Raw genomic sequence first — 129,229 nt, 5'->3', positions numbered from 1 at the left:
GGACTTCAGCAGCCTAGACAACTGAGCATCCAAAAAGATGCTCTTGTACCAGTACACATAAATCACCTCTGTGCTCTATGCTGAGCTCACCAGGCTTTTTTGCTTCCATGCAGTCACTCTGTGGCACAGAACAGGGAGTTCAAGCAGACTAATTGCTTTTCCACAATATAGAATCACTCTCCACATGCACATTAAACCTGCTGGGATTGCTCTGTATATGCACAGCTCCACATGGGAAACTCACCTTCTGGGGACTGTGGCAGCCACTTGTTAGCATCTGTGAGCAGTCCTGGAAATGCTATCTGCCTTCTGTTGCTTGGGAAATTTAATTCATCTGCTAAGCTTGGAGGCCAGCCTGGCTCCTTCAGATGTCTCACAAACATGCTGTTGGAGAGATGGGAATATTCTCTGAAATTGTATTTAATTCCCAGAAAATAGAAATAAATATCCTGACTGAGGAGCAGAAAAGCTGCCCACCACCTGACTGCAGTCAGAGAGTAAAGAGGCACGTGCTTGAATATTTTCGAGGAATTCACCAGTCCTATAGTCTTCCTGAACAGATGTTTCAAGCCAATGAATAGAGGAGCAAAGGAAAATAAATGCCCACAGGGCATTGGCAGTGCTCCCATTTACCAGCATTGGTGTACCTTGTCAACATTCACAAATTTGCTACAGGGAAAAAACAAGGTCTAAAAGAATGAAGAACAAGAAAAACCCATACAGTGACTCGGAGTATCTCCTAGTTTGGGTTACTGCTGGTGCTTGGAATTGGAGAATTGTAGCTGTGATCCTGACCATGCTTCATACTAAGAAATAGATTAAACCCCTCCAGCTCTGTCAAAAGCCTGACATCTAGTGGAGGTAAAAAGCGGACAGCAGAACCCAGCCTAAAACCATCCAACTGCAGAATTTGTATTATTCACTGCTGGTGTGGAGTCCATTTAATTTGTAAATTCTGTCTGTGAAATATGAGTTGATCTACTCATCTTTATTGTACACTAAAAACACAGGATGCATGTCCCTTCCAACTCATGATAATTTAGGATTCTGTATCACAATAACCCAAACCTTTAGAAGGTTTTCAGTATGTACAACATCTATCAGTAGATAAGCTTTGTAAGGTGAGAGCAGTAGGCCTGAGATTGTTATCTTCATGTTAGGAGACAAATACCTACAAAGTTTGCTTTTGCAGAATTTATGAAAGCCAGTCTATGTCGTCTTAAGAAATAATAATTGAGAAAATGCTACTGGTAACTAGAAGTTACTACCTATGTTATCGATTTGTCTCTAAGGAGAAAATATATCCAGTTATATAGAGAGTTGCAACACGAACAGAACTGAGAAATAAAGGGTTAAACTTCAGTTTGCCAGAATCTTTTTCTTTAGATCTTTGTCAATTTTTTTGTCAGCTATAACAAAAGCTTCAATACATACAGGAAAAAACTATTGCAAATTTTGAGCATTCATTTTGATATAATACTATGAAGCTTGTGAAGTTCTGGTTAAAAATCTCAGAACTTATTTTCGTAAAATTTTCCTATGCTAGCTTAATATTAGTTGAAAGAAACATGCAACCTAAACCTTACAAAAAAGAACAAATATTTCAATTAAAATAATATCATCAGAAGATTCCAGAAGGTTCAGATATATTGATATTTTGTTGCCTTTTAATTTGAAAGCTTTAACCCACTGAAGAAATATCTGACGAAACCTCCCTGTCATACCAGTGGATCTGAAAAAAAAAAAAAAGTTTCTTTTAAACCAGTATGTAAAGGCTGTCCAAAACCATTTGTCTAATTATGTATCTGAACAGAAGCTTTGATCCATTCCTGTTTTATATGTCTTTTTCCACAAGGTCATGTGAGTATACTGAAGTGATAGGTTATTAATTTTTTAAAACTAACATCTTTTTTAAGCTGTTACAAATATAAGTTAAGTTTGCTGGTGTCCTTCTGCATCTGCTGATTATGAAATTTGACCTCTAAGAAGTGATTTTTTGTATGTGTATGACAGGCTTCTAAATTAAAAAATCCCACATTCTTTAATGACTGGGAGTAATAATACTTCAGAGCTATAAATTTTCCAGCTCACATGGAGATAAAAGCAGATATTGTAAGGAGGCATGTGTTCACCTGTGCAATGTTCTCCTGAAGTCCAAAACTCATCCAAATAAAAGCAGCCCCCTGTGTCTGCATTGGTGTGCCACGTTACCCATTTGCTAGATCTATGCTACGTGGGCTTTGCTGCCCTCCCCTCCCATACTTTACCAGTCTCTGAATCTGCCTCATACCCCTGTAACACAGCATGCAGTTATTAAGTAATATAAATTAATAATTAATTAAAATATTAACTATTAATTCCATGCAAACACAGACATGTTCAAGACACTGTCAGGGATGGGTGAGCCTGCTTTTTGATCTGAGTAAGCACTAATATTCACAGAATACAAATTCTGGTTTCACCAGAGGGGGAAACGAGGAGAAAACCTTGTGATGAGTCAGAGGTGCCTCAGTTGGCAGGAATTTGGTCTGGGATCTAACTTCTCTCTTCCATTTTCTCCTTGCCCATCGTTTTTGTGACTCTGCAACTGGACAAAACTCCGTCTTCCATTAGCTTTGGGGAAACATCTCTCTTTTTTTTCTCCCTTTCAGAGTGGTCTGGTTTAAAGGCAGGGAATAAAGCACAATATGGTATTTGTGTTTATTAGATTTCACTTTTGTCTCTTACCCGTGCTTGCTGATGGAACGGATGTTCTGATGGAACAGCTGTCCTTGGTTCCTCCTGCCCCCTGGCTGTATCACAACCACCAGGTATCAGGAGTCAGCTGCCCAGTGCTGGGAACATGCAGGGTGAGATATTTACATATAGTTAATGCACCCTGTGCACCACAGCCTCTGCTCCTCTGCTTCTGTTTTATACCAGTGTCATCAAAAGCCAGAGTCACATCTTAGACAAAATCTGTTGCATTGTTTTCACAGCTAGAAACTCCATTCAGCTACATCTGACATAACTTCCTAAATTAATATACTCTTACCTCCTAAAATGTTACTCACACCTGTGCCTGCCTGACTTCTAAATATGCAGTGTATTTCCCAGCACTATCTATTCATGGACAGATGAGGAGTCACTTGATAAGTCAACAGCAGGTAACAGTCAGTTTTTCCTGCACAAAGAAAGATTTGTTAAGATCATCATGTTAAATGAAGAGTCTGAGTACAGTGTGCACCTTCATTCCTGAAGCAAGGAGTGCCTCTGCTGAGGAATCTGTTATAAATCACATTTTTAGTGAAGACTGGCAAAGCCGCATAACTCTGGCCTCAGGGAACCTGTCTAATTTGTCAGCTAAAATTCAGTCTCCTGATAGAAAACTAGTCCATTCATGCTTTGTGAAGGCTAATTGCCCATGGAAGGAATCTACTCAAGGAACTGTCAGCAGTGATGTGGTGTAGCACCATCATCTGGCTGGAGCTTCCCAGGGAAAGTCGGCAGAACTCCCCTTCCTCTTGTGCTGACCTTTAACCATGCAGCTGCTCTCCCCAGAAAGGTATGGTTTGGTCAGAACCATTAGCAGAGTTGCAGGAGCCAGAGAAGTTCTTATTCACCAATGTCCTTCTTCAACCTCGCAACAGAAGTTGCTTAAACTCACCCCCACTTGAAAAGGGACACAAATAACAGCAGGCAAATAGGAGCTTCCAAAAATAATCTTTGAAGAAACACTACTTCAATTCTTAAGAACTTGATTTTTATAATCATTCAAATGCACTGTGAACTCTGCAAAAACTCCAGCATTTAATAAATTGCTACAAATTTAACACTTCCTATTTCAGAGAAGAACTGAGTTTCTTTACTGGACTAAGAAAGTACTTACAACAATTTTCTAACTTCAAGTCAGAGTTTAATTCCCTTCTATAATGTTAGGCACGCAGTATGTTTTTTCTCTTCTAGGATATTATTCTCTATTGTTTGCCCCAAACTTCAGTAAGAAAAGTAACTCCATTTGTTCCAGCTTAGTGGCATTGTTAAATGACCATGTTTTATTCCTACTAATTATGAAGCCCAAACTTTGCGTATGTCCCTGGAATAGCAATGAGGATGGAAAGAAATGTTGGTCAGATCTTGGGGGTAGAAAGCAATCATTTACAGTTACTAGCAACTGTTAGCAAGTAGAGGTTCAGTGCTTTCCAGGGCTAATTTAGGATCCTGTAAGAGATCTCTTCAATTAATTTAACTTACTTTTACAGTTATTTATCATGCTGCTATGAACAGATCTCCTGGACTGAATTAATTGTATTAAACAAGGAAAATAGGTATGAATAAGAAGATAATTGCTTGGTAAACAGTTTCATCCAACTTCAACCTGTCTGTAGCCACTGTTTTCATCTACTATAGAAAGACTTAGTTCAAAAATAGTTACCAAGAAATGTTCCTTGTAATTAAAAAGTGCAGATTGACCATGTAGGCTTGAATTCAGCAGGGGGCTAAATGCAAGTTTGCAAGAAACAGGGTAGTCTTGGGATGATTACCAACCTTAAAATAACGCCCATGTTTAAGTTTCTTGATGTACCAAGGCTCCTTTGTTCTGTTTGACTCCATCAAGTTTGTGTGTTTATTCTATTAGATGGCATCAATGACTAGTCTCTTTTCAAAGTGCTTTGTAGAAAAGGGGACATAATTGTCTGAAAAGAGGCCTATTAAGTGTTTGCTTTTAAATCAAAGAACACTTTTGAAATATTAAATAAAGAAGGACTACAATATATAAGTCACTTCAACCCATCTCAAATATGCTGATGCACATTAATTATTTACTTTGGGCTCACACATCTATTTGGTTTTGCATTCAAAACGTTGTTACCCTGGTAACCCAGACATCTTGCAGAATTTAACTTATTCTCCATCTAAAGTACACTCTCTTAAGGAAATTCATAAAGGTTCTCATGAGACCTCTTTTCCCTTTTCCCCCCTTTGTTTGTAAAGGAAGAAATAGTGACCGGTTTTGTCATGAATGGGTTGTTTTTTTCTTTTCTGCCTCCCCTCTCCCATCCCATTAACAACTGCTGAGATTTAAACACAACAGTACATTCAGCCTGCGTTCACTGTTTAACAAAGATCCCAGTCTTAAACAAGTTGGGTTGCTTTACAGTATCAATACACATTAATATGCTGGGAATAGCCTTTCTGGGGAATTCCTTGTTTAAGAGGATACCTTCATTCTCAACAGGCTGTCCTCTTGTATATTCCTTTAAACAAGAGCAATGCAGCTCTGTTCTGGTATTTTACCAGGGTGTCATTACTGTGGAATGTTTCAGCACTTTGTGCAACGGCGAACATCAAGAAGAGGTTGCCAATGCACCTCACAGCCCTACTTCTACCCCATGGTATTCCCTGGCAGGTAGGCAAGGATGGGGGGGAACAGCAGTGAATATCCTGCGGGAGATTGCTTTAAGAAGACAAAGATGACTTAAATAGTCTGCCTTGAAGTGGTCTGGCCTTCCTCCTCCAGTGGTGATTGCTGGTGATGTGGCTCGGGGTGCTGAGCCGGGTGTACATGATGGCTGCAGACTGATGTTGCAGCTGACAGCTCTCGGAAAGCAGCAGTCCTGCTTTGCCCTGGGAGCCACTTCCTATCCTTGCTCCATTGTTTGAGGTCTATCAGTCAATGACCCAGTAGAAGAACAAGCTGATTGAGAGGGCTGATCCAGCAGGAAAGCTGGAAGTTGACTCCAGGACTCTGCCCTCCTTCCTGCTCTTGGTTTCTGGTGCCCCACACCTCATGCTGTGCTGCTGTGAGTGTTTCTGTGACCACACATCCCTGTGGGTTGCTGACTTGATCTAACTCCCCCAGTTTTGCACAATCATATTCTTGCTATTATTTTTATTAGTTCCTGATGCTGATCCACCATGGGGTGGTTCAACACTTACCTCAAGGTAAGTAAGGTTTGACACAAGGCAGGAGATGGGGCCCTGCAGGAACAAGGGACACAATGAGGGCAGGATGTGATAATTGGCATTGCCACCTTCCCACAGAGCATTGGGGCAGGTGATGTTGGGAGGACCAGTCAGAGCTGGAAAGGAAGATACACTTTGCAGTTTGCACTGTGACAGCTCAGAACTAGAACATACCCAAACTAGACCCCAAAGAAGCCACAGACAGCTCATGAACAAAGAAGTGACATCTGCATCCTTTCTGTCCCCTCCTGGGACAGTGTAGCATGGGTTGTCCACACCTATCTGAGCACAGAGCAGAAAGATGCCAGTCATGGATAGCTCTAGAGAATTACATCCAAGGGAAAACATTCTCAAGAAGGAGTGGATGGACCAAACCCTACAGACTACATCCTCCAAGCAGGTACAGTACAGCCACAACCACACGCTTACTCTGCTAAGGCCAGAAAGAGCAAGAACATTTATTGAGCCCCATGGTCTACATGACAAATCAGTATTTGTTCCAGATGTTGATTTTTTTTAAATTCAGAAGATTTATTCAGACCAATTCAGAAGAAACAAAAGGAGTAAACACAAGTTTAAAATTTCAGAAGAGTTTCAAACTCGTTATTCAACATTATTTGCTTGCCGTGTAATCTCTTCCTCATCATTCATTGACCTCTGGCAAACAAAGAGTTGAGCTGACAGCAACTTTTTTTCCTCAAGCCCAAATTCTTAAAAATACTTTCTATTTAAAGTTGTATATCAACTTCTTCAGACACTCTGTCCAATAATCTCTCTTAACACCACCATCCTACTTGCCTTTCGCATTTAAGAAACTTGCAAAGAGGATTTCACAGTAATCCAGGTAGAGGGACTATTTTTTCTTATTGAGAATAAAGGGGAAAAATCCAAAGGAAGTAAAGTCAGTCTGCCTACAGAAAAATAAAATCTCTTTTCTTGATTTTTCCCCTTTGATTTATAAAAACATCTTGTTAATCCCTGCAGGGTTTCTGAGAGAAAAGTTGTCTAAGATCCCTACATAGCGATAGAAGTTAGATACATGTAAGCAGAAAAGATTGACTGATTTAATGATTAAACAAAAAGGGGAGGTATAAATGACTGAGGAATCTATCAGGGAAACATATTAACTGCAGTTTCCTGATTTTTCTACATTTGCATTCTTAATAATTTACTTAGAGGAGATGCTGAGGTGACTGTCTCAGTTAACTCTTCCTAACCTTGAACATAAAGAGGTTTTTTTCCATTTCAATCACAGACCCACCTACCACCCTCTTTCCCCCCCCCCCCCCCCCCCCCCCCCCCATCACAATATAGCCAGTCTGTTAGAGTTAATAAATCTGATTCAGCTCTTTGGAAAGATTTCCAAATTTTGGATGATGTCACCTTTGCATATTTTTGAATTTAGATGACATAAAGCGTTTTTCAAGGTTTTTTTTCAGAAAAACAATAACAATTTTTTTTTTCCTCCTTGGGTAGATTATTCTCTGAAATTTTCCCAATTTTGAAGTGAGGATAAAAATGTTCATGAGCATTTTAATTTGAAGGAGGAAAGAAAAGTTCATTAAAAGATTTGCAACATTTGGATAAAAGAGGAGTAAATAGAGTGTATTGTAATCTGGGTAGGAATGACAACACACAACTGTATTTACAATCACGATATAAGTACAGAATACTGCAAATACTACAGTCTCAAGGAATATTGTAAAAAAAAATACAGATATTTAAAAATATAAATTTGCTGATTTAGCAGCAGGAATAATACAATTAATTACTCAAAAGATGTAATGAGCTGAAGTGACAGTATTTTTTCCAGCCACACTGCGAATCAAGATACTTTACTTTGTAGGAGTTACCTCCAGGAGATGAACAACATAGTTCTGAGCACAGGTGGAAAGTAGATGACTCTGAAAACAAATTTATTAGAGCATCTTGTCTCAAACCAGATCAAGCATCTCCATGGCCCCTGTGCACCATAGCCATCCTCACCTCTCAGCCCAATTGCTCCAGTACTGAGCATCTCTGCCAGTGCACAGTGACTCAGCCTGGCACAGTTTGCTCTGTAGTGGTCCTTGAAAGGCCCTCACACTCTACAGACATGATTCACATGTACCCACACAAATTTCATCTCCTCTTACATCAGTCTCTATTTACTGGAAAATAATGTCTGGGTTTGCCCCTGGAATGAGCGCAGCACAAATACCACCAGGGCAGTATCCCAGGAGCTTTTCCCATACAAAGGGACAGAAATAGCCTGCTCAACTGGCACTCAGTTTCCAGCACTGATGTCCCTCAGCAAAGGTAGAACCATAATATGGTGCCTGTTGGAAAAGAATCAATTCTTGGCTCTGTGGTACAGTGTGTGTCTGGGAAGTTACCAAGCAGGGAGTTGTTTGTACTGGATGTTGGAGTGGCAGTGAGAAAGCCACAATTCTCTGTGGAAGACACCCAAGAACAGGAGAGTCTGTTTAGGGGAGTCTGGCTGGTACCAGCTTGGATGAGGCCTGAAGTGATGACTGTGGAGTGAAAAGGTCCCACAGTTCATTCCCTGCTCCATATGCCCAACCGCTCTTTTGTACATTTCAGATTAACCTTACTAGAAAACACGTTTTTGTATGATGCCATGGAGTTTTGCTCATCACAACGTGTGAGCTACTGCTGCCTGGGGCTAGGAACAGGTCTACTCCAGGAGCACACCAGAGACAAAATTCAGAATTAAAACTGCCTCCTTGGAGAGATCCCTCCACTGGGTTCTAGTTGGGAATATGCTCAAATACTGCCTATATTAGGGGCATATTATCATCTCTTCCATTAAAGTTTAGCTGCGTTGCCTCACAAGTTATTGGAAAAGAAAGCCAAAGTGCCATCCATGTATGGCCACTTGTATCTTCCTCCCCTTGTACCCGTGCAAAAGCCACTTCACAAAACTTGCTCGTGCAGCTGTGCTGGTCCCCGTGTGAAGGAACCTCAAGTGTGCATGCCAAGAGAGGTGAGAGGAAGTTGTGGCTGCAGGTTGTGAAGGAAAAGCCTGAAGGGTGTTTTCCCCCTTGCCTTATTGGTTTGGAAGCAGAAGGAGAGGGGAAGAAGGTTTTTCCTGATCCTAGCACATATTTCCCCGGCTCAGCCTAGATGAAGTACACATGCTCGTGGTTCATCCTCACAAATGCCATGTCAGGCCCTGTGCCAATACAAACACCAAGTCTGTCCTCAATATATGCAGGGGGACAAATAACCTTAGCTTGCTCCAGATTAGAGTATGTTTGCAGAGAAAGGGAAGAAATGAGGGCTCTGATAGTTGTAGCTGAGTAATGCTGATCTCTACCCTTAATTGGTCCTGTTGTGGAGGGCACAGCTATTTCCCTTGGTGTGCTTTCAAGTTGATTATAATACAAACAAAAAGGTGTTCAAACATACCAGGAAAAGATCTCAAAGGAGCATATCTTAATTCAGTAGGATAAGAGGTTTGGTAGGACTGTTAGCATGCCTGGTGAGCTGAGGGAGATATAGGTGCCTTAGGCCACATGCCAGTGTGAAATCTCCAGTGTTCATTCTTTACAAGGACATGTGACCAAGAGACATGAGACTTTTGATTTTGTCTTTAAAATATTCCCCCTTTGTAAAAGCCTGAAAAACTTCCTCCATTTTCAGGTGTTGGTAAAAATGTTTGAACCCAACTTTAAAACAGACTCAAGCCTTGAACTCTTTTCAGTTTTCTTGTGCCGGGAGAGCCAGTACTATTTCTGCATGAAGCAGAAATAGCATGAACAAAATTAAGTTGATCAAAACAAAACTTGGCAAGAAAGGCAGCAACTGAAATGGATCCTGTTTGATCACTGCTGAAGACGTGATGGAGGGGGAAAAAAGAGAAAAGTTATATTTGTTTGCAGGTGGTCAGTCACTAAAAATGAAATTGAAAACAAAAGAGATCATATAAATTAATATGATTATTCATGGCAATTAGTTTGCCAAGCATCAATCCATGCAGTTTTCATAAAGAGTAAAGATCCTAGCCCAGATTCCTGGCCTGGTAATTACATTGTCCCTACTTGAATTTCCCCTTCAGTTCAACATTATGTACGTGTCTTCCTCTCTGAAAGCTGTCTGACAAACCTGAAACCTATCACTTGCCTTTCAATGCTGGGTAGTAGCTTTGGGTTTTGCTACAGGAGTATTATTCCTCTACCCCAACTGGCTTCATATTTCTTTAGGATGAGAGTACTAAATGAAATTATTTCAAGCCATAGTATCGCTAAATCTAATATTTCTAAGGCTTTAATGCAATTAAATATCTTACTGCTGTTAAGTGAAAAGTTTTAACCATGTCAGACTCTACCCTAAGCAACCCTGAAAGGACACTGACTTTGCCCAGCCCTCAAAAGCTGCTGCAGAGGTTTTCATCATTAGTTGAATTTCAGCCAGGCTACTCTCTGCAGCTATGAACATTGCATCCTAATGTTTCCTAAGGCTGGGCTGGGGATTATCCATATGGCTCAGCCTCAGGGTTTGGAGAAAGCTTAGAAATATTTCAGAAGCAGCTGAAGGGTGTTCCTGCAGCTCCACCTTTTGGGAGCTGGGGATCAACCAGGCTGCTTGAGATGGTGATTTCTTTAAAAGAAGAGGACTTAACTATGTTGCATTTGTGGCTGACATTAATCTCTAAAATATAAAGAATTAAGCACCTTGGAGGTTTTAAAGATGCATTGATTTCTCTCAGAAAGCTCTAGAATGTGTTAGGCTGGAGATATTTTTTATTCCAAATAGTTTCTGAAGCATGCTCACTATCAGCAGGGAACCTGGTTCATGCATGCACTTTCAACAAGAATGTTTCCTTTTATCCTTTCTGCTTAAGATTCACGTGGATTCTTTGTGCTGGATTGAGAGGTGCTCAAAGTACACCATGTCAAATATGACAGTATCTTGTCCACATCAAATTCAGTAGTATTCTTGTATGTTTGAGATGAATTTGGTTTCTAATCCTCTACTTGCTGCCTCAGAATAGACTACAGCCCAGAGACTTCATGCCATGAGGGATAAAGTACCCTCAGCCCTGTTAGGTGATTTCTGTTCTCCAGTGAGAGGTCAAATTATGCTGTCCCTTTTTGAGAGAGCTCAGCACACAGCATGAGGAGACGTTATCCTGTGTTGGTGGGTCGAAGACATTTGGACTATGCAGAAAGCATCCTGGATGCAATAAACTTACAAAAGACTTGGATCTGGACTACAGTCCAAGTCTACCTCTGCTGGAAAAAGCAGGGATATGTTGGTGACTGACAAAGGGACTGATCCAGAGTCCGTTGAAAGTTATGATACATATGGCTTGCACTGGGACTTGAACCAAGTCTGTGGTGGGTTTTAAGATGAAAAGGTATTGTGGCAGCCAATAGTGACCTTTAAGAGAAAAGAATTGCCCCCGAAAAATGGCCTCACTTGTTGGTCCCAGGAACTCAGGGGATGAGTGAAAAAACTAGCAACTCACAGATCAACAACATAGACTCCTTTTTACCTCTTTTCACTCTTCCACCATGGATTAAGTTGCTTTGATGAATATCATATATGTATTTGCCTTTCATCACTTTTCACGTTCTAAACCTTGCCCTGGACTCAGCCTCTCTGTTTCAGACTACTGAATATTATATGTGCACAGAAGCAATTTGGTGTATATAATGATAGGCATGATTGTTAAATTGGTTTCCAGTGTCTTTGAGGCTGCGTCCCTGCAGAATTGCAATTAAACACTTGACAAACCACAAGGCTATTCTAATCCCACTTCAAAAATTTCTGATGGCAAGGATGGCAGTCTGCCTTCCTTCTCCACTGAAAGATGGGGAGACCCAGCATTACTCAGGCTCTTAAAAATACTCTTTTTCACCTTTGGTTCAGTGGCTCGTGTTTCAGCTGTAACATTCTGCCTGAGTTGGCCATTGCTGTGTAACAAGCTCCTCTTTGTTCAGCCCTGCTACCTCATTTCTTTCTATTAGCCTTTAATCCCTGTCAGGGTTTCACCTTTGCAGCGATGAGGTCACAGCTCATGTTGATTGGGAAAGGAAATCCTGATGATTGTTGCTGACAGAAAGCTGATAATGCTGGTTTGGGCAGCAATAAATTCTCAGTCTCTAAATGAAGACTAATCTTTGAGCCAGAAATCACCTCTTTCAGTAGTTTTCTTGGGCCTCATTCACAAATATTTTCCCATGCTCAAGCTGCCTGACCTTTGGAACATTCAATGCACCTATGTTATTATGCAGAACTATTTTCCAGGGACCAAAATAAGCAGCCGTCTATCAGTGAGAGGCAGGTGAATTTATGAAATAAATCCATAGTGTTATCCTCATTGGGAATGCAGCACTCGTATCTCTCTGTAGCCTCTGCAACCCTAAGTGCCAAATTGCTCTCAGCTGCTGAGTTATTCCATCCTATCAACATTTTCATTTCTTCAAATGATTGGTATTGTTAGGACCACCTATTTTTATTTTTTCAGGACAAAAGCACAACATGCAGAGATATAAAAAAATAAAAAAAGGTGAGCAGGAATGGTTTGTGCTGCTAAGTTCATTTTTTTGTTCATATTGAACCGAGATTCAGTAAAGACAGTTTTTAAATAACCCTGAGCAATGCAGATACTTCTTTTACAACATCATAAATCCTGTCTTTGGTATGGTTTACTAGCTTAAATCAAGTGTGTGGCCATTGAACTGGCCCTTCTCTGCTGCAGTAACCATCACATGCAAATTCCTTGCACCTCCTGCAAGGACACAGCTCCTTGCCTGCAGGGAGCAGCAGTGAAGTTCACCCATGGTTGGACAAGGAGGACTGACCTGAAAATCCAAAAATCTAAATAGACAATACTGCCAAAAGTGTATCTTCTGCACATTGTATTGTCTTTTTCATTCTGTTCCTCCTGCTGTTTCCCAAAACACATGTTCCATCAACACTCTGCAATCTGATCTTCTCCTAGTGCCTTATCTACCTAACAGAGCCTCAGTGCCCCCAAATGTAGCTGCTTCGTGCACTTATTCACTCACAGCCAGCCATATCCAGGCTCAATGCTCCTAAGATACAAGAAGCTGGTGGCTGAAAGCTTTGGCTCCCTCCCTCCCAGCCCAGTCTGGCTATTGTTTTTGTCTCTCAGCAAGTTGTATTTACCCCTTTGATCAAAATAACCCTGGACTCTGGTCTGAATGCAGATTTGAACTTTACAAATTGGCTTTTCTCAACTAACAAAGTGGGTCTTTTTCTCCCTTTCCTCCTTGCAGTAACAGAACTCCCTGCTCCAACACACAGCTGGTAGCATTTTAGCCAAGCAATCCCTATGTAATCCGTTCTAATTTTTTTCTTCCTTTTCAGTGTGTTGGTCTTCCCAATGGCAAAAATCCACTATGGTCAAAATTTTCTCTAAATAAAGGCTCCGGCAAGGTTCCTGAAGAGAGCAATTCAGGCACCTGGACACAGATGTGCAGTAGGTGATTTTGGCTAGCCATGATACCCACACCAGCCTGGCAGAGGTGATGTAGGAGCTGTGGAAGAAACACACCTTTCCAGAGGGGCAGTCAGAGCCCAGGCAGGCTGTAAAATAGCCTTGAGAAGATCTCAGCCAGTTTCAGACACCTAAGCCTGTCCAGACAGACCTGTGCCATCAGAGGGACAGATTGCTTCTGTGCTAATCCACAGAATAGATAAATTTGGGGTACACATTTTCAAGGTTCAAAAATTAATCATTATATGATGTACAGAAACCATCGCTTCAGTGTTTGTACTAGTATTCTGACATATTCCCATATTTGCAAGTACAAATCTCAGTATGTTTGTATGTTAATCCTTATGCCTACAGATAACTACTTTATGTATTTTACACGTGTCTGCATCTGTCTGCATGTATCAGATTTTCCAATCCCTCTGTTACCTAAATCTACTGGCCTGTGGGTTAAACTCTTCAGAGGAGAAAGGGAAGCTTTGTTCCTTGAATTGTTTAGACTTCAGTATTCTCTCCTATCTTGGTTTAACAAAAACTCTAGCATTATCTAGACTTTGTATACAAGACAAATTTTTCATTAGAGGAATTGAACTTGACTAAGATTCCTGAACCTGCCTTGCATCTGCAGTCAAGCCCCACTTTTCTTCACATCCACATCCTACTGTCAGGGGCAGCTCAGGAGCTCAAGGACAGCAACAAACACCTGTGGGACAAACGAGTGCTCTGTCTCAGTGCATGGAAAGCAAGCAGATACCTGGAAAATGTTTAAGAAAACAGAGCCTGGGGAAGGACTGTCCTTGGAACGCAGAGGGCGAGGAGCCAGCACACACAGAGTAGAGACCCGCTGTCCCCTTGGACTGGGAGAGCAGCACGGCAGCAAGGGTGAAAGCAAGGAAAAATGCTGCAATATGGAGAGCAGAGCTGCTGGCCTGCTTGACCTGGTTTCCATTACCTGCCTGGGATGATGTGAAATTCCTTAAATGCAAGAACATTATCTCTGCAATGGATTGGGGTGGATAGTCTGGCTCTTGTTTCTGCCTGTAATTTGTCAGCCCTACGATGCTGGCAAGACAAAGCACTGCATAAATGCATGGGGAAATACAATGCAGTGTAAAAATCAGACTCAGTGGGACCACAGCATCATTCCTCCCACAGTCCCAGGGCTCTGCTCCAGATTGATTCCTCTGGTTTGTGCTGGCTCCTTTGAGCATCTGGCCGTGTTCTGCCATGCTGCACAGCTCCATTTCACAGAAGCAGAAAATGGACACATCCTGGAAGGGAGATGTGTGTTGTGATATCCTAATTGCTGATGGATGAATTCCCAGTGGATGGCACTTATTTCTCCCAGACCAGATCAAGCTTCCTTCCATGCATTGCAAGCAGCTTTTTGTGTGCATCCCTTTACCAGCAGCTTTTAACAACAAACACACTACCCTGCTTTTCTTACTTATCTGCTGTTAAAAAAGAGAACATGTATTATGGTTTAAAAATCAGTTTGTTTTGTTGAATTTGCAAAAATTTATATTTTATATATCAACATTTAAAAAGCTCACGTATTCATAATATTGCTGAAGCACATATCTAACCCACCCAAACTGGCATCCTAACTCTTACCATAAGTAAAAAGGGAAAAAAAAAAAAGGCAGCCGAAGGCATGGAAAACCCTTCAAGGAAGAAAAATTGGGATGTCAAGTACAGTTGTATTGTGCAATGCCATTTTAATTCAGTTATAAAACTAGAACCAGGTAAAGTCACACCGCTTCTCCAGCTCTGCTCCAAATTCATTACTCCCATTTCAAAATACATTCTCAAAGTAAGCACAGTCACAGCTCTATGCTGCTCAGCTGGGTAGGATACCTTTAATTTCTCAAGCAATATAGCTGAAGGCAGATTCTTGCAACAGAACAACCTGAATGCCACATTTACATGGCCACCTTGGAACACAGTCACCTTGGATTTGGCAGATTTTTTTATAAATAAATTCTTTTTCTTGGAACAGAAAAAAATTTGTCAGCATTATAATGCCATTAGCTGCAGACACTTCCTTCAAACTCCATTTTCCATTTTAAGATTTCTTATATTTTTATCACCTGTTTGTTCAAAGCTCATATGACAATGAGGACCAGGCTCCCTTCAGAATATTTGGTTTATTCTAGAGGTAACTTATAATTGGTCTAGTCTAGTACCTGAGAAGCAAAGGGCCTGGCACACCTGACAAACTGGGTTCCCCAGGGAACTGAGAGGCTGCAGAGATGCCTGACCCATGAATCCCTCATGACCCAAGGCAGGAGGTGGACATTTTGAAGGTCAGGTTGACACTTCAAGCCATGCTGTTTGGCAGAGAATTAAGCATTTGGTAATGAATGCTTAAAATGGTTCAATACCAAAGAGCCTTGGTGAGATTTGTTGGTGTCACCTAAAACATGTACCCCTAAAGTCTACCTGCTTTAAAAGTAGCTACTGAGGCCTAAGGTATCCCTCTTGTCCAAGCATTTTCAGGTTGCTACTTTTCAAGACTGTCAGTTCGTGTATTATTATGGATTTTCTTGGAGGTGGAAGAAGTTGCCTGCATGGCAGAAAGGCCATTCTACCTGGGAACTAGGGAACACTTGCTCAGCATGCCAGGGGGAAAAAAAAAATCAACCAAACAACAACAACAAAACAACCAAAAATAAATAAATCCATGCATGCTTTAATATAGAAACAGTGCAAGATTAGACTTTTCCTTAGCTACAGGCAGCACATCTGCTTCTCCATGGCAGGAGGCATGTTTACCCTTCCTCCTGCTCTGGCACCCATCAGCTCAGGTCAACACTCACTCTGATTTGCCACAACTTTCAGTTTGAGAACATAAGCCTTGTTTAGGCTAAGAAACAAAAACTGACTTGAGATATAGAAAATTTCTGTCCAAACACTTAAGTTTTTGCCAAAATCCTAGTGCTGAAATGAGTCATATGTAACAGGGCAGATTGAGCAGAAGCTTCACACTCTGCTTATCCTGTAATGCAGAGGAGATAAGCTTGAAGTTTGCCTTTTGCTTTTAATTACCACATTTTTTCTCTTTTGCAGCCCAGGGTACATTTATCTATGCAGCAATTTCCATCCTTACAAACATACCTCTGATTAAAAAAACCAGAACAAAACAGTGTTCTTTCCGGTAATTTAGAAAATGGTTTTATTTTCATCTCCATTTTCTGTAGAAATTAACAACTCTAAATGGATGGGGCAGGTTTAAAAAAAAAAAAATTACCCAGGCTTTATGATCTAGGAGGCTCACAAGGTGACATGATTGTTTTTAAAGTTTTGTTGTAACTTCTTAATACCTAGGATGCAATAAATAGTGCTACTTGCTTCACTTCAATAGATGGGACTTCCTAGTCATCACTCTCAGCAAGTTTTACAGCTTGGGACAGACAGACCCAGAAGGAAAAAAGAGCCAGATCTTCCCAGTGTATAGAGAAGGGGTGAAACTCTATTTCCTGGGAAGCCACCCAGGTTCAAGCCACCACTTGATAAGAAGTCCTCATTTTGAACTGGACAGAGAACAAAACTGTGTTTGGACTGTGCTGAGCAGGTCACACATAAATGAATCTCTGAACTCCTTCTGGGGCATTGGGAGTAACAGGGTGACCTGTGTGGACATTTCAGTTTGCACCATTGCTGCACTCCTGAAACTCATCTGCCAGGTTGTCTTCAGCTACTGTACCTTGAGTGATACTGCCAGGAGATCACAGAGTAACAGCTGGACTCAACCTGGGTGAAACTAGAGCAAGATGCATATCAAGGGAGCACCTGTTATGTGTCAGTCTCATGAATGTTCAGCACTATTGATCAGACTAGACCTTTTCTGGGGAAAACCCCTCAGCCTGGAGAGCTTGTGTGTTTGCAGGAGGTGAACATCAACTCCTTATCCTCTACTTTTTCAGTCTCCAGCTGTGATCTTTTTATGCTTTACTGCTTTGCTAGGGTAGACAGAGCCTACACATCTTGCTCAAGGGCAGAGGGAGCATCAAGGCCAGTGTGATGACAAAGCTCAGCCCTCTGCTGCTGCTTCTTGAGACATGTAGTAATTGCATGTACAGCTATAACCCGCTGCAGCCAAGGATCTATGGCCTCATATCAGGATGCATGTCTGACCTGCCACAAGCCAGCCATCACAGCCTGCCAAGACACCAGCCATCAGAAAGGCCCATCCCTCTCATCTTCCTTTCCCAGAGAAAAGTGCTTCTGTTTCCATCAATGAGCTCCACAGCTGGGACAATTCTACCCACTGGCTTCTGATAAAACCTAGCCATGTATGCTGATACCACATGGCTAATAATAGGTCAGCAGGACAAATCCTGCGAGACTAGGAGTAATACAACTTGGTGCTGACAGGGTAAGTGGCAGTATCACTTTTCAAGTGAGATTTATTGACTGCAAGCTCAAGGTGGAGAGGATGCAGCTCATTCACCAGTAACTTTCTTCCACTGTTTAACGAGTGACTTTTCTCTGCTGAGTAGGTTGACTGTATTTATTTGAATCATAGTGCCTTGGACTCTTAAAAATACTGTCATTTCTATTCCTCAGTCCCAGCCGAAGGGTCATACCATGCTCAATTTGCTGCAAGTTTTACATACATAATCTCTGGTTTAAATTTAAGGATGGACAGTGAGAAAACACAAGGGTACTTTTCACAAAGTTCAATGTATTTTATTTTCATGTTCTAGTTACAGAAGAATGGCATTTAAAAAAATGCCTTTCTGTAAATACCTTAGCACATATTTTCTTTTTTGTTATACAGCCAAATTTTGAGGAGATTAAGGGGTAGATAATAAGAAGCATTGACATACCTAAATACCACAGATAGCTAATCTGTCTTGACTCTTATGACAATGTCACTAGGCATCTGCAGATCTTCAGGAATCTGGCCATGTGGAAAACAGCTTTAGATCCACAGAGCCTGTCAAATATTTCTTGGGTTCCCCCCTCTCAAGAGTTTCATTTTTGGTAAATAAAAAATATGGTTGATATGTTACAGAGGATCTAATGCATTAAGCATTGTAGAAGAATCAAAAAGAAAACAGAGGGTGGGGAGAGAGTTAGCAAAAGATGTTCAGTCACTAATGAAATTCACTGTGGTCAAAACTAATGGCAATGCTCCATACACTTCAAGAAAGCGAATTCAGACCATGAACGACAACTCAAAGAGAATAAAAAAACTTGTGTGGATTAAGACACACGTGCAGTGTAACTTCAGAGACAGATGCTACTCAGTTATTTCAGAGCACTGCATTTCTGAGGCAGACCCAAGGCTGCACTTACCCAAATGCTCTTTATTTGTGCACGAGTTCAGTTTCATGAACAATGACCAGCTACAAAAAAAAAAAAAAGAGCAGCTTACATAACCCAGTGGCTTACATGATATTCCAAAGAAACGCCAAAGAGCCTGGCATGTGCCAAACAACTGTAGAGGGCAGGGAGGAAAATATGTATACTATTAGGATTGCAGAAGAGATTAAATAAGCAGAACATGGCTGCAGATAAACAGACTGCTTCTACAAATTCCTTCAAAAAATCTGATGTAAATTCTTTCACATACTGCTAGAAATTAATTACATTCTTGGATTCCCTTTAATCTCACATATGTGAGACTTACAACCTTGAGTGAGGCCCATGTGATTTGAAGGTTATTTGTTGAACTTCTATGTCTGATGGCCCCCAACACAGCACTGCAAATTAGTCATGGTTAATTTGGCTATAGCTATGCTTTATCTTTTTTTTGTTATGACATTTTCTCTCTCCCACTCATATGGAGAAAACTACGTCTCCCACCCCAAAAGTAGTTATTTGTCATTTTAAAGGCTTCTGACAGTTCAAGGAAAGAAGGACCTAGGGACCAAGAGGTGTAGGTGGGAGGACTTCAGGGTACTGAGCCTTTGGACTAGCTCTGCAGGATCAAATCAACCCTTCAGGATCCTCCCAGCTCAGGATACTCCACAGCAAGAGCCAATGGGAGCCACCCCATGATCACCCCCTCACATGGGGCAGAGCTGTGCTCTCTGCTGAAGATATTTTCCCTTTTGATCTCTCCAGTAACTACTGCCACCTTGCAGTGGCCCCAGACAGCCTTTCCACTCTTTCTGTCAGGTTTCTGGGTTATGAATTTAAAACACTTCCAGAACCTCTCTTAACACTTTTATACAGCTGAAGATACATTTTAAAGACTAACCTGTTAATAATATCTCCATGTTTGTCAAAGTGTCTGATACCCAAGGGTTCAGTACAGCTGGCTTTTATTTACAAAATATCAGAATGTGGGATTTTCAGATAACCATCTATATAATCTCCATACACAGAAGGAATGGATAAAACATGAAGAAGTAAAACACTTGCCCAAGGTTCTCTTTGAAGATGCTGTGTGCCTGATGAATCAGGAACTCTTCATTAACTTCAATGGACACCAATTTAGGCTTTTAATGTTAGTGCCAGAGATGGTGTTAATGTTATTGTCATTGCAAGATGAAATGAAAGTCAAAATGTCCTGACCCCAGTGCAGTTGCAGAGAGGATGATTCTGCTTTAGATCATTTTGGAACCCCAATCCCTGGACCTCCTTGGCTGGCCCCAGAAAAACCACCCAGCCTCAGCAGCTGAGCAGGGGGGAAGGCAGGCTGGGTACACTGAGCTCAGTGAGGAGCCCATGCTGTGTGGGAGCAGGGGCTCAGGAGCCCTTCAGGGCATTCCTCCCCTCCATGGGTTCCCATGGCTGCACTGAGGCTGCTGGACATCCCTGGCTCCCAATGGCACACGGCTTCTCCATTTCACCAGGCCATGCTCAACCACCATGGGAAAGAGGATGGACCAGGTGGGTCTCAGCCCCTCTTGCCAAACCCCTGCTCCATATTTCAGAGCAGATGGGAGTCCAGAGAACAGGGGGTTGAGCTTTGCTGCAGACACACCAGAGAGGCTCTGCTGACCTCATGGAACTGCTCTTCTCCCAGTTTTCTCCCAACAGAAAGGCTCCTGCAGAGGCAGCCTCCATTCCAAGCAACAAATACACCACCGCTGCTGAAGAGGGGATTCCAGATGCTGCCTCAGCTGACCAGGTGTGCCTGCTCAGAGTCCTTGTGCCCCTGCCCAGGTAAGCCCATGTCCATGGACTCCAGTTTTAGTGGCTTTCTAACCCCATCCCAGTAAGGTGTGCATCTGCAGAGCTGGGAAATCTTGTGGGTTTAGGGGCAAAAAAAAGCAGCTCATTTTCTCGGTGCCCTTCAATGGGAGTGATCCACCCACACCTATCAGATAACTGTGCTTGGCCAGTCATCAAAACCAAAGACAGGCCACAGCCCTGGGTGATTTCAGTGTAACCTTTGCCTGGGAGGAGCTCAGGGTAACCCACATGTTCTCAGACTGCATTAATAGTCCCTTCCCAGCTTGCTAACACAGATACTTTCCTGCCTCTTTCTGCCCATCTCACCCCCAGGACCACCTTCTCTGGTCTCTGACTCAGAAAAGGCAGCTCCACATCACAGTAGTTTATGGAACAGAACATCTCATTTCTCTGACTGACCCAGGCATCTGCAGCTGAAATACTCTTTCCATGTTCCCAGCTGTTCCACATCTGAGAAACTTAAGGAGAGGGAAGTGGAATAACAGGTCAGGTGTAAATCTTACGTAGGGGAGAGGTAAAAAAGAATTGTAATCATAAACATTTAGAGAGCTCAGTAGCCAGAGATTCTTCTACATTTTGCATTCTTCTACACTGAGCTGGAAAAAAGCAAGTCGCTTGTATGAGTTGAAGAAACATTACTAAAATCAATCATGCAGGTAATTCAAAACAAAATGAATGCTAAAGAAAGCAAAGTTTACCATGACTTGTTAACTGATTAAAAATAAATATGAGATTCAGTGGCTGCAAATGAGAACCCTAATGTGTAAGATGTAAAATGCATAGGTTGAAGGCTAGACAGTCTGTTTTTCTTCAAGCTTTTGGCAGTTGCTTTACACACTACTTCATCATCTCAATACCACAGAAAATCTGGTGCTTCCTGGTAGAGCTGGACAAATGGTCACCAGCTCAAGAGGTACAAATGTACACAATCTTTCCACTTCGGAAGAGAAAAACCCCATTTTTTTTTCTAATTTCTAGCTTCTATACAGCTGGCCACAGTTCAAGCACCATTTAGTACTTTCTGGCTGGCCTTAAAGTTAAACACATATTTGTAATTTTCAAAACCTAAACTGTAGTTACAGAGTTATGATGGTATCCATTACAGTAGTGCTGTTTTATCACAATTCCTGCTCAAAATGTTGGCAGTATTAGGACAATTCAGCAATGTGTAATTTAACTTACCTCACATCCAGAGTCAAGGGTGGTTGTTCTCATCAGGTCCAAGATCACTCATGGGCTGAGTTCACATAAAGTTGGTTTTGGCTTTGCCTGAGTGTAGGAACCAAAAATCTTTTATCATCTCTCCCCCCTATCACTGCATGACCTGCACCAGATCTCACTCACGTGAGAACCATCAGCTAATGACAAAACAAAAAACCTTACCAGCATACTGGGAATCAACCTGCTCTGTGAGCATGGCCAGGCCAAGATAGCCATCACCTATGGTGTGGTGCACCACAGCTGCTTTCCTCTGATGCCTATTGCTTTTTACCTTATTTTCTTTTATGTGTTCTCAGTATTCTTTACACATATTTTTGGAGCTCTGTAGCTTATTATGCATTAGTAGCTAGTTTTCCCAGCAGTTTTCTCTGCCCTTTCCCTAGGCAGGAAGATGAAACAAATTCAAGAGCTCCAAGCTCGGGGGGTACAAGGCCCCTATCCTATCATGGTTCTTACTGGGAACCAAGGCTGAAAACAGCTCTTTGGGACACATTTTCATAAACGAAGTGCACCTAGTACCAAGTGGGGGGGAGTGGAGGGGTGGAGCTCCAGAGAAGGGGCTTGACTTGGAGGGAATTGCATCACCACTTGTCCTCCTAACTGGTACTTTTTATCAGTTATGCTAATTTCCTGAAACTTATAAGTATGTATGCACCTTTATGAGGGTGGACTATCGTGGACATTTTTCCATGACTGCTCCTGGAGCTCCAATAGAGATGCACTTTTATATTACTTCCTACACTAAAACTATCTCGAGTTCTAGGTTTGTAGATTGAAAAAGGCATCACCTTCCATTTGATTAATTGTTTTTTAATTTAAATGGGGTGACTCACCTTCCATCCAAGCAATACTAAAGCCAGACTTAAGCTAGGTGTGACTGTGGGGTAACTGTACTTTGCCCTCATGGGCTCTCAAACACCATGTAAGAATCAAAGAATCCCAGAATGTCTTGGGTTGGAAGGGACCTCAAAGGTCATCCAGTCCTACCCCCTTCCACTATCCCAAGCTGCTCCAAGCCCCATCTAACCTGTCATTGGACACTTACAGGGATGGAGCAGCCACAGCACCTCTGGACAACCTGTGCCAGAGCCTCCCCACTCCCACAGAGAAGAATTTTTTTCCTAATATCTAATATAAATCTGTTTTCTGTTCACATGAAGATATTCCCCCTTGACCTGTCACTCCAGGAGACTATTGAAAGTAGTCTCTCTCCATCTTTCTTGAGGGCTCCCTTCACGTACTGGAAGGGGCAATTATGTGACCCCATAGCTTCTCTTTTCCAGGCTGAATAATTCCAGTTCTCTCAGCCTTTCCTTACAGAAGATGTGCTGCAAGAATGAGGTTTAAAAGAGAATGGCCAGAAACTGTCCCATGAAAACGTCTCTCCTGGCATGATCTGGATGTGATTCAGAGTAACATGATAAAACATTTGGGTATGAAAGTAAATGTGCCTTTGTCTGTCTGCAGTCACCCTAGGATGGGTTTTCTCTCTGCAGCTGTTCAAGATCTCTCTCCTGGGTCTGGTGATCATGTTTAATTTCAATTGCTTAGTTAAAAGTAAACACTCATTGATAGAAAAAAATAAGAAGATGGATGCAGAGAACAAAAATATGGAGAGGGAGAGGAGAATTCAATAAAGGAAGGGGAGAGGGAAAAAACCCAATGAAATAGGATAAGGTGAAAGCAAAAAAAAAAAAAAGGGAGCTCATTACAGAAGAGATAGCACATTCTTAGCCACAGCAGGACTAAAAGATCTTTTATCAGACCAATGTTTTGGAGACTTGGTGGGTGTACTTTATGTCTCTGTCTTGAAGCAGCAATTTCCAGGCAGCCTCACACCTCCCACTCTCACCACAGGCAGCAGGAACAAAGGCACTTGGAGAGCAGAAGTGATGTGGGAAGGACTCTGGCATTCCTTGCTGTGTCAAAGCAGAGAGCCCGGCTCTGCAGAGATCAGAGGGGAGCTGGAGGAAAAGGCATCTTCCCCATCCTCTGCAGGGAGCCTGGGAGCTGTGGCTGGCAGGACAGGAGCTGAGGGTGCAGAGGCAGGTGGGGCGTGATCTGCCTGTAGGCAGGTTGGAAACTTCAGCCAGACTCGGGACCCTGCAACGTAAATCACATTCTAGTCCCTTTCCCCAGGGAAAACAACATTTCTTATCCCATGTCTAGGCACGTGTTGGCCAAACTGGAAAGGCTCTGGCTGTTCCATCAAAACCGTGCTGACTCCAGCCTTGGCCAAGACAGAACAATAAACTGCTGCTTTTGAAGGTGAATGCTTTGGAAGAGCCAGCAAAAATGCCAGCTTAGGGAAGAGAAGGATTTTCTTTTGTTGTTTCTTTCTGAGATAATGCGTTTTCTACAAATCGAAAGAAATATGTTTAATTAGTTACCACAGAATCACAGAATATCCTGAACTGGAAGGGACCCACAGAGATCATCGAGGTCTGGTCCCTGTCCCTGCACAGGACACCTCATGGGCCTAACAGTGTTTCAAATGCTCCTTGAGCTGCAGATGTTGCATGTACTAAAATTCAAAAGGGAAGAGGCAGCCAATGGACCCAAACTCAAACCTTGCTATAGAAAACAGATGAGAAGACACAATATCAAGACAACAGATCTGCCCACAGTAGAAAGAAATTGTAGAATGCTGTTATTTGCAGGTGGGTTTTTTTGTTTGGTTGGGTTTTTTTATTAATTACATTAAGGAGCACACTTATTTATTTTGGTTCTACTGAATTCCAACAGCCTTGTCTCACGTGGCTGCTTAGAATCACCTCAGAATAATTCTGAAGCCTCCCAAAGGAAGTTACTCTGCTGTCCTTAATATTATTTGCTTATTTTGAGATCACTGTGTAAAAAGAAGATAAGAGTGCAGATTTTCCACAGTGTTAGTATTTTCCCTGCTGTTCTTATGAGTGGTATCATCACAACTGACAAGCAAAAAAAAAGTTAAATGAACCACATCAACCAGGGCCAGCCACCACCAGCCCTGTATGTGAAGTAGCCAATGGCAAAAGTAACTGATGCTTTGTTTAACCTCTGTGAAAACCCACCTAGCTGGGAAAGCCCATCAAAGGTGATGAGAGCACCCCAGTGGTGGGTTCCTTGTCCAGCTGCATTAGTGATCTCACTTGTGTCAAAAGCAAGACTTGAGAAATGAGTTGTCAAGCTCAGATGGGTAAGAAAAAGGCAGTGGGGGCATGGCATGAACATCTCCATGCCTGCCCAGCACGTGAATACAAACATAAATACTATTTTCTTACAGAATGTGGCTTAACACCACCACCACAGAATATAGAAAAGTCATGTGTCAGCATCACTGTGAAATACTAAATGCAAACTGCTGAAACTCTGCAAGAGGGTTTCTAGGGGCTGGTGCTCAGAGAAATGTCCCTCAGAGCCCACACTCGTTTTCTGCCACAGCTGGCACCTGCAGTTTTCAGCATCAATAACATCCTCCCAAACAGACCCAGACCACAAACACTCATTTAAAAAGTAAAGGAAGCAGGATGACTCTGACCTTAAAGCTCATCCAGTTCCAACCCCTGCCATGGGCAGGGACACCTTCCACCATCCCAGGTTGCTCCAAGCCCCATCCAGCCTGGCCTTGGACACTGCCAGGGATGGGGCAGCCACAGATTCTCATGGCAGCCTGTTCCATGCTTAGTGCTAATAATGACCAAGGAGGTCTAATTTGAGTGGGGAATATGTATATGATGAATTTGTTTACAAAAGCTGTATCATATAATTTCCCTGGGAGTCAGAAACCATGGCATACATGGGAATATTTCCCATCTGACCTTCTTTATTTCTTCGTATCTTAACAAACATAAACTGAAACGTTATTTCTTTTCTGTTCTTTAACAAAAAAGATACAGTATTTTGATGTCCAGAAAATACATTAAACATTCATTTATTTGTGAGATTTTCATTATATTATTACATATGCCTTGGTTTGGTGCAAAGGAAATGTACAGTTTAATATACTAATTTATTACCGATTTTAAAAAAACATGGAGCTTTAGAACAGACAGGAGATAATGTCTGAGTTTCCCATGTATTGCTGAGTACTGGTGAGATTGGAATTTAAACAATATGCTATGTTCCTGTAACAGATTAATTTCAATGAGAAGTACTTGTTTAATTAGAATCAATCTTAAAATTGAACAATAAGTACCAAAAAAGGAGTATTTTTTTAGTATGTGCAAAGCTTGTTAATCTCTAAGTATTTCTGATTCCTTTTGCGCTTCCTCTGGTAGCTGCAGCTGAATGTCACTTCTTAAATATCCAGGCTGAACTTTTCAGGAATGACTAGCAATTCTGGGGGCCTATTCAGAGGGCCCAAATCTAACTATTTTTCACTCTCTGACAATCCTCTTCTAGGCATTTAATTTGAGGTGAAATGATTAATCCTTATCCAATTTCTTCCATTCAAAGACACCATATACTCATCCCAATAAGCTCTGACATCTGTTTTGTCCTACGGCCTGTCACTCAGGTTATCTGGTCAAGGAGCAACACTTGAAATCTGTCCAAACATTTAGAAAAGTTTTAAATTTCACCAGGCAGCTCAGCAGTTTTACACACTACATATTTATACAAACAACTACATCAGGCTCACTTAATTTGCTCCACCCTATGTCTAATCAACATAATAGCTTGTTATTTGTCTTAAACTATAAACCAAATATTTAAAAAATAAAACAAAAAAAAAGAACATTATTGGGTTTTAAAAACAAGTATATGACATAAAAGCTTGTGGTAATGTTTCAGGCTGGAGCACTTGTTTTGGGTGTCCCTCAGAACCAGTACTCAGACACGAAGATGTGAACGTTGACGATGTTGCGGTGGGACACCACTCCACCCATGACGTAGTTCATCTCCAGTTTCAGGATGGCATGGAAAGGTCCAATTATGGGCCTCACCTGGCGAACTACACCTGTTGGGAGAGAAATAGGTTGCTGAGATTAGCAGGGTTAGTCTGGGAGAGCTAAACCACCCTTGGTATTCAGTGTAGCCCAGGGAAAGGTATTTTATTTATTTGGTCTGTAAATAGCTTGCAAAAGAAGGATAAAATACAACTTTTGAGTCAAAATATCTTGAATATCTATAATGAGCACTCAAGTGTTGCAAATGGCAAAACCCTCCTATATATTCTTAAATCACTAATTTATTTTTTTAGCTTTTATTTGGAGACAAATTCAATAAGCATGCTGTGGCACTGCTTTTACATAGGGCAGAAGGAGATTTCCCTGACTACACGTTGCTCAGAGGAGTACATGAGCACACCAGGGAACACCATGTAAAATCCTGGTATTGTGTTGAAAATTCCATTTCATTTGGAACAGTAGAAACTATCTGTATTGCATCAACCCTTCCCCTGTGAATATCAGATGACATCAATCTGTAAATCATTAGTGCGCTGAGTTATGGATGGACAACCCCACGGGACACAACAGGAATAAAGTTTAATGAGAAAAGGAGGTTATCTCTGCATCTGCTCCTATGTCATCCGCATGTGAATGGCATTCTTTCTCCAGCACTTGGGTTTGGGTAAGAAAGGAAGCAGAAAGGGAAAAGTCTTCCAGGGCTCCAGTCCTGTCTGGTTTGCCATGGAGAAGCCCCAGTGCCAGGCACAGCAAGATGAAGACTGCTGGAATCCTCAGAGGGTGGCAGGACAGGGCTTGTCCCACTCCCCCAGAGGCAGCAGGGCAGACCAGGGGCAGCCAAAGACTCACATCCTGGCCTGGCTCATGGATGATGCTGGGCCAAAGTCAAACTGAGGAGACAACATATGGGGCAGGGTCCAGAACAAGCGAACCCTCAGCTGTGCTACAGTCAGAGACCAGCTCTCTTCCAGCACTACTTGGCAGGAACTGAAGCTGACATTGGTCTCCTGGGCTCAGGCACGGTGTGGGAGAGGACCCTGGGGAGGCACAAGTGGGTCACGAGGAGCTGTCTGTGCCTTGACGCAATGTGGCTACACAGAATAGTGGTACACTTTCAGACCTACGAAACAAAGTCAACTCCAGCTTTGCCATTGACTCCAAAGGCTCCAAATCAGATCCTAAACATATTCTCACTTCTTGTTCATTTTCTAGACCTGGTTAAAGAGCAGGCAGCTAGTGCAGCAGACCTCTCCTTAGGGGAAAAAATGAACCAAGACATAGACTCTCATTCAACAATATGAAAAGGGCCCCAGCTTTTTCTTCTTTACAGCTTTGCCATCCTGACTGACTACAGCAAGCTCCTGCTGTAGGGTCCAACTGCAGACTCTACTGGCTATTTCCTGCCGGACTATGACTGCAAGTATTGGTTTGCAGACTCTAAGCACAGGCTTTCACCCAGCTCAGCTATGACTACAGGCTGGCCTCACAGCAGATCTTTTACTACAGCAACTCCTTTCCTTGTTTCAGTCTACTTTGTGTCTCTATAGACAGTTCCATCCACCTCCTCCAGATCCTCTTCCCCCAATATTTCCCGCCCCCCCCCCACCCCACCCTTTCATCACACTTAGTTTTAATAGTCACAGCTGCAAACCATTAAGGGCAAGGCTGTTCTTCTTCTTTGATAATTAGTACAACTGTGACTTATCAGGGGCCAGGTGGCCTGTAATCTTTGCTTCTACACCTACAGGTAGCTACCAAACTGCTCTCATCTGAAAAGGATATCCCCAAATGTCAAAATCACATGAAGCCAACATCGGCTGGCAGGGGCAGGTGCAGGAAGTCTGGTGGGGATCCCCCTCCCCAGACACCTCCTTCTGACAGCAGACTGTTCTGCCTGGGTGTTTGATTCAGAAGGAAATGCACAGTTTAAGGAAGGATGGTTTGAGATGTACTCCTGCATGCTGGGGATCATGTTTCACAAGCAGGCAGCACACCAGTACCATCATGGAGTCCCAGCCAAGCTCCTGCAGCCATTCCCTACAAACACACTGGCCTGAGATCTGATGAGAGGCATAGAAGTTTGCTTATTCAGGCTGTCAGCACGTTTTCCTATGGCAGTGATGACATTACAGTTCTATCCTGTTCAAACGCTAACTAATATCTTCAGCATGCAGTGAAATTGCAAACTTCTCACCACAGTCACTTTGCCTGCCATGTTTGATGAATACACTTTTAAAGCATCCTGCCCCCTACAATTTATATGCATATATATATATATATATATACTTACTTATATATATATATATATACTTATTTTCTTTAGCTTTCTTGGCTACTCTCCTGTATCTTATAAAAATGACTGGGCTTGGCAGATGATGTATTGAAACAGAAAAGCCCTGCTAAAATTGCTCACCCTTTAGGGTAGCATTTAAAGCATTTTGCTAACACCACATCACATTATTTCAGGCACTGCTCTAACTGAGAACCACGGAAATGCACAGCACAACATTGAAATGACCCAGTGCTGGCAATCTTTAACCAACCCTGTGAGCAACTCCTGCAGTCATCACCAAGCCCTAGAGAACAAAGGCTGCTGGTTTCATTTAGCAATCCTGTTATAGCATTCTACACTTCCTGGGCTACTCCACTAGTTTGCTCTACTCTAGAAGTGTTTCCTCCACTGTGCTGTGCCACAGTATGGCAAACATTCACACATCACTGATGCAGTGTTCAAAGTTGAGATGCATTCTGCTAGCAGGCAGGAAAAAAGGTGTAATGGGCAAACACTGCAGTCCATGTGGCAGTGCCTTTTCACACAGTTCTCTTGCTGCAGTTTTAAAATCCAGCCTATAAAATTGAGAAATGAATGCCATGCATACTGACAGCTCTACTGAAGAAAGAAACAACACCCTGACAATAGTTATTTCTACAGTTTGTTATGCCAATGTTCTAGATGGTCCTGTAATGACCACCACTGCAGGAACTCTCCCATAAAATGAATAGGGATCATACAGGCAGGTGGCTTTGTGCTACAGCATATGTGTAAGGATGTATTCATTCTGAATGGGTAGAATGGAAAAAAACAGAGTTAAGAGAGACCCTTGAAATGTTATTCTGGACAATACCATGTGAGAGGTTTGCTGCTCTTGGCAGATTCCTTGAGAGCTTTGCATTTTTGTTTTGTGACAAGTGCTAAAATGGAAAGCCTGAGTATTTTTCCACCAAACTCAAGGACCAGTGCAGGTGGAAGCCATGAAAGATGCTTTCTGTGTCTGATTCTCTCCTGTCTCTAACCTTACACATCATCTACAAGAGAGGCATAGTTCTGCTAGACCCAAACAAGGTCAGCAGTGCCTTGGGCTGACTCACACAAAAGACTAAAGAAAAATCTTGAGATCTAGGCCTGGCTCATGTACTTCACATATGTGGCTCAAGAAAACAGTCAATATCTCAAAAGCATTTAGGCCTGGACACATTTGAAGAAGCCACATGTAATATTTCTGGGTGTTTTTAAGTTACATGGATTTGTAAGACAATGCAACATTTGCATAAACATGCTGTTTCAATGTCCCTTTTGGCAAACTAATGGGTCCAGATTTGTGGTCTGGCAGCTGACAGCATTTATAGCTGAACACCAAGTACAAAAACATACCTTATAGTAACAGGAAGGTTACAATTCTTAAATATAACTTCCTGAGAAGTTCAGGAAATGTAGAAATTAAGCACCTGCTTTTTGATCTCTTTTTTACCCGTCTAAATCCACAGTAGCTAGATGGAGCTGTGGGGATAATTGCAGACTGGGACTCGGTCCTGGAGCACTGTAGCAGTGCCCACTGTTCTGAGTCATTGTCTGAAGGATGCCACAAGCACCAGTGACTGGGGCTGCTCAGGAAATGACTTGAAAACAGAGGGCTCTCAAATACCACCATTTGTTCCTCTCAGGGACCAAAGCTACAGGCTCTACAGCTGGCAAAGAAGATGAGTTCATTTAAGCCAGTTCACCCCAATTCTTTTGTAACAATATTAGACGTCAGCTAGATGAGGAGGAGGAGGAGAAGGAGAAGGAGAAGGAGAAGGAGAAGGAGAAGGAGAAGGAGAAGGAGAAGGAGAAGGAGAAGGAGAAGGAGAAGGAGAAGGAGAAGGAGAAGGAGAAGGAGAAGGAGAAGGAGAAGGAGAAGGAGAAGGAGAAGGAGGAGATTCCTCTTGCTGCTGATTCCAATGTGTCAGGCAACCTCAAGCATCTGTGTTGTCTTGCCTGCAGGCACATCTACCAGTGTTGGTACCCTCTAGCCTGATGAGCTGCTGGTGCTGTTCATTCTCTTTGGAATATCATCTGTGACCTGAACACAGACTCAGCCTGCAGAAAATGCCACGTGCCATGGGCCAGGTAGAATGCCTTCCATGAGCTTATCTGTGCTTGGATTTGCTGTTTTGTTAACTGAGGACAGACATGTCCCAAATATATTTTGGTATCTCCATAATTTGTTGTCCTCCTTTTAAAAACAGTGATAAGATTTCTTTCTCTTGCACACTTTACCCCTATTTGTAAACAAAATCTATTGCAATTGTTTCCACCTGCTAATCTGTGAAAGCAAACAGCCTCAGAGTGAGAGGCAGCAAATTTTTGGATGTCACAGTAATTATCAGACCGTGGTTCAGCTCCTAAAGCTCTATAATTAAGACACTGAGCTACTGTCCTCTCCTCTATCTTATTGCATGTTTTGTATTTTAATTTTTTCTAAGGTAAAGTATGGCATCGTGTAGTGAGGACAATAACCTAAATAATATATAATACATATTTTTAAGTGAGAGCAATGACAATAGCCAATAATCTCAGTAACTCAGTAACTCACTGACCTACCGAAGCTTTGCTTATCAGAGAAGATGGGATAAATAATAATGGGATAATATTGTTACTATTCCTAAGCCTTTCAGCAGCATTTCTAGTATTTTAATCAGAAAGAATTATAAAATTGTTTTGATTAGAAAAGGCCTCTAAGATCAAGTCCAGCCATTAATTCAGCACTGCCAAGGCCATCAGTAACCAATGTCCCCAAGTGCCACATCCAAACATTGGTTAAACCCCTCCAGGGCTGGTGCCTCAACCACTTCCCTGAACAGCAGCCTGTTCAAATGCTTGACAACCCTTTTAGTGAAGGAATTTTCACTAATATCCAATCTAAACCTCCTCTGGCACTACTTGAGGCTGTTTGCCTTTGTCCTGTCTCTTGTTCCCAGGGAACAGAGCCTGACTCTCACCTGGCTACACCCCCCTGTCAGGGAGCTGTGGAGAGTGAGAAGTTTCCCCCTTGTCCTGGTTCAATTCAGCATCATGAAGTCATCCTGGACATCCCTGAACCTCTTTTCTCCAGGCTCAGCTCCCCCCAGCTCCCTCAGCTGCTCCTCATAAGACATGTTCACTAGATGCCACAGGTATTCCTTGGCTTGTCTATACCTCTTTAAGATATCATTACATTTCTCTGCTTTGAAATATGTGAGACCCTCAGGCAATTCACCTCTGTGGCTGGTTTCTGCTTGTACTTCTGCATTAGGCAGCTGATTTGCTAAGAAGCTCCATTTTCATCTGAGGAGAAGAGCTGCTGTTTTGTTACCACATTAACCCATTCTGGCTGACAAGTCCCTGCCTTGTCATGCACTCACATCTTGCCTCCAGACTCCTGATTCTGACTTCTATGCTAAGATCCTTAAAACATTCCCATTTAAAAGAAACTTTCTTCCTCTATTCACTGCTAGCCACAAAATCTGCTGCAATTACACTCCTAGGGGATCTGGGTCGTGATCTTCCTCACACTGCATTTGTACTTCCTCTAAAGGAAGTTCCTCTAAGACGGATCACCATAGTGTGCAAAAAGCAAAGCAGAACCAAACAGCTTATTTTCATACTGCTATGAGAAACAACTGGTTTGGGTTGGTAGAGAGGTTGCAGTATATTGCATTTTATGGTTCAGAGGTGAAGCTCATAGGATTTTCCACAGGGATTCATTCTTGAGTCTAGTCAAATATTTACATCTATATCATCATTAGGAGCACAGAACAGACATAAATTGCACCCATTCCTCAAAAAGAGAGCCTCAGAGATCCTAAGGATCTTTAAGAATCCCCCAAAAACTCGAGCAGAGAAATGTTAGTGGAGCAGGCAAGGAATCAGAACTGTCAGTGGGGCTGTATCTGGTGACTGCTGGAAGAGGGGATGTGCTGCAGTAAACTCCTCTTGCCTTGCCTGCATATGCAGGCATATGTATTTGTGTATATATAAACAACCCCAGATACTGCCAAATCAAAAGTTACTCTTCCAAATAACCTGTGGGCTATGCTCAGGGAAATACAACAAACACAGTTATCAAAATTGGGATCAATTCCCTCAACCACATTTCAAGCTTTGTGTTAAGTAACAAGCACGAGAGTTTCTGTTCCTCTTGCCTCCTTCCCATTGCTTCCCCCACGGGGTTACACCCATATTGTTTTTTCCTGTCACTGTATACCAAAGGACAGTAAAAAACCACCTTTTTCTTTCCCATTGTGCTCACAGCAAGCAAACAAAGTCCTTTCTTTGATTCTTTTAAGGAGGCAAGTTAACAGAGAGATGTGTGATTGGTTACTGTTGGGTGGATCCAGCCAGTATTCACTAGTGCAATACCTCAACCTTGACATTACGGGCAAGTAACAATTTACCAACTAGTTTTCTAGGAACAAACAAACTATTTAGGATAATTGGCTATATTTTTTAATCACTGTTTAGTTGTATGATCTGTGGTCAGCTGAAAACTGACCATGAACTGAGTAAATGTGGGATGTATGATAAGGCATTACTGAGAAAGCATGAAGTGATGAAAAGAAGAAAATCCACTTTTCTGCATCATTAATCTATAGTTTACTTATTCATGAGATCCTAAATAGAACAAGACACATATTTTTATTAATTCTAAGACATTTTAAATTAAACACTGTAAAAACGATGTGAAATAATAAGAATGGGATATATATTTAAAATACCTGAGGCAGCCAAACAAATGCCATGGTGAACATGTCGGTGGTGCTGGGTTGATGATTGGCCTTTATGACTTTAAAACTCTTTTCCAACTTTAATGATTCTGTGATGCTACAAAGTCTGACCATAGCTCATCATTTGCTTTTCCTTCAAAATAAGCACATGCTGCTATTCAGGCTATTTTGGTGTTTGCAGTGGCCATGCACTGTTAAAATTAACTTCCATGAATCAGAAACTAATATTGGTGGCAACATATGAATGTCTAGTCCTCATGAGATAAATAAAATCCTATGTGACATCAAGCATGTCTGGTTTCCCCCCTAAATTTTGTAACCCTTGGGCTATGACAGGCCTGACTGTAAGTGAAAGCTCAAGTGCATCATGAAACAGAATCACAGAACCATAGAGTGGGTAGCGTTGGAAGGGATCTTAAATCCCACTGAGTTCCTTCCCCTGCCCTGGCAGGGACTGTTTGCTATCCCAGGCTGCTCCAAGCCCCACCCAACCTGGTCTTGGACACTGCCAGGGATGGGGCAGCCACAGCTTCTCTGGGCAACCTGTGCCAGGGCCTCAGCACCCTCACAGGGAAGAATTCCTTCTGTATATCCAGCCTAAATTTCCCCTCTTTCACTTCTAAACCATTGCAAACCCATTGAAAATTTTCCCCTTTAAAAAGAAGCACAGGAAGGATTGTCAAGAGAATGTGCTATTACATGGTGAGAGAGTGCTGTCCATTTTCAGACCGAACTTTTGGGATGAGCTGCTTGTGACACCTACATGAGAGATTTCAAAGACACAAAAAAATCACCCTTATAATTTTTCCTTCAGCTATTTTCTTTGTGCTTTGAAATGGATACCTGGGACATGAAATGATCAATTGGGAAAAATTCAAGTAAGAAAATGTGACAAGAGCTGTGGAGATGGAACCTAAACTCAGCTGAAATTCAAGCAATTCATTTCCCTTTATATTAAATTACAAATAATCTCAGCCTGTGTTCTAAAGTCCTACATTTGGACGTTCCTGGGTCTCTGTTTCCCCACATAAAACACTCTGGTCCTTTTTACAGCCTTGTCAGAAATGAATAGTCCTAACTACCACAACACAACAGTAACTACCCCTTTCTAAGTAATGGATCTTTGGGGATCACAAAGGAGGTTGTTCCTCCTGAAACCTACAGACATTGTGTTGCTGTTTAAAGACAAGGAGCCCAAAACTCTGGCACACTAGTAGTAATGTATGGTGAACAACTTTTTGAAGGGCAAAAGCTTGTTTATGAGTTTCACTTGAACAATATAGGACCAATCTCCTCATGTTAATGTGAGATCCTGAAATATAACTTCAAATTTTCTTTTCTCCTGAAGGCTTTTTGCTTTATACTTCAGACTAAGATTTACAGAATTAAGAGTAAACATCTCTACTGCATCATTGTTACTTAGGAGTATTGTCATAGTTTCAGAAGAGATATTCAGGTAATTAGGAAACTTAGGACTAGAGAAATTATCATGGCAGAGATTATTATAAAAGGCAAATCGATAGTATCATTACAGAAATGAGCAAGAAGAAAATAAACCCAGTAATGAATTAATGCTTCTTTGGATCAAAACATAGGAGCTGCAGATTAGGCTTGAACACCAAGCTCTCTCAGTCTACAACATGTAAGTACATATCTATAGTGTGAAGTTAACACTACATAGAAAATTTTTGGCTTTTCAGATCTTAACTCAAAAGTAGGCATGGTAATTTTTTTAATTTCTTATTCAGTATTCATTAAATATGCAGAGTTCATCAGTAGGGTTGGAAAATGATTATTCACATCCTGGTCACAAAAAGAAAACACATATTTTAGGCTATTTTAGCTTTTTTTTTTTTTTTTGTTCCGTGAAAAGCTTTGCATTAAAATTTAATTAAATTCTTTTCCTAAAGACTTTTGTTTATTCAACAAAGGGCTGTGCCAGAGTAATGATCTGCAGTACATAAATTGCTTTGCCACCATAGTTACTGGAGTACTTACTGACCTATACTATGCCAGGGAAGTGAATTAACTTCTAATTGCCTGATGTGTCCTACTGTTGAAAATGCAATGCTCAAACATGGCACATCAGGAAACTCATACTGCACCTGGAAGAGTGCGAGCTGCCTTTGCTGGGCCTCCCAAGGCTCCTGTGAGCCTGTTCCTCCAGCCTGTCAAGGTCCCTCTGCCTGGCAGCACAACTCTGGTTCATCACCCCTGACCCAGTGCCTTCTGGCCCATTGGCCAGGCCTTTGATGATGAAAGTGGCCCCAAAATCGACCCCTTGCATGCACCATTGGTGACTGGCAGCTAGCTGTGCTGCTGATCCCAACCCTACAAGCCTGTAGTTCAGCCTTTTTCCAATCTATCCCACTGTCCACTTATCCAGCCTACATTTCCTTGAGTGGCCTGTGCGGATATTAAGGGAGATGGTGTTGAAAGCCTTACAAAAGTCAAGATCAGCAACATCCACTCTTCTCATTAATCCAGCCATCTTTTTTGTAGAAGGATGTCAGGTAGGTCAGGCATGATTTCCCCTTCACAAAACCTTGCTGACTGCTTCCAGTGACCTCTTTGTCCTTATGTTTGGAAATGGTTTCCAGGTGGATTTGCTCCATCACCTTCCCAGGGGCTCAGGTGAGGCTGACCAGCCTGTACTTCCCTAGATCCTTTCTGGCCTTCCTGAAGATTGCAGTGACATTTGCTTTTTTCCATGGGAACTTTTGATCACCACAATCTTTTAAAGACAGTTGAGAGTGCCGTGCAATGACACTGGCCAGTTCCCCCAGCACTTGTGGCTCAGTACCCCACCAGCACCCATGGACTTTGTTATGCCCTGTTTGTTCAAATGTTCCCAAACCTGATCCTCCTCCAGAGTGGGTGAGTATTTCCTGCTCCAGATCTTCCTCTTGCTCTGAGAGACCCAAGACTCCTGAAGGCCAGTCTTATCCGTAAAGAATGAGGAAAGAAAGCATTGAATACTTTGGCTTTCTCCATGTCTTTTGTCACCAGTTCTCCTGCCCTATTCCTGGCACCATAGGCAGCCTCACAGGCATTATTTTCCTCCACTCCTTTCCAGTTCATGACTGTGCCTAAAGGAACAATCTAGTTGTCAAACTGAAGGCATTTCCCAGACCACAGATATCTGCTGACTTCAGAAAGTTAATGTATACTTGAGATTCTTCCATGTCTCAAAAACTGAATAGTCTTTTTAATTTTCTTTTTTTTTCTGTGTGTGCAAAAGCTATCTATATTTCTCTCAATTATTTGTCACAATAACAATGTGGCTCCTGCTATGTGGTACTCTATAGTTTCTGATATAATCTGTTTTATTAATAAGTAGCTGTTCTTTTTAAAATTAAATATTTCTTGGTAATCATCACTTCAGGCATCAAATCACATACAGAAAAATAGCTCTGAAGATATCATTAATCCTTAAGATGCCACACCTGACAAACATAACTACAGTGAAAGGATTCAGAAAACTCATTAATCAAAATATAAGCACCAAAATAGGTTTCCTCTTGCTTTGAAGTACATTGTCCTCATAACATTGTGAATTAGACCTTTATTCAAGTTTGATGGTGAATACTTCACAAAAGGAAAGTTTTGGCGAATGAAGTTAGAGTTGGATGCTAACAAGGTTTCCATGCTGATGGAGAACTGCTTCACAGGAATGTGGCTGGCTATATGTATCTTTGCTGAAGTATCTGGGGAAAAGATTTTCAAAAACATACCTTTCAAACATCAACATCCCAGGTCCTTATTTAGGAAAAAGGCCTGTTTTTCAACTGTTGAGCAATCAAATGCCTTTAAAATACTTCAGAAGTCAGTTTGGCCACATAAAATTCACTTTTATAAACTATATGACACTCAGGGTAATTTCACTGTTGGTTTAAGCTGATCAAAAGTAGTGGTCCTGTTATATCCTCCACTCTTTCCTTGGATAAACACCTGAAAGAATCAAAACCACAGCTTGCCACACAAGCACTCATCTGACCACGGGGTGTCAGAGGTGGACAGGAGAAGGAGATTTCCCTTTGGAGCACCAACAGAGCTCCATAACACTGAGCACAACCTCCTGTTCCTCCTGTTTGGAATACAAAGGTAGCAGTGATTTGGGTACTGGCACAGTGAGTACTGCACTTGTGGAATGAACAGGGCTCCTAATGACCCAGGCTCTCTGGTGCAGTGCTGACTGCAGTGGCACATTACCTGGGATATAAAAATCATATATGTGTGTGTGTGTGTGTGTGTGTGTGTACACGTGTGTCCCTGGAGCAGTTCAACAACCATTATCCAAGAGTGCAGCTCAAGGCAGTACTGGATGCTTCTCTGAGAAGTATCCAAGAGGACAGGAGCATGTCAAGACACCCCTCAAAAGAGTGTAACCAGGCAGGCCATGCCTGGGACCACAACCACCACCTCTGGCTCACATCTCTGCCACACACAGAAGATCTGTGCCCACCAGAATCATTTACAAGCCATGGAAAGGCAAAGCTCTCTTTTAAAGACTGCATGAACAATTGTGTAAAACTCTCCAGATACTCACAGCCTTTGAAGTTTCCACCCAGCGTATGAGTGTTAGCTTAAATTTAGTTAAAACTGAATATTTTTATCTCTTCCCTTTTGCTTCAACTCCAAAGAAAAAAATGAAATTACACTACAGGAATTACATTTCAGCATGGAAAAAGGATATTTCTGCATTATTCAACAGAGCAGAAATTCAGGAATCAATTCATTATAAATTCAATGACTCCATGAAGTTTAATTTCATAAACACTTGGGCTCCTCTGGAAAGCTTTGATTGCTGAAATGCATCTAATAAAGAGGTCATAAAGAGGTGTCATCACATTAATGCATTTTTTGGCCATAAACAAATGCTGAATATTTTCAAAGATATTATCTGTCATGTTGGATCATATGAAGCCTTGGTATTATGAAAGAATTAAAAGCAATCTTTGATTTTACTGAGGTTTGGCTAGTTTACAAATACTGTGGTCTTTATTAAGGATACTAAATAACTTCGGAGAGATGTGCTCTTATCTTGGTTTGGCAAACTTCAAGCACTTTTAGATGTCTGGTTTGCCTTCCAGCCAGACCTTGCAATGGATTTCAGTGTTGACAATGCTGTGAAATCACTCATGCCTAAAATGCAGTAACTGTACTTGAAGTAGCCTCATTAAAAGATAGTTTCCGTAATATATTTTGTAATCTTTCCTGTTCCATCTTTAAGAATGCAAGATGCTCTATGCATTAGAAGAGCCTTACATATTACAAAAACAGGTGGACAAACTTCAGCAATGAATGTCCAAAATGTGCAAAATCAAGTATATCAGTCTCCTGCTACTTCATTCCCAATATTTTATTTACAGGGAGCTTCATGTGAGAGTGGCTATGTTTGCCCTGCCTGTCTCACAATTGCATTATTCTGTTTCAGCCACACTTAGGTCCATGACACCTGGGCAATTAATTATTGCAACCCTTGTGATAAAAGCATTTCTTGTCAAAGAACCACAATTACGGCACACAGCATGATATAACTCTGTGATTAGATTTACCATGGAAGAAAGAGCTAATCCTGGACCTAATCCTGAGGCTTTGACACAGAAGCCCCTATAGAGTGCTCAGTCATCACCTTGAGGCAACAGCTCTGCTGTTCCTGTTTGCAGAATTCTGACAAGGAGGTTTCCAGAGCTTTAATGTGTGTCTTTCCCGATCAGTTCTCAAAGGCTGAAATAAGGGTTCACTTCACCACATTTGGCCCCTTTAAAAACAAAAGTTAAGGCAGGGTTGTTTTTAAGTGAGCCAGGCATCTGTGTATCATACTGGGAAAGATTTAGGATATGCCTTGGGTCTTACCTTCCTTTTCCATTTTTACAGGGTGTGTAGGTGCTGCTGCAGAAATAAGATGGTTGCTATCAACACAAAAACTCAGACACAGCAGCAGAAGCACCTGAATCACAGAATTATTGAGATTGTAAAATATTTTCAAGACTATTGAGTCCAATCTTAGACCAAACACCGTCTCAACTAAACCAGACCACTGAGTATCACGTCCAGTCATGAATCAATTGCACATATATATCACACTAGGAAATCATCATAAAAGCAGTTCTTTGACTACTTTGAACTGGGGCAGAGCACCTCAGAAAGCTGGATTAACACAGACATGTCTCAGAGGAATTGCTATAGTATGTTTCTTGCTGTACTGGATTTCAAATTTGGTTTTATTTGCTCATTTATGCAGTATCTCAGGCTGCTGTTTAACATGAATACTGGAAAATGCATGCTATGCAATCTGAACCAAGGACTTTGGTGCCCTTTGCTGTCCCTGACTCAGTCCATTTCTTTCCCAAATTGTCAGGTTTTATACTTCATACCACAGTTCACAAAACATCATGAGACCCTCAGTATAATTTATCTGCCTGCTGAGCCTTATGGAAGCTGTAACCAAAGGTGGTCTATATGAATGGTTTTGTAATACCTTGTACCACCAGAGAGGTGATATCAACACAGATCAAGGAGGAGAGTTGGATTAACCAGACACTTGCAATGTGCTAGAGTGAAATTTGGCATTAGGAAAGTTGTTCTATTTGAGATCATTCTCACCAGAAAAGCACCTTCAGCATTTCTCAGATACAAAATGAAAATTTGCCTTCTGCTCAAGGTGCTTCTTTGCCCCCAGAAGAGCTCTCCATCCTCATTTTTTTTCTGGAGGGGAGGGAGGGTGTTGAGCAAATTGAATGCTGAGCAGTGTAGTCAGCAGCATCCTGAAAGGGCAGGTTGAGGCAGTAAATCTAGGATCCCATTTACCAAATGGCTTCTGGGCACCCTCATCTCAAATGCACAGCTACTAATTTCAACAGGGCAACCTGGCACAGAAAAAAACTCACAAAATATTCTCTTCTGAGGAGGTTCTCTTGTGGGAGTGGAAAGCCTAGGGATGAAACCAGAACAAAGATACTGAAAGGAACTGTGTCTTTTTAAATCTACAGCTGCAAAAGCCTGTTGAAAAACCTACTGAATTATGTCCTGCTCCATGAGCTTGCTGGTAATGACTGGGCAGCACCAGTTTTGTGTGGCCAGACACCATTGTTGTTTTACACTAATGACATTACAATCACAACAAAATGTTCCTATTGCTGCTTACTTTCTAGAAAGAGTATCCACATGGGAAGACAATAAGTGTTCTCTCTCCTTGCCTGGATGCCCTGGCTCTGCCTGCTCCTCCCCTGCCTCACAGAAATCCAGCTGTAGGTGAACTGGTGCTTTCAGCACCAGCTGTGCCAGGAAGCCCACATCAGTCTGGGAAACTCATTTTGCTGAACACCAAAACAAATGCATGGTAAGAACCAGCCAGCCTCTGGCCCAAAGACAGAGTCTGGAACAACACAGAAGGACAGAGAAGGAGAAGGAAATGCAAAGGTACTTGCTTGGCAATGGAGAGTGGGTCCAGGGAAAAAAGCTCGGAACAAAAACTTTTGCAGACCAATGACTGAATTTCATGTCAGACGATACAAACATTTGCATGGAGGACTGTAAAAAGACTTTGCCACACTGTGAATGGCCAAACTACTTATGAGATACAGAACTACTACCCCTGTACTAAGGACAGGGGTCACAAAAGTCAAACGAACCTCCAGTCTCTTTTTCCTACCCCACCTAATACGGGATCTCACAAACACCCTTGCTCAGGGTACCTGGTTTTGTTTATCTTCTTGATCATTTTTGACAAGTCTCTCCTCAGACTCTGGAACACACTAAACAATCATGATACCACAGTGGAAATTAGACTTGTGATAAACCCAGCATGGTGCTATCAGTAGTTGAGACACTTTAACGGTTCAAAGGTAACATCATGAACTGTCACCCATGTAAAAGAGGCTGGAAATTTGGGACAGAGACAGCAATGCAAGCCTTGCAAATAACAGTGGAGAGCAGTAGTACCTATCAGTGTGGATACAAGTGCATTCAAGCACTGGCACAACCCACAGCTGAAACTCTATAGTGACTTTTTATAGCTGTATTGGCTCTAGATGCTTTCAAGAAGAATAGAACCATTCTGCTTTATAGGCAAGGATATAGGCTTTGGTTATTACCAAACGCAATAGGAAAGATTTCAGCCTATCAAAACTACTTTTAGCGGTATTATGAAATTTTAAAACCTTCCTGAAGTTTACCAGACAACAAGGTGGGATTGCCATTTTAAAAAGTGAAGGCATAGCTGAAGGGGAAAGTGTTTTATAGCAACTGATAATACCTTAGGCACTGATAGGACATTTTTGCACACGTTGAAAATGCATTCTTCATTTTCCACTGACAGCTGGTTAAAGGAGGAATGCAGTGAAAAGTCTATAAAGCTTTAAAAAAAAACCCCAATCCTGGATAGGTCTGCATTGCCGTTTTTTTCCCAGCCATGCTAGTAAGTGATGTTAGGTTGTTAACAGTATCATTTAGACTCCTTGCCACCTTGGCCTGTAATCATACCAGGAAACAAGGAGTCTTCATCACTTCCTGTACCAGGGAAGATTGGGGATTTGCATCTCCTTTTAGTGTAACAGGGTAAAAATATTGGAAGCAACTTTTTGTGCAATTCTCTTTCATCATATTTGATTAAGTCTATACACTGCCTCTCCAGGAGTCTGGCTTTCATTTCTCCTCTTCCACTGGAAGATACTTTCTGTAGGTCAGCAGAGCTACTTTTGCAGTTTGTTCTTAGTTCTTTTGGCTCCTCCATGTCTGGTAGTGCTGATCATTGATTCCTGTTTGATATGTTTTCTTTCCTTCATTTTCCAACACTGTCCTTGTCTCTTTCTTCTCCTGCCTTTGGGCCTGCTTCTTCTACATATCTTTTGAGAGACTGTATTCTTTCTTTTTGCAACATTTCCTGGGGCAGTGCTTTCCTCTGCTTCTATTTTCTTCTTTTATCTCCCTCACAGCCAGCTCCTTCACACTCATCTCCTCCAATGACTTCAGCTGCAAAATCTCCATCATCAAAGTACAAACCAGCCTGATCAGCCATTCTCCATCCCATCTCACACATAATTCAGCTTCCCTAACATCTCCCTGAAGTCTCAGTGTCAGTTTAGAGGGATAATGGCTGAAAGTGGTAACCTGATCTTTTCAGCCCAAATTCTGTGTTGAAACCCCCACTTTTCTTCTGTAACTTCCTCTTTAAGAGCTCCTCTGACTCTTTAAACCTTTTGTAAAAGAACCGTGCCTTTTCACTTTTTTTTCCCCAGTTGCACTTTTGAGAGCATCTTTTGCTTTCACACAAGCACAGGTTACATCCAGGTCCTTCTTAAGGCATCATCTCTGTCCTTGGTAGTGACAGCCTAGCTAAAACTATGTTACTAATGAGGGTTTTCCTGCAAGGGTATCTTCATTGGCCTGTCCTTTCTCCCCCTCTTTTCCCAGTGAATCCCTTCACTGAATCCCTTCACTGGCTTCCTCTAGTCTGATATTGAGTCAAAGTTTAATACACTGAGGTATTTCAGTAATTCTAGTAATTATTTTCCTGCTTTTTTCCATCTACTCTTATTCATTTCACCATGCTCTGAGCTAGTATGTGTCTTTTCTTCAATAGGGAAAAAAAAAAAAAACAACCAACAAGAAGCTTACTGTAGAAATTTTCAATCTTTTCTCTTCTACAAAAAAAATATAGTCTTGTTAAAAAAAAAAAAAAATATATATATATATATTTGGTGATCTAATTTACATTAGAAGACAAAATAGCTTTGATATGCTAGTAATTTCTCCTGAAATAGTACAACAGAATGAAGCAAGCTTCTTGTTTCTTTTACCAGTGCGTTTATGGTTTATTATCAAAATAAATTTATTCTTTCCTATATAGGCAGCAAAAAGACATTAAAAAGTATGTATAAAAAAATTTAAAATGCACTACATGGATCTCAGTGGCATATGTGGTCATCCAGCAAGATGGTCTAGGTGTGCTCTCCCCAGAAGCACATAAACTGCTTTTTTGCAATAAGCTGAAACATTGTAATTGCAGAAAGATTCCTGGAAACCCTTCTGTTACTGGCCTAGTTGGGCATTTGCTCCGCTGGAGTTACTGTATTCCCCACAGTTCTGTAACTGTTCCTGTAACTTAGTGGGATAACCACTAAAGCTTTCAGATATGGTCTATGCCCTTTGGGGTTTTCCTCCCTTGTACAAACCCTTCCCTTTCTTTACAAGAGGGACTTTGTAAATTCTCATGGACTAGGATCCCATCTGATTTCTGTCGAAAACTTCCCAGAACTTTTAAAGTAAACACCTAACATTCTGATTATTAATAATAAAAATTGTATTATGATGAGAGCAGCAGAACTGCTGCAGGCAGAATTATTTGCAATCCTAATATCACACAGACAATGTGCTGTCCTGAGCCTCTGCCCCTCCAGGTAATATCAGCTGGGGGGTTGTTTTGATTTTCCTTTTCCAATTCTGCTGCAGGCAGTTTCCTTTGCAGCTTCCATCCATTAATCTCAAAGTACTTTTACAAAGAGGAATTAATTAAGAGTCTTACAGACAAGAATTAATTAAGACAGTAGTAGGCATGTTTTATCATCTCCATGTTGCACAGGGGGAACTGAGGTGAAGAAAGAGTTGCCCAATTCTTTCACAGAGCTGGGAATATACTTGGGCATGTATCATACCTTCTCAACTCAGTGTATAAGAATATCTTTTTTCTCTTTACAATGTGAGGAAAATAATCCAGTTTACCAAGTAAAATACCACTGACACACAGTCCTGTTCTTCAAAATGGAAACCCTTCCCTCAGGCAAATACCTTGGCCAGTCCAATTTCCAAACACATCCTTCTTTCTTATTTCAGACAGAAAGAAGCACACGGCACGAAAAGCAAACTACTGTAACTCCTGTGGGATCTGATAACATTTATACTCTGCTAAAGAAATGCCCCAATAACTGAAATCTGTAATCTTATCATCCTTTTTTAACAGACTCTCCCTTTTTCTCAGCATTCACATATATACTTCTGTTTGATCAAGAAAGAAATAGAAACCTAATGACTTAGGATTTTTATCTACAGTTCATAAAACCTTTGCAGAGCTGACATTGTGCTATCCTGCTTCTGAAATGCACCAGTGCCACCTTCAGACCACGTGAAAGAAGGTTTTTTTCACAGCCCTCCATATGAAAGCTGCAGTGATTTTTCCTCCAGACAAGTCCTGCTGAGGCACATGTATGAACCTGAACAGAATCTGCACGTTCACATACCAAAGCACAAGTGTTCACTGGGAACAGCAGTCCTTTATTTTCATACATAAACACTAATAAAGAGCAATCAAATACTAAATTTTAGTATTTTTTAATACTAATATTACCTGGCATGAGAATTCTAGTGTATTCCCCTGCCATTGCTAGAGCAGCTCCCACTGGGCTGTAACATATCATCTGAGACCTGCTCCTGCCTTCCATCTTAACATAATTTGCCAACTGCTCCTGCTTACATTAGGTCCCTCATAATTTTAAAACTAAGTCATTTGCATTTTTAGTTAGAGTCAGTTCTGAAAAAAAAGTTTAAATGCTTCTTAAATTAAAGAATACTGACATATACCTCTGGTATTTTGAATAAAAAATTAGCTGTGATATTGTTCAAATTACACATATCGGACTGAAGAATATGAAACCATCACTGGCTTGAAAATCAAGATAGGAATTAATTAGCTGAATTAATTTCTTTGACCTTGTCCTACAGTATAGTTGAAAGAAGAAAGTAGGCAGAAAACACTACTCACCCACTGTCATACCATCCATGTAACGCTTGATGATATCAAATGAATCTCTTAAATTTCCTTCTGTAATGTCAAATATGATATCTGCCTGGTTGGCTGGATATGTAGGTGTAATGGCACGAAGAAAAATAATCTCTGAAAGTAAAGAGTATCACAGAATGCACTGACAAGTATTTGAAAACATCACTGAAGGATCCAACAGAATTTGATCCAAAATAACTTATCCTCAAAGCTGGTGGAAGATATTCCCCTCCCTTACCACTCCCAGCTTGTCCTTTAAAATAGAAAGGCAGAAGATCTAAGGTAAGCAAGGATTTGGATAGATTTTTCTCCTCCTATTTCTACCATCCAAGGGCCCTGAAGCCAAAACACTCTTACTTTTAAAATCCAAAAAGATTGCTCATAAGAAGCCAATCAGATTTTCAGCATGTACCCAAAGAGGACAACACTAAGGACCCTCAGGCTGGACTGAGGAAGGGACTAAAGAGATAAACCTCTCCACTCTGATTCCCACAGGCAGTTACACAAAGTATTGCCATTACAAATTAAAGAGTCCTTTGGAGTACTGGAGGAGGTGTTTAGGTTTAAAAATAAAAGTGAGACTATTTTCAAGTCCCTTGTGAGGGATGGAAATATTATTGCTCTCATTATTATCCTCACTCTACAGATGATGAAACTAGACTTGGAGCTGTAAGAATTCACCCGAGGCCATGCACTGAATTACAGTTACATCTTCTGGCCTTCAGTAGTAATCTCAGATCACTAGGTCTCATCTCTTCTTATTAAAACACGAGGATGGACTAATGAGGTTTGGGAAGCATCCTGAGCCAAATCCTTAGCTCTGCTGCCAGTACACCTGGTAAAGCTGACGGGGTGTGTATGGGAGCAGAAGTGGCCATGGGGCATTCCTCCATTCCCTGTGAAGCAGGGCCAGCCAAGGCCTGAAACAGGCCTGACAGAACCTACGGGAGCTCTACATAAGTGGTTAAGTTGTTCCTGTCCAGGCAAAGACTGGGATATCTTTTTTCCCCACTCCTGCCTGGTGTAGAGGAGAAGAATCAGCTTTGGCTTTCATTTAGGACAACTTTCTGAAACAGCAAGGCTGAGGCTTTGGGTACATTGGAAATGGGGATTTAGAGCCTTTGGAAACCCCTCTGAAATAACCTTTCTTACCTCCATACCCTTCTCTCTGTGTTTGTGACACTCAGTAAAGTGCTGAGAGCAGCAGGGATGCAGGCAGTCATCCCACTGATGGATGCATTGCCAGAAAATCCATACAAATGGCAAGGAGCAAAAACTGGCTCTTTGATCTGTAGTTTTTATGTAGTTGTTTATGTAGTTTTAGTTTTTATGTGAACTAAGAAAGTCAGTGAAAAGTAAGTATGAATCTGCAGGATTTAAAAACTTGCAGGTACTGCAGAGGACAGCCACTCGGGTGTTTTTTGAAATTCTTGTCTTAAAAACTTTCTGCCCAGTCCTTGGAATTTCCCTTCCTTTAATCTGTAACAAACAACACTTTGTTCAGAGGTCAAAAACCAGTTAATCATCATATACTCAATATAATTTATTTTGTGATTAATGTTTGTCTGCATGTAAGGTTTTTATTCTTGGAACAAGTCACCTGTCAGTAGCAAACAACTGGTCATAGACAGATGAGAGAAATATATTTAGTACTATGTTCCTAAAGCAAAACCTGCAAACAAGGGAAGAAAAAATGTCATGGGGCATATGGCTATTGTGTGAGAAAATGTGGTACGTGGGAATTCAGAGTCAGTATTTCTACAGACTGGGAAGCAGTATGAGTTAGAGCACAGAATGGCTTTCTTTCCTCCATAAACTTAAAACTCCTGGATATTGAAGGTTTTAATTAAATGAATAGTAAACTATAATTTGGAGCTGTGCAAACATTTACTGCACCGGTAGCGAGTCTGGCTTTAGGCAAGGATTTCCAGTGGAGGTTTTATATGCTGTAGTCTATAAACAGAATAAGGAACAAACCACTTACCTTCAGGTCTTGTAAATTCTCTGAATGTGGGCAGTGATATGACAGTGTGGGAAATTGTGTGGACTGGATCCAGCAGACAGCTGACATCATTTGGTCGACAAGACTTAATGCAACGGATGGTATCTGTCTTTTCTAGTCTGACACTAAGAGAAACCAAAAAGAGATTCATATATAGACTGAATATTAAATACTCTGTGTTTTGCAATCTAGGGAGCTAGAAACTGTGGTTGATATAAATGTTGATTCTTAACCTCAAAAACTTAAGACAAATGCAGATCATCAGGACTTCGGGAGCCCTGAAGAACTTGGTTTGGCTCAGAGGTGCAGTCAAAACCCCCTCAAACACAGTTCTTCAAGCCAGGCATGTGAAAACAAGGAGAACTGTAGCGCCCAAGATGCCATGTAACATCTCTTTCCAAGGACAAACAGGACCAAACAATGAGACCCACACCCTCAGCTGGCCTGGTCTCAGCAATTTCAGTGGAGCTGCTTTTACTTGCTCCAGCCTTTTTTACTCAGTCATATAATGCAGACAGAATCATTTCTATTTTAGAAACCTGGCATTAATTGCAAAGGGCCAACTTTCAAGATTTTTGGTGTAGCAAGGGCCAGAGGACCCTCTTTTACGTCTTTTTTTCACACCCTTCCTTTCCATCTGATAGAACTGAGAAAACAGAGAAGAATGGAAGCTAGGGGAAGAAAAAAGTTAACCACATTATTTACAATCTCAAAAGTTGAATTCTGAGTTTGGGGAAATGGTAAGGGTCATTTCATATTCCATCTCAACCAGCTGCTCATTTGCCCTTGAAAGTCTATTAAAAGTTAAATGACTTCTCACCCTTGTCCACTAGAGTGAATTTAAAGTCACTTACAGTTCAAGAACTTCACACAATACCCACTCTGTGTTCATAAGAGATGAAAAGGCTGTGCTGGGACTTAAAATGTGACTAAGCCCCACAAATGATCTCAACTTTGACCTGCCCATTTCTACATATTTCTAAGTGGAAAAAGAAAATACTGCAGTGTCAGAGGGGGGGAATTAAAAGATTAAAAGTGAGAAAGTTTTACTGATTTAAAGGGAAACAAACAGAAAGGGAAGATTTAGTTTGTTAGATACCTCTATAAACAAATGATTATTTCTCTTTTCAAAATGTTTTATCCCAGACCACACCTACAAACTATCTTTTTTCATATGGCTCTATTTATAATCAATATATCAGTAACTTCTGTTCCCACCTCTGCTCATCAAAGAAAATTAAACCAAACACGCTGATACTGTATGAAGTTAAATAAGGGAAAAACACTAATCAACATCAAGGAACTCCTGCTTCAACAGATGTGAACTGGCACAGTCCACGGGGAGGCAACAGAGTTGAGTTAATAAACACCAGCTGAGCCTGGTATTCACACCCTGTACTTGATGCCTTGAGACTGGCCAGGAGATACAGGCCAGAAGAGACCTTTTACTTCCCACCATTATCTGTGTACAAAATCTTGTCATGTCCTAGACACCTCACTATAAATGACAGCTTGCATAACTTGTTTTGGGACAATAACACTGAAGAAGTACTCTTAGAATAAATAGAACATCCTAAATTACCACAGCTGTATTTAGATAACAGAATTTGTATGCAAAAATCATTGTGGTGGGAGTGTCTCGGGCATTCAGTAGTGGTCTCCTTTTGTTTTTTCCTGGGAATAAAAGGGAGCTTTACTCTTGACTTCAGCTGGAACAAAAGGCAAATAAAATATATCTGAAATACTTTGTCAATAAAGCCGTAATTCAGTGTAAGATGAAGTCCTAACTAAGACTTGCATTCATGATTCTCACCTGTGGAATAAAGCCTTCTGACATGACTGGTACAGATCAAGGGATCTCGATGGTCACAAGTGATTTGTGTTAGTTTTCATCTAAACTGAATTTCTAGATCCATCCAGCTCATAACCATACATGTGACAGATAAATGTGTCAGCTCTATTTATTTGTACCTTCTGTTTCTCCTCTTACAAATCCCATTAACTTGGTTTTTTTTTCTTTTTTTTTTTTTTTGCATGCTCTGTCCACACTAGTAAACTGGAATTTGTTCTTTCATTATACTCACTCTCTGATTTTCTTTCTTTTGCTATCCCTGCCAATTGCCTCATGCCAGCATATCCAAAGTGCAGTTGACAACACTTTGATCTCTCATTGCTTCATCTTTTGGACATCTCCAAACTGGAGTAACTTGATGACTAACATCTATTTCAAATCCTGATATTTGCTATAAATTATATGCTCTGTTCTCATAATACTTTATAATTTTATTCTTATACATCATCTTTGAATTTCATCTTCTAATTAGCTGATGTTTTCCTTTTTGCTCATGCTTTCTTATAGTAGGAACTGTGACTGGCAAAAGTTTCTTCCTCAGTGCTGAGAACTTTTTTTTTTTCCTAGCTTTCCTTCAAGTTTTCTGCCTCTAGCACAAATTACAGCTTTGGAGATCGTCTTCCCTTTAGGCATTTTCATTTAAAGAGAAGAAAGTTAAGAAATGGCTCAGCTGCTCTGATTATTTCCTGAGTATAATCTTTCCGTTCTTCTAGGGTTCTGGTACAATTATTTTTTGTATTGTCTGTTAGATTCAGTCAGCAAGTTCTTTGGACCAGGAGCTGCAATTTCATTTTAATTTGGAAAATATAAGTAACACTATGCAATTACATACATGCTCCTGAAAGTCCCAGTGACACTGCAGCATTCAAGCATCTAACACAGGGGAACACGAGCTTTGTGCTCTTGAATTCCTTGCTAAATACAATTAATGTGGCAGCATTTTACAACACTGAAGGCCAAATTCTCAAACTCCTTTCTTTTCCTGCCAAAAAAACATCATATTAATGTTTGCAAAAATTAAGTTTATTTTTGAGTATCTATCTTACTTCATTATGGCCTCAAAAGGAACTGGTAGCCAGAGGGCATTTGCACATAAGCATCTTCTGTGGAAGTAATAAACCCCATGAGCTCAAATAGCATGGGCTTGTGCTCTAGTATTTAAACCTGGGACTCTATCCCCACTGACAACTTCTGGCAGCTTTATAAGGATGTGTCAACACGCTTATTAAACACTGGCATTCCTTATGAGACTTGAACTCCCGTCAGCCAGCTGGGATAAACTTTGCCCTGGGGAGCATGTAATACTCTGGCAGAGTGCTGTGATCATGCCCCAAACCAGGCATTGGCTGATGACGAGCCTGAGAGCCTGCAGCTAATGGAGAGAGCTAATGGAGTAATTCCTTGGGCTCAGGTGATTAAGACTTATGATCTTGGTTTAGAAGGTTCCCAGTTTCTACCCTGACTGTGCTGCCAGCACTTACACAGTGAGATTTTTTTTTCTATAGGTATTCATATGGATTAATCCCTGTTCTTCTATGGAATGACTGTTCTGCCTGTGCAATGAGCAGCAGCGATAACTGAGCCCAGGGTAATGTAGAACATTAATTTTTGGATCATATATCGGGGACTGAGCTTCTAGCATTTATCTATGTAAGGACTATGTGTTATAAATAAATCCATTCCAGCTCAGAAAACAAAAGAATTCCAAAGAAATTCCAGTCGTATTGTTGACATTCTTCTTGAAAGTCAAAGTAAAGGAAGAAAGATTTGGATATTGGAATTCTGACTGATTTTTCAGGATACTTATGGTTTGGTGTGATGGTCCTTGGGGATAGAGTCTTCACTGGTCAAAATTATCAGCTTTAATATAGAAGCTGGAGAGACAAAAGTGTTATGAGACAAATCAAGTATCTTTTTCAAGTGTTCCTGTAGATGGGAATGTTTCAGGTCATAGCTTGTGAAACAGAAAGGAGCTATGTGCTATTAGCTGAATGCTATTATGAAGTTGATCACTGTTCTGCTGTCATTAGCTGTTCCATTCAGCAAAAATTCCACAGAAAGAAAGATGAAATATCTCTCAAATAAATATTCTTTAAAGGAGATTAGCTTTTGTACCATCCTTAGAAGCTAGAACTAGGATCTGTACCTGGTGGAAATCAACTTTAGCTCACAGGATACAACAGAGCAACAATAAACTGGACAGCTTGAGAATGTGGCTGCACACTTTTATACTGACCCGTGTGCTGGGGCATTTCAGGGATCCTAAAGGTCCACATTTTGCCCTTTTAACAGATTTTTCAGAAAACACACACTATTTGCTGCATAAATGATGAAATTTTCTAGAGATGTCTCAGTTGAGACGGTTCAAAATATGTACCTACTTCCTTTGGAAAATTTAGACTTAAACATATGAAACTGTGTATGATCAGATGATTCCCCTATGGTGTGAAGTAAGTTAATAGCTTTCAGTCCTCAGTATGTTCAAGTAATGAACTCTTAGACACCAACTTCTGCTTTGTTTTATGATGCAGAGTACACAGAAGAATCTCCATGAATTAAGATGTTCAGTTATAGGGGAAAGTGGAAAACTGTAATGATGATGGCAAATAAAATGCAAGCGCAGCATGCAACAGATGAACTAAAACTTTATTAAAATTGGGGGGAAAAAGCTACTCTTTGAAGAGAAAGAGTATCCAATGATGACTGTAAGTTAGGGATCAAAGCTGTGCAGAGACAAAGATAAAAAGTTTGGCAATAAATGTGTTGACAGTTCCATGGCGGGAAAGTCGCATTTGAATTGTCAGAAGAAGGTCTCTGGGCTCTGTGATTTGACGCTGCATGACCACAAGGCCACTGTGGTTGTTCACTTTTTTTGTGGTGAAAAACCCCTCCTGGTTCCCGCTGATGATGGACAGCTGAATTTTATCCCCAGGGACAGCATTGGAAGGACCCATGCGGAAAATGTCGGTGGGTACTTGAATGTTGGTAGGAAAAGAGAGGTGATAGTAGGTTATTCTCAGAGGCAGGCTCTGGCACTCCTTATTTTCATTACAAGGCAAGCGCTCACAGCGACTGCAAGAAAAGTGAGAACACAAGACAAGAGGAATTAGCGCACATTTAGTGAGTGGGAGGGAGAGCAGGGGCGGTGGGGGTGGGAGAAGATAGGCTGACTTGCATCCTGTATCCATTCTTCAGCCTGGCACCTCACTCATATTGCAAAGGGGTATGAATTCAATAAGGATGAACTTGCCTGCAGTTGGAGCTTTAGTAGATGCGTTGCCATTGTCAGAAGTGTTGCCCTTGCTCTGCACGCACAGATGGATCAAGTCTGGCACCTCAGCAGGGGTGAGAGTGTATTTTCATTTATGTCAGCCAAGCTCTCCTAGGGAGAACACTGGCACTTTTTTCCCCTCCAAGTTTTATTCCTTTGCTGGTTGGACATATGTTCAATAAAGGAAGAGATAGATTCTAAGTAGTTAGGGAGTCATCTGTATCCTACTTGGGATGTCTGACTGTATTTTAAGACTGAGTGAAGTATTCTGAAAGCCATGAATGTCTGAGTTGGCCTCTGAAGATGAACCTTTTCCTGCTGATATGGCACAGTGCTCCTGTGTACTAGCAGAACCAACCAAAGTCAGTCTAACTCCCATCTAGGCAAGCCCTGAAAAGAAGATCCAATGGCCTGATGTTTCCAGCACGTGTTCTACACATTCAGTCCCCTCTTACATAGCCCTAAGTCATGGGAATGATTCTAGTGAGAGGAATTTGCCCTCTGTGCTTTCATTCCCTTAGCACTGTGTCACAGTGAAAAATCCCGAGTACTAGTAAGAGGTCACCCATACAGGCTGGGAGGGAACAACAAACCTCTACATAAGCAGTCACAGTCTTCGTGCATTCTGTTCCAGAGAGAAGATAACTTTATCCAGAAAATATGGCAGACAGCTATGGGCATTCAAGTCACTGCTGTTTAAGAGTGTTATAGTTCACGAGCATATTAATGAAGAGCTGACATGCCATGGTACCTGGTGGGTTTGAGAAGTGTGTAAAGGATTGCATACTTGATAAATTTGTATGAATTTCAGATTAAAGATATGCCCAAATCACCACATAGGTATCCAAACATCCTTTCAGGCAGGTTTGTGGAAGTAAACAATGATCTCAGCTGGATGATGACTATGTAAAAATTCACCAGGATCAGGTTGAGCATTTAGCTCCAAACTTGCCTCGTGCAAGACTATGAATCAATTAAATTATGTGCAAGAGTCTCTCCACTCCAAGAAGCATTTGATCCACCAGTTGAAGTTTTGGAACCTAAACCATTTCTTTCTTTGTGAAGAAATGCTCCAGCATAAAATCATGGTTTGTTTCTTACCACCTCAAGTGGTAAGAATCTGTGTCCATTTCATTACTTTGACATGAGTTTGAGTTCCTATCAGCAGTATCTGTTACCAACAGAACTGTGGTTCATAAGCAAGCCCCACTTTGTTGCCAATGCACAGTGATCTGAATTCCAGGAATTTCTCATTATATGCAAAATCAGCACTTTCAAGAAGACTAATTAAAAGTACCCGCAGTTCTTCAATTAATGTATTGCATGTTTTCTTTTAATACTACTTGCAAACAAAAGTGGTTCTTTGAAGCAATTCTTTGAAGATTTGAATGCATTCTTAATTTTATTCATGTGTTTAAAGATCACGCACAAGTCCTCACAGGATGGCCAGCTAATTAGGTGTGGATACTCTTGAAGTATTTTCAGGTATGGAGAGCTCTGCATTCTTTTCCAAAACGTCATTAATAACTCCACTAAGGAGAATGACTTGGTGCTGTTGAAATCATGAGGCTACCTGGTTTTGCTGAAATCATGGAGCAAGTTGAGACAGTTAATTCCTTAGTTGGAAATGTATTCTTCAAGTACAACTTCTTGGAAGCATGTACATGCTTATGAGCACTTACACTCTCATAAAGATGGTCTCCCTTATTATTTTTTTAAAAGTAAAATTAATTTTTAAATTATGACAGAATTTTTTAAGAGAACAAGAAAACCAAAGCTTCCAGCTTTTGAAGACTTGAAAAAGGATGTTCTGTTGATTCGGAAAGCTATTTGTGTAGATGTGCCTGCAGCTAGGAGCTAGAATTATTCAAAATTCATCATCTTTTATCTCATGCTTTGGTGGTATACACTGCACATTGCATTGTAGGTTCAGTTAATATGCAGTAATTGTTCCATCAAATATTATTGTTTGCAAGAACCAGAGTTAATTCTGGGGGGTCACACACCACAAAGGCAAGAAGCAAAGAGCATTTCAAGCCCAGTGTACTCTCTAGACCTTCAGTGGGCAGCAGGAAGTCCCATGGTGGGGGAATGCAACAAGCTGCTGCTATTGAGGGAGCAGCCCAATGCCTGGATGCCACCCAGCTCTGTGGCTCCTTGGACAGGTGAGCTGCCTGTAGATCTCCTGTGTCCTCCCACCATGCTGTGAGCCACAGCACAGAGCCAAGGGGGCCAGCAGGAGAGGAGAGTGGTGAGCAGGCAGAAAGTGCTACCACAGAAAACCAGCCCAGAGTGTAGAGGCAGTTGTGTTTTTGCAAAACTCTGAAATCAGGCGCATGGGCTACAAAAGTACATGTATACTGCTCCTAAATGCTTATTCCTGAATTTGCACCCGGTTATTCTAGCTCACTTTCCACTCTGTTCTCTTATGTTTATTTATGTGACTGAAATAATGGTTTCAAATAATTACTCCCAGTTTGAATTTAATGTACCAAACACTGATAAAACTACCAAAACTAGAGTGATGCCATTTGTAGATAATAAATACAACACTTTGTAACAGAAAAACAAGGAGAAAAATATTTTGTCCCTTCCCTCACGTTAGTTTCTGAGTCAGGTTGTCACTTCATTGTGCTCAAAGGAGCTGAGTGGTATGCTACAATTTCTCATTGAATGAGGACTGAAGGAAAATGAACTTTTTATTAGCAAGATTTATGGCTTTATGATTTACTTCCTACAGGGAAACCAACTCAGCATGCTGAACAGCTAATCAAGCTTTATTAGTGAATTATACCCTCATAATACATTCTATACTGTAGATTTCCAGAGCTGTAAGTCTTCTAGGCCTCCTAGAATATATTTCACTGCAAAGATTCATTCTGTCATCGGTGTGCACTTCTTTTCAGCAAGCTGCACCACACCATGAGGTCCAAGTGAGCCATACCCACATCGTGGACATTGATGCTAATAATCAGCTGTGCAGGGAAGGTGTATTTTGTCTTGAACAGACCAGAACTTTCAGGGAATGAAACCAACTGATAGTTGGTCTTCACAGACAGCTCTTAACCAGAGGAGATTCTGGAGCACCAGCACTCTGTCTGGAGATGGAAAGTCTCTAGGACATTTCAAAGTGTAGAGGAGACAGAACTATATTCTTCTCTTTGCCCTCAGCACTGAGCCTTTTCATCCTATCCTTGTCTCCTTCATCTGTCCTTCCTAATCTCATTTCTCACTCAAATATTGGGCATCAGGACTGTCTACTCAGCCAGTGCCAAACCTCCTCTTCTTGCTCCATTCACTCCTGGCTGACATTTAGTTCTCTCGGTTTCCACCTCACAGCCCTAGACCCAAAACACAGATCCTTTCCCTCAGGATTTTTGTGTGGCCACCCCGAATTATTACTTCGTCTGATGGTCCTTATACAAATCTGGAATAGAATAATAGGATCATTAAGGATGGAAAATACCTCCAAGACCATCGAGTCCAACCTGTGACCAAGCCCCACCTTGTCACCCAGACCAGAGCACTGAGTGCCACATCCAGGCATGCCTTGGACACCTCCAAGGATGGGGCTCTACCACCTCCCTGGGTAGCCCCTTCCAATGCCTGAGCACCATTTCAGTGAAGAAATTCTTCCTGATGTCCTCTCGTCCTGTTACTAGCTCCCTGGAATCAATCACCCTTGACCATAAGGTCCTGAGCCCTGTGGTTGCCCCGTTTCTAGTTTTACCCCATTTTACTTGCTACCCCAGACTCATTCTCCTCACCTTGATGTAACATCAGATCTTTCCCTCCTACACTCAACTTCCTTATCTCAAAGTATGCATTTTCTTCTTACCGAGTTGGCTCCTCTCTCACCCATGCTAGAAACAACTTGCTTATCCCTGGAGCTGGGGTTGTCCAGGCAGGCAGTACCTGGCCCAGGACAGACAGACAGACTGGGCTCCTCTCCTGTGGCTTTACGTGGGAGCAGGCTCAGACAGTCTGTGGAGTCAGACCTGCATGTCTCAGACTGCTTTGAAGAGCAATAAGATGCTCAGGACCACTAAATCAGAAGTGAACTCTTGGTTGCTGGAAGAAAAAGACCTCCCTATTGATAGAAAGAATTAAATTGCAGCCAAGCAGATAGCCAAACACAAAGACAGATTGCTGCTGAGGCTATGAAATCCTTGTAATTCAAGGACTTGAAGCAAAAGTTAAATAAAGAATTCTCAGAAAGATTCCAGGTACATCTGAGCCTATTTTGGCATAGAGGAGCAGAGTAAGGTTTTAGGACCCACCAAGGCCCTAATTTCCTAAGGTTTTTGGGAAAAAAAAAAAAGAAAAAAAAAGAAAAAGGGAAAAAAGAAAAAAGAAAAAGAAGGAGAAAAAAGGAAAAAAAAGAAAATAGAAAAAAGAAAAAAAGAAAAAAGAAGGCTGGATGCAATTTTACAAAGTCTGTCATTTCAAAAGTTTCTGAGGACTTTGGTAAGGAAGACAAAAAGCACAAAAGCAAGTTCCTAGCAAATTTCAGATTTCTGCTCCATAACATGACAGCAAACTGTTAAATTTAAAAAAAAAAAAAATCATGAAAATGTCTTGAAAACATACAAACCAGCATGTTCCTCTCTACACTTGTTCTTGGAAATGGGTGAACTGCTCTGGTTGAAATTTGCCAAAACTTGAGCCTGAGTCAGGCACCTGGCATGTAAAATTTCAGCTACTGGTTACATTTTGGCAAATTTTTAAGGCGTTAAAAACACATTCTAATGATAAGCACCAGGCAACCTTAATGACATGCAGACATGTCTAGAAAATACAAATAGCTCCCCATTTGGCTCAATGCAGCACACATCTGACATGTTGCCTTAAACGGTTCTTTACCTTTTCTACTATTTTTCTTGGCTTAAATATTACAAGTCTTAGAGTTCAATGCCATATAAAGAGAAGTTAATTGTTATGCAATCTAAAAACAAAACTGTTTGGCAAGGCAGGGCAGCAAGTTAAGTTCTCTTACAAGGAGTAGCAGATCTTATCTATCCTGGGAAAAATACCAAGCCTGTAGACTGATCAGTGGAAAAAAATAATCAGAATTTAAATAGAAGAGGTAAGGCCTTCAATAAAATTGTTACCATTTAGATCAGGCCAGGTATTTTGCTGTCTCTGGTGGAGATAACATAGACTATTTTCTCCTGGAGCTTAGAGTATCTAAACAGCATCCTGAGCTTTCAGCCCACAGCCTGGGATGGTACTGCAATTACTTTGCCTGATGGCAATCACCACTTCAACAGCCACTATGCCAACACCTCTGCCTTACAGGTATTGGGTAGAGGAACTTCTGGATCACTGAGTGCTGTTGCCTGTACATAAGGATTTTAAGGAAATATAAGAATAAAGAAACTTGGATTTACAGGACTGAGGCCTATTAAATTATAGCTATTCCAAATAAAATAATGGGGAACAGGGTAAAAAAAAAAATCCTGAGGTGCCAGCTTGATGGGAATGGAAAAATATGCCAAGTTGGTGAAACTGGAATGTGTTTTGAATAAAAGGAAACAAAAATGGTATCTGTACTTGATGTGATAAGAAGCCAACTACTTTGATTCTAGAGCCTGGGTTAATGCAATTTAATGTCATTATCATGCAGAATGATATGCTGGCTATCAGCCTTGCTGGGGTATACATGCAAAACTGATTCAGTCAAGGAGATGTAGAGTAGTTTGGATGTAAAAAGGGTGCTTATGAAGCTGCTCCCCAGTGAGCACCAGGTAATCCCACCCATAAACCCTTATTCCAGCACATTGGTATAACAACTGTATCCAGACTAAGTATGAGAGCACCTGCAGAACTCACTGCACTTCATCAGTGATCACAATGAACTCACATTCTCTTTGCTTTACGCAAACATGTCCTCAACAATACATTTAGTAACTATCTGTAGCTGTTGAAAGGGGAAAACCTAATAAATCCAACAAGATAATAACTCAAGGAATTAAAATAATTAGAATTTCACTGAGCAGCTGCAGGATTTGCGTCTGACTCAGCCCTAATTATAGCCTGAGCACACCAGAAGGATCTCACCCTGTGAGTAGGTCTGAGGTAGGCAGAGAAAGACATCACAGAGCCCAACAACCTAGACACAGAAAAACAAATCAGACATCCTGCCGCTTTCCCAAAAGGTCCCATGAAGCTCAAATAGCCAGTGAAGTCAAATACAGATAGAGAGAGAAGAAATGGAATATTTGTACGACATGTATTTTATAAATTGAACTCTGCAATGCAGGAAATAAGAGCAGAAATCTGCTAATTCTGCCTAGTGGTCCACTGCACAATGCACTTTTTAAAAAATTAAGATATCAGTGAACCCACAGTCTTACAAATAAAGAGAACATCTGCATCCATGCTAAGGTACTGCTTGGTCACTGATACAACAGATATAATTTAAAATTTAATTCCTACTACCCTTCCCATAACACAACCATATTTTATAAATAGCCGGGTTTGTACCATGAACTTCCTCTCCAGCATTCTGATCAAATACATCTGCTGTGCCACTTATACGATATTTCAAAGGCTAAGGCTTAAATGCAAACTAACTAATCCCCACAAAATCCCTGAGATGAAGATCAGTCTTGGCTTCATTCTACAGAGAGGCACAGAGTACTCAGGTCTGTCTAACAGATGGTGGCCATAGCAGCCCTGTCTGGGAAAAGCAATAGCGGGCTGATAACAAATGTGATTTGTCAGCCTTCCTCCCTGGCTGGTGGAGCACACACTTACCTGAGTACAGGGCACATGGGGGAACCATGAAGCAGCCTTTGGCAGAATTGCTGGAGTGGCCAGAAGGCCACAGGGCAGGAGGCAAAGCATCACCTTCACCAGCCACAAACTCCAGCTACACAACTGAGAATTTCCAACAACTTCTCCTCTCTGCTGGCACTATTTGATGGGTACAAAAGAGCTTCCACCTGCCCTTCCTCCCAGAGCTGTCTCCTATTTTCTACACCAGAATGCACAGACTACCTCTGAGATGGGTTAAAGACGCAATTATGAGCTGCAGCTAACATACCACCCTTGCTAGGATTCCAAGGTTTTCTAATTCAGGTGAAAATTGGATACAGACTGAAAGAAGGGAGATTTATATAAGATATTAGGAAGAAACTTTTTATTGTGAGGGTGGTGAGACACTGGAATAGGTTGGCCAGTGAGGTGGATGCCTCAACCCTAGCAGTGCTCAAGGCCAGGTTGGATATGGCCTTGAGCAAACTGGTCTAGTGGGACATGACCCTGCACATGGCAGAAAGGGTTGGGACTAAATGATTTTTAAGGTCTACTCTGACCCCTTAATATTCTATGATTCAACTAAATGGTACCAAAAATAAGACATTCTTGCAAGGCTTAGCAACAGTACAGGTGAGAATCCAAGAGAGGGAGCTAAAAAGAACCCTTTAGCTCAAGTGTGAAAATAAGAAAAGACTGTGTGTGATTCTGAAATTAATGCAAATGATTTCAAAGCCGAATATAGCCCTCTTGTCATGCTGCCTGCAAGGGAGCCAGACAAGAGTACCTGCTTATGGATCTGAGATCATTATGGTGCAAACCACTGCCACATGGCATTTTTAAGGGAGCATCTTTTCCTTAGAAAGAGAAGCATGAGAAAGAAACCAGACCTGTGTGCACAAAACATAGGGTAGGCCTGCCAACACAATACGTATTTGCTAGAAACTGCTCTGTGTTCAGTCAGCAGAGGCATGACATTAAGGAGATCACGCCACTAAAAAACTGACCTTGAAAATGAGGGTACTTACGTATCTCCTGACTTGCGGTAATTCTCAGGACATTCCAAAGACAGACAACGAAAGCCACCCTGGATGTTAAAGCAGGTCTCATTGAAAGAGCAGTTGTGGCTTTCTGCAACACACTCATCAATATCTGCCAAATGGAAACAGGGGAGTGCATTAAACACGTGCTTTTTCCACTCCTTGCAGGTGCCAGACAATGACAGTATCCTAATTAGATACTACAGAACATGGGATGCAATTAAACATTACTACAGGATTGCAAGGGGAGGGCAGAAGAACATAAAAGAACACTAATCCAACCAACCAGCAAGAAGAAGAAGAAAAGGAAGAGCAGCAGTGCCACTAAGTGGACAAGACCTAAATATTTGCTGACATGTTTACAGCAGTACATTCCTTTTAGTGTCTAAACTAACTCATAGTATTTCACCATTGGAATCTTCATTGTAAGAATTTTTAATAATTATTTAATAATGTTTTTAGAAGTAGTCTCTACTGAATTACTTTGTAACTGAAACTTCCTGTATTTTTATTATAAAAGACTGATTTCTTCAGATGCCTAGCTGATGTGTACGGCATTACCTACAATGTCGAAGGAAAGGCATTTTTCAAATACAAAACCTGCCAGAAATTGTCAGAATTCCAGAGTCTTAGTGAGGTCTCCCTGCAGTTATTGAACCCACCTTGGCAGTTGCGTGCATTGGGTGCCAGCCTGTACCCAGTAGAGGGACAAGTACATTGAAAGCTCCCAGGAGTATTAATGCATCGGAAGGAACAGATATGTCCTCCAGTGGGCAAAGCACATTCATCGATATCTGCAAGAAAAAGACACCACTAATTTACTATGTGTTCATGACATTCAAACTCGTGCGCATGTACACTGCTTCTACTATGAGCTTCAAACACAATTTGATGATTCTAATTTCTGGGAAATGAAGAATATCATCAGATAGGTGTGGCTCTAGCCAACAACATTTAAATAGCAAAGGTTTTCAGGAATAAATGGAACTCTGAAGAAAATTAAAGACTATATGAGAGCCCAAGAGACAAAATAATGGAAGAGAGCAAGCACTTTACAGTGACATGTATTGTAGTGCTTTATAAAAGGGAGGGAGAGGAATAGTTTTTCCTTGTTTTTACAAAAAGCAAATCAAAATTAGATGTTCTGGCCAAGGCCTTACTGTTTAGTAAGTCTTTGAGCCCCAAGTCTAAGTTCAGGATCTTGTCCATGATGCCACACCCACATCCTCCTTGTATTTGAGAACACATTAGTTCAGAACCAGCCCCGAAAAGAGGACATATAAAATACTACCTAGCAATATCACATGTTACATATGCAACATATAAATATGCTTATAGCTCCACTTGCTGAAGACTAGAAATATGGTAGTTCCTCAGGAAAAAGACAAAATTATGTCAAGTTACAAAAGTGTGCCAAGCAACAATTCAGTGTAAACACCAAAAATTTACACTACACATGCAAAGGGATGCTTCTAGAGAAGGAACATGGGCGGGCGACCTTCATTAAATACAGTCTCACAATAAATACCAGAGAGACTCAAAATTAAAAGAATTACATGGAATTGCTCGCGTTTGTGATGGCAACAATAAGAAATGGCCACCCACCCTGTCCCTGCAGCACCACAGAGCTCACCTTCACACGAAATGCCATCGATGTCACTGAGCTGGAATCCACGGCGGCAATAGCACTGGTAGGAGCCGTACACATTGGCACACTCTTGGCTACAGGGGTTGCTCTCACACTCATTCAAGTCTGAAATGCAAAATTGTACACCTGAACCTCAAATTTCTTGCAATATTCATTACTCCTAATACTGGAATTAAGACAAAATCTTGGAAGGTTTGTTTTTTTTTTTTTAATTAAAAAAAAGGGTGGCACACATCACGGGGTAACCTGGAAACAGGAGGCTCTGAGTATGTTACTCCTAACAGGGCCTGGCAGTACATGTTCATTTCCACTGTGCTATAATTTCCTACTGTACTTTAAGGTGTGAGACTGGAAGGGAATCTTTAGGTCAACACTTATATTTTTGTGTCTGGATATCAGCAAGGCTGGTTTTGAAGGTTTTGAACCTGACTGAGTTGAATCACCCTTCAAAGTGCAGCAAATGCAGACCTGTACACTTCTGCATCACAGAATCACAGAACCATTCAGGTTGGAAAATACCTCCAAGACCTTGAGTCAAACCTGTGACTGATCCCCACCTTGTCACCCAGACCAGAGCACTGAGTGCCACACCCAGATGTTCCTTGGACACCTTCAGGAAAGGATCTCCACCACCTCCCTGGGCAGCCCTTTCCAATGCCTGACCACCCTTCCAGTGAAGAAATTCTTCCTGATGTCCAACCTGCACCTTCCCTGATGCAGCCTGAGGCTGTGTCATCTTGTCCTGTCAAATGATCCAGTCTAAGGGGGATATATTCAAGCTGTGGGCTGTAGTGGCCTGGACTAAGCATAACAGCATTCATGTAATCAAAGAGACTGCACTGTGATGATTTCTCATGTCATTCCAGCACAGTTTTGCAAGGTAAAATAAAAAAAAAACCAGCTGAAAGAGCAAAGAGCTGTTTCTCACACTCCATAACCAAAGCACTGGCAGCCATACCTTCACAGGATCTACCATCAGCTGAAAGTTTGAAGCCCATGGTACAAGTACAGTAGTAGGAACCAGGAGTATTCTCACACTTGTGAGCACAGAGGCGGCCTGGGTAGCGTCTGCATTCATTGATATCTGCAATGACAAACACACAGAGAGGTCTGTGGACTGGCTGCCTCACTGCCAATACCAGTCTGGACAAGAATGTGGTTATAGAAGTTTGATTGTTATTTTCCAGAGTTAAATTTCATACTAAAGAGAGAAGAAGTCCTCAAAATGCTCATTTAGAAGCACCCCAGAGAACAATTAGATTAGATCTATACAGAAGAAAATTGCTTTGATCTTCCAACGGAATCTTGTGCTGTAGGTGCTTGTAAAAATAACACAGGAAACAATTACACACACTCTCCCAACCTTACCTTTTAACAGGATAGCAGATAACGTGTTGACAATACTAATACAGCTTCATTCGAAGTAGCAGCAGTTCTTTAATATGGCTTTACAGTCAGCCAAATAATATAGCAGTCAATTGTGCATTCTGATGACAGAGGGTATGCAGAGAGCAGTAACACTCTTTACACAGGATCATTTTATAAGTGCCATGGCTGCATGCATTTAGGTTGATGGCGCCACTTACCAAGACATGTCCTACTGATGACATCGAAAGTATAGCCAGCCTTGCACTCACAGCGGTAATTGCCTGGGGCATTGATACAAATGTGTCCTTCTCCACAGGGCTGGTTAGAGGATGAGCACTCATCCACGTCTAAAACAAAAAGTGATTTTAAGCACGCTTCTGACTATGCAAGTTGAAAGAAGAGCAATATGTTAACATATTTTCTGTCCCCAGGTAGTTGTAAAGTGTTTTGAAAGAGAAAACAAGATGTTATCATGCTGAGCTTTTACAAGATCAGATCACAAATCCAAACAATTTGTACCCAAGCAGGTTAGCTCTGAGGTGTCCTTAATGTTGGTGGACTTGGGAGGAAAATAATTGAATAATCAGGAGGGATTCAGGAGCAAAATTGTTTTATTATGTATACTCAATATTTGTAGATCAGCTCTTCATCGAATCTAAGATGTCTGAGATCCAGAGTCATCACTAGTGCTTTGACAAGCCACTTACAGAAATTGAAAACACACAAAAATTCCTTTTTGCAAAAACCACCTCAGTTAAAAGCCAGCCAAAGGCATCTATTTATTTCAATATTACTTGAATGGCTTCTGTGGCACATTAAGTTGACCTTATGTTATATCTCTGTACTAAGGAGATTTGGGACCACACAGTATTGCTCCGTTGACACAGTCACAGCCAATGCCATTCAGGGCGGCTGACAATCACTACTCCTCTTCTCAAAACATAGGGTTTCATGAGTTATATGAAGAACAGATGGTGGACGCTTGTCATTCTTCACTTGCTGGGACTGCCATGAGGGAAGGAACAGGGTTAAGAACTGACTGTGGGAATGATGAAAACCTGGACAAAGTGCAAGAAACTGATTAACATAAATTACATATGTGAGTTCTTTTCTTAGAGCTGCTTTTTCTTCCCAAGTGTCACTCACCTACGCATCTTGTTCCATCTTCATTGAGATGGTAACCTCGGCCACAGCTGGGTGAGATTCGCTGGCAGGTAAAGGAGCCATCAGTGTTAATACAGATCTGTCCAGCTGGGCATGGCATGTTGGTACTCAGACACTCATTGATATCTGCAAGAGCACAAGTCAGTGTAACTGTCTGGTCTCAAGAGGTTTCTGGTAAAATGCTCTCATTATGTAACCCTTCAGAGAAAAGTTCTGCCTGTGGGAGGAGACAACTATTCAGGACATTTATCTTCACTGATAATGGTGCTTCCAGAGTGAAGAGTGGGGAGGTATAAAAGCCATAGGTAACACTGAAAAGCAGTGGAAATTTGGTATAGAATTTGTATTTGTTTCAAAGCCTTTAAATGTCTCTCCTAAACATACAATGAGCCAGTCAACAATTCAACTCACCATCTTAACTAGTTCTGCTTCAGTCTGTGTGTTCTGCTTGAGCTCTTAGCTTCTACAGGATGATCAGAGTCACAAATCCAACAACAAAATCCCCTCAACTCCACACAGAGCACCATTTGATTCCCAGCACGTAAAGTTAGGCTGTGAAACTACCTAAATATTTTGAGCTAATGCACTTTACGGGCCATAACTATTGCTGCTGCAAATTGATGTGGCTTTACTGATGTCCATGACAGCAAGTTGATCAGAAGCTGCCACGGACCTGGCACTACTTGTGGCAGGCATGTGCCTTCACAGGGCTTGCTGTGCACAGGCACTGGCCCCCCTCAAAGGCTGCAGTTTTGTTTTCAGTCTGTTTCCAGTGTCAGATTTCAACACTAAAGGAGAACCAGGGGCTGATAATGAGCGCAACTTGGCAGCTGCTGCTGCTAGGCCAGTTCCACAGGTCCAAGACTTGCTATGCCAATGGGGGAATTAAAAGTTGAGACTTGAAAATGATTCTCAAGGGAATAACTGATAGATTTGTAGGTCACTTTAGACAAATCCATACAGAGTCTGCTGGAAACCAGTAATTTTAATGCATTTATATGAAGGTTATAATTCTGATTTTGGGGAGTCTTGTAAACAAGGCATTGGCCTCATGAGATTGTAATCAGTCTTTAAAGAAAAACTCGTCTCCACAGTATGTTATAACTTTCCTCATGCACAGTAAATTCTTGATGGGCTGTAAGGTGGAACAGGTCTGGAAAGACCTACATGCCTGTAAAACCAAGCAGACTAATGTCAAAGGGTGTTAGAGAGGATGTCACAGTTACAGCTTTTACACAAAGTTTTGGCTAAAACCTTTTGGACAGAGTTAGATAAAATACATCACAATTTTTTTTTACAAATTTTATTTCAGATAAAACACCCAAAGACTTAAGAAGCTAACCACCTTAGGCAATAATCTCACTAAAAATAGCGATCTAATATTTAAATATTTTCTTTAAATGACTTTCATCTGTCACTCTTACCTGTGGGATCAGGGAAAGAACAATGAAGAATAGCTTGAGTATGTCAGAACCCACCCAGTGAAACTACAGCTTTTCTGCCAGACAGCACTGGAGTATTCCCCAAGATAAGAACATGCCTTACCAATACAGTTGCCTAGTGCATCTTGTATAAACCCACTCATGCACTGTAGCTTGGGTCGGCAACGGAAAGATCCTGGAGTATTCTGACAGATAAAATCGGGGGGGCAGTTATGAGTACCAGTCTCACATTCGTCAATATCTGGTACATCACAAAAAAAAATTGTTAGCAGGAATTTGACAGGTTTTTTTTCATCACATTTAAAACATAAGACATAGTTAAAAATCATCACATAGATTAAACCTCAGCATACCTTCCCAGAACTCTCTGATCCAGGATCAATCTGACTTACTACCTCAAAAATGACCTCAGTAAAACCAGGCAGCTTAGGATTTTTTTACTATTGCATAATTAATATTATATATAGGGGTATGTCTGTGCATATTATGCTTTACAAGTTTAGTTCTCACAACTAAATGATTCAAAACTATTATAGGGTACCTAAAGCATCACGTTCAGCACTGCTCAGCCTTGATTCAGCAGTGTGCTTAGCTTTGAAGTCGGGAAGATTTAATTACCAAAGTGCAATTTTAATTTTAACTTTAGATCCAATGCAGATATTGTTCATTTCTTTCATAAGTGAATTAATTTGCCTCAATTCCCATCCATATTAAGGCTTGCAATATCCCTGCATTACCATGCTTTAAAATGCACATAAGTATGACTTCTGCTTACTTTAATATTCTACTCCAATTCAGAACAGACAATACATATTTATGAATAAATTATTGTTCATGTAAAGCTGTTAAAGAAGGCAATGGCAAATGGGGTTTCACTCACTAATGTAGCTCTGTCCACATAAAGCAACTGAAATTTAATGTTTGCCACCTGGCAGCGGGATAAAATCTCCTAAACCTATCCAAATACAGAAATTCTCCAGCAATAGGATACCTCAGCTTTCTCATTCATGCAGTTGATACAACAATATCCCTAGATCTTTGTGGAACTTAAAAAATGAGTGTGGAGACCATCTGAATTTTAGGCTGGGTTAATACTGAATTGGGTTTAGCAGGTTCTACATGTAGCACAACTCAGTCATGTTACTTCACATTTAAAAACCATACATGAAGATTATTAATTTTTTATTTTTATCACTATTAACATAACATTAATAATTCACATTAGTAACATATCTTACCCAGATAACAGCTTTCTAAAATTAGGGGCAGGTAAAATTTACTATCTGTATTCCTTTTTTTCCAACAGAGAAATATGTTAATACTTGCCAGTAAGCTATCTGTTGGCCTAAATCTGATGTCATTCAAACCAATGGAAGTGTTACTTCAAAGGAATCACTATTACACCATGATACTTTCAAAAACATTGCCTGATTTCTGCAGATTTTACACTGGAGTTTGTTCATTAGCTTTTTTATTCAATCCATTATTCATCACAGATCAGTTCCTACAGTAAAACCTTACCTAAAATTTTGGTTAATTTACTCAGTGGAATGAAATTAGTTTATTTATAAACTGTTCTAAGCTTAGGAGTAACAGGCATTTTCATAGTGAAAACCAATTCCACATCAGCTGGAGCTGGCTGCTAATTTGTATCTCTGTAAAGGCAGCATGCCAGGTGAAGTTACAGATGCACATAACAGCATTCTTTTAAGCTAAATGGAACTAGAAATAAGTAATTTTTTGAGTAAGAAAGACTATTACTTTCTGTTCAAACACAGCCAGTCAAGAGCAGTGGTTTTAGCCCCTTCATGTTTTTTAATCCCTAGGAATGCTGTGATTAAGAAATTAATCCCTTTGTAACCTCCTAAGGGTAAAAGCTTACTTTCTTTTTCTGAAGATGAATCTACCTTCACATTTTCAAACTGAATCACCTGGTTGCTCCACTTGCCACACTTTGTTTCACACTCCAGAATGTGCAAAGTTCACAGAATCACAAAGACTCATTCAGGTGCATTTAAACCATTAGATATGCTCCAAGAGCAGGACTTAGCACTCCAGTCGCAAATGAGCAATCAATTCCACAGAGCAGGCTGGAACTAGCCAGAAATAATCTCCGGGGTATTATGTATAGTGTGAGTTATGAGCCTTTGTAATCACCTGTTTTAGCCCCCAGAGCAGCTCCTAACATGCAACATAAACTGCCAGTGTGAAGTACAGTTATCCCCCCAGGTAGTCTTTGCAGCAGCCCCCAGCTGTATGATCTAGTTATTTGCAAGGTGATAGGTGGGAAAGTTGCTGTCACTGAAGTGTGTGTGTGTCTCAGTTACACATGTATTTACCAAAAGCCAAAGAGCATGACATGATGATGTGCTTAGTTTTTAATTTAAGCCTGGAAGATTCTAGTTTCTCTGCACAGGACATACCTTTGCAACGACTGTCATCTGTTAGTTCATAACCAGTTCCGCAGCTGGTGTCCCGCTGACAGCGGAAGGATCCTAATGTATTGACACAGGTTTGTCCAATCCCACAGTTGTGTGTCCCAGTGATACACTCGTTAATATCTACAATATGCAAAATTATTTAAAAATAAGTAAGAGAAAGTAAATAAGAAGCATGATGTTGCTGGGAAGAGATGAGGTTGAAGGCTAGCTGTGGACACACTTCCAACCAGGCATTCCTCAAAGCATCAGAATATAAAGGCGTGGATTTGGTCTCACACTCACATCTCACTACACAGCTGCTGCCAGGGCATGAGCCAGCAAAGACATTTGGACCCTGCTGGTACCAGGACTTGTTGATTCAATGTACTTAAGAAGAGGAAGGTTAAGTGAGTGAGAGCAAACAGCCGACGTCATCTGATTGAGTCTAGTAGTAGATGACGTCGCCCAACATGTCTCAGGTTGTTAGAGCTAGGATGTGTAGACATGGTCTGCTGGTGGAGTTTGCAGTATTTGGTTTATGTTGAACTCGATGATCTTAAGGCTTTTCCAGCCTCAGTGATTTCATGGTTGGATTATAGTGACTATATGAATGAGGCAAACTTTCAGAAATTCTCGCCTTACTCTGCATCCCATCAACATGGCTGAAAGGCTCTTGGAGCCAAATTGTGGGGGAAGGGAAGAACCAATTCTTCTGGGAGAAACTAACAGTCCTTCCTTGACAACTCCCATGCCACTCATAGAATCCAGAACATCAATCCTTTCTGTCAGTTGTGTCCTTAACAAGCTAAAGAATCTTACTCTATTTATTTTGTCTGCCTTACTAAAAACAATCCACCTTTATAAGAGAGAATAGATATTTTATTTTGGTTTCACTCACAACAACAAATTCAAACTCTATCTCTTCTCAGTTCTAAATTCTCCATCTTTTCCACTTACCCTCTCTTAACTTCATCTTCCCACAATTCTCAATTCAACACTCCATTCAAATCAACTTTTTATTACTTCACCTCTTTCCCCAGCTAACATAAGCACATTCTGGTCTCTTCTGTCTAGGTATTTTTGTATCTATTCTTGATCTTTTAAAACAAGAATGTTTATAATCACAACAATGGGTTTGTTTCTTTTACCTTCACAGGTGATACCATCTGGTTGAAGCTGATAGCCCACAAAGCAGGAGCAGACATAACTGGATCCTGTGTCTCTGCACTGCTGAGAGCAGGGACCACCACCTAATGGATATGTTAAAAGGTCTCATGTAATTAAGAGGCTCTTAATAGGAACTGAAACAAACCATTAATTTACAGGATACTAGATTTATTTAGAAAATAAGTTAATACACATATACAAAAGAAAGAAAGGGCTAAGCACTGAAAGCTCTAATAATTAATACAAGAAGGGTTATTCTAACAAACAGAAAGAGAATACTACAGATAATTTACACAAAATTGGCTCATCATTAAGAAAACTTTTTTCTGACCTTGTTAAAGTAGAAATTAATATTAAAAATGTTTCATGTTATGGAAATAGAGAAAAGGTTGTATAATCCCAACAACAAATATTTGTTGTAAGGCTGCAGATATTCTTAGTACAAACAGAACCCATGTAATGTTTTTTAGAATGGTTGGATAGGCATTAGACAAAAGGTGTAAGATAGGCACAATCCATGTGAGGAGTTGCAGCTGTAATACATTATAAATAATTTTTTAAGTACAACTATTTCTAATGAGGACAGGGCCATTAATGCATCACTGAAAATTAGATGGAACCATAGTTCTGTGATTGAGATCAACAGCCTCTGCTCAAACTGTGAGCTCCACCCTGACACAGTAAAACCTTAGTGGAAGTGTTAGAAGAACAGAATTAATTTCCCCATGTAACACGAAGGTGCTCCAAAACAAATTGCTGAAGTTCCATTGCCTAAGAAATTTAAGTTTCCCCTGTTCAAGTTCAGAAAATTACAAATAATTTTGGCATGCCAAGTTTATCAGAAAACATACTGTAGACAGAACCACCAATTGGCAATTAGCAATACCAATCCATCCCCTGCAGGCAGCTGATTAACTGAGAAATACCACAGCTGATTACATGAAGAAATAACGCTAGGAAAATATGTAATACATATTTCTATGTCATCTCCTGTAATTAGCAACTGGAGACAAGGAGGAGAGGCACTGTTGACTCTCGTTCACCAATGACCTGGTAGATATTCCCATTCTCTCCAGAGTGTAACAGCTGTAGAACTTGGAGCACAGTAAATAATTTTTTCAATTGGAAATAATAATAAGCTTATTAAATTGATTTAATCCCAAATACATTTCTGAGTTATGAAATGCTGGCAGAAAACAATGAATCACTGCTGGTTTAGGTTTATAGACATGTAAATCACATGTGACAAGCAATAAATCAGAATACTTAGCAGAGCAATATTTCAAATGCACATTTCCAAGGAGTCAGAGCAGCATGAGTAATCAGGTCAATAACCATTTTGTCTTTCTTTTTTTCAGGTGATGCATCTCAAACAGAAACAAGTTTAATTTCATATTCAAATACCCTGGTATTCAAACACCAAGAGAAGAATAAAAGATGCACATACTCAATACAGGAACACCATATTCTGTGGAATCCAAAGTACTCCACAGGTGTGTACTTTCAAGGGTGATGCTTCTGAGGTATTGCCCACTAGAATTTAAGAGGAAATTAAATGTATTGTCTCAGCTTCAGTTGGATAAAAGGGACTCCACTGTGAGAGACAATGCTTCCCTTGTAATTTAGGAACAATTTAGGCATCACATAATGGCCCATGATTCCTTGGAAAGGCTCTTCCTCATGTTTTTTTACCCATAACTATCCTAGGCAAAGGGCCTTGGCTAATCTCTGGATCTAATTTGGCTTCACTTTATTGAAAGCAATCACAAAAGAACTGGCTAGCAGGAGTAGTCACCTGACTCACCTCTGCAGCCATCATGTAGATAAGGATCTTCTTGGTCTAGTTCCTCCTTTGAAATTTCAACTAAAAAGAGGAGAGATAGGCATTAGAAGAGAAAGCACTTTTCTTCTCAAGGTAAAGCATTGTGCTTGGGATGGTACTCATACCAGGTTTTGGACAAAGCAGAACAAAATTAAAAAGCATTATTTACATATTTTACAGCTATTTCTCTCTCACTTAAATTTGACATTCAAATGATCGTGGCCATGGGGCATTTTCCATCTGGCTAATTCAATATGAAAGTCACACTGTGATCATGGATTGCATATGGACTGAGATTTTCAAACACAGGTTCTTAATGTCATACTTTTAACCAGAGCTTAACCTCATTTTCATCAGACATGTTGTTGAGGCATGCTTCCACTGACTTTATAGTAGCTTGGGGTACTCAGAGATTTAATGAAAGTCAGATTAACCTAAGTTATTTATTTAGACTTCACTCCAAAAAGAACTCCACAGGTTCTAAGGTTTTAGGCATGCACACTTACGGTATTCTTTCAAATATACTATAAACATTGGAGAGTTTTGATCTGTGATACTCCTGCCACATGTATGTATCCCAAGAGTCCATCCTCCCCACATAAGGACATACAAGGACCAAATACATCCTGCACCCACTGCTTCCCCAAAGAACCAGCTAACGGGCTTTCTCCTGCCACTTTGAACACAAGGGCAAAGGTAGGTTGATAGTGTGCAATAACACAATCCCAAAATAATCTGCTTATTGCCTAGGAAATTTAGGCTTGTTTCAGTGACTGTCCAAGAGCCCATTCCACCAGCAGTCACTTACAAGCAAGTGATGCATAGAAGATGTGAAAGCAATGTTTGTTAAATGGCATGAGGCTGGGTTAGTTCACCGAATCCTCAAGCCATAGGGGCACATTTCAGTTATGCAGAGCTGATAAAATCAGTTTGCCCAACTCTGGCTGGATTTTGTAGAGACCTCTGGGGACACAACACCAGAGATCCCAAAATTAGTTAGGTTGGGAAAGACTTCCAAGACCATAAAGTCCAACCTGTGGACAACACTTTATGTGACTTGGAGAGCCAGCTTGCCTTACCCCTGCAGCAGAATGCCCTTCATGCACTGCTATGGCACAACAAACACAAGGTTTTAGTCAAAAAATCCATCTTGCAAAATGGAGCTTCATCTCCCGTTCACAACAAACCAAAGTGTCCATTTGTGTTGTTTGCTCTGCCTTTCTACAGGTATTTTTTATTGTCAATAGGGTAATTTGACGTATCTTCAAATACCTGCTCATTTCTCAGTTGAATGATGAGAATGATGAGTTGATGTCCCTGCTTGTGGACACAGCCCCAACTTTGCAATCAATGCATAGTGGCTCTTCTGTGTGCCACAATAACCATACTCATGATTGCTATGTGTGTCACTTGCCCACAAAGTCAAACAGGGAAATACTCTATGCCATGCTGGCACTTCTTATAGGTGACATATTTCTCATGCCATACTGGTACATTAAGTATGCAAATTTCTGTTATTAGCAGAGGGATTTACTAGTCCAGTCACCTCAGGCAGTGCTAATGGACAGGGGCAATTCCCCTCCTGAGACAACAGCACATACAGAGAAACTGCCCAAAAGGGCATTTCCAGATGCTGCCTGATAAGGGAGACACTGGGATAAGCCAGGCTTGAAAGACCTGGAACAAGTCTGATAACATTCTGGCTCAAGCAGACCAGTGCAAGCTTTTGTAATGGGATTTGTGTTTAAATGATTGATTACGATGATGTTTCCCAAAATCTGTTGCTTGTGGTCTGCCAGATGATATGTTTGCAGTACTTGGTGGCCTGTGAGAGGTGCAACACCACCCAGCATGACTTGTCTGCAGTTTCAGGTGTGCTAAATGAAAAAAGGGAAAAAAAGCCCAAACAAATGAAGGACTACAAGGGTCAGTCTCCACACATTCATCCTCTTCAGATCTGTGGACTAGGTATGGGTAAGGGTGTCAGGAGCTGCTGCCATCTAGGTATCCCTCTTTTTTGGCTATGTCAAAAGAAAAAGGTTCCACATTTCCTGGAGATCTTCAGTTGTCCCAGGCAGTCCAGGCATTTCAAATATCCCTGGTTTGTGGGCATTTGCCTCTCATATAATAGGAACATTTGCACTCTGCTGAACTAGCAAAGGCCCTCTAGCTTTTCAACACAATTCAAAGAATTGTTTGTTAATTTTAATTTAGCATTTATCAGTGGGCAAAATGCCATTAAAATTAATAGCTTATATTCAGCTTCCAAAATAAGATAATAAGTTGCCAAAATAAGCTCTTGTACATTTAAGTTCTGACACCAGAAACTTTCTGCCTCTTATTTTCAGTAACAGCCTTTCAGCTATAACTAGCCAAAAAAAAAAAAAATAGCTCCAAAACATGCATCATTAAATTACTCAGAAGAGAGGTCAAATTAGAGGAATTCCAACAGAAATAATTTAAAGTGAAAACACTCCATGTACCCTGTATCATTTTGTGTCACTCTTTTAAGTATGTAATAAATTACCTGGCTCTTTTTTAGCAGCATAATCACGAATGGACAGATCAATGCCTTCTTGACCTTTCCCACAGCAAGCTCTGAAGACAATTCCACACTGATATCCTATCTTCGGATTGGGTTCACAACTCTGTCCTTGAACTTGGGCAGCCTTTCCCAGCAAACAACACTGACAACATGTCTGTTAAAAAGAAAATGAAAACATGAACAAAGTCAAAGCAACATGTAGTATCTCACCTTGGCAGTGATGGAAAATTTTCTGCAAACTCTTTAAGAACTCCTGGTATACTTGGGCTCAAATTTCTTAACCTGTGGAGTTCAATGAGCTCTGCATCTGGCCAAGCACAGAACCTGGGTCCAGTTCCCAGAAAAACTGTGTATGTGTGAAGGTGTGTGTGCAAGCTGATGTGGAGGACCACAACACTCCCCATGTGTATGTGTTGCTGTTGGGGAAGGTACAACACACAAATAGACACACTACATATCAGAAGGCCAATATCTGTTTATTACAACAGCTAGCTGTGTTTTATACCCTGTACCAAGTTTGCACTTTATTCATTGGTCACAATAAATCAACATAACGATTATTGGCGGAAAGGTTCTCCACCTCTATTATTCCCAGTGCTTTTCTAAAAATACTTTTCCCAGCTGCAGGTTTTCTTTCCTGGCTATCTCCTTCTCCTTCTTCTCTTCTTGATCTCCATGCCAACAGCCTTTTTTCAGAAAATACTTTTCAAAAACAAACCTCATTCATTAACCCTCTCTGGCCCACAGACCAACTGTGGGTCCTACTATGTATAAGAGATTTCATTACTCCTTGCCTGCACAGCCTGGATTCAAACACCAGCCAGAAGTCGGAATTCTTCACACCCCTCCTTCCCATTGTGTCCAGTTTAATTTGAATGGGACACATTCAATTTAAGTGCAGGACTCAGTTTGACTGGAGCTGCTTACTCAATTTCCTCCTTGAATGAAAAAATGCCCCATCCAAGGTTTGTGTTAGTAGGTCATAAAGAGGAGCTGTTTTGCTTTGACAAGCATAGTCAGGCATTATTTAAAAGCATCACCATTCTGACATGGCTTCCGAGAGTAATACATGATCTGCCTCTTCACAACCTGCTGAATTGCAGCCCTGAAATACATCACAGAAGCAAGGACAGGACAAGTTAATCCTGTGGAGGTTTCCTTTATCTTGATGCTGCTGATTTATTCAGTTTTCTGCCTTGCTGTCAGAAAGCAGCAAAAATGTTTGGTTCTCTGTAACTTGTGTCTACCAATTGCTACTGTCACATGAAAGCAGATTTAAGCATTTTTTTATTAGTTTTGTTAGTCTTACAGACTCTGCTTTGCCTGAAAAAAATTGCCTGCACCATTAAAGAGAACAGATGGAATATGAAGTAACTAATTTCAACTAAACTTCTACAGTTTGGTGCTTTAAGCACCACACCTGCTGAAAAGAAAGCAACTATGAAATTATTTTCACTACTTTGAGATGTCTATTCCTGCCTATATTCTAATTCTTCCCTTGTAAGAAATTACATGTTTCTCTCCTTGTACTGAACTGAAAGGCACTTTTAAAACTTAGAGCAGCCTGAAGGCAAGAAAGTAACCGCATCCTGAAGTATGTAAGTATTCCATTTTGTATGATGTCATTAAATACACAACAGAAATTTTTCCATGCTACAGACTTCTGTAGGGCTGGAACTCCTCTCTCCTGGCCTCAGCTCCTGGGATGTTGTTTTCATGTCTTCCCAATCTCCAGGATACGTTTTCCTTTATTTACTCTTGCTTGGTGAGATAGCTTCTACTACCCACTTCTTTTTACTAGTTTCTCCAATTACTTCCACCCAGTGGAATATGCCGATCATCCTATTATGTCAGGGATAATGCCATCTTTTCTGGCTTTTTTGGATGACTTTAGAAATAAACCCTTGATGACTGCAACATTTCTCAATATTTATTCTGACATATCAAGCAATTCCCTGGGACATTCTTCTCAAAGTTCTTGTAAGTGACAACAATTTTGTTAATTTTCAATTTTCCCAACCATAAATTAGAAAACAAAAAATGGAAGTGAGCTAAAGATTCATTACTTGACTTAAACCTGCATATTTTTGATGACCAAATCTTATTTAAGTTATTGAATAGGCTGATGCCTTGACAAATTTTGACATTATGTAATTCTGGTATCCTCACTTCTCACTATCATCCTCTGATTCTGTTAGTAATAAACTCACTTTGTACCTCTAACCCAAGCTAGTTTTTCCCTCCCCTCAACTCATGAACCCTTCATTAAATTTTTCTTTCCTCTGCCCAGCTGTGGCAGGGGAGGGTGAGTGAGTGACTTTTCTGGATGCCTGTCATTTGGCCAGAGTCTAACCACAACTGGTGTTTATCACAACTGAGTTTTCCTACTGACCCTCACATCTTCTACAACAAAAGCCAACATTTCATGACAAACTCACGAAAGAATACAGAGAAGCTGATGAAGAGCACACTCAGGACTCTGTAGACCTGGACATGGCTCCACATACTTCACCTGTGAACTTGGAAAGTCACCTTTATTTTCAGTTCCCCCACTGTAGAAAGGGAGCATCATAGCAGTGATGAGGAGGCTAACTCATGTTCATGGTGGGCTCTGGAGCTCCACCACACAAAGTAGCATGGAACTACCACTCCCACGATCCTGGCATAATTAATCGCAATGTTTCCTTTTTCACACCAATTTTCCTGGCTGTTGGCCTGTTCTGAAAGTCTTTGAATCTTTAATCAAGAGTGGAGCCTAACCTTCATATTAGTTCCATTCTTGAGGTGTTTGCAGCCATTTTCCAAGGGCTGCCATTTTCTGGAAGCAAGTAGTGATGACCATTTATTTGCTTGCTAGAACCATCACTGATTTCATGGATGGCACAGCCTATTTATTAATTGTTATTATACCCTTTCACTGCCTCTGCACCTTAAGTCACCCCAATAATTATATCAAACTACCCCTTCTCCCCCCCACCCCCCCCCCATTCCATTAGCAAAAACCCATGCAGCTCCAAAGCCATGCCTTGATCCTCATGTTTGGATAGATGGTAGACAGCTCTGTTCTACCTGTAGTCCCATGTTCCCTTGACTGCCTCCTCACAGAAAGGAATAAAGTTACATGTGAGAAACTTTAAGATTTATTTTTGCTGTGATTAGGAAGCACCTGAAGTTCCTTAGATAAATAAGGTCCCTTGACTATGTAAAGTTTACAGTAGTTTTATAATATTTCTTATTATTTATGTTTAGATTTAAGTTGCCAGTTTGGTGTGACTCCTGTAGTAACACTGCTTTTGGTATGTGTCCACAAGAGGTCTCTCCCTTGCCGAAATCCATTAGATGCCTACCAAAAACCCACTAATAACTCAGAAGAATTTTCCAGAACTTTTAAAAAGCTAAACAAAAATTTAAAATATTTTCAACATTCCAAAGCAATAAAACTTTTGTGCTCACCTATTGCACACAACCAAAGTATTCATTACAAAACTTTTTGAGATAAGGATGTATCTCAACCCTTGAAAAGTACCTACAACAAATTTTGGGGGAAATGTCAAAGCACCTTAAAGGTCGTTAAACTTCTAGAAGCTGCACTCCTTTCTGCAGGGCTGTTGTGTTAAAAACTTCCAAAAGATAATTTCTACATCTCTTGCACCAGCATCACATCTGGAAATTGACTGCTTTCTTTTGATGAAGATTTTAAAGACTAATCATTCATTTTGCATTTTTTCCCAAGGCTAGAAAAACAGTGATTCCCAACAACCAGAGGAGAAAATTCTATCCATCATTTCCTAGGCCTATTGCCTTTATGCGTAAAAGCTAAGGCAAATGTTTTCAAAATATGGTCTTGTTATCTCCTTTCCAATCCCAAATTTTTGATTCAAAGGAAAGATTAGCTGCCTCATTTGCTGCAAAGGGCTGCAATTAATCCTACTAACCATTCTTTCTGCTTCCTTGAAGGAAACAAAGAAGATCCAAAAGGCTAAAAAAAAATGGACCAATTTACGCAAAATGAGATTCAAGTTTGTTTACCACAGCAAGGCACAATTTCCAGACATTGTATGTCTCAAGGTGATCAAATTCAAAATGTAGTCAACAGAAAAAAATGATGAATTTTTCACTGGTATTAGATCATAAGTCACCTATGTCCACCATAGATAAGAGATTGCCTTCAAAGATACTCCTACCTCAGTGGAGTTGCTATGTGCAGAATGCTCCTGTTAGGGAGTGGAAGGACAGAATGTGACTCACAAAGATAAATGAACTCAGACTATGCATACAGCAGCAAATTAAACAGGGACAGAATATGGGCTCAGGGCATTGCCCCACAATCACCTGTAATGTTTAAATATCAGCAAGCTCTAATAGCAATTAACACTCCATCAGACAAGGCTACAGTGTGTTCTGAGGCCAACACAGTCCTCCTGCACTGCGTGTTGCAGGGAAAGGACAGCAGCCACATTGCAGCCTTGCTGAGCCATTTCTTCTCAGGGCCAGAGATCAAGGCCCAGTCCAATTTGTTTAATAATAAAACTGTCACTATCAAAATCTGCCACCTTTAAACAAGTTTGGCCATTTACAAAAACAGCATTAAGTTTTCTTCCTCATGCTGACAAGCCTACATAGGGAAACATCAGGCACTTAGTGGGTAAGTGGGTTTCCTTGAACAGCTGCATTCTGGTTCAGAGCTGCCCCATGGCATGTGGTTAAAACAGCACTGCTGCTAAAATCCTGTCTTTGGTAACAAGCACTAGGATCTGCAGAGTCCTCACCATCAGTCCTTGTTCATCTGCTCATAGCCCTTCAAAATACTGACACAGAGGGTGAAATATTTTGTGTCACATTCAGATTGAGGAGGACCTGCTTCCCAGCAGCAAAGGCTGCCCACAGGAATTCCTGTGCCAAGACCAGGGCATTCCCTGGACATCATCAACAAGTGATGCATGGCCCCTCTGGGAGACACATTCCACCATGGGACAAGGTAATACAGCACATGTGGACAGACTCAGGAGAACCCAACAGTATCAGCCTCATTAGCATGTGTCCCCTTTCTTCTGCTTCCAGTGAGACCCTGGATTGCTTCCCAGCCCTGGAATCAGTGACATCCCAGGAGCAGATCAAACCAGCATTTTCTAGAATATGAAATTTGTCAGTCAGACACTGTCTGCCATCCTCTGCACAGTGGATTTTTAAATTTTAACTGAATGAACTATTTGGCATCTTAAAGCAGTGGGAAGAACTAAAATCACTCTCATCTGTTCTCATCACCATGGAAAGAAATCCGTAACAGGACCAAAGCTGTTCACGACTGGTTCATGGTCAAGGTCATGATCTTACTGGTAGAACTTTCTTCCAAAAATACCTGAAGAAAGGTATGACTATGCTCCCTTCCAGGCAGTGAGAGACAAAGACAGTAGTACAGGTGGAGGGCAGGGCACAGACTAATTGCAGATGTCAACAACAGGCATTTTTATTCTGATATCAAATGCTGGTATCACAGGCTTACAGATCTCTCCACCCAGCTGTAAATCAATGTCATGTTAACTTAGAACACTTACACAAGCTGGAATTATAAGTACCCTGAGAAGATTAACTTCAGTCCTACCCTTTTGGACCACCAATATTGAAAACCAGTGAGTCTTACCTTAGGCCATGATGCTTTAGCAAAAGCTGAAGTCTGAAATGTGTCTGAGTTTCTTACCCGTCTGTCACTACAGCACTGATGGCCTTTTTTCCTGCAAAAGTAGCTTCCTGGCCAATTACCCATTAAAAGATTTTCTACCCTTTTGCATTCTCCCCTCTATCTCAGCTAAAATGCAATGTGACAGTCTGCTCTGTTGAACAAGGCTCCATTTCTCAAAGAGAAGAACAAAGCAAAAAACCTTAGCAGAGACATGAGGTACAGGCAGGAAAAAAACATTCATGTGCAGCAAACCAAGTCTTATGACCTTTGGGGTCAACCCTACATAACCTCAATTCCACTTCTTGGGAGACAAAAGGAATAGCTCTGTTGTCTTACCTTGAAGTATTCGGCTTCACAGGTGGAATTTTTGGCAATGTGCGAGTCACACTCGTCACGCACGTTGGCAAATTCAACCCCATCAGAACAGGACTGCTTCTCCAGCTGGCTGCGGCAGCACTGCACCTGGGTCATGCTGCCAACAGCGAGAAGAAAGGGGACAACAATGTCACATGTGGCTCAAGAACAGATGATGCAAGATCTGGCAATTAGTACTCGTACTAGTTATGTGAAAGGGGTCTCTGTGGGAGCACTGTTAACAACATAAAGATATTCTCTGGCAGGAGGCAGAGCGTCTGTGTGACATGTTTAACACGATTTCATTGCTGATTTACCTTGCAGTCTGTCCTAACAACTTTTTTTAACAAATGGGTAACTTCAACCACACCTGCCTCAGGGCTCAGGGTTTTCAGGGCTGCATTCTGGCATGTTTTGTGACAGCTGGTGGCTGAGGAGACTGATGGAAGGGAAAAGTCAGGCCCTGGATCTTGTGAGAGCCTGAAATCCCAGTCTACCCACACACCTGCTGCCCCAAATCAACAAGTATGGCACGCGGAAGGAAGATCAGAGCACTGTTCTGTGGGACACCTGGAGATAATGGAGAGAAATGAAGATACCAGGGGAGGTCACAGTGAGAAACAGCAGAATGTACTGCAAGCAAGGGCAAGACAAGGGCAAGATAAATATGACAGGGCAGGGAGATGTGGAGAGGAGACAGGATAAAATTGTGCAAGAACCTTAGTTTTGTTACACTGCTCATTAAGTCATTCTGTTTTATCTCAACATCAGTGAAAAAACTGGAAAGACAGTCTGCAAGAGGAGGTTCTAAACTCCTCCAGTCCAGTTGCTACTGTCACACAAATACAAATCAGCAAAGACTTTTCTCCACTCTACTTTTATGTGTAACTCTGCTTTGCTGGGTAGTTTTGTCAGTAAAGCTCTTCCACCACTACTTTTTGCTACAGACACTAGGAAACTGAGAAAAAATATCCTGTACTCCTAAAAATCCTCTATTCCACTGCTGGAAACTTTGATAAGATCAGGAAGAGGAGTGGGTTAACAGAACTGCTGAACTACAGGCTTCTCCCACCATCACCTGAGATCAGTGGTTTAGCATGCATCCCCTCTGGAGGAGCTTTCCTGCTCTCCAGGACCATAGGATGACCTTCCAGCTGCCAGGCAGTATTAAGGACTCCCTCAGCTCTAAGGCCAGGCAACTAAAAGCAGGGGACATGTGGGTACTGGGCTCAGATTGTACATCTATATGCATGTGGGTGAGGCCAGGCTGTCCAGATACATTCCTGAAGATTCCAATTACTATTAATAAGATTTTACATGGGTCGCTTCCAACCCAAGCCACTCTAGAATTCTACAGTTCTGTGAGTAGTAATGGTCTGACTGTGCAGTTCTCACTCGGACAAAAACAGCCGTGATATTTCAACACATAGGAACAAAATCCAGGATAAATTCATTAACAAGTTACTAAAAAACAGACTCTAAAATCATAGCAAGAAGTTAAACCCAGGACAATAACTTTATTTGGCAGGGTATTTGAAGGTTTTGATATCTGATTTAGTTCCAGTTTGGAAGAATATGTAGCTTTTCTGTTGCTGAAATTCCCTCTGAAGCAGAATTTCCATTCCTTGCCCAGCTCTGGGGTGGTCTGACTTTCAGGGCTTTGGAAACCTCTAAAAACTGAGCTCCAAGCCCAAGAGTGTGGGAGCTGAGACTTTCCAGCCTCTTTACCCCTTCAGATTCTCTTGAGGAGCTAGATATATTAGCCACAGACAAGAAAACAAATAAACACACAACAGCAGTCTTTCAGTAGATCTGTTTGATTCCTGGTGTTTCCTTGTTTTTTTTCAAACACAAGCCAACTCTTTGAAATCGCTGAAAAACAGGCGATTTCAACCAAAACAAGAAAGCTTCTTAAAATGTTTCCCACAGCTGCATTCATAAGTCATGTGGTCCACCCCAACTGTAAGAAGGAATTGAACATCAATTGGATACTAGATTAAAATACCATTTGTTCATTTTGAGAACAACGACAACAATAATAGAATCACACTTCATTGCCCAAATCCTACAGCCAAGTTGCACAGGTAGCAAATATTGCTTGAGACTCTAAATGCTAGTATGGCAGTAACAGAGGCAGGAGCCCTTGGAAGAGGGCAGAGAAAAGTGCCAGGAATACCTGCACAGTGTTGATCCTCCTTTTCCCTCTGCACTCACCACAACCAGCTTGGGAGGCTCCAGGGAGTCTGAGATGAGCAGTGTCTCTCCTTGTGTTTCCTAAGTCACAAGGCTCACAGCCTCAGCTAATGCATGCTCCCTTTCCACTCCCCAGCAAGGTGAAGGAGCTGTCTTTCCTGGCTAACATTTAGATTTGTCTCTTGGTGTAAAACCTTCCAGGTGTACCACTAACAGTCTGTGGACCATTACAATATTGGTCTCTAAAAATAGAGAAAGTAGTACCTTTCTATAGGTCTGGTGTTTCTTTAATTAGGAGTAATACTTTAAAAAGCCAAAAGCTGGGTTTTTTTTTTTTTCTTTATCTGCCTTATTCTGACTTTCAGTTAAAAAAGAGCAGTAGAATTTTTCTGAAAATAAGCAGGTATTCACAATATGGCAAACACTGTATAACACTAAATACTGAATCTTTAGGAGCATGAGGCCTCATAACTGATATTCATTCAGGATATTTCAGGTAAAATAATGCATTTCTGAAGGATGACTTTTATTCATGGCTCACAAGTGAACAAAAATCACCAAGACATTTTAAAAATCCTTATTTGTTGTTTTAGATGTTGATCTAAAAGTTATTTCACTACTACATAATTTGATAATGTATCAAGTAATGAAATACTGTTTTATATTCTCACTTTTCCTTTCTGTTAAAAATCTAACCCATGTGGCTGATTTTCATTAATTGAATTGAGTTAATTGAATTGATTTCCAAACAAAAATCCACACACCCACTTATGTCCACAATATTTTTCACATTTATTATTCTCTGGTCTAGAGGATGCACTCTTAAACCAGCACAGATTTCACAACCACCTATTTTTTATTTCACTTCTTTTCCTAAAAGCATTAAAATTTAACTTTTTGCTGAAAACAATGTCTTGTCAATCTGCTTTTATTACCCTTTGTCTCTCTCATTCTACTTTCTTTAAGTAGATGCTTAAGCTATGCTAGTGCTATCCATGTGTACAGTGGAAAGTCTTGGACAAAATATCAAAATTAAAAAGAATGATTTTGCAAAAACAAGCTAGGTCTTCCAGCCTTAGATTCTTCAGTCTGCATTCTTGCAACACTAATGAATAATGTTATTCCTGATGTAATTCCAGAAAGGCTACACATCGTTAAAAGCATGCAAATACCATACAGAGATAGAACGTTTCTGGCATGGGAATTAAGTTCACTTTCTAAGAGCTCTGCGCAGGGGAAACTCTCCAGTTAGAAAGGAAGAAGACTTATTGGACAGGTCGAGTTCCAAAATTAAATGGCAGCTCTTTCCAGCTGTTGTGAGTTTAACCACACCACAAGAAAATGAATGAATGGGAAAAGACCCACTGTGATGACAGCCAGAGATACTACTCATTAAAGTCCTACACTTGTATTTACTAAGACACAGCGATAAACACTGACATTGTCCAGAGAGATAATGCAATGAGATAAAATCACGAGTGGGGCAAGAAACCACAGGCAGAGATTGCAGACATGGGGCCCAGAGCCTTGTTTCAGCTTAAACAAAACGGAGTTAAGAGCAGCCAGAGGGACCTTTGGAATTCGTGAACTTGACACGGGGTCTGACTCACCTTATGTAGGACAAAAAGTAAGTATGTCTGTAGTTTGAACCACACCACACTCAGTAAGTGACGCTGAGACTGCTGGCAAATCCCTCAGGAACCACAAGGGACTTTGGGAGAAGAATACTACAAATATGCTGGAACCCAGAACTGCCACCTTGCTTCTGGGATGCATGGCAGATATGAGAATGCCAGGCCTGGATACCTCTTCTTTCTTTACTATGGAAGAAATTTATGGGGGTGTTGAGATAGTGGCACAGGCTGCCCAGAGAAGCTGTGGCTGCCCTATCCCTGGCAGTGTCCAAGGCCAGGTTGGATGGGGCTTGGAGCAACCCAGGATAGTGGAGGGCATCCCTGCCCATGGCAGGAGGGTGGAAAACTGGATGATCTCTAAGATCCCTTCCAACCCAAACCATTCCATGATTCTATGATTACTATGGATGTATTTTAAATGACTGGGAAATGGCTAAGAGGAGGCAATTCTAACTTAGTAAGGCACTTGGTTCCTCACACAAACACCAGACTCTAGTGATGGGCTTCCTTTGAGGGAGGGACTGAATCTGAGACACCACTAAGTTATTCTGTCACTGTTCTAAACAGATGATTCAAAACCAGCATGGAAATTCTTGTAAAGCATACTGGGGAAAGCACTCACATCTGTTCTCTCCTGTGTTGCACAGTTTCTGCACAGCAACTGCAAAAAAATCCCTTTTATTTCAGGAACTTTATCAAACCTGCTCACTTCAGAATGTGTTTTCCCTTGTATTCACCTGTTGCATTCACCTGCTAATCTTGCAAACTGAAGCTGAAATACTCAGGGCAAACAACTTCCCCAGGCATCAATGGATATGGCTTTCTACCCCACCACTTCTCTAGAGCACTCAAGTCAGGTGGTCAACACTACACTGCACTAGATGGTGAAGGGATCCCAGCTGGGGTTTATACAACCACAGGAATGCTGACATGTGGCCCCCAGCAGCTCCCACTTCATGCAGGAGTCTAAGTAGGAACCAAGTTATTTTGAAAATCTGTGACCAATAAGGCATCCTATTTTTCAATCCTCTATTCTCACCTGCCTAGACCTCAGCAAGGACAATGAACTCAGGTCTATTCCTGTCTTTGTTCAGCAGGAATAAATATAGAACATCAGTGGCATTACCCTCACGTGCCTGCAAAAAGAATCGTGCTCCCTCAGTGCTCATTCTGGCTCCAATTAGAACAGCAGTTAGGAGTTGAATTTGACCTTTGTGTCTGAAATGGCATCCTAAAGTAATTCTTCTGTACCTCTCACAGATATGCCAGTTTGTGATCATAATTGGAATAAAATAATATTGATGATAAAGAAGTGCTCCAAGGTGCCAATTTTACTTAGTCATTTTTAGAGTGAAACCAAGCTTCAGGGGGAGCCTGCAGTCATGAATAAATGCAACTGAACTGAGTATTTCAACTAAGGGTTTTGCCAAGAAGTGCTCATACCTCTCACAGAATACGTGCCTTTTATTTTACTAGTATAGTTTTCTTAACTACAACTCAGTTATGCACAAAAGCTGAATGAATCATTGGTGAGCTTTATGTTCCAGTTCCTATGAAGTCCTAGTGAGTCTCTAAAATGACAATCTTTTGAAGAATAAATTATTTACAGCAGAATTTCAACTCACATTAAATCAAATTATGATTAAATCATCAAGATACTCAAATCTAGTTTCCTGTTTTTCCTGCCTCTGTTTTGTCTGCAATTCTTACGAGTCTTCAAGTATTTCCTAAATTGGCATTTATTTCCTATCTGTCAATTCTTCTGTGTAAGAGACTGCTTTCGATGCCAGTATAAATGCTAAAGTCAGAAAATACGGATAGACTTCCCTGGAAGACACATTTTTTCTGTAATAAAGATCAACCCACCACTTCTACAATTACTGAGGTTAAATCACTGCAATCCATCTGATTAGAGGGGAGCAAAGTAAAGTGTTTTAAACATAAATTTCTCTGTGAAGCTGCCTCTTGAACTACCAGTTGTTGGCTCCACCAATTAAATGTAACAAATGCATGTAACAGCAAAAATAATGCAACTATCATTGACATAAAAAGTACAAATGCCACAATAACATAAGAGATAAAGTAGAATCAAAATCTTAATTAAACATTTGCCTTCATTATTTTCATTTAGTAGATTACCAAACAAATATCCTATCAATTCTTGGTGGAATTAAGAAATCTGTATACTAACTGAAGGGTTCTATTTTCTGCAGTCAAATACTTTCACAGAATCATAGAAACAAGGAATGGTTCGGGTTGGAAGGGACCTTAAAGCTAATCTCATCCACCCACCCTACCATGGGCAGGGACACCTTCCACCATCCCAGGTTGCTCAGAGCTCCATCCAGCCTGGCCTTGGACACTTCCAGGGATGGGACAACCACATCATCTCTGGGCAACCTGTGCCACTATCTCAACACCCTCACAGGGAAAATTTCTTCCTAACATCTAATCTAAACCTACTCTCTGTCAGTGTGAAGCCCTTGTGAATTGTCTCTCTCCACCTTTCTTGTAGGCTCCTTTCCTAAAAGCTGGAGTAACTAGGAATCTCCTTGAATCGCTCTGTGGGGGAGCTGAAAGCTAAAGTGAGACATTTATAACAAATCTAAGTTTCCCAGTTGTCAAGAGATGAAATGTGTTGTGTGCATTCCACTTCCTCAATATTGTTATTACAAGTTGGATTTTCCTCTAGCATCTGTCCTGCCTATTTTTTCTAGAAATATTTGTATAGAATACAGTGACCCCAAGAGGAGGAGTTGGTTGGAGCAAGGTGCTCATACTGCCAAGGCCGTGGGGTTGATCCCCTATGGGCCATTCAGAGTTGGACTTGATGATCCTTGTGGGTCCCTTCCAGCCCAGAATATTCTGTGATAATAGGATGGCAGGACAAATACCTGTGTAGCACCACAGAAGGCTGTCTCACACACATACACCCATATTGACTTACTCAAACCCTAGATTAGTCATGTGCAGGATCTACTGTATTTCTTTCTAAAAGCTTGCCCAGAAATGTGTCCAGATCCACAACCAGCTTGGTGACAGTGAGGCCACACTGAGATGTCCTGATGCAGGCAGAGCCCAAGCCCCACAAGCAGAGCACAGTGGGAAAGCCTCTAAGAGACATGTCCTGGTTTGAACACGTGTTAGGGCTGGGTGAATCTATGCTAGACTGACAGCAAAAATTAAAATAATTTGATGGATGAAAAGAAGATACTCAGGAGGTACTCCCCAGGGCTACACATGGAGTTGAAAAGCTGGGATATAAGAGTTGGGAACTTCATCTTTTAAGTTGGCTTTAATACCTGCCATTCCTATGGTATCACATCAGAGTATAAACTGTGTTTTAATATATAGTATGTAACTATGTACCTGCATTCTCTAGACTCGGATATTAATGGCAGAGAAGCACATATTCTGTTTTTATTTGCCCATTCAACACCCTTGTCACAGCATTCTTCCACTGACAGATCTGCAGAAATGAGGAAAGAGAGAAAAACACAATATATTTAATACAACCTTAATAAATGGTATTGCATCTGCCAATTAAAAAAACCCAACCAAAAACAAGCAAATCAGTTTTTCCCTCCCTGACTTACACACAACAGGGCACCCACATAAAAAGTAGCCATGGCCAAACAAAGCACCTGTCAGGACCTTGCAAGAAATCCCAGTGCTTGAGGTTTTTCTTCCTTGGTGAAGCAAACTGCATTTTCTCCTAATCTTCCAAAATACAAAGACATAGCCTAGAGACTGATACGCTGGCCAAAACCAGTTCAGATATTCCTGCCAAATAAAAGGATCTTTGGGATTGCACTCCTTTATTATCAAAAGCCATAGTAGCAAAAAACAACCTTTTAAAATTCTGAAGAATAGAGGATAAATCAAATACCTGATATGAAAAACAGGTAAATCTCATTACAAGAAAATTTGCAGAACTATTTTTTTCCTGAGATAATTATCCAGTTAATCTGTTTTCAACTTTTTATTCAGAAGTACGTCTGTAAATGCAAAAGTACTGCAGAAAGGAACAAAAAGGGACATGGTATTTTGATCACTTAACATATGAAAGAAAAATTAATCCTGTTACCAACTTACACCAACACTGAGACTAAGGGGAAAACCACGCTGAAGACAATTATTTGTGTAGAGTATATTTTTGCAAGCTTCTAATTCAATAAAACTGAATACAGTTAATGAACTGAAAAGCGCTACAGTTTGCTTCATATTCCAAGTGCAAAAGTTCACTGCACAGCAGGTTTATCAGAACTTGGAATAAAACAGGAGTCACATTTTCTATTAATTACCTTGTAGTCTGAATACTGAACAGCTCCTTGTGTTAACAAATATGCAAACTATGTAAAAACTCTATCTGGTTATCCAGAGGGACAGGTTTCTAATGATTTCTCTCTGTTTCCCAAGTTTTTTGACTGATGGCCCTGACAAGTTTCACCCATGAGTGTTGAGGGAGCCGGATGATGATGCTGCCAGGCTACATACGTGATCTTGGAGCTCATGGTGAATGAAAGGAGTTCCTGAACGGTGAAAGAGAATAAGTTTCTCCCTGACTTCAAGAAGGACAAGAGAGAAGACCTGGGAAACTACAAGCTGGTCAACCTCTTATAGAATCATGGAATCACTCAGGCTGAAAAAGACCTCTGAGGTAAAGTCCAGCCTGTGACTGATCCCCACCATGCCACCCAGATCAGAGCACTGAGAGCCACGTCCAGTCATTCCTTGAACGCCTCCAGGAAGGGGGACTCCACCACCTCCCTGAGCCATCCTTGACAATGCCTGAGCAACTTTTCAGTTAAGAAATTGCTCCTGATGTCCAACCTGAACAACCCCTGGAACAACGTGAAGCCACTTAGCCTTGTGCTGTCCCTTGTTCCCTGAAAGCAGAGCCCAAACCCCACCTGGCTGCACCCTCCTGTCAGAGAGCTGCAGAAAGACAGAAGGTTCCCCTTGAGTCTCCTTTTCTCCAGGCTGAGCCTCCACAGCTCCCTCAGCTGCTCCTGATGCTCCTAGAACCTTCCCGAGCTCCATTCCCTTCTCTGGACATGCTCCAACCCCTCAATGTCTTTCTTGTAGTGAGGGGCCCAGAACCAGACACAGGACTCAAGGTGTGGCCTCTCCCAGCACCAAGTCCAGGGGGAAAATTCACTGCCTTGGCCCTGCTGGTCAAACCATTTTTGATACAGATCAGGAGGCCATTGTCTTTTTGCCCATTTGACACACTATTCTCATTCTCTGGGAAGGTGATGAAGTAAATCCTTCTGGAAACAATGTCCAAACACATAAAGGACAAGAATGTGACTGGCAGAAGTCAGCCTGGATTTATGAAGCGTATATAATGCATTAAGCATGATGATTAAGCATATGATTAGTTAATAATCCCAAAGCCTTTGAGAAGGAAGTGGCTAGTTTAGCAGATGAGGGAGCTGATGTTGTTTCCCATGACATCTGTGAGGCTTCCAGCACCGCCTCCTGTAAGATCATTACAGGCAAGCCTACACTGGACCCCTGAGGTAAGCAGACAGTGAGGTGGCCATGGGGAAGCAATGCACCCTCCACCAGGTCACAGATCATAGAAATCTGGCAGGAGTGGCTGATGCACCAGAGGGTCATGCTGCCACCCAGAGGAACCTCAACAGGCTGGAGTAATGGACCCACAGGAAGCTCTGCAAAGAGAAATGCAAACTCCTGCTTCTGGGGAATAACGCCTATGCAGCAGTGCACACTGAGGACCTGCCAGCTGTAAAACAGCTCTGCAGAGAAGGACCTTGGTGTCCTGGTGGACTCCAACCTAACTGCAAGCCAGCAATTCACTTTCCCAGCAATAGAGGCCCCCACCATCTTAGACTTCATTAGATAGAACATGGGCAGCACACGGAGAGATGTGATCCTTCCCCTCTGCAGAGCTGTGATGAAACCACATCTGAAGGGCTGTGTCCAGTCCTGGACTCCCCAGTTTAAGGTAGGCATGAACTTCTGTACTAAGTCCAGTGCAGGACCTCCAAGATGATCTATGCACTGGAGTGTCTTTCATATGAGGAGAGACAAGAGCTGGGACTGTTCAGTCCAGAGAACAGAAGGCTTAGGGGGAGATTTGATGGTTTTTTATAAATACGCGAGAAGAAAGGATGAAGAGGGAGCCAGACTCCTCTTCACAGTGTTCACTTATAAGAGACACTTGACACAAGTTATGTCATATGAAACTCCATCTGAACACAAGACAACACCCCCTTACTGTGAGAGTGCCTGAACTCTGGAGGATTTCAAGAAGTCCCTTCCAACCTAAATGATCCCGTGACTGATTACTTGATGAGAAGAAATCAGACCCTTCCACCTGTTTGTTGTACAGAAGAAGGCTAATCTCATGTACTTGCTTTTTATGGAGAAGATGAAGTACAGAAGGATGAAATTACTCGCCCAAATTACCGATCAAGCTGGTGGCAGAACAGGGAGCACACATGATTGTCTCATCCTTAGTTTTGGTCCAAGCACATCTGAAATGAACATGTTCCAATAGGCAGCTACATTATATACAAGACTACATCTTCACAAATTACTTTCTGCAGAGTTTTGTAAGGACAAGCATCTGTCTCCTCTGCCTACAGCAGTTACAAAGCCATCATTCTCAGGTGCTCCTGATATAGGAGCCTTCCATCTGACTACATACCCACCTCCTAACTTGTTGCAGTTATTAAAATAAGCTGAAATATTTAAACTGTTCATGATCACTCTTACTTTGACACACATCAGATAGAGTTTGTATCTGCCCAGCTGGCAGATATTCACACGTGGGGAAGGCAAAAGCAGCTGAAAGCACATAGCGAAGGTAATTCCCTCCCATAATTCAGGTTTTTTGTTTTGTTGTTTTTGGGGTTTTTTTGCAGGGAACAAGCTATATTCGCAGCTAGTGATTATAATTCAAAGCAAAAATGAAAAAGTGAGATTTTAGGATGCATCAGTTATTTTGAGGTAAGTACTCTTGAGGCAGTTATCAATTCTACAGTGCAAAGCTCTGTAGTATTGCACAGAAGTCTGACTTTCCCTGCTTAGGAAAGATTACATCAAAGTGAAAAACACATAAAGAAAGATTAGGAGTATGACCAGGGAAATCAAAGTCCTGCTAAATGAGGAGAAACTGGGAGAAAGAGACCATTTTAGGCATAGATAAGTAAAACCTGTGAAAGGATATGGTTCCTGTCAACAAATATTGCGGTATTACAGTATTATTACCGTAAACAACAATCAGAATTATGGGATCAAGTAAACCAAACATGTTTTAGCAAGAAAATCATTACACTTATAAGCAGAATTACATTTAAGTGTTAGTTCATAACAGTTCTCAGTATTCTATGACCCAGGTCATTCTTCTAGTCTTACCCAAAATAATGGTAAAAATTCTGTCATTACTAAGTCAAGGCAATATTTCTCTTGAGTCTCTCAGTGTGTCCAGAATCCATGCCAGCTGAAAGCTAAGTGTAATTTATAATGCTTTGGATTAAACCAGTCTAGTCAATAACTCTCTGCCTGAAATCCATGCATTTGTGTCTAAGCTCTTCTTTGGGAATAGGGACCCTGTCTGGGGCCCTCTGGCTGACAAACATCATATGCATCAAATTTCATACAAAGGATTACAAATAACCTTATTTTTAGTGTTGCTGTCTGCAATCAATCTTAAGTGTGTTGAAAAATGATACACATTTAACTGAAATGCAGAGCTGGCTGCAGGTTTTTGCAGGGCTTTGTACAAATGAATCTTTAGCCAAGTTCCTCCCCAGAAGGACAATCCCTGGCTCTGGACACCAGCTCTTCTCTCCAAGCCCTGGCAACACACCTCTACTCCTACCAAATAACCCGAGAATTCAAAGCAGGCCAAGCTAAGCAACTTGTCTGAAGAAGTGCATCCAGACAAAGAAGGATCACGGACAGTTTGTTGAAGGAGAACTGTGGTCCAGGCCCATTGTTTTGGTGACATCACAATTCTCTAAAGATCCTGCCAAACATCTCCTGAGAATAGAGGGAAGTGAAAAACAAGCAGTAAAAAAAGCACTCCACCCTCAAGGCCATTCTTCTAAAACGTAACAATTAAACAGTGAAAAACATTTTCTCTTAGCTTTGCAGTTTGGTTTAAAAAGGTAATTCATGGGCAAATCCTTACTCTTTCATAATCTCAAAGTGTGTGCCTCACATATTGGGTGTCAACTGATTGCACTAGAAGTGATTCTATTCAGGCATTAAGAGTTGCTAATGAGCATTTAGAAACAGGACAGATTTACTATCTCCCAGCTGCAGTTTTGCTGATGATTCAACTATACACATGTGCACATTCATGTGGCTCCCAGCTGGAAATCCTTGAGTAAAAAGCTCATACTCATTTGTGCCTTCTTATACCCTCTTCAGGGGACCAACAGCATGGAGAGGCTGTGGCCTCTTTGGAGCCTCTCCTAAATATGAGCTAGTACTGCAGGGTGGGCAAAGAATCAGGCAGTGGGAAGCAGAAGGTAGAAACTACTCGGATTGTGACATCTCAAGGAAACTCACTGAAAAGAACAGGGTTTTTTTCTTGACTGTAGCCACACGTCTCTTACTTCAACTGGTGGGATCCTAGCACACCTCAGAGCTGCAGTGCCAACAATGATCAAACAGGAATAATAGTACTGCCCCACTGAACCCGGTGCTCCTTTAACAGTTCTGCCAAGTGCACAATGTTTCATGCAAATCAGCCACAGAAATCTCAGGCATCCTAAAGACAAAGCCCTTATGGGAAATGCTGACGACATCATCTGTGTTCAGATTAAATGTGCCCTTTTATTTGGAGGGAGAAACCCTACAGGAAAAGTTGTACATGCAAGAATAGAGTCTCAGATCCATTTTGTAAAACTGAGGAATGCTGGTTCAGCCTTCTGATATCACAAGACATAAAAATAAGATGATAAACCAGAGCTCTGTTAATAGGGGAGCATGTTAATTTCATTTTCATCAGATATAGTAATTCTGCATACTAACGGATTTGTTCAGAAAATCCCAGGTTTATTTTGGATAAAATCCAATGCAGCTTTATCACTATTTTGCTCCTGTACAAAAGTATGTGCAGCAGGGCATCCAAAAGAATTTGAGCTCTGCTAGTATGGTAACAGCAAGGATACCTGTGGTAATGGATACCTGGTGTTTGCTGAATTTTAAAGAGAGATTTCAGAATCTTGGGAAGGAAGACAGCAGAAACAGAGCTGGAGCTAAGTTCTCTAATTTTTTCATGGAGAAAATCTATCAGATAGGGCATGATTAAGGCCAAAAATATTCAAACATTATGTGTGCATGATACATTCATGTGCTATTTCTGAACTACGCTTACACAGACATGATATGTACAAGCAAAGGTTATTTTTTCAAAAAAAGGGAGTTTGTTAATTTTAACAGGATTGCCATAACTTGTGGGAGTTCAAAGCAAGAAATGAGGTTAATATCTACATAACCTTAGACTTCTATGATGTAACAATTGCTTATTCAGCTGCTGCAGTGAGTATTTTCTGCAAAAGAAAGATAAACTGAAGAGCGTTACCCAAAAGCATGACTCCTGGAATGAAAATCCCTGAATTGTTTCTTGTGCAAATGATAAGCAGAAATAAAGAGAACTGGATAAGTTTCATAGCAGTAGCATTCCAGCTAGATCAAAAAGGGAGATTTTTTTTTTTTTAGGTAACAATCTACAGCAGTAGCTATTCTGCACAGCTGCCTCTAATGGAAAGGCCTATCTACAGTCCAGGATTGGATAGCTGTTCATTACTCACCACCAGTACATGGAACAGTTATCAATCTGATGGTAAAACCAAACCAAAGGGGTACCTGAGCCTAGGGGGGGTCACCAGTGCCAGTTACGATTGCCTGTTCTTCAGGGCAGTCAACGATGTGACCCCTCAAACTCCTTGATTTGCCAGCCCACATAACCAGCTATAGCTGGGTATGGATTTGGAAGTGAGTCCCCCTGAGTGAGGCCAAGAGGTCAAAATCACACCTTCTTATTAAGATGTTTATAATCCTTTAAGCACATGAATTGATTATGTTTGCAAAATGTGGTGCAGATCTTGCAGATCTTTCTCTTCACTCTAAGAGGCTCAGCACTATGGAATGTGAAAAAAACAAAACATGATAATCACTTTTCAGCATATGAGGATACAGGCAACAGACTCTGTGAGAGGTCAGCACTAATCCAACATGTTTCAGTAACAGTACCTCAGCAGAATTTCTGGAACTCATGATTACAACAGGCACATACACTGGTTAGGTTTCCAGTAAGAAAACCACTTTCAACAGTCACTGTGTATCTTTCTGATAAAACCTCTCTTGTCCTGTCCAGAAAACTCTCTTTGTAGTGATGCCCATCCATCTAAATGCCAGCTAGAAAAAAAATCCAAATCTACTTAGAGAATTTGATCCTCAGAATGACAGACTGGCAAGCCATAATACTCAAGAGTCACATTCTTTGTCTTCCAATCTCCCTTTACATCTGCATTCTCACAAAACTACAGCAACTGCACATCCCTTTGACCAAGGCTCCCCTTTGCTCAACATTCAGGGCAAACAAAGCATGCTTGGCCAGATATGCTACACCAAATTAATTCCTCCTGCACAATGACACCTGGCTGCAACCAGGTGGACAAAGTCAGCTGCGTTTGTAGCGGGACATCAGTAGAGTGCTGGCAGCTGGGATTTGTATTCTTAATTTTTTAGCTCTTCTTACAACGAACTGTGGAAATGCTGTCTCTGGCAATGCAAACACACTCTGACTGGCCACTTAAAAGTATTGAACAGGCCTGGAAAAATGTTTAGACAAGAGGAAAGCCAGCTGACTTCAAAGGTCCAACATAAGACTAACATGACAAATACAGCTTTGCTGCATCTTCATATTGTGTGTAAAACTAGGGATTGGGCACACAGAGTAGGGGAAAGGATGAAGGAGACCTGAAACCATGAAAGGGAAATATGTACAACAGAAAATATGGCCCCATGATTCCCTGAAACAAATAGCTTGAACTGGAAGTAAGGGAGCAATGCAGGAGAGCACTACTATTCTTCATCTGAGACAATATATGTGATGGATCTTTTCAGGATGGAGCTGGAATTAAGATGCCCCTCTTCCATTTTGTATTAAAAGAAAGAAGCAAAGTGAAAATAATCTTTTCTTTTTCTGCAGAGAAGTGCTGGTTCACCTCCAGACTGTTCATCAAATTCACCAATACACTGATGGGGTACAGTGAACAGACACTGTGGCATTAGTCATCTTTGGACAGTAAGATATTCTCAGTCATTCCACTCAGCTTTTCTTACAGGCTCCCTTAAAGACTAGGACAGCCTAAACTTCATAATAAAAGCATAAAACATGGAGCCAGGACATTCTTTCTCTTAACACCCCCAGCAGCAGAGGCCAAGAGAAATTCCCCAATGCATATGTTGTAGGATGTAAGGCTTTGTTCCTCACCAGCTGTCTCTTTCCTGTCCTGCTCCAGTCTCTCAAAGAGGATCTATGACTCTGGGCTTCTCTCCTCAAAGTGTGAGGAGACATACTGGAGCTTTATGGGCTGATAGACAATTGCAATTCACATGCAGCTAAAAAATACAACATCATCTCTAAACATGTTTAAAGGGTTTCAACCTTTACTTTCCAGCTGAGGGTGATATTTCAGGACAGCTGAAATCACTGAAGAAACCCACTTAGCCCAGTAACTAAAGCAGCAGCACCCTAAAGGAAATGCCTGGTATGTTAGTGTGTTTTGTGGTTGGTTTGAAAACGGCCAACATTTTACTGGAAATTTTTTTAGGTCTGGAGAACACTCATTTATGGGGAATGTGACTCTAGTAGCACCAGTAATGACCATCACACAGCTAGGGGATTTTTCAGATGCAGCCAAATCTCATTTTATAAGATATCTGTGTGTAGTTTATAAAACAAGCTCTTAAAACCTTCCAAGACAATAGCTGGCAATGAGGACAGGCCTGAAAGAGGCAATGCTATGCTGCAACATCCATTATGCCCCTAGTGGGGAAAGCACACGCTTTACTGCAGAGTTTTTATTATGTCTCAGGTGTAAAAAAAAAAAAATCTTTCTAAAAATTAGAAAAGACAACTCCATCTATTGCAGGAATGAGGCATCGTATATGTATATGTATATGTATATGTATATGTATATGTATATGTATATGTATATGTATATGTATATGTCAGAAAAGATGAAGATACAGAAGGCTCGAGAGGTTATCTTGTCTTTCTACTTTCAGGGAGGCCTGATAAAATTCAGTCAGTTGTGGGCAGAGTTGTTCAAACAATATCAAGTGAGGCCGATTCCCAAACTTGTCTAGGCAATGTGCTCTTGTGCTCCAAGATCTCATACATTCAGCAACAAGAGAATTTTTTAAATAATATATTACCTCACTGTTCATTACAAAAGTTCATTTCAATTCATCCTTTTGTTGCTACCTCTTATACACCCAACCTTCTGTGTACCTGAAGACTGCTGCCCCCTGAGGAGCCTTTTCTGGGAAGAAATTAACATAAATTTTTAAATCTTTTTGGACAGGTTATTTTTTGGGCTTCCATGAGGAGGCTGAAGATCAAAAGACATTAAGACTAGAAAAATAAAGACTGTTCTGAAAATTTCTTGGAGATATGAAAGTATTGAGAGAAACTTGGAGTCAACTGAATCAGCATTGTGTAAACAGCTTAGTACACGTAGTTTCTGTCCCAGGCTTTACATACTCACAAGGACATGAAAAAAAATGGTCCATTCACAGCTCTGATGGGCATAGGTGAACTAAAGAACCCAGACTCACCAAGATGACATGGAAGGACATACAAAAAGAGACTCATAATTGGAAAACTTCAACTGCTCTGCCTGACAAATGCATGCTCAACTTTGCCCTCCACTCTTCCTCCTGTGAGAAAATCATGCAAATAATGAAGTAACTTCACAGGATACTGATAGGAAAAGTGCCATATAAGGCTTTCTCATTTAAGAGCAAATTTTAATCTTCTCTTGATTTCTCATTTCAAATAATGAAAAACTGTGTAATTAGAAAGTTTTATTTAGGGTATTAAAATTAACCTATCGCTAGTCCTGTTCATTTGTATAAAGGGCATGACCCAAAATGTACTGCAGTAAATGACAGTCTTTAGATAGACCTTAAAGAGCTTTTGGATTTAGTCCAAGTATATGTATATATCCAAAATAAAGCTACTTAAATTAGAAGGATATGACAATGTGACAGAGCAGCACGTCTCAGAATATCGAACATGTATGCTCCAGCATTTCTATTGCTGTAAAATTATTTCTATTTCTATTGCTATTCCTGTAAAATGATTGCAGGAAAAATATTTTCACACTGGGACTTCTGTATTTTCATCTGACTAGAAAATTAACAATAATAACAATGTTTTTACATACTGCTAAAGTAAAATGTATCTACTCTGTAGGCAGCATGTTTATTGCTGAATATAAAAAGAAAATGGACAGTGAGGAAATATTCGGATATTCTAGTATTGCCATCTTTAAGAATAGTCAGGAAACACTAAGCAGATGGTGTAAAATTTATAGCACAATCGGTCAAGGTTCAAGTAAGGAAGGAACCACAGACTTTACAGAGCAGGAAGAAAGTACAGATCCTTTTTTCTGCAAATACATAGCAACGTTTTAGGGAAGGTCTTGTTTTAGGGAAAATTTTACTAGAACTCTTACATGAGACTTTCCTCGTTTTGAAATTATCTATACCAGGCCACAAATCAGTATCTTGCTCTCCCAGATTCTCTGACTAAGCATTTATATTAAAAGTACTCAGCACCTGAAATTTAGTCAGTGACAAGAGCAAAGCTAGAAGGTGGCAGTATCAATGGATCTACTGCAAGAACCATTTGCACATTACATCCTTCCAAAGCTTCATAAATCCATGGAAACACCCTATAAAGCTGGAATATGTTTTTGCCTTTGTCCATGTCGGATAAAAAAATCCCCTATCTCTCTGACCCTGAGCTAGCTGAGGCAAGTCAGAGAGACCAGGGGGGAAATCCAACAGGAATATACCATATAAAGTATTTCTACATCTGTACACTTCAGCATTGGAAAAAAAAAGGTATTGCCTGGTATTGCTTTATTACTAAAATTAAAGTCTCAATCCAGATTTTGACTCAAAACCAAACCATTTACTGGGGAACATACTGTGCCCTTATGCAGCATTGCTTATTTGTGGTGCTACCATAACCCAGAAAACAATATACTTCCTGTATCTATGTACTCAGTACCCAAAACTACATCAGCTTTCTTTGAATGAAAATGTAACAGTAATTTGATTAACTGAAACAAGTATGAATGAAAATCCCTCAGAACCTTGAAATTTATTTTCTTCCAGAGATACAGCAGCACATACTTCAAATCCAAAAGGCAATTTTTCAAAACTTTTAAGTCTGAGATAGGTTGTAACAGCTACAAATCAGAGACAAAATACTCCTTAGTGCTGGGGGAAAATAGAAATGTTGCTTGCTTTAAAACATGAACAGAAGAAACTTTATGAACTGCCTTAGCCAAAGATTTGTTGGTATTTTGAGAAGAATACAGGCATGGGAGATGCTTAAGACATGCCGCATCCTGATGACCACAGATGACTTTCAACTTATTCTGGACTGTCCTGTGTCTTACCAGAAGACAAGTAACCTTGCCAAGTCTGATAAACATGCAGGTGACTGTCACAATTTTCCCCTCACTGGACACTGTCACCATAAATCACCCAGTATATCATAACAGGTCCTTGTCTACTCTGTCTCCACTTACTTGACATTATTCTGAGTCTTTCCAAGCTAATTTTTATTCACAAAATATTATGGCCAGTAATTTTTGCCATTTTTTCTTAGAACTCCTCACTCATCTGTACTGACTTTTTCTCTACTTTTTAGACTTCTTGCTTGTTGCAGCTTCTTCCTATATTTTCTCTCTTGCTCTTGACAACTCCTTCACTGGATTTCTTTGCAGACAAATTTTCTATTCTTTCTTACCCTGCAATCTTCTCAACCTTCTGCTTCCACTTCTACATCTTATCTTGGAATAATGCTGTCCAATCTCCCAATTTAATTGTGTGATGACTTAACTAATAAAATCTCACCCCTGGCCTATCTCCTTCCATCAAATCTACACAAAAACACAAGTGCCTAACATTTCCAGAGTGTTTACAAAAGCTTCTGCCTATTTTGGATAAAACTACCTGCTTACTTTGTTATTTCTTAACTTTGCTAATTTTCTTTGCTTCCTGTAACAGTCAACCATCGCTTTCTGCTACATTTTCACAAAAGCTTTTGTTCATTTATCTCTTTCCTACTAACCCACTCTATGTTACTATTAAAATTCTTGCCTGTGCCCTGAAGTTGTTTTATTTGGATTTCAGCTCTCTCTTTCTTGACCTTCTCTGTTTCATCCCCTTTTATTCTCTACAGATATTATACTACATCAAGTAAACCCAGATTCTCTGCTTACTGAAGTCATTTTACCACCTACTTCTTTAGAAGTATCCATAACTCAACAAACCAAATGCACATCTTTAATGGTCCCAGTTAACTATTTCAGTCAAGTCTCAGAGGGCTAAAACCCATCTTTCATTTCAGAAAATAGTAAGAGAAGTACTGTAAAACAAGTTGGTCTTAGCACAACTATTTATTGAAAACACATGTAAAGCTGATACGAAACTTGCAGAACGGGACAAAGTAGAACGACAAATAAATAACTTGAAAATGCATTGACCTATTCTCATATAATGCCTAAAACCTAACAGAACAATATAAATATACTGCAGTAACTTGATAAGCTGGTTTATGGGGGTTTCTCTTGGATTTCACTAACACGTCTGCTTTCAATTACACAGATGAAAAACAAAGAGCTTTAACATCTTGCTCTTGTCCTGATTGCAATAAAATGCTATTTCTGTAAATGGCCTCTTAAAATGAAACTCAACTAAAAGCTAATTTAGAGGTAGCACTCATGTTTTAGAACTGGTAGTATGTGATTTTTTGGGGCAGATTTTACCTATGATAGCACGCAAGAAAGTACAGATTTAGCCTTTTATGTGTCCTACCTCCACTCATATACTTCTCATAAATGTACTGCTATAAAAGCACATGTAAAAATCATAATCTTAAAATAAAACTCATTCCACAAAGTCAGTGGAACTTTTTTTTATTACAACAGTAAGCTTCCCCTGAATAGACATGTTTCCAGATGTTTAGTGAGTTAAAATTGTGCCTGCAGTACCAAGATTTGCCAAAGAGAGAGCTACAGGATGAACTATTAATACACTGACTGGCCATGGTGATGTAATTCATCTTCTTCAGTTTATGGTAGTTGATATGTGTTAAATAATGCAATATTTACAGTAAAATAAAGTTGCATTATGCAATGTTCTAAGGTTTTAAGATCCTTACTCTTGCAAAGAATGATGTACATACCTATACTCATATGCACTGGGCAGCTCCCCTGAAGGCAGTCCCTTCAGTTTCTTCAGAATGAAGACTTTAAGAGCTACTGATGATTTGATGATTCATTAGTAAGGAAAAGCAATTAAGAAAACTGATGGCAACAGGTTTAGAAGAAAGCTGTATTTCATAAATATGCTGTCCTAGTAACTTGGCAATTGTATTGCTAAAGCATCTATGAACTCCTCTTGGCTCCAAGGCCCCTTATTCCAGACCTGCAGGGGAGCACAGGCTCAAAGACTTCAGCAACATGACCACACCATGTAATTACTTCATTTACCTCCAAAACACAGATTATTATTCAATATTATTCAGTAATTATTTCACCCAAGCGAAGCCCACTCTTTAAATGCTGATCAAAGCAAGGATCCTCACCTGCTTTCAGACATTTAAATCTAATTTTATGCAGTGAACTGTTAAGTCTTAAGAAATAGCAATTCTCAGTCAAATTAGAGTATGGATTCTAATTAGGGGATAAAAACATGATATACATTTTACTGCCAATTTTTGTGCTAAAAAAAACTTTTAAAAACTGAAGTAATAGATCTAATGACTTTCCAGTTTTCTAACAAGCTACCACTAACTAAGATTAAATGTACGGAGGTTATTACAAAGGGAAATTTTCCATGTTCTACAATAATGTTGAATGTTTAAAATTACTATGTCTGCTCACTATGAAACATCAAAGCCACAGTTTTGCTAATGTATTCTTGTCTAAGATGAAGTAGGAGCTATTTTGATTCTGGAGGTGAATGCTGCTCTTCTGACCATCTTGTTCCATCCCTCTTTAAAAAGAGCACTACAGTCTCTTTATCAAAAGCAAGTATTTTGGCAGAGATCTGTGACAAGTGCTCTGCTATATGAAAATCCAAGACTCAAGACACTGTGATAATAACAATTTACTTCACTGGCTTTTGTCTGCCTGGGCCAGAGACCATGTGTTTCCAAGTACTTGCCTGGAGCGTAATGAAACCTCAATGGACCCCTTGGGGTTACACTAATGGAAAAGTCACTTACCTGTTAGCTGTGATAAATTCATTATCACCATAGGACAAATACTTTCATCGTCATCTCCTACAAATTAAGATTTGCATGAGATTGCTACAATGAATTAAATCGAGTCCACATCCTCTCTTCAGACAGTACTAAGAGAGAGATCAGGAAAAAAGTGTGCAATACGGAAAGGGAGTCACGGCCTGGGTCCAGATCCCTGCTTTCAAAGCAATCACATCACACGGTATCACTCGTAAATGCTCCACATTTTGTCTCCAAAAAGCCCGCATCCTTTGCTTCGCTACTCCTCCCGCTCCTCTGGGATTCCAATTAACTGCTGGCGCAGTTTGCCATGTTTCTCGGGTGTAGCTGTGTCTCCGGCAGCTCAGAGCTGACACCCCTGCTGCCCGCCGGTTTCGGACCCATCACTTCGCTGGGGGCGAGGGGCACCGTGCGGTGGCCGCCCCGGCACGTCGCGGTTCCTGCGGTACCCGGCGAGCTGGCTGGATCCCGGGTGCGGCGTCCGCCGGGAGAACCGACTCGCCCTTCCCCGCGGCACGCTCGCCCGGCGGAGCCCCGTACCGACCCTGCCCGGGGGCAGCAGGACCGCCGGGGGCAGCGGCGGCGCCGGTGCACACCACGCCTTTCTGCTCACTTGGACGTGGCAGCGGCGCTTTAAAGCCTGCCCAGAACGTGCAGGGGCACGGAGAAGAAGGGGGCCCCACGGGGGGCCCCGCGGCCCCATCCCCGGCACGGCAGCGCGGGGGACGCGGTGCGGAGCCCCGCGCCAGGAGCCCGCGTCCCGCAGCGGGACCCGCCGGGGAGAGCCGGGCGGCTCGGGGCGCTGGGAGCCGCTCCCGCACTTACCTTGTCCCCGGAGCGGAGGCAGCAGCGCCAAGAGCAGGAGCAGCCGCAGCGGCCGGGCCCCGCCGGGGGTGTCCATCGGCGGGGAGCGCTCGCTCCGAGCGGGTCTCGGCTCTCCTGCGGCGTCCAGCGGGCTCCCCCTTTTCGCTTGCGGCTGCTGCTGCTGTTATCCCAGCCGCCTGAGACCGGTTGGAAAAGGGCTTGCAGGAACCCCCCACTCGGTGGGCTTTACAAAGATTTAATTCAGTGCCTCCCCGCTTAATTATACAGCCTGCAAGTGCTCGGCAGAACAGAGCCGTCACCGCAGCTCGGAGGCACGAATCCTGTTGCTTCTGATACCCCGCCGCCCCCACACGCTCTAAAAGTGACTCCCTTGAGCTCGGAAAACTGCAGATCCTCGGCTCGAACCTCGGGCCGGCGTGACTGATTCTGTGAAGAAGTGCAGCGACTTCTCTCGGTTCCAAGTAAGAGAAAGCCGCAAACAAAGGCAAGGCAAAAAGTAAAACAAAACAAAAGAAACCACCTAGCAGAGGTTTAACCTCTAAACGGGAGATATTAAACCCCCTCTTCTAGGTCTTTCTGTGGATTTTACCCCAGTACAGCTTTTGTCAATAAAATAAGATTTTTAAAAGGAGAGGCATTCTAGAACCTTGCAATGAAATTCAGTAGGGAAAATAAAAATTCCTTCTTCCCTCCCCCTCCTCTTAAGAAGTCAGGATGAGAATTTCAACCCAAATGAGACAGCTCTGCTCTCTCTCTCCTCCCTTTTTTTTTTTTTAACCTCCTTATCTTATTTAAACAGGAACACAAACACTGATAGTGGTCAAAGGACCCAGTTGGCAATATTGTTGCTGAGATCTTTAAGATAATGAAAGGGATAATATTTGCAGACAAATGGGGATGGAAACACACAGAGAGTTCAACATCCCTGTATACTTTGCCCTCAATTCTACACAAACAAAGAGTTGGAAGTCATTGTGTGTTTACTTGGAGGTTGTGTGACACGTGGACTCTGAGTGGGCTATTCCTCCTGTAACTACTCAAAAATGCAATTTCTGAGTATCTCTCCTCAAAAAGTCCAAATGGAAAATGTATTTAACGCAATAGGAATTGAATGTGTATTTTCTCCCATACTAAGTTATTTGTACTTTTCTAACACAAGAACATAAATACAGCCATAAGGCCAAGAGTCCAACTATCTCAACAGCCTGTCCTCAGCCACAGTAATAAAGGGGTGGAAGAGCATGAATAAGAAAAACAAACATGATAATTTTCCCAATTACTCTTCCAGCCTTCAGGTCCTTTGAATCTGGGCATTTCCTCAGTGAAATGTGGTCTGTGTGTACTTACTAGCTCTCAGTGAATTTCTGTTCCAGGTATTTCTCATGTCTCCCCATGAGTTCTTGTAAAACTTTATCATCCAAAATACCCTTTGGCAAGCAGTTTCATGGATTTACCAGTGACTGTGTGAAGGGCCATTTCCTTTTGTTCCTTTTGAACCTGATTCCAACGCCCTTCTGGTGCTGCCTCCCACATATACTGCAGAAAGAGTTATCCAAGAACTGTCCTCCATCCACACTAAAAATGCCCACATAAACTTCCTTTAACTGCCTAACTGCCTTTTGTTTATTTGTTTTGGTTTTGTCTTTGTTTTTTGTTTTGTTTTGTTTTGTTTTGTTTTTTGTTGTTGTTGTTGTAGTTGGTTTTCTTCTCTCTATTTTATTGGGAAGGGGCAACTGAAAAAGGGGAAGAAGGATGGATGGCTGATTTTATTTTGAGGGGATTTTAATTATGGGATTTTCTACATGAGCATGTATATTCCTCTCTCTTCTTTAAATGCCCTAATTCAGTTTAAAAGGATTTTACATCAGTTACAGTGGGACCTTGCCAGTGTTTCATTCCAAACCCCAAGCTACCATATTTCATGTATCAGACAGCTGGGAGAAACACCTAACAAAGATTACACCTCGTCTAAAATTCATACCAGTTTTCTGAACCAGAGGAATCCCCTCTAAAGAAACGCTGGGTTTAGTTCAATATTGCCTTATTTCACTCTACATTAAAACCTCCCCTAATTGATTAAAGGTGGATAGAAGGAACTTCATGCAGCATGCCTAAAACAGTGTAAAGTCCTACATAATAGCCTGTCCACACATGGAGTAACCCTGATTAACACCATGTGTGGACATTTTTACTACAGAATAAGAATTCCTTGTTCCTATTTCATTTGCCACCACATACTATACCAGAAATGAGGCAAATTTAAATTAAAGCTTAAGTATTTCTTGAAAACATCATGGCTATGGTCATCTGCAGATCTGACAATAGGTTTTTCCTTGGTTTGGGGTGGGAGTTTTTTTGCTTAATACACATTTCTATTATAAATTGGCACTCTCACCTACAGTCAGGTTGAGAGGCCTTGAGTACATGTGATTCCAATTACTGACCCCAAGCTTTGTAATGAGCTGAGCCATGCACTTCAGGCTCAATCCAGAGGTCCCAGGAGTCAGTGGAAAGCAAGGGCTTATGAGAGGGAACATTTTGCATAACCACATTTTTTTCTTATAACTGTTCATAAAGGTTCTGTAATCTTCTGTGTAGCTCTAAAACAAACAAATTCTTTAATGAGGATTTTGTTTCTACTTCAGAGGAATAAAAATCATTTGCAGAAGCTCAGAATAATGAGTAATGACAGCTTAACAAATGCACAAGTAATTTCCAAGGGTCCTGTTGAGAGTAGATGCATGCAAGTAGATTGACAAAGAATTTAGAATTACTTTATCAAATCCAGCCATCTATGGCAGCAGGTTCACAGCTCCCATTTGGCTACTTAGGAATTCTTGAGATGGCCTGATTAAGTCTCTGTAAGGACATCAACCTCTGTCTAAGTGAACAAAGCTGACCCGAGTCCCAGCTGTTGTGCCTCTCAGCTCATTTCTTTTACTGCAGCTCCCAAACCCTGACTTTTGACCACTCCACCTATCTGTCCCAGAAGCTGAGCAAAAGTGAGGGAAATTAAATTGCACTGTCCTTCCTGTTTTCAGGAAGAATGTTGCAAGGAAATTTACAGGCTCACCTAGAAATTAATTCGAACTGTAGATTTCTAACTGTAAAGGGAAACTCATTGGGCCCTGTGTCAAAAAATGAAGCTACACATGAGCTTTTTGTGTGCTGCATTAAAATGCATAAAAAGGCCTCTTCTCCTACTTAATAGGAAGAGTACATCACTGATTGGTACAGACACACAAGGATTGAGAGGATTCATGTGGATTTTACCATCTCCCACTGTAAATATAAGACCTCAAACTCTACAGTAAGTAAATCCAGGGCTATTGGAGTACAAATGACCACTCAGCTTATGAGTGGTCTATGCTATGAGCATGGTACAACTGACATTCAGCTTCTTTCCTGCCTGGAGCAGGAAAAAAAAAGGAAACTTAGCTGAGTTTTCAGAGATGGAAGCACAGTGATCCCTTTTGAAATGGCCACTGCCATTACAGATAACTTTTGTTTGCTTATTTGCTTTGCTTATTACTTACAAATCAATGTAGTTTAGTTTTCAGTATCTCTCCAGGCTTGTATTTGTGTTGAAATTATCACTTCGTCCATCACCACTGGTCACCAAAGCCCCTTAGGGTAGAATCACTTGGGGACACTTTATATGCACTTTCCATATCCTTGTCAGGGATTGATTTGGAATAAATCAGGATGCAGGCACATCCCGATCCTCAAATCCCAAACTGCAGAACATCCATACCAAATGGCTCCCAGCCTAAGTAAACAAAAGGAAATGGGAGGGCTGTGAGCCCCCTTTGTTGCCCTACAAGTCCAAAACTGAACCTCCAAGGCCCACCCAGACACCACCAGACTTGTTATAGCTACAGGTAGAGCTGGAATTCCTTCTAGAATAATTACTATGTCATTCATAATAATCCTAAATTTAGACTGTTTTTATATAGATTGTATTACATATAAATAGAAATACATAAATAAGTGGTATACATATGCATATTTATAATTACACGGATGCCAGTCCAAGCCACTATGCCATTTACTTATACAAGAAATACAGATGCTTGTATCCAAACAAGGGAATCTACCTGGACTCTATGTTTCAAATGCCTAAAGACTGTCAGAAGAGGCTTGGCTTATCTTACAGAGCTTTCCTTGTCAAAGACAAAACCTCTTTCCCTCTTTCTGGTTAAATATTCCGGGCTGGGACTAATAACCCTGAGTCCTTTTCAACAACATTGCTTCTAAGCATGTTGAGGTTTTCCCTATTTTGGAGTTTGTATCAATTTTTTACATGTTGCCTACATTTTCTTTTCTCTCCTGTTTGATTTAGGGAAATAGATGTAGCTGTCTTGGACACTCGGAACACACCGGCTGTCCATTCATATCTATGGGGACAGCTTCTAAGACAAGAGAGGAATTTACCTGGGCATAAAGGAATGCTTTGATGATCCATGTAATTTCCCTTGTGGCATTATTTGTAGAATTCAGGAATAACTCAGTCTGACATTCATGGGGCATTTCCTGCCTCTCCTTCTAGAGATGCATCCTGCCAGTCGCTCAGATCTCTCACTTCCCATAAATTTCCTTTCCCCTTCTAAACTTTCTCATGTCCCCTGACACACTGAACTAGCCTGATGTGTGGATCTGCAAGGTGTTTTCCATGATCTGAGCCCTAGGAAGGCTGGGATCCTTTGGATAAGCTGGAGAACAGTGTGAGTCATGCACACACAGGTAGGAGGGGACAGTGGCATCTGCTTTAGACTCTGCTTGGAGCCTCCACAAATCCAACAACAGCAGGAATCAGTTGCTATTTTAGCTGCAGTCTAAATAAAATCTCATTATAAAGGGTGGGGGAAATCCATCAAAAAAGTAAATGGCTATTCTGGTAAAAGCCATTTCCCCTCTTGATAACCCTGGTAAATCTGAAGTCCATCCCTTGTCAAACAGAAGTAATATCCAAGTGACCCAGTGATCTTTGGGCACCAGAAAATATACAAGTGAATATAGGACATTTCAATCTCGAATAAATAAAATCCCAGTCAGTTGTACCTACTAGCTTCAAACCAGGAGTAGTTTTCTATGTTTCCTCATGGCCACTGAAGACCTGCATCATTCAGTGCTGTTTCTTCATTGTTTTATGAATTTTCTGTATTATTTACAAGTCTTTTTGCCTAGTTTTAATAAACAAGAACCCATCCTACCCATCTGCAAACAGTCCCAGCCTGCCAGAAAACCTTTATCTTACCAGCAGAAACTGTGATTTAAAACAGTATAACGTAAGCAGGCAGTCAGTGGAAAGAGTATGAACACTGATAAAATTCTGCAACAAATTCATGTATACTCATTTCCTTCTACTCCCCTAGTTTCACAGACAGCCTGTTTCTTTTCTTCAGGCTCAGTTTCCTTATCAGAGGCTCTCAAACTTTATTTACTCATGTACCACATCCCTTAGACTTCACAGCCCTGAGCTTAGTATCTTTGTCCCAGGAATTTGAGATCATTCTTGGTGGCCTGATTCTACAAACACATGCTAATAATACTATTTACAGGGAGTGTGGCTTGTGTTTACAAAATGCTGACACAATTCTTGAGCCATGGCTATGAGAGGGTACCTCAATAAACATGAATTTAAAAGTTATTGTGGTGTAGCAAACTATTTAGGGTAAAAATATTATAAACTTAACATATTTTCTGGCACAACTCCACAGAAACTGGTTGATACCTGGTATGTATGAAATTTGTACACACTGGATTTTAACTGGAAGGGTGAATGGATCAGAAGATCTATGTACAGATGCAAAATGCAAATATTGAATGAACTTCTTGTTCCATGCTGCGTGCGCCCTGTGGTTCTCAAGGGAGCCAGTTTCATTTGTAGGTACTCCATCATTACACACAGCCTGTGTAGATGAGGAGGCTGGCTCAGAGTCTTTGGAGAGCTATAGTATATTCTAAGTTTTGGATAACATTGAGTTTTTCTGTCTACTACTCTGTCTACTCTGTCATTCTCAGACTACTCCATCATTCCTTTCTTAACTCCTGGGTGAGCTCTGGAAGCAGAAGAAGAAACAAAGTTTAGGTTGCAACTAAGAGAACTTGAAAGAACTAACCCTTTTTTTTTCCAGACTACCCTTTCCTCACAGTCTTTATTTCTTTTGAATTTGATCTCACAACTGTTCTTTCATATGGTCATAGAATTTGGGATTCAGTCAGTGAGATATTCCTGCAAGAGGGAAGAAAAGCTGCCAAGTGAACGTATTAAAATAGGATGTGGCATGCAGACAGACAGCAGCAACTTACACCAAAATGAGGTGGAAAAACCATCCAGGCTGCTCACAAAAATGACCCCCCCCCCCCCCCCAAAACCCTGAAAATCCTAAATATTTAGGAATTAATTATCCAGGAGAAATGTGGCCTGCTAAACAGCAAGCTTGAGCAGGCTTTAACAGACATTCCGTTTCTAGCTCATTCTCTCTGGTTTCTGAGATATCTTTTGGGAAAATACTGAACCTCCTGGTGGCTCATGTTGTCTATAGGGATAACCTGATTTGTAAAATGTTTTGAGCTCCATAAAATTAAACAAGGTGCATAAGAATGTTAGAAACTAGCAACTTTAAGCTATTAGCTTCCCAAGATTGTGGTATGAAGTAATTTGGGCCAATTTTAACTTAACTTGTATTTCCCCTGTTTCAAAGCAGTATCCTATATTGTCTATATAAACAGTAACATTAGTGTTCAGAATAGCTCTCATATTTTCTCCTAACTTAGAAATGTACAGACAGGCACATTTCCAGCCGAATAGCACATATAGACGTTTGCTAGACAGTTATTCCGTAATTTATACTCTACTTCTGAATTATTCCACAAACAGGCTGTCATTATGAAGATCTAACTTGTGCACATCAAGTAAGAGTTGTATTGCAAGTCAGAAAACAGGGTTCTTTCAAATAGGTGTATTTGGGGGCTATATAACCGGTGTCTTAATTCTCCTGCAGCAGATAGGTTATATGAAAAGCCTTTGCGGAATCATTTACACGAATCCAGAAAAAGAAGTGCTTTATTAATCTCAGTTTATGCAATATACTGTATTTAATAGTTCTGCTAAAGACAAGTGAAAGCTTTGCTCTAATGAAATCATTGGCAAAATTCCCACTGACTTCAGTGGGGCCAATACTGCTATTAACTCTTCCCTACAAGGAAAATCCAGATTGCCTAGGAAGCTGGCCTGCCTCTGCTAAGACCTCAACTCAGACTGCTTACAAGTTGAACTGACTTTGTACAATTACGAAAGCTGTTATTCTTGAGAATTTGCCAAATCCTCAAGACAAAACTAGCATAATAAATTTACCCTGGAGTAAAACAAACGTTCTCATTTTGTAAATGAAAACATCTATGTTGACTTCCATATTCCATTGGTTTCACTGACAGTTTTACATAAATTTAAAAAATTATTATTATTATTATTATTTCCAAAAAGAAATGTATGCTTATTAAATGAACTCTGATGGAACATTCTGCCTCCAAGTTTGACATTTCATTACAAATGCACTAAAATATATATAATTTGTTGAAATATAAGTATATTGTTTTTTATCTTCTGAAACTATCAGAATTAAGGATGATTTATAGCCTGTGAGGAAAGGTTAAGTGAATTGGGATTGTTCAGCCTGGAAAAGAGAAGGCTCTGGGGTGACATAATTGCCCCTTCCAGTACCTGAAGGGAGCCTAGAAAAAAAATGGAGAGAGACTATTTACAAGGGCCAGGAGTGACAGGACAAAGGGAAATGGTTTCACACTGACAGAGAGCAGGTTTAGTGTGGATATTAGGAAGAAATTCTCTGCTGTGAGGGTGGAGAGGCCCTGGTAGACGGTCCCCAGAGAAGCTGTGGCTGCCCCATCCCTGAAAGTGCTTGAGACCAAATTGGACAGGGCTTGAAGCAACGTGGGATAGTGGAAGGTGTCTCTGCCTGTGGCAGGGGATGAAATGGGATGGGCTGTAAGTTCCCTTCCAACACAGACCATTCTAGGATTCAAATATATGTCTATTCCAGACCATTTACTACAGCAAACCATTCCTTTTCCTTGTTCCCTTCAAAATACAAAACTGACTTTGTGAATAGGAAAACACCACAAGGAACTGAATTTAATGTGGAACAGAAAATTCAGCAACATTGTGATAGTGCAACAAATCCCTAAAAATCCAACTGTGGAGAGTTCTCTCTATTAGTTATACTGAGGATGGTTCATATTTAGAATCTTCTGCTAAACAACAGAATGCAGATCCATGTTAGTGGTCATTGACTAACTCTCCCCTTGCAAAGTCTTTCTAGCTGCTTTTCTTTTGAACTCTGTAAAGTTTCACAGTAGATGTTCAAGTACTGTTATTCTGATCATAGCTGGAAGAAATTGGACTGTTTGCTCTGAAGCAGCAAAGCTAAGAATAGCTTTAACTTTGCAAGGAACTGCCACTGAAGAAACTGGTAATATTTCTGTTGGAGTACTGTAGGACTTGTTCCCATGGGATAGTATGTAGCCTGATTTCAATACAGCCAAACACTTAATCATTATTTAACAGGCTTATTAACTTCACTGGGATTACTCACATGCCTTAATTTATATATCCCCTTAAATTCGTTATTGAACTGGGTTATATAAAATGTCCTAAAAGAAAGTTATCTCATGTTTTTCATTTTCCAAAATGTATGCTGAGAACTGTAGTTTTTCACTATGATTTCTGAAGCCAGCATTTGCCAGACTCCATCATGGGTCAAAAGAATCTTTTTCATACACATGCTTCTTCATGCTTCCTTCTGTATTTTCTGACAGCTCACGGAATCTGAAGTCCTTTTCACTTCTCTGCCTGTCACAGTGAGCTGTTTCCTTTCTTAGTAAAGCCAGCCTTACTAGAAATGTCTGTAAATTCTCTTCTGGTTTGCTGTTCTGTTTCTAGTAAAAAAATTCACGCTGGAGTTTTAACCGCCTGATTTCAACTCAACATTGAGGAAGATAATGAGGCAATGTCAGCATTGCTTTCATACATCAATCATATGCAGATTCTCAAAAGAAAAAGAAAATTTCCTCCTTATATTCTGAGTTTATTTATTCTGTGGAGGAGGCAACGACTGTTCTTTTTAAAGAACTAGCAGTCTTGGCATTCGATTTTTCTTCAGAACTTACTTTCACAGAGAACACAAAAGAATGTCTTTGTATCTCAGGCAAGTGTATCCCATATTCATTTTCTTTGTGAGTGAACACACAGGAGTAGGGACTTTCAGGAGAATACAGACACATTAACACATTGTCACAACCCCCAGACTGTTGTTCATTGTGTTTTAGCTGAAAGTCATCTCTTCCAGGCATGGTTCTACATAGGGGAATCACTCCTTTATTTGCTTATGTGGACATCAGCTGGTCACTCCTAGATCATCTAGTACTGTAGAGTGACATTTGTAAAACCAGACCCCTAGATACTGCCTTCATATAAAAAGCAAATAGCAGTAGTAATGGTCTGTGAAATATTAATAAAAGCCTAAAGAATTCATCGGTTTTCTCTTCCTATGTTCCCTGTTCCTCCTCACACAATAGATTTAGTATTCACCTTAGACACCAGAAAAAATACTGGAGCTTTAAGCTGTCAGAGTTGCTGATAGCTTCTCATTAGATTGATGGCTTTTGAGATGAAAGATTAACTAGAGATCTTTCCTGCTAGAAGGACAAGTTTGTTCCTAAGAGTACCATCAGGATAGAAAAGAGACTTAATGTTTTCTGGGACAAACACAACCACCTTCTCTTTTGACCCTAATGCCTATGAAAAGCTCCCATAATGACTAGTGGAACACCACAAAAGTGCCAAGTTTGAGCATGTGCTTCTTTCCTTTTTTGTTTATTTATGTATCTATGCATACACTGCTATGCTGGCCTGCTTCTTGCTTCAACATATCCCAAATTTCAGCTGAAAAGCTCAGGATGTTAATGTTCAATGGCTCTCAAAGTGAAAAATTCCTGTTTAAAAGACCTTTTGTACACTTCAGCAAGTTACATGGTTTTGCCTTCAGACTCCTCCATCCCAACCATATTTTCAGGAAAAGACTGAACAGATACAGAGTCTAAAAACTCATCCATGGCACAAAAGTGAAATCATAACAAAAAATGCAATCTAAGCACAAATATCTCCTGGTTAATGTTCTCAATCTCATGGGTCATGTAAATCCTCATGGCTCCAGTCTTCATCAAAATTATGACAATTTGCAACAGAAGAGGATTGCCAGCTGCTGTGGGAAAAAAAAAGAGGTGCAGCATCCTATGAATTTCTGTATATAAGGCATATAAGGCAGGAAGTTTTTTAGTGTGTCCTCAAAGGTATTGTAGTTAATATCTTAAAAAAACCAAATAAACAAAACAAAACAAAACAAACAAACAAAAAACAAAAACAACACAAAAACTTCAAAAATTTGAAACTTAGACTTGGAATAACACCAATCACTGTAAAGTCAGACCTTTAACACTTCATGGTATAATGCACTACACTAACATGTAATACTTAAAAATACCTGATACTGCTTGTAAAATCATATGTAGGACTTGGATTTAAAGTTCTTTCTGTTATTACATTTCCCATCTCCTTTTTTTATGCTTTTTCTTTTTTTTCAGAGTGAAAACGTCTTACAGGCTCTGCTTCAAATACAAGAAAATCTGGTCCCAGATGTCACTAATTAGGAACAGGTTAGCAGAGAGATTTACACAGAGATGCCTGAAGTTACAATTCATCATGTGGGATCTGACAACAGCCTGTTTCACTGGGCTGTTTCATTTCATTGTATGACAACAAGCTTTAAGGGGTACCACACAAAGCACAGAGGACACATTTAAGCAGGGAAATTACATTAATACAGGTCTTTCTAAAAGCTCTTAGTGTTTGTAACATACCAAGTACCATGTAAATATCTCCCTTCTAGCCAGTGATTCAGCATAGGCACAAATTGAAAAGAGAAGTACATTAATCAGTGTCTTTTGTTTCTTAACATCTGACATTTTAAAACTAAATTTAAGGAGTTAAATGACTTTCAGCAAATTACAAGTTAAAGAACATTTCAAAATTAATTTTCTCTAATAAGCATAATATTTGGAGAGGGAAGGAGGAGTAAAGGGAACTGCAGTTAGTTATGATATAGATTTGCTTTTGTTGCTGGAATCAGCAGGAACCTTGCCATTAATTTCAAGGATAGAAAGACTGAGCTAACTACAGTACAGTTGCACTAAATGAATAAACAGAAATACTCCCTGCCCACAGGGTTAAAGTACTGTGTTAAAACACAAATTTAGTCTTTAAATTTGAAATCTAGTCTTTAAAAAATAAAATTATCAAATTGCAAGTACTCCAGACAGTTCTGCACATTTACATGCAAACTTTGTCCAAAGACCACTGAAGTCAACTAACAATCCTCAGTGCATTTCAACTGCTTGAAACTGCCATATTGCCCAATTATTTAACTAAGATATTGACACTTGTGCTGCATTAGAAATGTTTGCTTCAAATTTATAAGGCTTTTTCCCTACAATACAATGAAACAATGTAATTGCACATACAAATTCTGTCATGCTCCAAATGACAGTATTTTGTGAGTCTTATTATCCACTTCCCTGCATTTCATGTAAGTCATTAGCCCTGGTGCTAATTGTGAGAAAGACAGAAAAGAGTAAGGGCTTTCTTTCATTTTTTTTGCATTGTCTCAAATGACTATATAAGAATTTGGGTCCATTGAAATCTAATGTAAAATTGTCCTTACCTCATAGGAAATAGGATCCAATCCAAGTTATATGAACATCTTCTGTTGTGGAGATTACTTTAGACATACTCTGCCCTTCAAATAAAATAAAAACTAGCAGGCAGCTAATATGTACACATATACTAACTAACCATGTAATTATTATTTTAACATGTCATTTATTAATGTGTAAGTTCTTTTTGCTCCTAATTTCATGGTCTTAAGATCCACGTTTGAATCCTGCAGTTGAAATACATTGGTTTTGAAAAGAAAGGTTTTAAAATAGTGAGATCCCATTTTTTTTTTCAAGTTCACTTTTTGTCACTAGATCCATAGCTCATGAAAATTATTCTGACAGGTAACACCATAGACTCTGATCCCCTTTCCTGTTAGAGAGGTTGTTGGCATGCTGTGGTGTACTGTGGGAGCCAGGCAGCCACTTGTCTATATAGAAGGTATATCGCTTTGGAAATGTCAGCTCAGAAGGGGAGATGGCACTTAAAATTAACTTTCACCAAAAGATCAAGTCTTTCACTTAAAAGAAAAATCAATGTAATTTTTTCACTTAGTGCAATCAGAAGCTGCACCTGAATTTTAACATGGAGTCATCTTCGTGTTGTTTTAAAACTATTCTGTAATTTTTCTGTCTATTTAAACCCTGGTTTATGTATTGGATTGATAGAAAGTCTCCAAACAGAAGCGCTCAGAGGGCTTAACAATGTATGTGAAATGGAGAAAAGCAAACTGCAGTCTTCTAGGAACAATTGCACAGAACATGCAAGTAAGGACACTAAGTTTTTACCAAGCTTTCTTAGAGGATTTTTCAGGGTCTCAGAGGAAGTGCCCCAAGTACCCTCTCAAGCTCAGAAAGTCTCCTCTTCAATATTTAGGGAGAAGTGCTAAGTCTGGCTTTGCAGCATCCAGAGTGCTCAAAGCATTACTAGTAGTTACAATCAGTTATGAGTTGTACATTAAATTCATTTTGGGAATTTACACTGAGATTACAGTAAGAATTAAAATCACCATTGCATTCTTACTATTCTCCCAAACTTCCTGAACTACAAAGTGAAGAAGAAACAGACCAAAACATCTCAAAAGAATTGGTTTTGTTTGTACCCATTGTGTCTCCTTCTAGACAGATAGTTTCACTTCCCAGTGAGGAACAGAGAAAATAAATCTGCTATGCTAATCAGAAATATAATTCTCAGACTACATTCAACTCATATTAAAAGACTTCCACACAGGCACAGGAGTCCAGTCTCTCCAGTGGGGCAAAGAAAACAAGGGAATGCAATTTCTTCTCTAGACTAAAACTTTCATTGCTCCTAAACCAGCCCTTTACGGCCCCCTTAGAATCTAAATTTCAAACAGATTTGCCTATCCCCTCTGATGTATTCAGGACAACTTTTAAACAGAACAAGAAAGGTAATACAGTGGAGCCCCTTTGGCAATTTGCCTGAATCCAAACACATATCATCTGTTGGCAAGACAGAAATGGTTTGGTTGTGTCAAAAGCAGCATATGTTACTTCAGGAAACAAGTCTCCTCTGCAGCAGGAATTTAAACACAAGTGCAGCTCCAAAGCATCTGAACAGCGCTCTTAACAAGAAAACTTGTTTGAATGAAGGAATGAATGAATGAAGGCATGCCCAATACACAGGAAGTGATGCAATCTGTCTGAGGATTCAACTAATGCACTAGAATACCACAAAAATCTGAATGCCATCCTGTAAAATGACTACTAACATTGTTTATTATAGCTAAAGCATGAGAAAAAATTAAAAAAACAAAATCATGATCTATGCTACTTTTAATTTAGGCTTGAGTCTCAGATGCATTGATGTTGGAAGCAAAATTCTTAGTGAATGTTCCCTCCTTCACTCCAAGCTTCAAAAATGCTCTTACTCCAAGTTAAAAATTTTGAATTCTTGCACTTTATTTACTAAATAGGCAGACCAAGAAATAGGCTGTTGCATACAACGTGATATTATTTCATTACACATTTATCTGACATTAGGAACTAAAGTGCTTTGGTAACTCTACAGAGCATTATTATTTTGTTATTATTATTGGTCAATATATACTGTAAACAACAAATAAGATAAGCAAGTCTTAGTGTAGTAAGAAAATTCCTAATTTTGTCAGAAATGCTGTACTATATTGCTAGATATAACATATACTTGAATGTATATAAAAATCCATTAATTTCATAACCAGTCAGCAGGAGTCTAGGTGAATTCAACATCCTAGGGTGCCAGCTAGAAGCCTCATTTAGCTGTGAATCAAGCATGTATGTTAATGATGGACAGAATGCTAGCATCTGGATAGACAGGGAATTTTCATTGAATAGACAGTGAAGAGTGATTTCTCTGTTTATCCCTACATTCGTATCTTTATGCTAATATAACAATATTATTTTCAAACTCCTAGACTTGCATAAATCTCATGAAGTTGAACAAAAAAGGATTAATTGCTGTTAAAAGAACTAAGCTGAAGTTAATATTGTAAAATATATTGTAAAATATACTTTTCTTAAATCCCTGGAATCCATTAAAGGAAACTGTATTGTGGCTGTGGTGGACATGTGGTGGACATAACACACATGCTCTGGGAATGCCCATTCATACAAAAATTCTCAGATGAAATATTTGAAAGCATTATTATAATCTTGTACAGAAATATTCTTCTAGATCTTAAACTGGGTAGTTTTAAGAACTATATGCCTTAAGGAACAACATAATTTTTTGTTGAGTTTTAGCTGAAACAAAAAAACCCCAAGGCCCAGCTGGTTCTTCAGAAATAACCCTTCTTAATGGTTTCCCATTATGGAGTGTTACAGCAGCTTCAATGACTCAGCAAATGAAGAAAGCACTATTCTGCTTGAATGAACAACATAATACATTTATGGAACAGTCATGTTTCCTGGAAAATCACAATTTACATCAACTAATTTTGGATTCCTTTTTCTCATACCAGGCTTTTAAAACAGAAACATGAGTTTCTACTCATGCTACACTGAAAATATGCATGGCAGATCAATAACTTTAAAAAATTTCAGAGGACATAAATCCCTAATTCAAGTGCCAAAGTCAATGTAATTTTTACTGTGATCAGTACTCTCTGATATTTTCTGTATAATTTTTATGCCCCAGTTTTCAAGGACAACAAATACAATGACGAGTCTAAACCAGACTGCAATTTGATCAGATTTGGAAGCCATTAAGTTCTTTTAAATAATTTTGGAAGTAATTTAGTTCCTCGGTATTTTATGAAAATAGCAGGTCTAAATTCTTGCTTGGCTATCTAAATAGTCTAATAATACAGCACACCACATGTCCCAAACAGGTGATTTTGGTCTTAAATTGTGTGATTTTGGTCTTCATTGTTTTTAAGAAAGGAAGACTCTTTGCACTTCTTGGGAACAGGAGTTCAAGCCAGGGGGCCATTTAGACTGGTATCTTTTTTTCTAGCAGTAGTGGTAAGTGGATGCTCAGTGAAAAGCAATAGAGAAGAACCAGACTTTTCCTTCGGAAGCCCCTCAGTTTCCAGTTATGTTCAGGTCACATGATTTCCTAAGCTTACTGGATTTTTTTCTGTTTAGCAGTATTAAGTGGATTCCTCTTCTAAGTGTTTGTCCACTTCTCTCTAAAATCCACATAAATCGAGCATCTGCAATGCCTCCTGGTGAGCAGTTCCACAGGGCTGCTACTCTCTGCTTTAAGAACTGCCATATTGTATTTGTTCTGAAGTCAGCTTCATTTGATAGTCCTTAGTTTTTCTGTGAAAAGAGACATTGAACAGCTGACCTGCATCAACTATCCCTGTGGAAGCCAGGATCCTGTGGATTTCTTATCAGCCCTCTAAATCACCCTTTTCTGAGTTAAAAATGGCTAGCCTAGTAATCCATCCCTTCTAAAGAAACTCCATACTTTTTTTACTTTTTTTGCCTCCTCTGAATATTTTCAAGTTTTAATACATTCCTTTTTGAGATCAAGAGATCAAAACTTGCTCAATATCCAAAAAGCCATGATTAAACTATTAAGGTACATGGTGGCATAATGGTGTTCTCTGTTTTGTTTTCAATCCTGAAAATGCCTAACAGTTGATTTGGTTTTATGACTGTCACTGAGCAATGAATCAATGTTTTATGAAACAAAAAGATCATAACCTCAGAATCTTGCTCTTGAGTGGGAACAGCTGGTTCAGTTTTATGTGACTCCAGAGTTGTTTTTGCCATGTGTTTGATTTCACATTTATTTACTCTGAATTTCAGCTGCCATTTTATTACCTGGTCATTGTTATACATAGAGGGAACTTATGTAGTTCTATTAGTTCTTATATAGAAGAGTTCATCTTCTCTTCTTCTCTCTATCCTGAATAACTTAGTAACTTCCAAACTTTTAATCTCAATGTTCACATCTGCCTCTAGGTTATTTATGAGCACATTGAAGAGAGTAGATCTTAGAACAGACCACTCCTGAAATTTGCAAATGACTGTTCATTATAAACATTACATTTTAGACATATATTGACTTAGTCAATATTTTAGGTGACTGTTTAGCTAAGCAAGGACCTTCCTTTTCAGCCTGTGCTGATTAATTTTCTTAAAAGCTGTCAGTGACAGACCTCTTTAAATGCACTGCACATCTGCAAAGACTATGGCTTGAAATAACAACATGGTTCACAACTGTACTGATTCTCTGAAAAATCACCCAGAGGTCCATACGGCAAAAGTCTCTTGATTCTCTTACGTAGATCATATTGAGTTAGGTTTCCCCATTTTAATTTTCACTGTGAATTTATAACTGAATTCTGCATGGAACAGATCACATAACCAGGAAAAAATTAGTATTTCCAAACCCAAGCAGGTACTGTTTTACAAATGTGAGGCAATAAGGCAAACAAAGAAAGGCAGTTGCTCAGGGAGGTTGTGGCTGCCCCATCCCTGGAAGTGTTCAAAGCCAGACTGGATGAAACCTTTAGCAGCCTGTGCGAGGTGTCCTTGCACATGGTAGGGGAAATTTGGACTATATGATCTCTAACATTCTACAATTCCGTGATTCTGTGAAGCTGCCTTGATTTGGACATGATGATCTTGGAGACCTTTTCCAACCTTAATGATTCTATTTACATCAGTGGTAAACTGGATTGGTTGGCTTTTACTTTCACTAGAATGTACCGTTCTTTAAGCCAAAATCACAGGTTTTACCAAAAATGTAAAGTCAAACGATTCATTCTTTTTCTTTAATTCACAGAAGAAAAAGGACTAATTAATTCATTAGGAAAACTTAAAAACAGAGTTGTCTAGGAAGAAAACACCTATCATTATTTAAACCCTTTCTAGTCATATAAAAATAATACTTGCAAAAAACTTCAAGGAAAAACAGGGTATTTAACTGTGAATATTTTCCTTCCCAATGAAAGAATTTGATTTTAAAATAACTGCATTCATTACAGTTACCTTTTTTAAGTGACACCCATAGCCAGTGTTCCACAGCAAGCTATACTATCCTCTATCCTCTCCATACAACACTTGCTCATAGTTGCCCAAAAGCAGGACCTAAACAGATACACTTTTTTTACTATCTAAAGGACATCAAGTCTCCTAGGCCCGCCCATGAAAGCTCCCTATGGTGCAAAATCAGTGAGTAAAAAAATACTGTCTGGATCATGACATTCCAAATATATTGGATAAATTTCTAATTATTATTTATATTGTGTCGCTATATTTATAAAGGTGTTCAATTCTTTCTGCATGCAACATGAATTAGCACCTAAATAAATTTAAAACTCCACCAGGTAAGACAAAATGGGAAACAGAATTCCTTTTAGAGGCCAAAAGTATACATGGGCCAAAATACTCCTGATTAAAATTTAGAAAACTACAGTGAGAGGTAAACACATAAATGGAGCATAGGCTAACAGAAAGATGGCAGTATTCACAGAACTAAGTTATCTTGTTTGTAATAATAGCTGTGCTGCTTACCCCCTCTTAGTATCTTAAGTTTTTCATTCATTTATCAATATCAACTCTAAGTCATTCATCAGTGGAGCTGTAAAATAAATTCAAGGGGTGTAAAAGGACAAACAGTGCTGGTAGAGAAGATGCAGGTCATTGTCCTTTGTGTGGGCAGCAGTTTTACATCTATAGAACACTTGATTTCAAGTTCTCCTCTTTTAATGAAGAGTAGTTCAGTGCATATTTTTTGCAAAAGGGAACTGATGCAAGACACAATGAATAAAGAACATGAATTTCTGAAGCTGTGCTGTTCATGTCTGTTGTTGACAGCCAGGCTTTGGCCCGCACTGAAGCTGGAAAACATATGGTAAGTGTCACAAACACTTGGAAAACCCTGCTTTGAAAACTACTCAAGACAGTGAGGAGCATGTTCCAATTACAGCATCCATACTGTAAGTCGGCATGGATGCAAGGCAGGATGAAAAGCAACAGGCTGAAAATCAGAATATTTTAGGGCCAATTGCTGGGCTTTGTCAATGAAAGCTGTGCATGAGTGAAGAACTTTTTGGCCTTGAGTAGTTAAAATAATAATACAATTGAGCACCATGGCATAGAAAAAAATAAGGTGTGTGTGTGTTTTTAACCTTACTGTTTCATACCAAGATGTAAGAATTGAGTATGGAAAAAGAATCCTTTGTTTTAGCATCCCTGTGAGCAAAAGCCTAAGCCTCAATTCTGCACCAGTTATGCTTCTACTAAACTGCTGCATTAGGAACACTTAGTGGTCTCTGATAACAGAGGCTTATTTCCCTCCAGTGCACGTTTGAAATTCAGTTTACCCGCCTCTTCAGTGCACCATATAACATAGGATTAAAGAATTTTCCAAAAGACAAGAATCTTCCTAAGAAGGAACTTCTATAATGAAGAATCCCATTAGAAATCCCTCCTTTCTCTACCCAAATACTGTAACTCCAAGTACAAATGCCTCCCCTCACCATCAGATAACGACTGTTCTCGGCACAGTAGAAAACAAAACCCCACCCACCTTAGCAAAGAATGGCAATTGCTTCCCAAAGCCATGCTCCTGAATTTTGTTCCATCCCAGGGAGCCAGTGTCAAGGGAATGTGTCAGACATTACTCTGTTCAGGTGACTCTGCTCAGCCACTTTTGCAAAACAGTTTTTACTTTGGCATGTGAAAATTACCCATTCCTGCTCTGTGTTACTCCAATTGCTTTACTGCAATTTCCTTTTACATTTAATTCTGCTGAGCGATTTCTAGTTAAACTGGTATAAATCTTTGTAGATCAAAAGTCTTCTTCTAGGGCAAACATTAAAGACTAAAAAAAAATAAAGAAACAGAGACAAAAAGGAAGCTAGATTGTCTAAAATACTTTAAAATTTAATTAAAATTGCTTCTAGTGCTTTCACACATCTCTCTCTTGTACATTATTTTCACAGACTGGGCCAAATTCAATAGACACATTGAATGGCCTTATCTGATCTCATGTCACTACTTAATTAGATGACAGAGAATTATTACATGACAGGGAGCCAGTGAGAGAAAAAATAACCTTGGGCAAAACCAAGACTCCAAATTGGAGATATAAATACATATGAAACAAGCATCGCTGCCTGTTATTTTGCACTTTTTCCAAAAAATATTAGTGCTAAATTAGGAACTGGCAGAGCAAACTCCAGATCATACACAATTGCCTCAGATTCTCAGAAACAGAAGATTCAGATTTATGTGAGGAAGACTGCATTATAGATGATAAAAAGATCATGTATCATGCTCTAGGAAAGTTTATTATTTTCTAAACACTGGGAAGAGTCTGTGGACTGGAATGCGACATGGGCAAACTAACATTTTTGTGTAAGAGGCCTATTATAACAACTGAAAACAAGAAACTAGATCTTGGAGTCTGTCACTGAACACAAAAGCACAAGTTGAAAAGATAGAAGGAAATTGATTTTTTTTTTCTTTTCACAGTTTTAAACAGCAAGTTGTGCAAAATCTACAATTTTCATGGCTGCCTCAAATTGTAAGTTTCCATATTCTCAAGAAGGTGGGGATCCACAGGGTTATAGATTTGCTCTTCATATTCTAAAATAATTTGGAATATTCTACCTCAGCTGGAGAAGAACAGTACCTTACAGCAGAAGAGGGAAACAAAACCCCGCCTTCCCTGTCTCCCCACACACTGGTCCCTTTCCTTCTCTGTCTCACAGGACTGCTTCAGTTGCAGTCTGTTGGTACTCTTTATGCATCTTGGAGTGCTTGTCTTGGGTTACAATGTAAGATGTGTATTCTATCACCACCTACATCACCTTCTGATGAGCTGTTACTGGTCAGTCCTTGCAACAGCTGCCCAATGCACATTCAGCCTAAAGGGGAGCAATCTCTGCTAATAGGCCATCAAGGATTCCCAGAATGGCTCTCAGAATTACATTATCCTATTGCGAAATGCCCCTGCCGGGTAGTACCAAAGGTTCCTGTATATATCTGTATATAATCTGGGGCTTGGGACACCACAGTACAACCACTGGGTGCCCAGAGGACAAGAGCTCTCAACAACCATCCCTGGGCCTCCAGAGAAGGAGCAGACCTTTCTACAGGATCATTGCCTCAACAGGACCACATCCATTACCCCAGTTGGACTGCTCCCACCACCCTGACCAACAGGGGCCAGGTTGTATTTGGCACTGTCAGTTTAAGTCAGTGTTTCTGTACTTTTTCTGTGTTGCCTTTATTTTAATTTTTCCTATTAAACTGTAGTTCTCACTTGGAATCTCTCACAACATATTTGCATGGAGTGAATTCCTCCTGCTGGTTTGCCTTCAAAACAGCACAGTGTTTTTTCTTATTTAAAAGATAGAAAGATATTGGTTCTGCTCCCCTGAAACTAAGAATGTGTAATTTCTGAGAATTTATTTGGAAAACCTACAGTTTGTATAGTGTAAAAGTTTAGAAAAAAATGTTTAGAAAATAAATGTTTAGAAAAATAAATACTTAGAAAAAAAACCAGAAAAGCTAAAACTGAAAATTCATGCTGGCAGTCAAGTAGATCATCACAAGAATTCATTGCTCATTTTACTTCATATCTATTTGTGTATTCTTACCTGTTATTTAGGGATAATACTCTCAACCCAAAGTTTCAATCTGTTTATTTTCTGTCACATGAAGATAACTCTACATGTTCACACTCAATACCATCATATCCTTTGATTAAATTGTAAGCACTTGATAGGAAAACAGAGGATACCAAAAGTACTGAGACCCTACTGCTGACTTTAATACTTCCAGATGTGGACATAAACCACTTTGAATCAAAACTCACAATGGCTCTTCAATGTAAATCTCCTTCAAGATTCCAGAAAAAAAAAAAAAGACTTGAGTAAATTTGTATATTGATTCAACATGATGACAATTATATGTACTATACATGTATTTTCTCTAAACATTAAAAAGAAAATAAAGCTAATATTGATAAAGATAGCTATACTTTCAATAGAAAGTAAGACTGAAAAAAACCTTCTATGATATTTAGTCTGTGCACAGATTAGTCAGGGCCTGAGGCCTCAGCAGAGTCCTAATTCAGGTCACAGGATGGCAGTGCTTTTAGGCAGATGAACAGAATTTGATTATTCTATGCATCTAGGACCTCACATTTTAGCATATTAAAACTATTAACATGGCTCCATTCTAAAGATAAACAATAGTTTCTAGACACAACAACATCTTTTGTTTGCGTAAATGCTTTTTACTGAAACTGAGTAGCATTTGAAAACCATACATTCTTTGTTTAACACTCCTTGCCAAGAATGAGAACACCATTTGGACTACAAGCTCAGTGACATCATTGCTGAAGAATGAAATTATTTTCCTGGCTACTTAAAAAATCTGGATACTATATAACATTTTTGAAAGTGTCTGTTCCTAGGATATACACGTCTAGTAATTGACATATCCCAGTGGGAACAAGTCTTCTGTTTTCAGAGAAGTCAAACAGACCAGCAGAAGATAGGGCTCATAATTCCTTTTTCCTCAATGCACTACAGAGAAAGGAAAACAAAAATTTGAAAAATTGCTCTTCACAGGAAAATATAAGAACATGAACAACCTATTGCATCAAACCAGTTCTCCATCTATCATAATATCCTGCCTTTGAGAGGAACTTATGCATTAGAGGGAAGTAAGAGAAAGGCATAATGGACACCTTCTGAAGAACCTGCCCATAGCTGAACTTCTACCACTGAACTCTGAGCTTCTGAGCCAGTGGAACACTGAGGTACACTTTATTTTTGAGTATGAACAGTTCCATTGCCTTGAATGAAATCATGCTTTTTCCTAACCTGCTTTAGTGATTTAACACATAGTGCTCCTTAATAATTTGTTTAAGCCCTAAACATTACTGTTTACACCCTAATTTTCACAACATGCCCAAAGTGGTTCAACAGATTCTCAATAAGTATATAAGGAAATTGTTTGATTTTATTAAACCCTCTCAAAGATACTATTTCCTTAATTATGTGTTGCTTTCAAGCATTTCCTTCTACAATGGTAAGCAAATTGACTTCCATTTTCATTGTCTTCTCTTCCCTTATCAGAGACTGAATATGACAGCCCATTCACTATGTTCTCAGTTGTATTTGTGCAAAGCTCAGGTGGTTGGAGACACCTGAGCTAACCCAAACCAGACCTAATTTGGATTGCGATTCCATGAATGCAACTGCTCTACTTGAGGTTGGCTGCATTTCAGGAGCAGTTGCTGTTATCATGTGGCAGAGAAGGCAGTTAAAAAAAGTCACTTAAAACCTGAGCATGCCCATGAGAACTGCAAAACTAGTAAGTAAAAATAATATGAGATCTGTAATGGCTGGATGTATGTGGGTATTTGTTGAGATATTCAGGCCTACGAGCTGCCCAGTAGAACTTGACGTCTGTTTTACCTATCAGTTTGTTTTATGTGTTTTTATGTCACTGTCTAGTGACATAAAATCTTTGGTATATTTATTGGTTTTTGTTCTAGTTAGTTCTTCTGCTTTATCTGTCTTTATAAATGCCATTACTTAACTTCATCATTTGACTGTAGTGCTGTGAAATAGTTGCTTCAAATTTGAAGTAAGCATAGAAAATAGATCTAACCTATATATTTGTTTCTACTATTTTCTATTGAATTATTCTCATTTTGCAGACTAGAAATTAAATTGGAGAAAGCTTAGCATTCTCCTGGTCAGACATGACATGTGGCAGACCAAGATGTGCAATCATGGTCTCCAGTGTTCTGAACTATTGCACAAACTGATTCTTTCTGAGATATAAACTCTTTTTTCTTTCTCATCTCCAAAATCACCCCTTTCTTACTTCGGAATTTTTTGGCAGAGGACAAATCACAGCCAAGCATAACGTATTGGATCATGTTACCATGTTATGTCATTCCTTAATCAGTTTGGGATTTAGGGCTGTGGCAAACTGGCTATAGACCTTCCCCCATCAGTCTGTACTTGTCTTAGCTCTTTTTCTTCAGTGGCTACAATTTCCATTTATTAGGTGTCAGTATTACTTTTAGCAGCCATTGTCTTCCACTAAGTTTAAGGTATTATCGTGCTGCTTACTGGCTTTATCAGTGAAGTGTTCTGTGTACTGCTATTTATAAAAAAGCACTTTCTAATGTGTCTGGCATTTTCAGAGATGTGGGGTAGGGAATGTTTGATATTTGCATTTTGTCCACAGATCCCTGTAACTTGTTTTTTTTCCTATGGTTAAAGGACTTGCACAGTGACAGATCCCATACTTCCTGTCTTGCATTCCTGTTTTCCATTCATACATTGAATCCCTTACCAGTTTCAACCTGAATAAAAGAAGGTAAAGTTTTAAAATAGAAATTTCTATTAATTCCACAGTTTGGAGAAGGTAGAAAGAACAAAGGTCATCAACCTGTTTAGGGAAAGGATGCAGTTCAATACTTCCATTCCATGTGGCTTCAAGCTTGTCAGGCAGCACAGCTGCAGGTCTGAACAAAGCACAGTTTGTGGTCAGGTGACTCAGGAGGGAGACTGAGAATTTTACTGCAAAATGGCATAATCGAGGATAAGTTAGAATACCACTATGTCATTTATTAATTAAGACTTTTCTATAAATGCATCATAACATCAGAATACAGTAAGTCTCGTGTGCTAGAGCCCTACTGTACCAAGTGATTTTCTTTAGCAGAGATGCTGGCATTGCTCAAGTACTTTCTCTTGACATCTACCTTCATGAGAACATCAACAATGCAATCCTACAGTTATAAACTACAAAATTTTCCAGTAAACTGAAACATAAATTAATACACACAGCAGAACTGAATAAGCATTTAAATTCATAGTAAAACAGGTCTGTAGGCCCTGGGACAATGTTACACAGGTATCTTTAAGAGCTCATCTTATTAACAAATAACACTAGAATAAATAGCAATAATTTGCTGTACTGGCCAAACTTGTTATACTCATTTATTGTTCATTAACTTTTTCTAGTAAGTTGACCTTTTGTACTGAAATATGACAATAAAAAAGTTTTGTATCACTTAGGAAGGCCCTGAAGAAGGAGGTTGAGACCTTTCGTTTTCCCCAAACCTCTGGTATGTTGAGCTGTAATTGGTAACTTCAGGGCACATGGGTTTTATCTGACAGAAAATAAGAATATACTTGCTTTAGCACAAGTCACATTTCCAGAAAAGAAAAATATGTACTAGTTCTTTAAAATCTTTCAGCCTTACTTATGTCTAACACAAGGCTTTTTTCTGCTCCACCCTGATGCATTTCCTCAGAAACTGTATTATGTCACAGTTCTGTGGTTTATTTATATACAGGTCAAATTGAAAACTGATGCTATATGCCAGATTTAATACAGCAAGGGCTTTTGTCTTCAGTGAGGGTGCAAAATTATTTTCTTCTTCAATGCATACAATTAACCATTTGAGTTTTATAAGGAAGGGAGGAAAGAAAATCCCAAGCCAGGAGAACAGTGCAGTGAGAGCCTCTCTTTATCTAAAATATTAACTTTTTGTGCTTCACTTTTTTCAACGTGGACTATAACTGGAAACACATACCTACCTGGTAGCCTGAGATTCTTCCATCTCTGTGCAACCTACACCTTGATTATAATCATACAGGAAGAAACTCAAACTTTTCTGTTCCATGTTTCAAAAAGTTATCCAGACTGTAAGAGGACTAAGTCTCCCATGTCTTCTGCATTAATAAAGCCTGTGCAAAATGTGCAATTTCTTGTCAAACTATAAAACAACTAAATCAGAAATGTGCAAGGAAAAGATTGTAACAGGTATGTGGCAAATGATGGCCTCCTTGCAGAATACTAATGCATCAACACACATTGTAAACTACAAAAGAAGGCCAGACTTACTTCAGAGTGGAAGAGGCTTTACAGAAACTGCCATCTTCGATTTTCCTGAGCTCAGTACATGCCACTTTCCATGCTCTGGCAGAATGGTCACATAGCTGTACACACCTGAACTTTGAAATCTTGGCTGCAGCCAACAGTGTCCATAATCCTGAGCAAAACCTCAGTGGCCTCTGCTCTATTTTGCTCATAAATTATCTGTTAAGAGGCTCAAAAGTACAAAAATTGGAAGAATGAAATATGACATTCATAATTTACTCAGATTTTTATACAGCCATTCTTTGGTGTTTCTGACTTTTCATTCATATTTTATTTAATTTTTTTTTTTACTTTTTTGTTTGTTTGTTTTTCCATTCTGTTTCTTGATATCTGAAAACACAGATGATTCACTTAACCAGCATGAAATCTACGTTCCCATGGCTAAAACAAAACTTGCCACTAACCACTGTATCAGTGAAATTCTATCCCATCACCTTACAGGAAAACTGTACCTCTGTTCCCTATGGGATGCTAACAATAGCTTACCAAACCAAAAACCAGCAGGGAGAGATAAGGGATGAAATTTTGGTTCCCCTTAGGGGTTGTATTTACACAGGTTGTGTACCTTTTAAGCATACAAAGGTACACACCCACCCGAGCTCACTTGTTTGTGCCATACATGACTCATGCTCTCACTTCTGGAAGAACTGCTAACACATCCTACTAAGGTCTCAAAAATAGAAAAGCAAAGAGCCTGTGGACCATGTTTTAATGCAGCTCATCAAAGCAATAAGCTATTTCCCAGCTCTACACCAGCTGGATAACACTTGGCTAGCCTTGGCAGAACCTCTCATTCTTCAGTCCTTTAAGCTTCCAGGGAAAAACATTTCTTTGTAGAAATAAGCTTATGATCTCTGTTGGAATGAAATCTGACCCTGGACATCCTTCCAAAAAAACTACTATTTTATCTTTCTTTTTTTTTAAAGCCAGCAGGAGCCGAACAGATGGTTTTGAAAATTGCACTTTCATTTCTGCATATGTGCATGCATTTGTACTTACACGTTACAGGTTCACATCTATTGTGGGAGGCTAAGAACGTTGATCCACTGCAATTTCAGTTATCCTGAGTATAAGCTGGATCTCTGACCTGGACTTAGGTTACTACAGGTACAAGCAGACCTGCATCTCCCAAGAATTCTCAACTCAAAATTGTCATTGCTTCACACTGGCTGTTATTCCAGCAGAAGCATGAACCCAGGGAATGACTGTGGGTCCTTCTGCATGTGAAAAGACAATCAGTATTTCACAGGTAGAAGGTTGGCTTGAGACTGACTATTTTACCCATTTTGCTACTCAGCAAAACTCCAATTATTATATGTCCTTTCAACTGAGTTTTCTTATATACTATACTATTAAACTGTTGAGCAGTTGTACTGGTTTTTCATTTATCTTTTCACTAATTTCTCCACTCATCCTGATTTCAGAGCAGTGTCATTGGTTTTCAAGATATTCGTGTTTAAATATCTCATCACTTCATTGTCAGTGACAACATTAAATTAGCAACTATTATCTTGATATTACCAATGAAATATTTTGTTTTTTAAAATAGTAACATCTTTATGTAGCTGCCTGTTTCTTGTTGTTAACTTCTCCTGTATATGCTCTATTTTTCAATCCTCACTTCCTTTCTAGCATTTTCAAACAAGAAACCTGAATTAACTCCTAAATTGTATTGATTGATAGTTCATTGAAAACCTAGTAAACTCAAAGAGAAATAATTTTCGTTTTTATATGCTATATCAAACATTCACAGTATTTATAGTAGTCTGTTTTTTAGTGCATTTCAACTACCACTGCAATAGCAAATATTCTATTAGAAAAGCCATAGCACACAATGGAGCACT

At 40.3% G+C, this 129,229-nt stretch overlaps 1 protein-coding gene across 1 annotated transcript; it reads right to left on the bottom strand.

The window, feature by feature from the left end:
- Positions 1-26,586: 26,586 nt before the first annotated feature.
- On the bottom strand, positions 26,587-102,285 carry FBLN1 (fibulin 1). Its single transcript, XM_062491570.1, has 18 exons — positions 101,772-102,285; positions 101,367-101,423; positions 87,209-87,308; positions 79,995-80,130; positions 73,961-74,132; positions 71,416-71,475; positions 69,593-69,694; positions 68,448-68,585; positions 66,128-66,265; positions 64,565-64,708; positions 63,637-63,765; positions 63,009-63,134; positions 62,036-62,155; positions 61,065-61,196; positions 60,391-60,514; positions 47,463-47,605; positions 45,461-45,592; positions 26,587-26,726 (listed from the first exon to the last, which is right to left on the bottom strand). Exons 1-18 carry the CDS (start codon positions 102,283-102,285, stop codon positions 26,587-26,589), a joined length of 2,607 nt encoding a protein of 868 aa, XP_062347554.1.
- Positions 102,286-129,229: the final 26,944 nt, after the last annotated feature.

This window comes from Cinclus cinclus, chromosome 4 (assembly GCF_963662255.1).
Source record: "Cinclus cinclus chromosome 4, bCinCin1.1, whole genome shotgun sequence".
Classification (NCBI taxonomy): Eukaryota; Metazoa; Chordata; class Aves; order Passeriformes; family Cinclidae; genus Cinclus; species Cinclus cinclus.
The sequence above is the reverse complement of the archived record's forward strand: the minus strand, read 5'-3'. Positions and strand labels throughout refer to the sequence as shown.

What these genes read in the sequence shown, in the direction of transcription:
- FBLN1 (XM_062491570.1), bottom strand. Translation starts at nt 102,285, where the DNA reads ATGGACACCCCCGGCGGGGCCCGGCCGCTGCGGCTGCTCCTGCTCTTG. An exon ending in CAATGCACGCAACTGCCAAG is followed by an intron (nt 60,515 to 61,064) that starts GTGGGTTCAATA and finishes TCCATTTGGCAG; the next exon opens with ATATTGATGAGTGTGTTGCA. An exon ending in CATGGATGGTATGACAGTGG is followed by an intron (nt 26,727 to 45,460) that starts GTGAGTAGTGTT and finishes CTCTCCCAACAG; the next exon opens with GTGTAGTTCGCCAGGTGAGG.